At 44.2% G+C, this 144,179-nt stretch overlaps 2 long non-coding RNA genes across 3 annotated transcripts; both read right to left on the bottom strand.

Annotated features, from left to right (window-relative positions):
- Window positions 1-13,688: 13,688 nt before the first annotated feature.
- Window positions 13,689-92,244, bottom strand: LOC308582731. 2 transcript variants are annotated; one of them, XR_014005817.1, is made up of 3 exons: window positions 91,891-92,244; window positions 85,473-85,531; window positions 13,689-14,459 (listed from the first exon to the last, which is right to left on the bottom strand). It is a non-coding gene; the product is annotated as an uncharacterized lncRNA (long non-coding RNA). The 2 variants fall into 2 exon arrangements; XR_014005818.1 differs by lacking the exon at window positions 13,689-14,459 and adding an exon at window positions 48,421-48,682.
- A 22,755-nt stretch (window positions 92,245-114,999) lies between these two features.
- LOC308582726 lies at window positions 115,000-130,088 on the bottom strand. Its single transcript, XR_014005812.1, has 3 exons — window positions 129,662-130,088; window positions 123,144-123,203; window positions 115,000-115,787 (listed from the first exon to the last, which is right to left on the bottom strand). It is a non-coding gene; the product is annotated as an uncharacterized lncRNA (long non-coding RNA).
- Window positions 130,089-144,179: the final 14,091 nt, after the last annotated feature.

A 144,179-nucleotide genomic window follows, 5' to 3' on the forward strand; every position in this document is an offset into this window, starting at 1 on the left:
CCACAGAAGAATTCACAGCTCCACCCTATTCATCTCAACCACCTGACACTGCTCTGAAAAATCATCCCCACCCGTCTGCACCCTGCAAAAAAACCCCATGCATTCCCTTTCCCTTAACCAGTGGCATGAGCAACAGCAGAGGTCTGCAAAGAGAGAGAAAGGGGCAATTTCCCCTCCTCTTCTTTCCCATCTGACACACTGAAGCACAACATGCTGGGCTGTGGGAAACCCTGAGATTGTAGTTTTAAAGGCTGCTGCAGCAACCCCTAGAAGAACTACATCTCCCAGGGCCTTCCTCCCCCCTGTAACCATGGGAGACAACTCCTAAGGTCCGAGGTTGTAAACCACATTGAGATTTTCTCTCTCTTATAAATAACAATAACGACACTAATAATAATTGCATAATAATTCAGTGGTATCTCGGGTTACATACGCTTCAGGTTCCATACACTTCAGGTTACAGACTCCGCTAACCCAGAAATAGTGCTTCAGGTTAAGAACTTTGCTTCAGGATGAGAACAGAAATCGTGCTTTGGTGGTGGTGCAGCAGCAGGAGGCCCCATTAGCTTAAGTGGTGCTTCAGGTTAAGAACAGTTTCAGGTTAAGTATGGACTTCCGGAACGAATTAATTACTTAACCCGAGGTACCACTGTAATAATTAATTGCACAAGTTACCTAATGATGTCATTATGTTATTCCACCCTATTCACTTCAATGCAAAAAACAACAACAACTCAATGCAAATGGGAATAAATGTATGCATTGTTTGCATACTGCAAGCAAGAAAAACAATGGCAAATACCAACTGTATTTGCTGGATCAATTTCCATTGTGCACATGGGACGAATAACTGAATGTTAGCAATGAACTCATATATGGTTTTGATCAGAAAAGCAGTGCATTTAACGCAGGGTGTCTTCTTTGTTTTCTACTTTGAAAATCCTGCTGGCTTCATTGCCTTACCATCTCACAGAGCATCTCTCTCTTGCCAACCAGCAAATTGCAGCCCAGAGGCCCTCTCTAAAAATAAAAGTCTTTACATTTCTACCGTGACACATCACAGAGCAATGCCAGAACTGGGTCAAGTTACACAGCACTGTAATGTGCCAGAGGTCTTGTGACATGACGTAAGGGGGCTGCGGAGGAATGGAAGGGCTTTCAATGTAAAGAAAGGCAGCTTGAAAAAGTTTGCCTGGAAGCAAATGATTGTTGCTGCGCATGAGGGGTGGCGGTGGGGGCAGGAACTGGGGAGTGAGTCAGTCTTGTGATACTCTGCCTCTTCTCTCTCTTGCGAGTTCCAGACAAAGAAGCCTTCTGATTTTTAATAAAAAGCATCCTGCCCACTTAGTATCTGTGCTTGAGGCCACAAAGCCATTACGTTTCCAGGTTTTCAACTTGCAGAGTGGTATTTCAGCACTAGGGGGATGCGCACACACACGCACACACACACGTATGTTGCCCAATCAGAGTGGGAACCCATTGCCAGCATATCTGCCAGTCTTATCTTACACATTCTGGAAAATGTCGGGTTGGAAGAAACCTCATTTTTTTTGCCATCCCCACTGCAAAATTAAGATGTCGGGAGCGTTTCCAGAGAACAAGGAGCAATCAGGTTTTGCGCTGGTGTGTGTGTAATCTTCAAGCACCAACGTCCTTCCACAGTGTAAAAAAAAGGCATTAACCACAGCTGCAAGACGTTCCGAATATTGCCACAAAAGTCTCCGTGAGGTGGGGTGGAGGCAAAATGAGTGGCATGTTTAAATCAACTGATCACGTGGTTAAACTGAAACGATTCCAGGAGGCACAGACCCGGTTCATACATTTAGCCAGTTTGCTGTTGTGAGTTGTCAAGGCTCCTGTTCCCCCCACAAAGCTACAACACCCAGAGTGTTTTAACCAGGGCTATTTTTCTAGAAAAAGCATGCCTCCTGTTATTATGGCAATGGCACCCACCTGAGAGGGGCCGGAACTGCGTTCTGGTGAATTCCGGCTGGAAAAAAACCCTGGTTTTAACAATCCCTCTTCACAGGGAGCTCTAGGAATTGTAGGTTTCAGAGAGGAATAGGGGGTCTCCTAACATTCAGCACCCTTAACTACGACAACTCCCAGAATTCTTTGGGGATGCCGTGCCTGTTTAAAGTGGAATCATAGTGCCTTAAATGTATGGTCTGAAAGTGGCCATAGTGAAGTGGCTCTGTTGGGCTATAAAAAAGGATTCTTTTTACACCATCACCTCCTTATAAGGCCTGTTTACATCAGAATCATGTACGGAAGTGGTTCCTGGCCCAAACTGGGCCAGTTAAGAAACTGCAATCTTGTATGGTTTACCTTTTTTTAAAAAAAGTTCAGTTTTAAGAACTGCATCAAATGTAAGTAATAATTAAGCTCATATGTCTTCACAGCTGCAGAAACCACAAACAGCCCAGTGTGTGTCTTGTTGCCTGTCATTTTATTTATTTATTTATTGTCCTGCGATCTTTCATCTGAATTGCTGCAGTGGGTTGGGAGGAGAGAAAGTGGATGGCTGTGTCGCTTGTCCCATCCTCTGTATGGCCGTGTGTGTGTGTGTGTGTGTGTGTGTGTGTGTTCCCAAGGCTACGTGCCTCTGTCCTTCAAACTATCTCCACCAGTAAATCATTGATCTCACCCGTCACTCCAGGCCATTGTGAGGGACACAACAGTTGCCCATTTAACCCCAACCATGGCTGATTCCCTCTGCGGGGAAGAGGGCTTAACAAAAGTGGGGGGCAGGAGAGGAGTGGGGCTGTTGGGTTGAATTTCATGTTTGCCTTGTGCCGATTTTCTTCCCCTCTTTCTGTTATTCAAATCAGCATTGCCTCTCATGCAGGGGAGGCTTCTGAGGGCTGCATGTTTGTCAACATTGCTGAGCTGTAACTTGATCCCAGCTGGCTTCTCAAAACCTTGAAAGGGTAAGGAGCACACATACATCCCCATGGGCACCTATCCATTAACCTTTTCACCTAGCCAGCTTTGGTTGGTAGCTAGAAAGCTTGTTCCTCTCCAGGGAGAGGAAGCCAGTTGCTGCCACAATGAGGATGAGCAAAGAGGTGAACAGGCAGCCATGGGTGGCTGTAGCAGCTGGCAGAAATGGGAGCTATTACAGTCACCCGGAGGCTTCTTCTCGATCTGATCCATGACCATCAAGAAAATTCACCAGATTCCTGCCCAAGCAGGATACAAGTTTGAATCCAAGCTGCTGCATCAAGTCTTGATGAGAAATAAATCGGATAGATTGTTCAGGGTAACTGTCCACACGGGCAGAAACTGAATCTCTTGGGTCTCCCCCAAATAGTCAAGGCACTCTGGAGAGTTTCCATGAGGTGGGCAGGTTTCGATCATCTCAGAACCTTTCTGTGTCATACGGGATCAGTGCCAGCTGGGTGTAAGTCATCAACAAAAATCATCACAATAATAATAATAATAATAATAATAATAATAATAATAATAATAATAATAATAATAATTTATTATTTGTACCCCACCCTTAACTGGGCGGCTTCCAACAAAGATGAAAAATACACTAAAATGTCACATATTAAAAACTTCCCTGAACAGGGCTGCCTTCAGATGTCTTCTGAATGTCAGGTAGTTGTTTATCGCTTTGACATCTGATGGGAGGGCGTTCCACACACTACAGAACTTTCTGACTGCTCAGAAATCAACCTCTTCCTTTTCCACCTGGCGGGAGAGACAACAAAAGGTTAAATGTCTCAAAAAACTCCTTGGTTCCTAAGTCAGTTTACTAGGCAAACGAGTCCATGCCACTTCTGATAGTATTTAGTTATTAATTAATTGCTTCCCACACACAACTCAAGGTGATGTACAAAATGCAATAAAAACAGCAGGGGAGTAGTTTAAAACATTATACAAACGAACAGAAGATTAAAAAAACAACAACCCCAATACCAAATAGGCCCTCATGGCAGAGACCTATTCATCTAGCTGGGGAGGTCTGTTGGACCAAAAATGTCTTCAGTCATTTCCAGAAAGTGCAGACAGTGGGTGCCTGTTGTATCTCAACAGGCATATTCCACAGGTCAGTGGCAGCCACACTAAAAGCCCTGGTTACTGTGAGTTACTGTGGAGTGGGCTTCTGAGATTTTTGGAACTTGCAGGATACATCTACTACATATATAAGGAAAAAGACAGGGCTGATATGCAGTTTATCATAAATGCACCTTGGTGTTTCGTTCTACAGGCAATCCTCTGACTTTTAAAAAAAAACTAAAAGCCCCGGGGAGTAACTCCCAAAAAATGTGACCTCATTGTGGTTTTCTCCTGCACCATGACAAGTCCCATTTACCCAGCGCAATGGATTGATTCAATCAGCTCAAACCCGACTCAGCTTCAGGGATCACAGCTCCTGTTATATGAGCTCAAGGATAAAGGAGCTTTCAAAAAGGTGTTGTTGGCTAACGAAGAAATCCACTCCTGTTCCACCCCACCCCACCCCTCTACACTGCACACACATACCATTTTTGCTTTATTTCCTTCGTAAAGAATCAAGCGGTTTTCTAACAGCCAGTCCTATGCCTGTTTACTGAAAAGTAAGCCCCACCTAGTTCAATGGGACTTACTCCCCTGTGGGTGTTTCAGGCTGAACTGAATTATTCGTATCGATTTATCTTTAAGGTTTTCTTGCAAACATATCCCAGCTCAAACTTCAAACCAAATTGCACATTACATGTGAGGCTTGTAGCTGAATCTGCCAAAAATCATTGTGTGTTTTTTCTAAAAAAAAGACTCTTGCTCTGATTGGAACTGTGGCAAGGGAGCTATGCTTAACCCCAGCCCCTCATATTTTACCTGATCTAAGGCTGTAGCTTTGTACAATCTTACCTAGGACTCACTGTAAAGTTATGCCAGCCAGCACCCCAAAAAACCCTGCTGCTATTAGCCCCATGAGAGGAAATCCTCCTTTAAGAAATGTCTATGACCTCCATCAAGAGACCACAGGGCAGCTGGCAGCATAGCAACGTAATAAACATAGCAATAATTTGCATACGTAACATATTGATAAAATACAAAAAGGCAAATAAATACAATCCAATGAAAGCATCAGCATCAAATTATTCATGTTGTTGTTGTTTAGTCGTTAGTCGTGTCTGATTCTTTGTGACCCCATGGACCAGAGCACGCCAGGCACTCCTGTCTTCCACTGCCTCCCGCAGTTTGGTCAAACTCATGCTGGTAGCTTCGGGAACACTGTCCAACCATCTCGTCCTCTGCCGTCCCCTTCTCCTTATGCCCTCCATCTTTCCCAACATCAGGGTCTTTTCCAGGGAGTCTTCTCTTCTCATGAGGTGGCCAAAGTATTGGAGCCTCAGCTTCAGAATCTGTCCTTCCAGTGAGCGCTCAGGGCTGATTTCCTTAGTCTCATCCAAAATCCTAGGCTGCATCAACAGAAATACAGTGTCCAGGTTGAAGGAAGTAATAGTTCCACTCTATTCTGCTTCGGTCTGACCACACCTGGAATACTGTGTCCAATTCTGGGCGCCACAATTTAAGACGGAAATTGGCAAGCTGGAATATCTGCAGAGGAGGGCGACCAAGATGATCAAGGGTCTAGAAACCAAGCCCTATGAGAAACAGTTGAAGGACCTGGGTATGTTTAGCCTGGATAAGAGAAGACTGAGAGACGATACCATAGCCATCTTCAAATATCTCAAGGACTGTTACATAGAAGATGGAGCAAGCTTCTTTTATCCAGCTCCGGAGAGTAGGACCCGAACTGATGGATTCAAATTACAATAAATGCGATTCCGCCTAAAAATTAGGAGGAGCTTTCTGGTTGTGAGAGCTGTTTGCCAGTGGAATGGACTAGCTTGGGAAGTTGTAGACTCTCCTTCCTTGGAGGTTTTTAAACAGAGGTTGCATTGCCATCTGTCAGGGATTCCTTAGCTGTGATTCTGTGCTGGGCTCAGGGGTAACCAGAGTAACACGGTCCAGGTCTGGCCCCGAATCCAAGGGTTCTGCAAGGAGTCTGTCCGACAGGGCCAAGGCAGGACACAAGGCAGGAAACCGGGCAAGGTCAGGCACAGGATCACAGGCAGGTTCTGGCAAACAGCAACGTTGCTCCCACAACCTGGGGCAGGGTCCAGCAGCCTTTTATATCTATCAGGGTAACAGCCGGTCCTGATCCCCCGGTGACTCACCTCCCTGTCTCGTCCGAAGGCGAGCACTCCTCCTGCGAGTACTCAGGTCTCTCCTTCTCTCAGACCTCAGTCTCTGCAGCTTGGGAGACGTTGGTGGGTTACTAGACCCAGAGGCCACCTCAGCCTCTCCTGACCCAACTGGTAGTGGAGCAGCTGTAAGTGATGGCCCAGCTGAAGGCAACGAGGTAATCCCCACATCTGGAGCCAGGGCAGGCTCAAGCCCTGACTTGGCCCAGCTGGTGCCTGTGCAGACTAAGGCCCTTCAGAATCAGGCCCCAGACTAGGTTCAGATGCCACCTGAGGCAAAGGATCCAGTGCAGACTGGGACTCCTCTGGCTCTGAGTCTGAGCCCAGGTCCCAGGCCATCACAAATTCCTGCATTGCAAGCTGTTGGACTAAATGATCCTTGGGGTCTCTTCCAACTCTACAGCTCTGTGAAAAGCCTGCCAGAAGAAGTGCATCTACATTGATTTCTATAAAAGATGTGGGGGGGTGGAGTCCTCTCTGGGGCAACAATAACTTGGAAGGAACTTGGATGGGGCTCATTGAGCAGCAGGAGTATTAAGCACCAATTTCCCCAGTGTTGTTGCTACAGTCAACTTTGGAGTCTCCTCCAGCTTCACTTGGCCCACTGCCTTAAGAATGCTCACTGCTACTTTCAAAATTCTCATTTCATAATAGTTTCATCACTTTCAGTGGACTTAATCTGGAGTAATTAGCTGGTAGAATTACAAGCTAACAATAAAGGTAAGCAGTACCGAAATGGTATGCCAAGAAACCCGTATTTCCTTAATTCTTCTGTTTAACTCCGTAGTCTCGTAAACCTGCAATGGTTATGGAGATTTCAAAAGGAGCCTAAATCAAAAGACGCCTACGTGCACATAGAGAGAGATTCCTGAAATTTTCAATAAAACTCTGACTGAAACAAATCTAACATTTGTAATCCACGCCAGATCTAAATGAGGCTTACATTTCCCTGCCAAAAGTTGACATTTGACTCCGAGGTCATTATTCATAGCTTTACAGCAAAATCTGACTACACAAAACAAACAGTGGATATCTGCATTCATTTTTTTCAGCCATGTATTTTCGGTTACAAACTGGAAAAGGACAGACAAATCGGAAGCTGACATTTTATGTGAATATTCCTTTTTTATTTTTTCATGTTTGGCTAAATCAGAAGAATGGAGTCCACAACTGACCAAGGGAGATATACTTGATTGGATCTGTTAGGTGATATATTATGGAATCCTTTGCTTTGACTCAGCCTAGTCTGTACTTTGCTGTGTAAAAAAGGAATGGATATGTCAGTTCATATTAGAAGAGTCTACAAGTGTCAAGCAACTTCTTAAGAACCAAGCAGAATATGGGCTGTATTTGGTCTGTCAATGCCTTTCCTTCAATTGATTCAGCTGTTGCAGTTCACCTATGGCCATGCTAGGGCTACCAGCTACCAGCAGACATAATTGTAGCAAGAGTTGTCATTCCAGGGACTTAGATGTCTCTTGCAAGAATTGAAGTGGGAGACTTGAGCTGGAACCAGAGTCTGGAGCCAAGTCTGGATTGCAGCAAGCAAAAGATTCTGCTGCAGCAGAAATATGATGTGATGATCTGCTCACAAAGAACCAGTTTTCACAGCTGATTGGAAGAGCCTGAATGTCTGGGTTCATTTTTAAATTTTATTTTTAAGAATAATTTATTATTGGATGATGAGAACTTCCAGATAGGTGCTTATTGTTAAATCAGTGTTTTGTGTTATATGCTCAGTGCCGGATTTACGTATAAGCTAAACAAGCTATAGCTTAGGGCTCCACTCTCTTGGGGGCCTCCAAAAAATATACTTCTTCTTAATTGTATTTCACTACGGGGGTACCTCGGGTTACATACGCTTCAGGTTTCAGACTCCGCTAACCCAGAAATATTATCTCGGGTTAAGAACTTTGCTTCAGGATGAAAACAGAAATCATGCTCCGGCGGCGCAGCAGGAGGCCACATTAGCTAAAGTGGTGGTTCAGGTTAAGAACAGTTTCAGGTTAAGAACAGACCTCCAGAACGAATTAAGTTCTTAACCTGAGGTACCACTGTACTAATATATTTCTTCTTAATTGTATCTCAGTTCAACAATTACTTTGATAAAATACATATTTTGTTATGTGCAAATGGCTTTATATGCCTATTAGGTCCATAAATTACCATATAGCATGTATTCAACACTAAAAACAGCGACAATTTGTTGTTGACAAAGGACAGCTGGACATATAAAGGGTCCCATTACCTTCAGTAGCTTAGGGCCTCATCAAACCTAAATCTGGCCCTGTAATTTGCTCCAAGATTTTTACAATTTACACAGGGCATTTACCCCCTTTTTAAGGAAAATCCAGTGAGTTTAAAAACAACAACAACAAAAAACCTTCTTGCCAGTGATCCATTTGTTAAAAATCAAGCCCCTATCTCGAAGCACTCTAGGACCAGGGAAGCCTGTTCACCTGTGAAGCTCACCAAGTGACCTTGCTCCAGTCACTGGTTCTCAGCCAACCTACTTCACAGGGTTGTTGTGAGAATAAAAAGCGTGAAACCAAGTACAGTGGTACCTCTGGTTGCGAATCCGTTCCATTCCAGAGACCCATTCGCAACATGAAAAGAACGCAACCCGCAGTGGCGCATCTGCGCATGCACGGGTTGCAATTCACCGCTTCTGCGCATGATATCATTTTGCGTGTCTGCGCATGCGCAAGTGGCAAAACCCAGAAGTAACCCTTTCCGGTACTTCTGGGTCGCAGCGGGACGTAACATGAAAGAACGTAACATGAAGCGGACGTAACGTGAGGTATGACTGTATAGAGTCTTGAGGTCCTCTGAGAAAGGGCAGGATAAGGATGAAGTAAAAAAAAATGTCATGGCCGAATACAAAATGGCTGCACTACTTTTAACTGAAAGATACTGAGAATGCCATTAATAGGGATGACTGTGATGCCCCGTGAATAGACATGACATGGCAAATATTTGCATTGTTTCTTTGATGTGCTTCATACACATGGGCAAGGAACAGAATGTGAGCTAGGAGTTTCACTCGAGTATTTTAAAAAAGAACGTATATATCACTTAATGACAGCCTAACACTCTTTCCAAGGCTAGTGCTTATCATATGATATGCCTTTTCTTCTCCTGTCAGGGAAATTCATCATATATTAAGAAATCTTTTCTCAACAAATGCTGTTGTATCAAATAGTTATTTGGGAGGGTGGAAAGATCTGCCAGGTCTACTTAATGTATTTATCCCTCGTCCGTCCCCCCCCCCCAAAAAAAATCTTGCCTTACCATTCTTTCTAAGCTCAAAACAGGTTTTGACAGCTGAATAATACCTTCCCATGAAGCTGACTTGAGGAATCCATGTTTTGCATTGTTGAAAAGCTTGGGTTAACCTTGGTCTCACTCAAAGAACTTCTTGTCAGTTCAGTTCTGGGGAGCAAAACAACCTCTCCTAGTGTTTGTGAATTGCTTTACCATTCAAAGGCTGGGCCAGTTTTCACAGATCTGAGCATCAATTTAAAAAAGAGAGTGGGGGGAGGGAAGGAGGGAGAGAATATCTGATTTCTCATTCCAGCCTGTATTCAGTTTCTTTCTTATTCTTTGTGAAGTTTCTTGGAGAGTTTCTGGGGCTCAGTCAGAGGGGCTGGCATTTTGCCAGAGTTTCACTCCAGGAGCCTTAAAGCTGGAATCTTTAATATTCGAGTCAAAAGCTCTCAGAGCTAAGGAACAGAAAAGAGATTATTGGCAAGGGGAGGAGAGGAAGAGAGAGAAAGATTGTTTGGTCTCCCTGCCATCTCCATTTTTGGTTATTACTACATGCTCCTCATAAAGTTGCCCTTTGCATATTATGAAAAACTCTGAGAAATAAACGCTTCATCCGGCAACTTTGCCCTTGCTTCCTGCTGCTGCTGTCCTATCTGTGAGCAGAATGAGATGTTTCATACGTATTAAATGCCTTTCGAAAATTAAAACGAAATTCGGCAATCCTCACCGTACATTATGTCACCTGCACATTATGAAATCTGGTTTTCTAACAAATAGTGGGCCTTCTGCCTGATTTCTTCATTTGACATTGGAATAAAACCTTTCTTTTATTAAAGCATCACATTTTTGTTTGTAATATGGCAGTTCGCTTGTCGTGCAACATAATTCACAAGCATTATTCCCCCCACCCACCCACCAAAAATAAAAAAAGTTTGCAAAAGAAACAGTGATGAGGGATCAGAGAGTGAGGTGAGTCACTGATGTCATAGGCTTAAATCCAGCCTTTCCCAACCTGGTGCTCTGCACAAGTTGTTGGACTACAGCTCCCATCAGTCCTTGTTAACCATTGACCATCCAAGAAGGGGCTGATGGAAGCTGTAGTCCACCATCTCCTGGAAGGCAACTGATTGAGGGAGGCTACTGTAGTATGGCTACTATGGCCATTTCCCCTCAGTCCAAACAGGTCTAAACTGCATGTCATATATGGGCGGACAATGACTGAATTTCCCAATATACTTTTCTTTCTCTCAAATCAGCCACCAATTTGGATTGTGACCAAAGGTGGATGAGGACCTGCCCATATATGGTAACATATTTATGTAAACAGATATGTATCATCTATCTATCATCTATCTATCTATCTATCATCTATCTATCTGTGGCAGAATGTTAAATAAAAAGAATGCCAATGACAACCTAGGAGCAGCTACAAAGCAGAGGGAGAGAAAATGGAAGCAGGACTACTTCACTGTTTCTGCTGAGAAGGCAGTTGCCTTTGGCCATCTCTCAAGCGTCAGCTAATGGCAGCCATTCCCATCAGGCTACCTGGACTGTTTCCATCAGAGATGGTTGCTGTGAGGTAAATGTAACTTTCAGAACTAGTGCCTGAGTTTGTTTGTTGTTCTCCTCCCTCCTCCTCCCTTTTCCCTTTCGTGTCAGGTCTTTTAGAATGTAAGCCTGGGGGCAGATAACTGTCTTCCTCTTTTTTTAAAAAAAAAAACTGATATGCATGTTGCTCAGGGATGAAGAAGGGGCCCTAAATGTTTTATATAAGAAACAAACGAATGAATGAACGAATGAATGAATGAATGAATGAATGAATGAATGAATGTGAGTGTCTCTGGTTTCCCCCTATGCCTCTTACAGCCCCAGGAGGAGCGATTTGGAATAGAGGGTGCTTCAGCATGTAGAAGGCTACCCTCTCCATATATATAGATACCCTGATCCAAACCTGCTTTTAGAATAAGAGCATTATTTTGGAAGATTCTATCATGGATCCCAGGAAATATCTAATTAATCCCTGGATCAATACTGAACAACTGTGTTGTTGTTGTTTAAAAATGCAAATCTGTAGAACATTTTTTTAACAGCTTACCCTAGAACAACAGCAACACTTTCATATTGTGCAACAATTTGAAATGTTACATCTGTGTTCACGCTCAGCTGTTCATAACAGGACACTTTTGTGAAAGATGCTAACAATAAAAAAAGTTTTTCCAAAGCACTCTTTAAAATCATGTGTGCATGTTTAATTGTCAATTTAATGTGGAGAACAGCCATTTTTAATGTGAACGGTACTTCCTAGAAGTCTGGCTATTTAGTTGCGATGATTAAAGGTAAAGGTAAAGTTAGATGGTCGCAAATTTTGCCTCCTGTTAACCGGCATGATCTTAAATATGCAGTACTTTTTTTCTTAAAAAATGTTTAGGGGTACTCTCATTTTCCTACTCATATTGAAATCCTGCCCCTCAATGAGGCCAAACTAAGATTCACAAAATGTTTTAGGAGTATGCGTCCCCCTGCGTCCCCCCAGAAAAAAAGCACTGTAAATATGGCATACCTTTTCAGACACTAGATGACATCTCCACCAACAGCAAAGTGGGTCATAGCTTCTGGGTTCAACTTCCTGAGGATGTAGCCTCTGCTGCTCTTGGAATAGGGTGCGGCAGAAGAATGAAGTATTTGTAAGGATGCTTACCAGTATTTGCTGACTCAAACTTAGGTCTCATTGAGTTTGACTGGATTTACCCCCCAGTAAATGTGAATAGAACTGTAGCCTTAATTTACCACCTGAGCTGGAATTGTCTGAGGTAAGATTCGAAAGCACATCAATGTGCAAGTAGATAAATAGGTACCGCTCCGGTGGGAAGGAAAATGGCATTTCCATGCGCTGCTCTGGTTTGCCAAAAGCGGTTTAGTCATGCTGGCCACATGACCCAGAAGCTGTACGCTGGCTCCCTCGGCCAGTAAAGCGAGACGAGCGCCGCAACCCCACAGTTGGTCACGACTGGACCTAATGGTCAGGGGTCCCTTTACCTTTACCTAAGATTTTCATGCAGACATAGAAAATTGAATGAATATGATTCAGCGAAAATCAAGCATTTACAAGTTTTGTTGAGTTACAGCCTGAAAGCAAAGCAAACCTTCGAAGTCTCTCACATTGCAATCAATGGGGTTTAAACATTGGGAACTTGGCCTGGATCGTGTCCATGGAACCTGGTTTTCATTGCCTCCCATGAAAGGCGCGTAATGCCTTTCTAATCCCAATACAGAAGGTATGTCGTGCAGGCATTTCCAGTGAAGAATACTGGCGTCTGTCGAGGATATTACTCGCAGGCTCTGCGGGTGATGCAATGATCAGATGGAACCTTTCATCAGATCCCTAATATGCCGTCCTGTCTGCTTTGCCAGAACTCATTCCTGAATATTGTATGCAGCTCTAATCCAAGTCTAAACATCTGAGGGAGATATGCCATTGCCTACATCAAAGGCAGCAGACTTCAGTTTACATTGGAAGAATGACTCCATTTAGCAGCGTCAGGCCAATAAAAATGCGCATGTAATGTGCCGCAGCCTTGGGGCCTGTCTGTTGGGGGAGGTGGGGGGGACCCCTTTTATTGCTCATTATCATTTAACAATAGCAAAAAAAGGAAGTTATCCCAACTTCAGAGGGAAAAGAAAAGCTTGTATAAAAAGCCTTTTGGCCATTTGCAGATCCTGCAGCCGTTTCATGGGGCTCTCTTGGGATAAGTGAAAGAAGGGAATTAGCCTACAGAACCAGAATGAGAAAAACATATTAGCAGGGTCTTTACTCTCTTTTTTTAATGCAGTGCCTGGTGTGTGAAATTGAACCTCTTCTTCAACTTCAAAATCAATGCTTGTTCTATATGAGAAGTGGAAGTCCCAAGCCAAGCCACCGGAGGTTTCCATTTGGCTTTTCCGTAAGCAACCATCTCTCTCCATCTCCTTCCCAGTGGGCTATTGGAAATCTCTGGATGGTTGTCAACCAAGTTTTACTCAAGAGTAAACCAATTAAAATGAACATGACCGAGGGTGGAATTCAGCATCATGTTAAGCAGGGTGTGTTGAGCAAAATAAGGTCCTTTCGCACAACAGGACTTCTCCCCCTATTCTCCCCGCCCCCATGTGCCCCCCAAACCTATTCCAGTGGTTCCCTCAACCCTCCGGGGCAGATATAGGAGGAGCACGGGGGGGGGGGAGTTCCATTGTACAAGCAGATTTTGTTCAGCTTGGGCAACAACTTAGTTGGATCCAGCCCTACGTGAGACCCATTATTTTTGATAGGACTACTTTGAGTAAAACTGAGTTGCATGCCACCCACTCTTTAGAAGGAAAGGCAGTGAAGGAAGGTTGCATGGGGGGGGGAATACTCTTCCTCCCTCGCTGGCCTAGGTTTTGGCAAAGCAATTCATCAATGCCGGAAGAGAACGGGACCTTTCTAATATAATCTTCTAGACTATAGGCTACTTGGATTTAGCTACATAGTGTTTAAATGCATGGGGTGGATGTGGCTTGAGTCCCTTTGCCACCATAAGCTCTCACAGAATCCACTTTCATTGTCCAGCTGCCCACAGGTATATAAGTTAAGAGTGCATGAGGAGTTCATACAGTTAGGAAAACAAGTCAAACAATTGCGAAGAAAAGCAGCCCAGAACCATACAGAAGAGGCAGGTCCCACAAAAAAATACCTTAACCATCAAAAGACATGGTGAAGAAGGGCGGCGTTAATGTTTGGTGGCACTATGAGGGACAGAATTTTTCATCAGGCTTTTCTCTCCCAGCTCTGCAATTCGGTGCGGTTTTGTGTCAGGTTGTTTTGACAAATCAGCAGATGCACTTTTGATTCAGGGACTGGTAGCATATTGATGCATGTTTTCCTCCCTTCCCCAGGCCAAGCTTCTCAAGAGGGGGAATATCCATCTCCTTTTCAGCGGTCCAGCTTCACTTCTGATTTCAGAGTCAGGTCATCTGCCAGAAAGAAGGTAGAAATTGAAATGGATACCCTGAAATCTTTCTCTCCAGTTTTATTTAAACCTCATTTGTATGACTGTAATGTCTTCTGTACCATGAAAGATTGTTCAATTTAATCAGGGGGTGGGCGGGTTGGAGTGGGTACATGAAGAATAACTAGGGTTGGGGCAAGAAACATGGCCCATTCTGCACTTAAAGGCAAACTTATGCAATCAATTTCTGAATCAATTTGTGAACTGAAACACATCCGTACTTTGAAATTTGCACACCTCCGAAATTTGCAGCGCAGTTCTCCAGCCAATTGCCGCATACAAAAATGCATATTCTGGGTTAAAATGTGCATTAAAAATAATGGACTATATGGAACTTGCCGAACTGACTGGGTGACTCCGAGACCAGAAAGAAGAGATGGTGGAAGAAGATTGGAAAAAGTTTAAGGAATATTTGAAAAAATATGTTAATATTTAAATCTTAGAATAGCTTTGGAAGTGGATTTAGGCTGTAGGGTAGAAGATAGTGTATTTTAAAATAGTATTATTTGCAAGTGATAAAATGTGAAGATTCTTATGGTTAAAGTAACTATGATTTAAAAAATGCTTAGAAATTATGATATATGTAAACTGCTAAAGAGGAGGTAAAATGAAAATCAGATGGGGGGGACTTGGGGAAGCCCACCTAACAATGTTTAGAAAAAATAAGGATAAGACAAGAATCTGTTTGTATTGTTTGTTTTCATGTTTGTGTTGTTCATTTGTGTTATAAAATGAATAAAAAAATTGGGGGGGAATGTGCATTAAAATGCATATATTTGGGAAAAAATAGCATACATGATGCATTATATTAGAGAGAATTGGGGTTGAACTCAATGCTGGTCCTACTCAGAGTAGACCCATTTAAATTAATAGCCATGGCTAACTTCAGTCCATTAATTTTAATAGGTCTATTCTGAGTCAAACTTAATTGCGTAAAAGCCATAAGAAGAGCCTACTGGATCAGGCCAATAGCCCATTGAGTGCAGCATCCTGCTCTCACAGTTGCCAACCAAATGCCCCTGCAAGCAGGACCAGAGCTCAAACACACCCTCCCCTCCTGAGATTTACAACAATTGGTATTTAAAAGCATTACTGTGTCCAACTATGGAGGCAGAGCAGAGCAGTCATGGCAAGTAGCCTTATCCTCCGTGGTTTGTGAAAATATAGTAGGCAAAATCACATATTAAAAGATGTGTACATATTTGCAAAAACAAGGACCAGCAATAACACTAAAAACATACCCTCCCTGGTAAATAAATAACGATAACTTTAACAAATTTTAGAATCCAAGAAATAGTCAAGGTACGAAGGGGAGGCATAATGCAGCCCCACTGACAAGCATTCCATAAGTGAGACCACCGCCAAAAAACCGTTCTCTTTCCTTCCTTCATTCATTTGTTAGACACTTTATTTTGCCCAGGGCAACCCAAAGCAACTTAAAACCAAGCTTCCCTGAGTCTACTCAGAATACTGGATCAAGCCAAAGGCCTGTTTAAAACGAGCCGATCCACCCATCCCTCACAACAGCACAGCCTCAGACTTCTGCTTCGCTACTGGAGGCCGGCGTTTCTGTGAGCCGTTCCCAGAGAGCTGCATGGGTCCATCTTGCTTCACTGAGCTGGAACAGCCAGTCTTTCAGTGAGCACACACATTAAGGCCCTCTGGTTGCGCTCACTATAGCAACCCTCTCCCACCCAGCCCTTTCTTCTCATGGCGCTTTGCGATTTAAGAAGCGCCACAGCCCATTATGCTTCCTACCACCTTCTCTCCTTCAATTCTACCATTTGCTAAGGAGCAAGTGGGGTTGTTGTTGTTGTTTTTGCTTTTCTTCCTGGAAGGTTTCCTCTTCCGAGTGGAGCAGAAAATTCACACACACACACACACACAGAGAGAGAGAGAGAGAGAGAGAGAGAGAGAGAGAGAGAAATCCAAGTAACTCCTTAGCTGATGGGAGAGAGAGAGAGAGAGAGAGAGAAAGGACCAAAGGTGGAAAACATTTTTCTGACACATTATAATTTCAACATCCCACATGTGGGTCAAAGCTCACAGGATCACAGTACTGATGTAAAAGACTTTGCTCTTCTATTATATTATTTCTTTGTTTGATTTGTCCCGCCTTTCCTCCAAGGAGCCATACATGGCTTTCCCCGACTCTCCATTTTACTCCCACAACAACCCTGTGAAGTAGGTTAGACTAAAAGGCAAAGACTGGCTCAAGATCACCCAGCGAGCTTTAAACCCTGGTCTCCCAGGTCCTAGTCTGACACTCTAACCACTATACCACACTGGCTCTCAAATGCCGACATGGGAATTCCAGCTTTCCCATCCCTTGTTTATTCTCCTACTAGGGACACTAGTCAACAATGTCTTTAAAATAGTATAATTTGTGGACATGTCCTGAGGTACAGGTGGGGTACCTCAGGCAAGGAGGCTAAACACAATCCTCCAGATCTCACTGTCCACTCCGGAGGCTTCTCCCTAAGCCACACCCCCTCACTCCAGGCCACACCCCTCACCAGCCCTTCTCCTGTCAGTTTGCATTTCTTAGTACAGAGAGTATTGATCTGATATGTAGAGATCTTTCCTATTCTAATTAATTCAAGAGGGTTCTGGAAGCTTCTCTGCGTGAAAGAAACAAGCAGAATGTTCACGATGTTTGAGTTATTCCTTCAGAGAATCTGAGTACAGCTGGCTTAGACTAGTTCTGTTATCTCTTTCTGTCAAGTTCATGCTGACTATAATAGTATGGCCAGAAGGAGATTGAGTTTCAGTTTCTTTCTGTCTTCTGTCCTTCTGGTGTGGTGTTCTGTATATAGTGTTGTAATAATAATAATAATAATAATAATAATAATAATAATAATAATAATAATAATAATAATAATTTATTTATACCCTACCCATCTGACTGGGGGTTTAGACTTATTATAAGTTATTGTAAGTTTAAGTTAAGTCTGCTGCAACTGGATTTCTTATGGACAGTGCCAATCCTGAATGTATTGGATTTGTGAAAATTATGCTCATTTGCCTTCAGTAGCAGTAAAGTTCTGCTGGATAAAATATTAAATGCCTCTGGTCTATTTTGGGGGGATCCCGCAACATGTTTCAGTTTTTACTCTGTTAACTATACATTGAAATCTACTCTGGAACAATATTGAGTAGAATTCCATGACAGCTACACCCCTTCCTCAAGGGCTGGTTGGAATGTTGTCCTTGCACTCTGCAAATGCCTCTTGCTTGCCGGGTTGGAGGATGAAGAAATGTGGGGGGAGTCAGGGCCAGCCCACCCATTAGCCACAGTGAGACTGGGATTGGCACACCCTCCCCCTGGCCCACCTGTCCACCAACCACGTGTCATTTAGGACTAGGAGTGCCATCGCCACTTTGTCACGGTAGCAGAGCAGGCAGCAGCACTGCCAGAAGGCTCTCCAGTGGTGACTGGTCACTCACATTGCAAGGAATCCTGGGAGAGGTAGCCTCAGAGTGCCTTCACTGCTGCCACTTTGTCGACAAAGGCTGCTTAAAGTTTAATAGTAGGAAGAACAGCCACCACACTCACAATCCTTCACTCAGTCTGGAAGGACTGGGAACATAGGCATTTTACGAGGGAGCCACTGTTAGGCGTGAGGCTCTGGAGAGATTCAGCATGACCTTTCTGGCACAGCAGGGGGGGTTGGCAGGGGGGTGGTCAGCACTGGGGAAGATAGTGACCAAGCAGGATTGAACTCCTTGCACATCAGATGATGGGCAGTGTGAGTGTGTGTGTGTGTGTGTGTGTGTGTGTGTGTTTCAGTCGTGCTTTCCGGAGGAATGGGCTTCGTGAGCAGCCACATCTTTACCCCCTATATGATATCAGGTGTAGGGCAAGTGTCTGTGATCTGGAGAATGGAGACACCAAATCGGACCCATGAGCCAGCTTTCAACCCTAAAGTTGCAGATTTCAAATTGGTGCCATCTTCAGTGAGAGATTTTTACCACAGGCCTCCTGGCTTGGGAACGTAAGTAGATTGAGTAAATCTGTGAGCCTTACAGCACTTCTCTCTAAAATTGCTCAGCTGAAAGTGAGGAGTAAGATTACCCTGAAGTCAGCTGCGGATCTCAGATGTCAGGAAAGGAAAACCAGAAGAAAAATGAAAGGGGTGATTGGTTATTATAGCAGCAAAAATCCTTGATCTTTACCTGTCAAAATAGAGCTGCCCAAATCGAGATCCATCTCATTTCCATCCAAATTTGGCACGTTGCTGGCAAGCATAACCCCCATATTAAAAATATTATAAAAACTATGAAGTCATGTGGAAGAGTAGCGGGTTGATTCTGCTGAAATAGAGACGGATTGGCTCAGGGCTCATGGGCAACAACCCACATTAAAAGATGAGCCTAAGATGCAGACTTTCTGGATCTCAATCATGACAGGCAGGAAGAGCTATTATCATGATGATGAGGAACTGCTTTTGTGGGGCAGGGCGGTTGATAGAAGAAGCCAAATTTACCTCATCTGAGCTGCTCAGTGACCCTGTGCTGCTCAATGATCAAGTGTAGACGGGCCTAGAGGGAGAGGGGAAAACTTTCTTGGCTGGTGCCATAGACCAGGCCTAACATATTTTAAAATGGATCTGGAAGCTTCCGTTCCAGTCACCAAGCACAACTGTAGGCATGATCTTTCAGGCCAAGAATTTCAGTGGTAACTGTGGTTGTAAGTTGTAGCCCACATCACTAAGCTTAAAAATTCATGTTGGATAAGGAAATTACGATCATGAATTTGAAAAGCAATTGAGATATTTGATATATACCGGTTTTATGCTTTTGATATTTTATGAGAGGGGTGAAGAGCCTTCTGGGTCAGGCCAATGGTCCGCCTAGTCCAGCATCCTGTTCTCACAGTTGCCGATCAGATGCCTGTGGGAAATCAGTATGCAAGGTTTGAGCAAGCGATCTGGAACAGGACCACAAAGAGGTAAAACGCTGTAAAGTCCCCACTGTGCAAGCATTTGCTTTGCATAATAGATAGCTGTGTTTTAGTACAGCTGGCACAATGTGTGCCAAACTGAGAGCCTGCAAGGAAAGATGGCACTGGGGTAAAGGTCTCAACATCCTCCTTACGCGGAGCCTCTTTTTGTGCATGGAGAGTTGCAAGCTGCCCACACAATGGACTAGGTCTGCCAGGTCAGAAACATCCTAGACCCTGAGTTTCAAGGCCCAAACCTGAGGCCTAGAGGAGGCCCCTGGTGATGTCACAGGTGGAGGCAACAGGTGATGTCACAGGGGCAGGCCCTGGAGATGGAAGTTCAATGGAAGAGGGAAGTGGAGGAGGGCAGACCCTCCCCAGAGCCCAAAAAGGACATCAGTGAGGGTAGAGGAACCTCCAAAGAGAGTGGAGCTTTGTTTACGCTGCTCAGCCTCCCTGCCTTACAGCTGACACACGGGGTAGTGCAGCAACAACCGCTTTCCCGTGCAGCCTCCAGCTGACCCCAGAGCTTCAATCTGGTTGCGGATATCTTTGGATACAGTATTTTTGGTATGGATTGATGAGAGAATGGCAGGCAGGGCCTTTAAAGGGTGTTTAGAGGGTGCTTCCGGCTTTATGCAATTTCACTTATGCTCATGGGGGCCCAGAACATAACCCCTGCATAAGTGGGGGGACTCCTGTATTATATATCTTTTATTTTTCATTCCCAGCTATCTTGCAAGTGGGTGGGTGGGAGATAATGTTCCATTGAATTCATATTAAAACCCTGATAACTCAAAGGTGGCTCTTTTAAATTTTGTAGTCAGAGGGTCCTTTGGTGGTTGCTCTTTCACGAAGCAAATTAATCGAGGACAACTGTAGCTAACATGATCAGAAGCAACTGTGTGTGTCTTAGATGCAGCCAGTGGATCAGAAATGGCCTGCCCTGAATGGGACCTCCTATACAATGAGCCCAGTAAGATATGCACATTTTAACACCCGCTTAACACTGAGACAATGCCATGGCTTTTGTTGCTTAGCACAGAAGAACTATTCTGATAGTGGGAATTCCAGGCTCAAAAGCGGTGTTCTTTCAGATGTGGTGCAGTTTGCCTAATGACCCGGGTACATAGCAAGAAAACGAGAGGTGGAAATTTTCCCCTTAAAGAACCATCTTTATCCTTCTCCCCTTCTCTGTCTTTTACACACACACACACACACACACACGGCGGATAACAAAAGGAAAATGCTGCACTCATTTCCTAGCCAAAAGAAATGCTGAATTGAGTAATCACAATGGGAAATATTGGAGAAAGAAAACTCATGCAGCAGGCTGCCCGGTCTTTAATGCTTAGCTCAGCAAGATAATAATCCACAAATCCATAGTTCTGCGGGCAACATGGTAGGGACAGGTCTAGATCTGAAACCAATTATTCTGAAAGTCTCCTAATTTTGTCCTTCCATTTTTGAATTCACATTTTGAATATGCAATGCTTAATTCCGAGTTTGGACACTTGAGACCTGTTGACATTTCTTAAGTGTTTTATTTTTTAAATTAAATTTATTTTTGGCAAGCATCAGATAAGAATTCCCATAAAATGTTAACACGCAAATTCTAACTGAAACTGCAAATATACCAAATGCTGTAAGGTTTTTAGAGAAATACTTTATGCCAACTGTCAAGTGCAATCAAATATGACATGGGAGAGGTTTTTGAATTGTTTGACAGCAAACTATTGATACTTTCCAGAGGGGTAGCAGCCAAGTCAAGCAAACTCAATAGAGAGTCTTGTGGCATCTCAATGACTCATAACTTTGACTGTGGTATATAAGCCATAAAAAACAAAAACAAAAGGTGTTGCCTTTGCCTCCTCCAAATGACCCAGACGCAGTGTCATTCTGGGCGATTTTTGAAGGAAACATGGTGGCCAGCCCAAAAGCATGGTGACTACCAGGACTGTACACATATACACAATCCAATTGGGATAACCCTTTTTAAACCAAGGACGATTCGTGAATGACTTGGATATGCGGTCCAAACCAACTTTGGGGCCTTGAACAGTGTTTGATTAAACATGCAGCCAGGCAGGAGAACGTTGGAGGAGATGCACCGTGGCCTCCCTCTCTTTGTCCCCAGACCTCCCTCTCCCACTTTGGGCAGTCCCAGTTCACTCTGGGTTGACCCAATCTGGCCCAGGGCTGCCTCAACCTACTATGACTAAATCCCAGGTTTACTCAAATTGGCCCAATTCAGTTTGGAATTTGGCTGGAGCTGGTACACAGCCATAGTGGCTATACTGTCATCACCCACCTCACCCCCAATCTGGTTGACTGTGGTTGGGTCCTTTGGGGGTAGGGCAAGGATTTGGTTCAGTTTTCATCGAAAAGCAAACCTACAAAATTCACCCTTTTTAAACAATAATTGAGCAGAGGAAACACAGCAACCCTTCAAAATGTGCGCTTTTCTTAATGTTGTGATGCTGTTCTCTGGCCAAGTCATGCATCCAAAAAATTACATTCAGGGAAATGGGTCTGATGTGGCATAAGAAAATATGTACACTATGAGAAATTCGCACTGAAATCTGGATGAATTTTCATGAGGACTTTTAAAAACACACACCAAGAAAAAAATAAATCATAAGCGTATATGGAGGACTAAAGTTAAGACTGGAATAATGAGAAACTGAGAGAAACCAAAATGTACAGATTTGCCCATTTTGGAGGTGAAAGAAATGGCAGCCAACACACCAAGAGCAGATCCCAGTCCAGTACTGTCTTCTCTGGCGGCAGCACTCCAGGGTCTCAGGGAGAGGGAATTCCCATTTCTTGGCTGCTGCTTTCAAATGGAGACATTAGGGATCGCAGCTGGAACCTTCTAGAGCAAAGCGCATGCTCTGCCCCTGACCTTTGATGCCTCCCCATGAAGGAGACCCCTCATTAAAGCACAGGGCTCTTGGCAACCTGAGTTCCCTTTGCTCGCTTTCAATTAAGCTGTATTTGTGGGTGGCATTTTATTTTCAGAGAGGAATGTACAACAATTGAACCCCATAGTGACGCCATTTCCTCTCAGAGGAAACTCTTGAGGAAGGAAGGTTATACACAAACAAACTTCCATTCAATGAAGCCGTGTGGGTCATAATTGGACCTCTCCTTTTTTCAGCTCATGGCTGAGGCCAGGCCAGTCTTCCTGTTCATAGAGTTCATGGCTGATTACAATCCTGCTTCGCCATCATTTAAGCATCCAGTTCGTGTACATCTATTTTCTTCGTAGCGTGCAGATGTATTCCATTTCCCTGTTGCCGTGGAACACAGCCACAACTGCAAACAGAGTTACATAAATGGCCATCTGTGCTTCGAAAACTGCTGATGCACATTATTGCTGGGTGAGATTTTTCACCAGTTAGCAAAATCAAGCCATTAGTACATTTGAAACGTCCTTGAAATCAAGGAAGAAAAATCCTGAACAGAGCTATCTCTGCAGTAAGTATTTAGAGGGTGGTATACTAATGCAAAGTTGGACAAAGTCTCCATATCCCTGTAGTAAGTATATAATTTTATTGATTTACTGCATTTTTATCCACCTTTTCTCCAAGGCGCTCCAAGAGGTGTACATGGTTCCCCCCCTCATTTAATCCCCACAATAACCCCCTGAAGTAGGTTAGGCTAAGAAGCAGTATAGGCCCAAGGTCACCTTGCGAGCCTCATGCCTGAGAGGAGATTTGAACCCTGATTGTCCATATCATAGTCCAACACTCTAACCACTCCACCCCACTGGCTCTCTCTATACTTCTCCAAAGGTCTCGGCTTCAGCCCGTGTTCAAATCATCCCCAGCAGAAAAGTTGGGAAAGCCCACAGCCAAAGATGTGTGTGGAGTTGCTGTGGACAGATAGCACTGAACTAAATTGACAAATGTTCTGATCCAGTATAAGGCAGTATATATTGGTTGTTAGCATGGGAAGAAACTGGCCCTAAATCCAGATAAAACAGAACTGGTAATAGTGGAGTACTCAGTGGACCAATTACATGGGGGAAATTTCAACTATGGGTGAAAATGCACTCTTCTGTAAGGCCTCGGTCCAGTATACCTGAAGGAGCGTCTCCACCCCCATCATTCTGCCCGGACGCTGAGGTCCAGCGCCGAGGGCCTTCTGGCGGTTCCCTCATTGCGAGAAGCAAAGCTACAGGGAACCAGGCAGAGGGCCTTCTAGGTAGTGGCGCCCGCCCTGTGGAATGCCCTTCCAGCAGATGTCAAAGCGATAAACAACTACCTGACATTCAGAAGACATCTTAAGGCAGCCCTGTTCAGGGAAGTTTTTAACGTGTGATATTTTACTGTATTTTTGGTTTTTATGGAAGCCGCCCAGAGTGGCTGGGGAGGCCCAGCCAGATGGGCGGGGTATAAATAAATTATTATTATTATTATTATTATTATTATTATTATTATTATTATTATTATTATTAGGGTCATGGCATGGAGAACGTTCCTGCCATTTCTCCTGGATTTCCTGTGGTGGCTTTCATTTTCTTTTGCACTTTTCCCATACCTTCTCTTCAATATGATTCAACCATTCATGATTCGTCCTTCATCATCGTTGTCCAGGTTGTGTTCAATATATCAATAACCGGGAAGATTTACATGGAAGCATGGACTAGAAGCAAGTTCAGTTGGTTGGATGGAACAACCGTAGCCTCTTCCTATTGTTTCCTCCTACCCTCAAATACAAGTCAATACCTTTTTCCGTTGTTTTAATTGGCCTTATGCATCATAAACTTTCTGTATGCAATGTTTCAAGAGTTGCTGTGTGCTTTCTCATGAGAAGCAACACAGAAGTGTTGAAAAATGAAATAAACCAAATAAAATTATCGAGGAACTATTACCGGGTCACACCCCAAATTCCAAAGTAAATTTATTTCTTGTTATTTATTAGTCATGTTTTTATACTGCCTATCCAACTGTGCTCTCTAGACATTTCACAGCATGCTAAATTCAAGACACATTTGCCTGGCAAAGCAAAGATCAGGATAAAGATTAGCTTGCCGTGTGTCTCAGCCTTCATTTATGTTTTCTCAAGCATGCTAGTATACAGCTCGCTTTCATTAGGGCCACATCTGCGCTATATATTTAAAGCATTATGATACCACAGCCATGGCTTCCTTCAAGTAATCCAGGGAACTGCAGTTTCTTACAGGTGCTGAGAGTTGTCATGAGAGCCCTATTCCCCTCATTCAACTACAATTCCCAAGGTTCCCTAGGCAAGAGGGATTCATTGTTAAACTACTCTGGGAATTGTAGTTCTATGAGGGGGACTGGGCTCTCCTAACTCTTGACACCCTTAATGGGCTACAGCTGCCAGAATTCTTTGGTGGAAGTCACAACTGTGTAGTGGCCTAGGTCTGTCGAAACATCAATATGAACCTACTCAAACCATTCAGTCTTCATTTGAAGTCCTTTTCTGGGTGCCTCCATGAGGGAGGTTTCAAGACTTACAAACTTTCTCAACCTTTTCAGTTCTGCCTCCTTGCTTAAGGGATTCTCTTCGCAGGGAGGCCCATCCGTCTCAATCATTAACATCCTTGTAACACCAGGGGAAAGCTTTTCTCTTCTCCCACACATTTGACAAGTTATGGTGCTTTTGGTGTCTACCGCACAGGTGGCACTGTGGTCTAATCCACTGAGTCTCTTGGGCTTGCTGATTGGAAGGTTGGCGGTTCGAATCTCCACAACGGGGTGAGCTCCCGTTGCTCTGTCCCAGCTCCTGCCAACCTAGCAGTTGGAAAGCACGCCAGTGCAAGTAGATAAATAGGCACCACTGCGATGGGAAGGTAAATGGCATTTCCGTGTGCTCTGGCTTCTCTCACAGTGTTCCGTTATGCCAGAAATGGTTTAGTCATGCTGGCTGCATGAACAGGAAAGCTGTCTGCGGACAAACACCGGCTCCCTCGGCCTGAAAGTGAGATGAGCGCTACAACCCCATAGTCGCCTTTGACTGGACTTAATCATCCAGGGATACTTTACCTTTTACTTTTACTGCTTTCCATTGGACCACATCAGTGAGGCTGAGAGGGGGGTATTATTGTCTACGCAGCCTAGGATCTCCATACACACTGCCCAGGCTTGTGCCCTGGGAAGGTCACTTCAGTGCTGCTAACATAGTGGTTTGCCTTCACCCTCAGAGGTGCACTCCATTGTCTCTCAAGGCAGACAGAAGAAAGCTGTGTGTTTTGCTGCTGAAATTATTGCTGTTATTTGTTTTATAGATTACTGTATGGCTTTATTTCTTTTTTCTCTCTAGTGTCACGCTATGATTTAGGTTTGCAAATGTTGCAAGTGACTTGGAGCCAAGAAACTCATACGTTGAATAAATCAGTGTCCTCTGCTAAATTTGAAATTCTATTAGATAATATGCTGTTAAAGGGGGGCATTCTATGTCGAGTCTAATAGAAGACCTCTACCACCATTAGAATTTCACATGATTAATTCAAAAATGAGAAGCAGCCATGCAAGGCAAGCATATTACGAAAGATGCTATTGTTCATTATGGAGTGTAAGTAAGTTGTCTGAAGGAATTTCATTTCCATCTCTTGGGTAAATAAGATCTAACTTAGTTTCTACTGCTTTATCTTTCTATCTTAGTTATTCTTTTCTTTTTTTCCATCCTCAGAAAATGTAAAGGTTTAGTGCTTTCTTGCCTTAGGAAAGGAATGTGGCTTTATTTAAAAAAAAACCCACACTACTTAAACATTAAGCAGTTTCATTCACATATATACGCCTCCCTTTTTACAAACTCTTCCCTGTTTTGTGGCATTTGCTCTTTGTTGCATTAAGCAGACCTTCTGTTTGGCTGGAGACTCGGATTTCATCCCTCCAGCTAAGTCGTCCCATTTACAAATATTTAAAATATGACTTATGTCAACTCCTGGGAGGCCCGGCAGGTTGTGTACATACATACAAACCTCTAACTCGGTGGTTCTAAGCCAGAACAGCTATTTTGAGGTTAAATCAAGTCGAGTCAATCAACAGTTCAATAAAAATGATGGAGCCCCAAAGTCACATTCAAGTCAGCTATCTCAGCTTCAGAATAAATATTTTGCCACTTTAGAAGAATTCGGAGGATATAATCCTTCACTCCAGCCATCCATTAACCCAACACAAAGCAGCTGGTAAAAAACACAAACCCTTTGCAGAGACATTACTTTCTTTCCCCCCCTTCCCTTGCCCCAAGAGCAAGATGGCTATTCTTTCTTGAAAGGCACAGAGCATCTGAAACTGGTTAGTAGCTGAAACATCCCGGGTTGCTGAGGCAGCAAAAACATGACCCTGTAAATTTTCCTTCAGGGGATGTGTGTGGCGCATTAATTAACCAATCCAAAAAGCATGGCTTATATCATCGTGGGGTGCGTTTAATATCCCAGCTCCCTGCTTAATATTGAGGGCGTCAGCAGAAAGACACACGTCAGATGTAAGTTCATAAGGCTACAAAAAGAAATCTGGTTTGTGAAACAGAAGCTGAAGGGAAGGGTGATTTGAAGTGAAATATGATCAAAAATCCCAGCAGAAGATCTGGACTGAAATCCAGTCACCCTCGTTGGATTTCCACTTCTAAAGAACTGTCGAAGCCCTTTATAAGAGATGCATGAAGTTATTTTCACAAACTGAGATGGGTATTTTTCTTTCGGATATTAGTCAAATGGGCTGCTATGAGTTTATTGAGGTATAAAACAATACTTTTCTCAATATGCATGCACTTGGAGGAGTCTTAATCCCTGTCCATTCCATGGCCAGCTTGGCAGGTAGAGAGGGCCACACATGTCGATCACATGTCATAATAGCAAAAAGCTGATTGGCAGCCAGGCAGCCCCACCCACCTGTTAAAGTTCAAACGGGCTGCTGTCAGGACCAGTCAGCTGATTGGTGCTGGGAGTGTGTTTCTGAAAGGTCTTGTTGTAACCACCAATCAGTGAGCCCTTCTGAAGTCCATTTGCTGTGCTATGTGTGAAGGGAGATCTTGTCAGGAGCTGGAGTCAGCGATAAAAGCACCAATGACAATGAAGTTAACTCTTTATTCAAAGAAACCAAAAGAATGCAGGCCTAGTGATCACAACAACACCTCCCAGTAGATATTGCCCCAATGAAAAGGTCTACCAGTTATTCTGCATGTCTAGGAGATCAGGAGGGAGGGGAGACTCCCTGGATACTTCAGCAGCCTGCCTCATCTCTGTCTCCTGGCCCCCCTCCTCTTCTGCCTCTGAGCCTGGACTGTCCTCTGACACAGCCTCTTCCCGCTCACTAAACCCTGTTGCTTCTTCAGTCCCCACAGTCCTTCTCCCCACAGTCTGCTCTCTGCTTCTGACCATGCATTGTCATCCCACCACCAATCCCCTGGCTCTGAACTTTCCTCCCTTGGGGGTTCCCCAGCTGGTGCCTCCTACCATTGCATCCAGCCACTCCATCTCTCTCTCTCACGCGCACACACACAGAGAGAGAGAGAGAGAGAGAGAGAGAGAGAGAGAGAGAGAGTGTTTCCCCAACTGAAGTCCAAGTTGTTCTTACTGGAATAGCTTTCCATGTTGTGCAGTAAGGTTCCTCCCCAGCTAAATCAAAAGAGAAACTACTAGAATAACACTTACCATTGCTAGCTCTTGAGTAACGTTCCCTTTGGTGCAGGGGGCGGGGACCTATTGGACTCCAACTCCTATCAGCTCTAGCCAGCATAGCAAATGCACATTGAAGATGGGAGCTGTAGTCTAGTAACCTTTGGACAACCACAGGGTTTCCCATGCCTGTTTTGATGCCAATTCTCATTGAACGGCTACATCTAGAATCAGGACAGCAATTCAAGATGAGCTCTGATGTTACAAAAACTACAGTGTCCCTGCCAAATATAGCATCCCAGTGTCAAGTCTGTCCCTCCCATCCCTAACAAGATGCTGGATTAGATGGGCTATTAGCCCTATCCAGCAACTTCTTATGTTTTTATCTTACATTCCAACATGCAGAAGATGTGTTAAACTGATTCTTTTTTTAAAAAGGAGCTGCTGAAGATCCTCCTTGTTCCCCTTTCAGATATATGACCCCTTTACGATTGATCCCCAGCTTCTTCTGTGCCAAAGTATGCTTGCACTTTCTCCTTAACCCAAAGAATTCTTGTGGGGTGGTATGAAAACCATTGTTTACATGATTAGTCATCCTTGGTCTCTTCTAAATAGTAGGACGTATCATTTTACATATTTCAGATGCGCACCATTTGTTTTCTTGCGGTCACTGATGGCTATCTCTCCCCAAACCAAGATAATTCTGTTTTCTAATAAAAATTCTCTCAAAATCCCAACAGTGTCCAAAATATGAACCAAAGAAATGTGCTCTTGATCTTATTTTAAGGGCATAGACCGGTTGTTGTAGAGTGAACTGCATTCTAGCAGAACTCCAGATTTATAATAAAGTTAAGTTATGACAAGTTCTGGGACCGAAGCCAGATTCAGACCAAATCTAAAGTTTTTACAGGGGTGAAAAGGGTTTTGCTAGGGAGTCTAAATCTCCCGCAGAACGCCTGCTTTTTTTGCATGTAAACATTCGTGGAAACGAATGGCAGGGGTTCCAATAAACTATCAAACCCCAACCCACCCTTTTTCATTTGTGACAAGACCATAAAAGAAAGCTTTATGGGGGGAGGAATAGACAAGGAGAAATGAGAATAAAAATGAATTCCATGATACTCACTTAGACCTCCCCGTTGTTTTGATAACCTGATATTGATTCCTAAGTGGAAAGGACTCTGCTCATGATGACCTGTTTCTATATGTGGATGTCTCTTGCAGTGGATGTACTTCTTGGAGTATGGGGGAGGGATTCAATTTAGTTTATATTTAAAGATGAATGTACTTGATCTGCACCTTCTGAAACAATATGTGAAATGAAATGAACCCATTCTCTGATATCCACGCATCTCTGGGTGTTTTGCCTTGCAGTCCTCCAGGCAAATCATGCATAAGAAAAATGCATATACTAAGGTAAAGTGAGCATCCAAATTAGCATATATCAGTGGGAATAACATCCAAAATGCATGATATTACGGAAAGTGTGACTCTAAAGAGAAAAAATATGCTTTGCAAAAATGTGAATATTAGGCAGAATTGCACAGGAAGAAAATGTGTATGGTAAGAGAAATATGCAGTAAAGTGCTGATGAATTTTCACAAGTTGTGGTCATGTGAACTGAATCTAAAATGGGAAAAGTAGAAACTGACACCCACAGTTTCACCGATCTCTATTGCACCTGCTGGGGAATGTTATTCAGTTGTCTTCCGGGCACAATTCAATGTCCAGGTTTAGGTCTATGCAGCCCTTAACAGCTTGAGTTCCTAAATACTTCTGTTCTTTTGAGATTGAACTAGGAGCTGTGCCCCTGCTCTCACCAACCCACCAACCCCTCCCTTTCTTCCTTGTCACCCCTCCCCTTTCTTCTTGCCAAAGCCACCCCCTTGGGATAAGGGAGGGAGAGAGGATTGCTTTCTATCATTTTAACCTCACTTAAAGGAATACGTATTCATCGGTGGCCGGATATTAAGAACCCAAGCTGAGAAGACGACCAAACGTCTCTATGTAAAGAAAGGAAGGATAGGTTCTGAGCAAAGGAATGCAACTGGGAGCCAGGTCATTATTCAGCACAGGACAAAATTGTGAAATACATTTTCTGTTTCTTTTGGCATTGGACACAATAAACACCAACTGGGAACTGGCCCTTCAAAAGACAACTCACTGGGATGCCAGGCTTTGTTAATGTCATTCCAGTCTAGCACTCGCACCGGAGTATGTCATGCAAATCAACTCTCTCAGGGTAGGATTATGCCTTCTCCATGTTTCACAAATATGTGCCTGCCAATCTTCATGAGTTCTGAAGGGACGTTTAGAGGGCAGAAGCAGTGGGTGAGAGGGAAGGGACGTTTAGAGGGCAGAAGCAGTGGGTGAGAGGGAAGGGGTAAGTTGCATAGCAGGAACACGCTGATGAGAAGCCTTGAGTAGTCACAGGGTCTTCAATTGGCATCTAAGCAATAACAATGTAGATGCTAGCGTTGTGCACCAAGTTGTGCATCCCAGATTCCAAAATGAATTCGGCTGATATGGGATTTGTCCAGAGCAACTCAAGGCAGCCACAATTTGCCCTGGATCAGGTCCACCAGGCCTGTGAAAATTGGGGGGGCAGCAAGGAGAGCTTGGAGAGGGAGACTATGCTTGAATGTCTCCTCTCTCCCCCCCCCCTTGCCGCCAACCACATATTTAATTAGGGATTAGGACTGTGCAAGCACCCCAATTCAAACTGCGGGTGGATCTGTCCGGTTCAGTTTGGAGACTAATCGGGATCACCAAATTGGGCCCTGAACCAAATCAATGGTGCTATAGATGCCTCATGAATCTGTTTAGGGAGAATGGAAAGGCCATCTCCACAGCATACAGCGATAATCAATTGTTGCACATGCATGTGTGAACCAGTCCTGGAAGAGAGGCATTGAAAGACTCTGGGAATCTTCCAACTTTTCCTACCCTCTGCATGTGCAAGACACAACCGTGGTGGTCCAAAATTAGGGGACACCTAATCAATGATTTGTGACCCTGTTACAGCTGCCTTCCTTCCTTTTTCCTGCTCAGAGTCACCCAGCTCTTCAATAACACTGATAAAGATTTTGCAGATCCTCTGCTATTTCCTCAAATGCTTCAGTTTTTATATGGGATCCAGATTTGTTCTCTGGTGATATGGTTCTTCTAAAGAATGATGGGTGGGAGCAGTCAGAGACTGTTTAGTTTCTCCTCCTCCCATCCCATGACTACCTTGTTAGGGAGATCTCGCCTGTTGTAAACAAAAGAGCGTTGCCAAGGAATGTATCTGCCTGTTTGGAATAAGTAAAGGAAATACAAAGAACAGTTTGGATAGAGAGCAAAACACAGATCAGGGAGATCCCAAGGGGGAAAGGACCTATATCAAGTTTCATTAGCCGTGAGCTTGATTTCTGTGGAAACAATTCGCTCCCCAAGACAGAAGAAAGGAGAATTATGTCTGCACCAATAGGAACAATGAAGAAATCTGCTTCGGTTCACATTTTAACACAAACCTAGCTAATCTGCACTTCCTGAAACAATGCATGAAGTGAAACACTGGTATCCTTTGAAACTTTTCCAAATTTTGTAATTTCAACCCAAGAAATGTGCTTCAAAAAACCAATATGAGGGGGAAGTGTGCACAAGGAAAACATGGGGAAAGTAACATTTTTTAAAAAGCCTTACAACAGAGGAAATTTCTTGGAAAGAACGTTTGCATTAAGAGCTAGGTGGAACATTGATTGCTTGGTGAATGGCAACTTCCTATATTCCTTGCTATTTTATTAAACATGAACATAATTATACTCCACAAGTTTTGTTTGCATTGTTTTCTTCAGCTGTCATTACAAGGAGGAGGGAAATCAATAACAATTTGCAAGAAAACTGTTAGGCACTTAAGACTTCTTAATATTGTACTGCATTCCTAATTGAGCATATAGTTGTGCTGTTCCTTGTAATTTGTCATTCCAGTACATGATAAACAAGCAATTACTTCAGAATTTTCCTTCTCAACATTTGTTTGGCCATATAAGCCAGAGGTTGTGAAACTGAAGCCTGCCTGGCGAATGAATGTGGTCCTCTCTCCCCCAGGCCTTATCCCTCCCGAAGCCATATTGCAAATATTAATATTATACAGCTTGAAGAGGCTGGATGTACCAATGCAAGCGTACTAGACAAGGCCTTCCAACTCCCATTCTAAAAACGGATCTACATATTTTGCATAAGGAAACTCCTGCCCTTCCCCCACTTCAGCGCTATAAACCGTGCTCTTATTCATTATTCTCATGATCAATTTTTTACTGTTGTGTTTTGATCGGAGAATCCAAAGCAGCGTTCATGGAATCCACACGTTCTGCCAAGAGTTTAGCTTGTCCTCCTCCAGCTGGCAACCAGTGCTTCTATATGATTTATCAGAATAACTGCAGCACAAAGACAAGAGTTCAGTACTCTCAGGCTGTTCATGAATCGCAGCTACTATTGGCAGAGATAGTCCATGATTGCTGGATGCTATTTAAGTCTTGGCTGCGCCATAGGCCACATAGGAAGGACCACCCACGGTCATGACTAGATCCCACTCCTTCATGGATCTATGGTCAACTCCTACATTTTCTCTCACAAATGCACTGTGAAGAGAACTTTCTCGCTAGGTGGATTCATCCAGAAGACAGTCAACATAAGAAGAGACCTGCTGGATCAGACCAAAGGTCCATCTGGGCATTCATCGTGTTTTTCTTAAGTAGCCAAGCAGATGCCTGTGGGAAGCCCATAAGGAGCCAATAGTCCTTTCCCTTCATTGTTACCAAGCAGCTGGTAGACCTACCCTCCATTATTTTCCTTTCTTAAAACCACAGTGGCCCTTCCTGTGGATGCCATCTTATGAATCCCATGAGTTAATGGTGTGTTCTGTGACAACAAAAGCATGCAGAACACAAAACAGTGTTGTCCTGATTTAGAGATCCTGTTGTTGTCCTGGCCCTTACACCCAGGTCTGAGTGTTGCCAAAAAGAGGACTCCTATTCAGATTATTCACAGATCAATCCCCCTTAGGAGGGGAACACCCCCTTGTACATCATCCCAGCAGGATGAAACAACACTCCCACCTTCCTCAGACTCTGGGGGTTATGCCTTCTGCTCCACAGCCATGCAGGAGCAGGCAATTGCAGAATACGTTACAGGTCCTTTAGGGATTGCAGGCATGACACCAGGGGGTGGAGGCACTGGAAGTAAAGACCTTGCCAACCTTCTTCAACCTTCAGATTACTCTGGTCCTTTGCTGAGACAATGTCTTTCAAAGAGCAACTGGCAGAGTCTACTGGGAACTGGCCAGAGACCTGATTTGTATTTTAGGGTGGGGTTTTTGTTTTGTTTTGTTTTGTTTTGTTTTGTTTTGTTGTATAGTATTGCATTTTCTTTCTTAGATGTAGTGTGTCCTGGGACTTCATGGTGAAGTTGAGGAACAATTAGGGGGGGTTGGTTATTTTGATTTGTCTCACCTCACCTTGACTTCAAGAAGCTACCATCTCATTGCTACCAGTTCCTCAGCAAAGCTCTAGCAGAATGGGATAATTATGGACTTCCATAATTCCAGTCTGAACATGGAGCTCTGATGTCTGGAATGGCTTCCTCATTCATTCCAGTAGTGGAGTCATTCACATTTTAAGAATTAGCTAGGCTATCATTTTTATGACCTCTTTACAAGGCAGCAGTCGTTGCTCCATGATGGAGCTTGTGTTGGAAACTGTCTATTCAGCTCCAAACTCAACACTTCATCCATAAACCAAGGATGGTGAACTCCTGTATTGTCATGGGATATGCAGTTCTCCAGAAAACAGTCTGGGGATTGGAATTGTATTTTGTTGCACAATCTGACTTCTTCAAAATGTTGGGATGTGAATAGATGCTAGGAGATTATATATATTTATTAGATATTATCCTTCCTCACATTTGTGAGATCCCTTTGTGGTTCCCTTTGCAGTTTAAAAGGGAAGCTTAGGCTAGTTTTAGCCTTTTAGTTTCAATAATCCAGGATGCTTTAAGGCAAACTGGATTTTCCTGTTATTTCCCCCTTTTCTCCCCACAATCACACAGTCTTGTAAAAGGTAAAAAAAAAATTTACTCACTCAGAATACTTGCAACAGATGCAGCAGCTTTGTTCAAGCAGACTTAAAATGGTCATTTGGTTACAAAGACGGACTGTACAGTGGTACCTCGGTTTACGAACTTAATCCATTCTGGAAGTCCATTCTTAAACCAAAGCTGTTCTTAAACCGAGGTGCGCTTTCCCTAATGAGGCCTCCCGCCACCAGTGCCCTTCCACCATTCAGCTTCCATTTGTAGACTGAGGTAAAGTTTGCTAACCCGAACACTACTTCCAGTTTTGCGGAGTTCATATACTAAATAGTTCATAAACAGGATTGTTCTTAAACCGTGGTACCACTGTACTTAAGTCTAGCTTAAATGGAGTCTTGGCTTGGCGCTCAGACTAGCAAGTGTTCTCACATTGCTGGCAGAGTGGAAAGAGAAAGTGAAAGTGATAGAAAAGTGTGTAGCAGGCTGCTACATCCTCCCACTGTCAGAGCACAGTGGGAGTGTCTCTCACAGAGACCTCTCTAGCAAACTTACAGGAAGACTCTGTGAGCTTCCGCTCCTAGCATGTGCCTATCTAGCAAAACTTGAATTGCTGGTTTGACTGCATTTTAAATATCGCCCACAAAAATGGTACGGCAAGACTCTACTTATGAACTCGATAATAAATTGTTGCTTCATTTTGAGGGCCTTGCAGTTATGGAAGACACTTTTGTATGTTTTATGAAGCCACTGAGCTGTGAGATAGCAATGTATATGAAATGCCCATGGCATCTCATAGGTTCTCAAAATAGTTATGAGCCAGCACATTTTGCATTGAAGAACCAAAGAAGGAAAGAATATTAGCATGTGGAAAAGTCCTCAATGCTATTTTCCTCTCAAGTAAAACTGAGCAGCCCTTTATTTTAACCACACAAACACACACATATGGCAGAATCCTCCAAGAACCAGACGAAGCAGCTTCTTGGCCCCTAGGCTCCTCCTGCCATAGTTTGTGGTTTAGATGCTCACCATTTCAGTCATGAATTCCCTCCCTCTCTCCCTCCTCTCTGCATCATTTCCTTTACAAATACGAAAAGTCTACGGCGAACAGCACTCGCCAGGAAAAGGGAAAAGGAAAGAATGTGTTCTTTCTTTCCCCCTCTCAGTCATTTGCTTCTCCAGGAACTCACTGGACAGTGTATAACATAACATAACAAAAAGTGCATTTATTATGAAAGCATTTGATGAGAGGAAATAAGATGATATCTATCTACATCTTGAGGATCATAGGCATATATTGTTACTGACAAAGCCCTGGATGGCAGTCAAAAACCTACTCATCCCTCTCAAGGATACTGAAATGCTGCACTGCTCTGCCAAAAAGCTACAGTGATCAAAAGACATAAACAATGAGGCCTTTTAGGCTAATTATTGCATTTCAATACTTCCCTAAGTAGTTTCATTAAAGAAAATAAGCTATAACTATTAAAATGGATTTTTAATAGTGGATCAGTCACAAGCCTTCTTAAATTTATTTAAATTTAGAACTATTTGTTTCGGGGTTTGTTTGTTTTCCACGCTCTTAGCAAATTACATTGGCAGCTGACCCAGTCATTCCCCCTCCATTTTCTTTAATTCAGAGAACATACATTTCTGATGTGGTTCTGATTAACATGAAAAGCAAACTGCAAGGTTTGGAATGACAGCTTCTTTTTTATTTACCCAAATTTTAAAGCACAGCCAAACTTTGTTTTTTTCAAATCAGGGAGTAGGTCATCAGCTATAGAAGGCCAAGCAAAAACACACATTTTGGGGCATCCAAACATGTTGGAGGGTATGCAAGCTCAGTCTGCTCATAGTCAGCCCCCTCCCACCACCATTCCCACCATCTTATAACCAGTTCAAGTCAGCTTCCCCCTCTTCCTTGGTCCTTGTAGAGCACAGCAGAGAGGAGGATGGGGAGGAAACTAGAATTGGGACTCAGCTATACAGCTGCAAAAATAACATTTTAAGTGTAGTGTATTATACAAATGTGACATGCCAACAAAGTTTCGTATAGTTAAAGCTATGGTTTTCCCAGTAGTGATGTATGGAAGTGAGAGCTGGACCATAAAGTAGGCTGATCGCCGAAGAATTGATGCTTTTGAACTATGGTGGAGGAGACTCTTGAGAGTCCCATGGACTGCAAGAAGATCAAACCTATCCATTCTTAAGGAAATCAGCCCTGAGTGCTCACTGGAAAGACAAATCCTGAAGCTGAGACTCCAATACTTTGGTCACCTCATGAGAAGAGAAGACTCCCTGGAAAAGACCCTGATGTTGGGAAAGAAGAAGAAGAAGAAGAGTTTGGATTTGATATCCCGCCTTTCACTCCCCTTCAGGAGTCTCAAAGCGGCTAACATTCTCCTTTCCCTTCCTCCCCCACAACAAACACTCTGTGAGGTGAGTGGGGCTGAGAGACTTCAAAGAAGTGTGACTGGCCCAAGGTCACCCAGCAGCTGCATGTGGAGGAGCGGAGACGCGAACCCGGTTCCCCAGATTACGAGACTACCGCTCTTAACCACTACACCACACTGGTGTAGATGGAGGGCACAAGGAGAAGGGGACGACAGAGGACAAGATGGTTGGACAGTGTTCTCGAAGCTACGAGCATGAGTTTGACTAAAGTGTGGGAGGCAGTGGAAGACAGAAGTGCCTTGCATGCTCTGGTCCATGGGGTCACAAAGAGTCGGACACAACTAAACAACTAAACAACCACAATACAAATGTGACAGTCGATGGCGCTGGTGAGCTAATGGCAAATTCCATATATATTTTAAACTTCTTTTTTAAAAAAGCATTTTCGCAGTGTTTTTAATATATGTGTAGATTCAGCCTTGGTTGGCTCTGCCTATCATTGGCTCTGTAGCCATGGTCTGTCTCCCTGCCTTCTGCCCTATCAGTTCCAATGAGCACCAGTCACCACGGACCAGACGGACAAATACACCAACACTGTATAAGGCATTCTTACAACTTCATCAGAATTAATGTCCTCAAGGCAACTGGGAACTTTCGACTCTTGAGCATGGAAATGAATATTGCCCAAATACAATACAATAGCTTCCTTTTTTCCACACACTTAGCAAAAAAGCAACTTCTTTATGGTAACTTCTAGACATCCACTGGCCACTCTCATATATTTTCCAAGAGGTCATTGGTATAAAGCTGAAAAGTTTTCTTTCTTTTTTTATATAGAGGAAAGAAAGTTGTTGTTGGTCCTTTTTAATATCAGTTCAAATCTGCTTTCTTGACTTCGCTGCTAGGTGTAATTATCAGTAAAATCATTGGTGACATTTGTTCATTCCCACTTCCTTAAAAAAAAGTTCATTCCCTCCTCCTTAAAAAAATAATAATAAATGTTTGCTTTCATGCAGCCTGCTTGGGGCTGCTTTCTTTTCCAGCAGGCCCACGCCCTGCCAGCAAGTGACCCTCCAACTCTAATTGAGAGAACCAAATCCCCATTGAAGTCCTGCATACCTTTGTTACCTCAGTGGAAACTTGCTGGCGAGGGCCACATTTGACATCCGAAGTCAATAAAAGGCAGGAGAGGGGGAAAGCTTTCATGTTCTTCAAGAGGACCTCTTTCTTTTCTTTCTTTTTCCAGTCAGACTCCAGCGGTGTCGGCCCTAATTCCCCCTCAGCAACAAAGTTAAACTTGCATGTGTTTTGGAAGCAATTGGCAGGCTGTTCTGGCCTCCTTTGCTAAGCGCTAATATTCCACTATGCTTCATTTACTCTCATTCTCTCACTTTTAAAAAACTTTCCTCAAATCTTAAACCAACGTCTCCGTTGTTCAAAGTTTCTTTATTCAGACAAGCCTGACCTCAGATATCCTCTCTTCTTTCTTTCTCTGCACCTCAGAGAAGCCCCACTTATTCATACGGTATTTATTCATATGGTAACTACATGCAACAGCCTCCATATTCATTAAGTCATCTTAGTCCTCTGAACAAGGTCCATGCAGATTGAAACCTTCACTGCAATTTCTCAGGCTAGTGGTGGGGAGCTTTTTTTCAGACCGAGGGCCGCATTCGGCAACCTTCCAAGGACCAGTCACAGGCAGGGCCAGGGCCAGAAGTTGTCAGAGCAACAAATGTAAGTTTAGCATTTCTAGAAGAGTCTGGTTTCTACAAACACTTACACCCCTTTCTCCGTCCTGAACCCAGGCAAGCAGGAGGCACTAGCAGAATTCCGGGATAATCTCCAGCTAGGCAGAAACACTCCAATAGTGTGTGCAAAGCAGGGCGGCCAAGAAGTGTAGCTTAGGAATCTGTGTGGCCTGAGGAGAGTCCTGAGGGCCAGATAGAAAGAAGCGGAGGGCCACATTTGGCCTCTGGGCCTGAGGGTCCTCTCCCTTTCTTAGGCCACCTAAACTCCTTGGTAGTGGCATTGATGATGACAATGGAAATGAGTAAGCCAAGAATTACCCAAGTGTCATGTTCTTTCTGGGACTTTCATTTCCGACTGACAACAATTAGATAAAGGTAAAGGTACCCCTGCCCGTACGGGCCAGCCGTGTCCGACTCTAGGGTTGTGCGCCCATCTCACTTAAGAGGCCGGGGGCCAGCGCTGTCCGGAGACACTTCCGGGTCACGTGGCCAGCGTGACGAAGCTGCTCCGGCGAGCCTGCACCAGCGCAGCACACGGAAACGCCGTTTACCTTCCCGCTATAAAGCGGTACGTATTTATCTACTTGCACTTAGGGGTGCTTTCGAACTGCTAGGTGGGCAGGAGCTGGGACCGAAAGATGGGAACTCACCCCGCCGCGGGGATTCGAACTGCCAACCATACGATCGGCAAGTCCTAGGCACTGAGGTTTTACCCACAGCGCCACCTGCATTCCTAATTTGTCCCATCCCTGTCCCCCATTCTACACCATTCAGCAACAGGTGAGAATGAAGCTCCTGTAAACTAATTTATCACTATCATCATCATCATCACCATTATTAAAATTTCTACACCTGCCTTCATCCGAGGTCATAGGGCGGTTTACAATATAAAAACATAAAAATACATAACACCATAACAAATGAAAACAATAACACACCGTATTATTATTTATTAACTTTGTGTCGTTCTGCCATGTAGATATTGTAGCAACTGATCTGCACCCTTCAGGCTTCACCCTGTCTGCCACTAGCACATGACCCCCCAAAAGTTGCCCAGAATGAAATGTTCCCCCTGGTTTGAAAAACATTGCCCACCCCTGACCTAGAGGTATCATGGGGAGATGGAATGATCAAACTAGCATAAATCTGCCCTTAAATGGGAATAAGAAGGGAGAGCTGAACTCAGCTCCCCACTGGGAGCTCGCTGGATAGTGTGGTGCTAACATTCTCCCAGATCTCCCCAATCCAAATCCAGTTCTACACTGCCAATGAAAATGTCCAGAATAGAAATGACCGTTTCTTAATTTTTTCATCATGCCAGAGTAGGATGAGTCTTCCCCATTAAATCTCTGTTCCTTCTTGGTTGCATTCCGTTATCTTTGAATGCAGGATATGAGATATCTAGTTTCATTTTTCATGGGTTTCATGGCTTTTGAGCAGCTTTCCCATGATAAAACCCCTTGTAGCTGGCAGGGAATCCAGGTGTTCAGGTGTGCCTTCCCTTGATCTCCTGCTGAATCTTATCAAAATGCTCAAGAATTTTAATTGCAGCCTCTTCCAGGAAAGGAGTTGGTTGCACAGACCTCCCAATTAACTCTAATCCCACAACTTGCATTGACCAGTATGCCACTGAGTCCCACCTGAAAGAAACCTGGTGATCTGGAAGTGCTGCAAGTCTGCATTCCCAAACCCGAGCAAGGAAGTTGTGCTTTTAAGTCCCACTGGAGTCACGGGAACAAATTAGCTGTGATCTCCTGATGTCTTGATGATTTCAGTTGTGTTTTTCTGGACTGAGGGCCTTCCTCGAACCTTCCTTGGGAGTTTTTAAGCAGAGGTTTGGATGGCCATGTGCCATGGATGCTTTAGCTGAAATTCCTGCATTGCAGGCGGTTGGACTAGATGACCCTTGGGTCCCTTCCAACTCAAAGATTCTATGAAACATTTTGACCCTCAACCCGTAGAGATCATTTAACTTGAACTGGATGCTCATCGGCTCCCATTGGTTTTTCTCCCCCAGCCATCAGTTTGAAAGCTGCTCTGCCACCTTTCTGATGTTACGCACCAGCAGTCTGGTTTTGCTAAGAGTCTGGTTTTGATCACATATGACTCACCACTGCTGTGTCAAGAGATGCAGGCAAGTGTTTCATTTTAATCAGTCTCTCTGTTTTGTTTTGCTTCTAAGAAAGTGACACCATCAGTGATGTTAACCTTTCAGCCAAGGGCTAGCATTAGCTTTTACTGGTATACAAGAATATCCTCATTCATTCCAGTGCTGGGGCAGCAGGTGGGCCCAGTTCCCCGTTGCTTTGCATACCTGTGCAGAATGTGGACGGGTCAAAAAGGCATCCAAGGGTGGTTCAGGCAATATAAACATTGGCAGGTCTTGGAGTCTCAAATTTCAGTGGTGCCCTGTGGAACGCCAAAATCCAGTATCTACCCCACTCTGCCCCTCACCTTCTGCCTTCCGTTGGGTGTCATAGTTGCAGTGCCTGCAGCAGCACCCTAGATGTTCCGCACCCAGTGCAGCCAGCATGGCCAGTGGTCAGGGGTGATGGGAGAGATGAACTCCAGCAGGATCTAGAAGGTCACGGTTCCCTATAGCTGCTCTAGAGCCTCAGCTCCCATGGCTGATGATCAGGACACTTGGAGAGCCATGGAGGTTGTCAAAAACACAAAGTAAAACCTTTTACAGTGGTACCTCGGGTTAAGAACTTAATTCGTTCTGGAGGTCCATTCTTAACCGGAAACGGTTCTTAACCTGAGGTACCACTTTAGCTAATGGGGCCTCCCGCTGCCGCCGCACAATTTCTGTTCTTATCCTGAAGCAAAGTTCTTAACCCAAGATACTATTTCTGGGTTAGTGGTCTGTAACCCGAAGCGTCTGTAACCTTAAGCGTCTGTAACCCAGGGTACCACTGTATATGTGATCAGATGGTGGGTGGCGTTCCAAATCAGCATGGAAAGGAATGGGCTGCAATTTGTTCCTTGCAGATCTGCCCACCATATCCACCTGATGGTGGGAATTTGGAAGATACCATCATAAGGAAGTTGAGATGGGATTCAGAAGAGGATGGGGATGTTGCACTTTTACTCTTGAAGAAGAGGGAATTTCAGGAGGTATAGAGCAGCTCCTCATGCAAGCTGCAGCCAAGACAGAGTTAGATAGTTGCTTCAGGCAGCAGCAGATTCTGGTGCTAGAGGGGGGGTAGAAACCCCCTAAGCTACAGCCCTCAGATGTAGTGGAGGATCCTAACCCATCACCAATATTGAACTCAGGGCCATAGCTAGGGTGTGGTGAGGTGGGCCCCCTGCCAGGGGTGCAGGCAATTTGGGGGGCACAAAATCGCCTAAAAATATGTCCATAAATATAAATATTGATTATTGTCTCATATGAAATGGTTTTAAATAGAGGGTGAATTGAATGGGTGGAGGGGGGGATGGAGGAGAGGCGGAAAGAAGAGCTCATTTGTCTGTGGCTAGGGGGTGCAATCTGGACAGTTCTGCCAAGGGCGCATGATCACCTAGCTACGTCTCTGATAGAACTAAGAGCCAACTGCCACCTTGGTTGGCTTTTGGACGTGGAATGGGGACACCACGTTGGCCTTAGCCTCAGGCGGGAAAATGTACTAGTCCGACACTGGCTCCACCCGCTGAAATTCCCTCTTCTACACAACTGTTAAAGCTGCAGGATCCCCATCCTCCTAGGTATTGCCCCACCCCCAGCAGTAAAGGAGGATCTTACTGCTGCATTTTGAGGTATACAATCTTCTCATTCTCTCCTCCACCTTTGCTATAGACAATGTGCATGGGGCTAGTGTCCCCAGATTCACACCAAGCCCAAAACCTAGTATCCCCAAACCTCTTCCTCAAAAAGAAGGAAGGGAGGGAGGGGGGGAGCCTGCTGATGGACCTTTCTAGACTAAAGGATTTGTCGGGTTAGAAAACGTGCTGTGCTTGATTGGCATGGCATTAAAGAGCTGAGCTACAGGTTTTTCCTGAAGCACTGCAAGGGAGATGCTACCTGTCCTGGGATTGTGCATGCGATAAAGAGATTGGAGGGGCTGCCTCTAAGCCTGCAGAATCAGCACAAGTCGGGACTTTCCCATAGACTGCGCGTGGAGTGGGTAAACCAGCCCTGAGAATAACTTTTGGCCTGAATACTATGGCTGCGCATCAGCTCTGTGAAGGGGGTTGAATAATGAGGTACATCAGGGAGATTTGGGAGCCAGTGTGGTGTAGTGGTTAAGAGCGGTAGTCACGTAATCTGGGAAACCGGGTTCGTGTCTCCGCTCCTCCACATGCAGCTGCTGGGTGACCTTGGGCCAGTCACACTTCTGTGAAGTCTCTCAGCCCCACTCACCTCACAGAGTGTTTGTTGTGGGGGAGGAAGGGAAAGGAGAATGTTAGCCGCTTTGAGACTCCTGAAGGGGAGTGAAAGGCGGGATATCAAATCCAAACTCTTCTTCTTCTTCTTCCCCACCACCACAAGCTGAATCGTGTCAATAAACCCCCCAAGTTTGGATCAAGGGACCCCTTGCATTGCTCTATTTCTGTACTACGTCTGCACTTCTATAATTCTTAGATTTTCCTATATATGGCTGCCATCTTTTCCCTTCCAAGGACACTCTGGAGCACTCTGGGTGAGCATTACATGAATTGCATGTATCTAAATGTTTCTAATGGATCTCAGATATTCAGAATAGTGTAGAGTAAGTTTTCATAAATCTTCAGGTTGCGTCCCAGCTCATGAAGAGCAACCTTGTGGAGCAGCAAGCATCCAAGCTCCTCACATGTTTTAGAACCCTAGAAAACCAGGGTATGAAAGGAGAGGAGACCGCCCCCAAGTTTGCCCTCCATGAGCTGGAAGGCAACTGGAACTGTGACAGATATCTCTAGAACAGTGTTTCCCAACCGGTGTTCCGCGGCACACTAGTGTGCCGTGAGACACCGGCTGGTGTGCCGTGGGAGGGAGGCGGGCGAGAGGCGGCGGCGAGAGGCGGCGGCGGCGAGGATCCGCGTCGAGCCGGGGCGGCTCTGCGGTGGTCGTGCCGAGCGGCGGGGCAGCGCGCGCAAAAGGGAGGAGCGCGAGACAGCAGAGGAGGAGGAGGCCGGCATGTCCGGGCAGCAGCAGCAACAGCAGCAGCAGCAACTCCCGGCGACGGCTCCTCCTCCGCCCGCTATCGCAGCCGCCGCCGCCTCAGCTGCCGCCGCCGCCTCAGCTGCCCTCGCTCTGCTGCCTCCTCCCACCCCGGCAAGGGGGAGGGAAAAAACTTTCATTTTTGTGCGTCCCTCCCGGCGTGACGCTGCGCGCTGACGTCACGGGGGCGGGGCTTTAATGGTGGTGTGCCGCGAGATTTTTTTCTGGTAAGCAGGTGTGCCGTTGCCCAAAAACGTTTGGGAAACACTGCTCTAGAACATGCATAAATACCATATTGGGTTGCTTTAGTGTGGCATGGCTTCCATAACTCCACTTACCAATATGTCCAAAATGCATGATTAAAAAATGCAGCTGTTGAGATGATGAAGGCACATCTGAAGCTTTCTTCTAGACAGCAAATCTCTCTGAGCCTTGTGACCCTGAAAGGCAGAGAAATATAAGGATTGTAGCAGTATGAACAGACCACTGATCTGTTGCCTAGTCCAGAGGTGAGGAACCGGCAGATGTTGTTGGACTATAACTCCCACCTTCCCTGATCCTTGGCCAGTGCAGGCTAGGGTTGATGAGAGTTGGAGTCCAGCAACTCCGGTAGAGTTGCAGGCTCTGCGCCACTGGTCTAGTCCACCTGCCCCCAGCTCTCTGGGGTCCCAGGCAAGAGTTGTTCCTAGCTCTGTGCCTGGAATCCTTTTAACTGGAGGTGCCATAGATTGAACCCCACTCACCCAGAAACAGAAAGGTGAGTGAAAGGGATGCCTTTTCTCTCAATTGATTTCCATCCCTGACAACAAATACTAAGCTTTGCTCAGCCATACACACCTGAAGTAAAGGGTCTTGTGATGTGTTGATGAATAAAACGGGGGGGGGGGGAAGCATCCTAAAGCAAGACAAAAATTAAAGTTTTACTGTGTTGCTAGCTGATGGCATATATCCTGACTTGGCCCAGATCTGTTAAATCACCGTAATGACCAAAGCAGAAACTAAGCTTCTACTTAGGTTTTGTTTATCATAGAGTAGTGGATCTGAGGCATTGGGGGGTGGGATTCAGTGTGTGGGGTGGGTGAGGGGTTGGGCAAAAGTAGGAGGCTTGTGGGGAGCGTAGAGGCAAACAGAATGTGATTGTACGTGAGAGCAGCCCCATGCTGATGTGATAATAAATTCAAATTTCTCATTTCTGTAGAAAGTTGACCACAGGCACTTCATCAATCAGTATTTTGATTTGTAATGTGTTCCATATGGCCCTCAGTCATTACTTAATGGGGAACATCCCATCTGCAAACATCTGACTCCAAGCTCAGAATCGGGAGAGCTCCTCAGGTTTCAACCACGTTTTCCCAGAAACTGAACACTCAGCAGCATATTCATTTTTTTCCCCTTGACAACCGCCGCTAATGAGAAACAGCCCGGTGCCTCACCAAGACAGTTACGGCCGTGAATATTTCATATTAACAGGGAGAAAATCCCAGGCTTCGTTGAAATGATGAATATGCCTAAAGTGCACTGCCATGCCAATAACATCCTCAAAAGACCTTTGCTGCCCTGCATGAAGATTTGCGAATCTCTTATTTGATGCAATCTTGCGCTGTATTTATTTTGCATGTTTTTCTAGTCACTTCCTCTGTCAGATGATGCTTGGCGATGACTTGAGAATTACTGTCAAGACACAATGCGATGGAGTGATATGCAACCATAGGGCTTTTCCGGGGCCCAGACTTAATTGGAATGTCAAGCACATGTGAAGCAGTAATTGAAAGTATCACTCGGCACATACAAAAGGTAGCTACCTCACTGCTGAATAACCTGGGATTGTGGCAGAGTTCAGGGCACTTGTCCTCCAGATGTTTTTGGACTTCAACTCTCGTCAGTCTCAGCCAGGACTGATGAAGGAGGAGATAGGATACAGTGGTACCTCTGGATGCGAATGGGATCCATTCCAGAGCCCTGTTCGCATCCTGAGCAGAACGCAACCCACGTCTGTGAGTGCACGGGTCGCAATTCGTCGCTTCTACGCATGCGCATGACTTCATTTGGAGCGTCTGCGCATGCGTGAGCGGCAAAACCCAGAAGTAACCTGTTCCGTTACTTCTGGGTTGCTGCGGAGCGCAACCTGAAAATGCTCAACCTGAAGCGACTTTAACCCAAGGTATGACTGTATTTTCATTCTATGAACTTCATTGAGTTAACTTAGGATCCAAACCCACATCTCTAAGATGTATTCTCGAGCACATTGGTTTATCTGAGATGTGAGATTCACAAGGTGACTTGTCAGAACTGGGCCATTGCTAAGAAGACAGCTGATTATGACAGTTAATGATTGCACCCTGCCCAGAGGCTGAGAATGGATCAGGATCCCTCGACCTCAATCTAACTTCAAAATGCTTACAGTATTTCTTTTGGAAAGGCCTTAAGCTCAGTGGTAGAGCACATTCTTTGCGTGCAAAAGATTCCAGGTTCAGTTCCCTCTGTCTCCAAGCAAAGCTGGAAAACAGTGGTGTAGCGTGTGTTGCTGGCTCCCAGGGCTGGGCGGAGGGGGTGGAAGAGAAATGGGCAGACTACGCATGCGCATTCAACTGCCTTACGGCATCCACGGCATCCCAGAGATCGCAGCTGCAGAGATAAGAAGAGTTGTTCCATTGTCTGGAAAGCTCACTTCCTGGTTCACATGGAAAAGCTGTTTTCATTGGAGTCCAGTGACGGAAGCACACAGCTGCATTGAAACAGTACCAGGTGCTGAAATTTTGCACCCCCTAACAATTTTGCAACTGCCCCTGTGCATGCGCGCCCCCATGCTTTGCCACTGCTAGGAAAGACTGCTGTCTGAAGTGCTGGAGCGCTCTACGTGGGGCTACCTTTGAAGGTGACCCGGAAACTACAACTAATCCAGAATGCGGCAGCTAGACTGGTGACTGGGAGTGGCCGCCGAGACCACATAACACCGGTCTTGAAAGACCTACATTGGCTCCCAGTATGTTTCCAAGCACAATTCAAAGTGTTGGTGCTGACCTTTAAAGCCCTAAACTGCCTCAGTCCTGTATATCTGAAGGAGTGTCTCCACCCCCATCGTTCTACCCGGACACTGAGGTCCAGCACCGAGGGCCTCCTGGTGGTTCCCTCACTGCGAGAAGCCAAGTTACAGGGAACCAGGCAGAGGGCCTTCTCGGTAGTGGTGCCTTCCCTGTGGAATGCCCTCCCACCAGATGTCAAAGAAAACAACAACTACCAGACTTTTAGAAGACATCTGAAGGCAGCCCTCTTTAGGGAAGCTTTTAATGTTTGATGTATTACAGTATTTTAATATTTTTTTTTGGAAGCCGCCCAGAGTGGCTGGGGAAGCCCAGCCAGATGGGCGGGGTATAAATAATAAATTATTATTATTATTACTGGAGAGCTGCTGCCAGTCAGTGTGTAGACAATCCTGAGCAAGATGGCCCATGAGCTCTTACCTTTTTACCCTTTCTGGGGGAAATCCTGCACATTTAAAAAATAAATTTAGAAAGTTAGAAGCCTGTTGTCAATTGCTTGTCAATGGCCCATTTGCAATATTAAGCCCTCATCTATTTAGGATCAATATAGGATGCATTCTGAAAAGGAAAGGACTTATAATGCTTCTGAAGACATTTGCAAATTCTGGAGAAGTTATTCCATTGACGTGAGGAGTGCGGAACTGCATCCCTCAGCCTAACTATGTGAGATATGGTAGCACAGAGAGAGAGTGATGGGGTGGCAGAGAGAGAGGAGGAGAGAGAGAAAGAGACTTGTAATGTTGCAAACCCATGGCCCTTCTAAAACTGGCACCATCCACGGCCAGTTCCAACTCCACCCCCAACACATTGCTCCCGAAGGAATGCATCCATCAGCAGGGGGGGAAAGGTTCCTCCCGCACACTTTCAAGTTTCCCAGATCTCTCTTAATTTTCAGACATAGTGCAGGAAGAAGCATCTTTATCTGCACATTGGCATATTGTAGTATGTGCTGCGTAACATGCTCCTGAGAATGAAAAACACATTGTGTCCAGGGAGACAGCTCCTTTTTAAAAAGAAAAAAGAAAAATGTTCTGTTAATGATAACGTGGCCAACATTGCTTTGCGTGCATAATGGGATAACATTGTGAAGGAAAGAATACTGCCTCTAATACACGCAATCCATCATGGCTCAGGGACAATGCCAAACTGTGGGTTGAGTTAAAAAGTAATTGTTTGGACACTTTTCCCGCAACATTTTCCTACTCCCATGTGATTTATGATGCCCACTACCTATCTGTTTCTAACCAAACTTTAAAAAAATTCAGAGACAGGTTTTTTTAATTTAGTAATTGTTTATGAAATGAATTGTTAAATTGGCCTATTGTCCAAAGGGTATTACTCACTAAAATAATTTATCTAAGCAGATTTTTCCATGAATTAGAAACTATAACCCTCTTTTAAATTTTTGTTTTTGGAAAAAAAATGTTTACATTTGGGCTAAAGCTGTGTCGGAGCATTCAACTCTCACAAAATGTATGAAGGCATGAAGAAAGCCTTTGGACCAACAGTCGGGAAAAATACACCTCTGAAAACCTTGCCTGGAGAGATCATCACAGACCACTGCAAGTAGATGAAGTGATGGGTAGAGAACTATGGGGAACTGTACTCATGGCCCAGTATACCTGAAGGAGCATCTCCACCCCCATCGTTCAGCCCTGACACTGAGGTCCAGCTCTGAGGGCCTTCTAGCAGTTCCCTCACTGTGAGAAGTGAGGTTACAGGGAACAAGGCAGAGGGCCTTCTCGGTGGTGGCACCTGCCCTGTAGAACACCCTCCCATCAGATGTCAAGGAAATAAACAACTGTCTGACTTTTAGAAGACATCTGAAGGCAGCCCTGTTTAGGGAAGTTTTTAATGTTTGAAGTTTTACTCTGTTTTTAGTCCTCTGTTGGGAGCTGCCCAGAGTGGCTGGGGTGGGGTATAAATATTACTACTACTACTACTACTACTACTACTATTATTATTATTATTATTATTATTATTATTATTATTATTATTATTATTAAATATGGTCACTGACATAGCAGTTGACAGTATCCAGATTCTGCCTGTCATGGAAGAGCTGGATGTTCCTCCCTCCCTGGATGAAATGAAGAACACCATCAACTCCCAAGCATATGGTAAAACCTCAGGATAAGATGGAACCCCAACAGAAGTACTGAAAGCCAGCCTCAACTCCTCCCTCATGGGACACCTCCGCGGCCTTCTCTTGTGACTGGATTCGTGTCACAAGGCCTGTGTGACTCCAGCATTGTGACCCTCTGCAAAAAAAAAAAAAAAAGGTGACTGTAACAACTATTGTGGAATCTTTCTGCTGAGTACTGTGGGGAAAACCTCCACTCATTTAGTTCTCAAAAGATTGCAGTCGCTCGCAGGCAGGGTCTATCCCAAGTCGAAATGCGGCTTTGTAGCTCAGACCTCAACAGTCGACATGATTTTCCCGCTGCGCCAGCTGCAGGAGAATTGCTGAGACCTGATGAAGGCCTTTGACCTCATCCGCCGAAAAGGACTGCTCTCCAAGATAGGATGCCCACCTAAGCTCCACAAGAAGATTGTGCCCTTCCTCAAGAACATGCGTGGCCCCATCCAATATGACAGCTCATCCTCGGATGCCTTCCCTATAAAGAGTGGTGTGAAACAGGGCTGTGTTCTCCCTCCAGCTGTCTTTGGCATAGTCTTCTCCCTATGCCCTCAGCTTGACTTAAGACAGTGTGTACATCCATTCAAGGAGTGAAAGGCCAATCTCCATGCCAAGAGGAAAAGTGTGATAGGTCCTTCTTTAGAGTTTTCTATACCAGTACCAATACCTTGAATTGGACCCTTTATCATCCAGGCATCCAGTACAGGGCCTTAATGATTGATGTTTTACGATCACTTCTCACTGTCCCGCATTATGGCCTGGCAGAAGCATTCTCCACTAGATACAGCATCCAGGCCGTTTTCAAGGATAGCCCTATGTAGAATGCATTGCAATAGTCCAATTGTGATTTGCATAGAAATTTCCAGAAAACCCACATCAGACATTTCCTCTCCCCGCCCCGATCGGATTACTCTGCCCACCTGCAATTCTATAGACATGTGCCTGGATGTCAGTCCCATGGAACGCAATGAGACTTATTTCCAAGTAGATATTAATAGATTTGTACCATTAGTCGCAAACAGGTGCTTCTCCGTGCTATCAGAAAAATTATATGACCCAGGATTCTTCACGCTAATATGTGAAAGTTAAATTGGCAACAATGATCAATGTTTGTAGTGCTGACACGCTCCAGGTAATTAATCTTCTGGTGACATTTTGCACATGGGAATGTAACTTTCTGGAAGTGGGGGAAGCACCTCTGCTGTGGGACCCCCACCAACCTGAATTTCTGGAAGGAAGTTCCATGTTAGTCTGTTGTTGCAAAAACAAAACAAAACCTTACACCATAATAAATTTGTTAAGTTGTTAAGGTGTCCCAAGACCCTTTATTGATTATCCCAGTGGCTCTAGGGATCCTAGAAAAGCTTTCATGATTGCGGGAGAAATCATTATTATTTCCTTTCCTTTTATTTTTTTTTATATTTTGGGAGGGAAGGTCCTTGCTCATTGTGTTTGACCCAGCAAGGCTGCATCCAGTTCCCAGAGAAAAGTCTGTGTGTGATGTTGCAGAGATGTGCAGATGCTTGCGAATGGGATATCATCATAGCAGAGTGAGCCCACATCTGCCTGAGCAATTCTTTGTGGTCATCGCTCAGAAATGCACACATGCAGGCACTTTGAAGAAGAAGAAGAGAAGAAGAGTTTGGATTTGATATCCCGCCTTTCACTCCCCTTCAGGAGTCTCAAAGCGGCTAACATTCTCCTTTCCCTTCCTCCCCCACAACAAACACTCTGTGAGGTGAGTGGGGCTGAGAGACTTCACAGAAGTGTGACTGGCCCAAGGTCACCCAGCAGCTGCATGTGGAGGAGCGGAGACTCAAACCCGGTTCCCCAGATTACAAGACTACCGCTCTTAACCACTACACCACACTGGCTCTGCTCATGGGAACTGTGAAAAGAGGCTTTCTTTGGACTGTAATTTCAAATCACGCGGCCCAGTCACCTTCCAAGTGTTGAATCCTGGCAGGAAATTGTGGCAGAATGTGTCATTCTCTAATGGGAGAAAGAGAGAATCAAAGGACGCTAATTTGAGTAAGGACTCACCAGACTTTAGCCTTAGAGCATGGGTAGGCAAAGGCCCAGGGGCCGGATCCGGCCCAATCACCTTCTAAATCCGGCCCGCAGACGGTCCAGGATTCAGTGTGTTTTTACATGAGTAGAATGTATCCTTTTATTTAAAATGCACCTCTGGGTTATTTGTAGGGCCTGCCTGGTGTTTTTAAATGAGTAGAATGTGTGCTTTCATTTAAAATGCATCTCTGGGTTATTTGTGGGGCATAGGAATCCATTCATTTCCCCCCCCAAAAAATATAGTCCGCCCCCTACAAGGTCTGAGGGACAGTGGACTAGCCCCCTGCTGAAAAAGTTTGCTGACCCCTGCCTTAGAGCATGCTTGTGCTGCCAGGTGCCTCAACCCAAAGAACATGGAAAATAGAAGACAATTGTTTTACTATGTATATCACCTGATAAAAACTATTAATCACTTAGTTGTTGCCAATGTCCCAACGTATGCATTTCCAAATGAATTTTAGAAATGCATTTGGACAAAATCTTTTATAAAAAATGCAAATAAACAACAAGACATATTCAACCTAAATTAAGAAGACCCAGGTGACTACCAACCAGTCAGCTTAACATTGATACTAGGTCCTAGAACAGATGATGAAACAGTTGGTCTGTCAGCACTTAGAAAGGGATACAGTTATTACTAAGACCTAGCATGAGTTTCTCAAAAACGTGACACCAGATGAATCTCAATTCTTTTTCTGATTGAGTTACAAGCTTGGTGGATCAGGGGAAGGCTTTGGATGTAGTGTAGCTTGATTTCAGCAGTATGTGAAAAAAGGATCTAGGGGTCTTGGTAGACCACAAACTTAACATGAGTCAACAGTGTGATGCAGCGGGGGGGGGGGATAGATAATGCTATTCTAGGCTACATCAACAGAAGTATAGTGTCCAGATCAAGGGAAGTAATAGTACCACCATATTCTGCCCTCATCAGAACACACCTGGAATACTGTGCCCAGTGTCCACAATACAGTGGTACCTCTGGATGCGAATGGGATCCGTTCCAGAGCCCCATTTGCATCCTAAAGTGAATGCAACCTGCGTCCGCGGGTCACAATTCGCCACTTCCGCACATGCGCGTGACGTCATTTTGAGCGTCTGCTCATGTGCGAGTGGCAAAACCCGGAAGTAACGCACTCCATTACTTCTTGGTCACCACGGAGCGCAACCCAAAAATGTTTATCCCGAAGCTACTTCAACCCGAGGTATGACTGTATAAGGAAGATATTGACAAGATGGAACGTGTGCAGAGGAGGGCGGCCAAGATGGTCAAGGGTCTGGAAACTAAGCCTTATGGGGAATGGTTGAGGGAATTGGGTATGGATAGGAGGAGAATGAAAGGAAAAATAATAGCCATGTTCAAATATCTAAAGGGCTGTTACGTAGAGGGTGGAGCAAGCTTGTTTTCTCCTGCTCTGGAGCATAGGACCGTAACAATGGATTCAAGTTACAAGAAAGGAGATTCTGACTAAACATCAGGAAGAACTTTCTGATGGCAAGAGCTGTTTGACAATGGAATGGCCTCCCTCAGAAGGTGGTGGACTCTCCTTCCTCAGAGGTTTTTAAGCAGAGGTTAGACAGCTATCTGTCATGGATGCTTTAGCTATGATTCATGCATTTCAATGAGTTGGACTAGATGCCCTTCGGGGTCATTTCCAACTCTACAATTCTACAATTCTATGGCATAGGCATGATAAACTTCATTCACACCAGTGGGTGTGGTGTGACACAACAAACATCATTGGACAACGTTTTGTTGCTATTCCCCCCTGTTCCCTGACATACCCTTTCCACAAATGTGTGCTTCTGTTTTCCCTGATTCCCCCGCGAAAACAGCAAGAAATTACTGTATACAAGTACACAGCCCAAAATTAATTCACTTTACTCCCATAATTTTCCAGGTTAAGGCAGGCTGCAAATGAATTTTTCTGGAATCAAATAACACAGAAACGAATGCTAAACATGCCCTATAGGCCATTAGTTTCCCAGAAGCGGCTTTTACATTCTGCGAAAGCTCAAATATAATGTGGAAATTTAACAAGTTAGGGAAAAGACAAGGAAACGGAATAAACTGCCTCAGACTGTCACTGTATGGCACTGTGAAAAGCCTGCCACTCAAATCGCTTCTTGGCAGAATAAACAGTCTTTGTGAGTAAATGTATTTACTACAAAATAAGTCACTGGAAAGGGATTCTATTTGGAGCATAACAAATGAGAATCAACATATTTTTAGCTTTGTTACATTTTAGTGGGATGCACTGAGCAACAACGTAGACCCTGACAGTAAGGGGTTCTGTTGTAGTGATGGGGGCGGGGACTGAAGGGAAAGGGGGGGGGTTGGAACTCCAAAGACTTGATAAGGGATGCCGGGATGAATTGTGAGCTCTGTTCTCTGTTTTCCAAAGACCGGCGAGCTTCTGGTACACTGAAGACCTTTATTCCCTGCCTGTGGGAAAGTGGTGGGCGAAGGCTACATTCTCAGTTACACTCCGCGCATGCAGATTTTAATTAGCTGGGTTAAAAACAAGAGCTGTATCATGAATTTTCCCTGACTCTCCACAGCCTCTCCACGCTCCCCTACACACACAGGCCACTGGCTTCTGCAAGCTGTAAAAGAAGGCATTACTTTAAAGAAAAAAGAAAAAAAGATTGCAGCAGTTTGATATTAAAGGTCATTCATGATAGGAACTTTGTGTGAGGGGAACATCATGTTTATCACAGTGATAAAGAGACGCTCTGTCTCTTCAGCAGTTGTCTGGGGAATAAGGAAATGAGTAAATACATGTGGTGGTTGCTAGTTTGACAATTATTAGCTAGCAGGTTGAACTCTGTGGTTGATGTTGTTGTTGTTAATTACCCATCTTTCAGCCTGATTTTCCAGTATGGGACTGAATTCAACCCCCAAATAGTGACTGTCTGGCAGTGTCCCAACTCCCACCAGCCTTGACCACCAAACTGACCAATGGGACTTGGAATCCAACAACATCTGGAGGGCTACAGGTTCTCCATCTTTGATGCAGATGCACGCTTTTCAATGGAACACATACCTGAAAGCCTTTTGGAAACAGAAGGCCAAATAAGACTGACTTTCGTCTGATCTGGCGAGACAATTCTAATGTTCTGATCAAGGAATATAAAAAAGTTGTTTCTTCAGTTCCATCACACAACAACAACAACAACAACAACAACAACAACAACAATAATAATAATTTATTATACCCTGACCATCTGGCTGGGTTTCCCCAGCCACTCTGGGCGGCTTCCAACAGAACACTAAAATACAATAATCTATTAAACATTAAAAGCTTCCCTAAACAGGGCTGCCTTCAGATGTCTTCTAAAAGTTTGGTAGTTATTTTTCTCTTTGACATCTGGTGGGAAGGCGTTCTGCAGGGCGGGTGACACTACCAAGAAGGCCCTCTGCCTGGTTCCCTGTAACTTGGCTTCTCGTAGCAAGGGAACTGCCAGAAGGCCCTCAACGCTGGACCTCAGTGTCCGGGTAGAATGATGGAGGTGAAGACGCTCCTTCAAGTATGCTGGACCGTTTAGGGCTTTAAAGGTCAGCACCAACACTTTGAATTGTGCTCGGAAACGTACTGGGAGCCAGTGTAGGTCTTTCAAGACCGGTGTTATATGGTCTCGGTGGCCGCTCCCAGTCACCAGTCTAGCTGCACCACAACACAAAACAGAACCCTTTTTTGCAATCTGTTCAGGGAATGGATCTTGGATGTCTATTGGACAATGTGCAGTGGGGAAAACTGTGGCCTGCTACCCCTTTCAGATCTGTCTCTACAAATATCTGAGAAATCTCCTTTAAAATAACCCATCAATTGTGCTTGACTCTAGTCTGTCTTAAGCATTGGTTCCCCCATGTGTTGGAGGGGATATAATGAAAGAGAAACTTATTGGCACATATGGTGGCCTTGCAAAATAAGTGAACAAAATTTGGGAAGAGGCAATAAAGGAAATTTCTGAAATGAAACCAAATTGTGTATTTTATCAATTTTTGAGGAGTTGAATACAGACTACAATATGCAAAGCGCCTACAATTTTTCTATTAGTAGCTGCTGGAAGGAGTAATTGGTTTTTTCTTTAAATATTTGGTTCAGTAAAGTATCATTTATTCCCATCTCTGAGAAATTGACATAATTAAAGGATATCTCAGAGTGCAGATAAACCTATGAATTTTGCCCTGGTTTGGTGGCCATTCGTTACTTATACGATAGGTGAATCAGGGGGATAACGTCCCATAGAAATATGGCTTTATTTGGCATTAATATCATTTGTTTTGTATTCTTTCTGTATCAGGTCCATTTTTTTTATAACATCTAAGTCACTGGGTAGTCTCTTGTAAATGCACATTATTTTGTGAGGCAGTGAACCCTGGTGGGAGGGGGTTGCACTGTTCCCCCTTCTTTTTATTTATTGTATTTCACACCTTCCAGATTCATATAGATTTAAAAATAAAAAAGGAGGGGACCAGTGTTGGTAAATGGTCCTCAGTCAAGCGGAGGTGTTACAAAACAGGCTTGAGTCAGTTTAGGTGGAGATGGTGGTCTGTTAATCAAGTGTATAATCTGTATAGCGTTTCTAAAACAGAGGAGCCTGCCAATTTTATGCACTGTGCAAGCCAGGAGTTGTAATGGGCTTCACGGGCTAAAGGAGAAGCTGGTATTCCCAGCTGGCAAACAAGTGAACCAAGGTTAAAAATTCCACTCTGACATTTCACCAAGGGCCTCGCAGATAATTTGCTATAGCCTGAGAAGCACTGCTCCAAATCAGTCTCTGAATTCCAAGTTGGCTAGAACCAAATCAAGCTTTTTCTGTTTGTTGCAGTGCAATGCCAAGACTTGTTCTGAGTGAATTGTTGGTTGCTCAGCTTTGCATGTGTGTATGTGTGTGCGGGGGGATGTTACTACATTTAGCTATTTGCAAATGACATTGGTAAGCCCGATTAGTTCAACTCACCAGAAAGTTTGTTTTCTATTGATGCTGCAATCTTTAGCTGGCTTTATTCAGGCTCAGGCTTAGAATTTTGGAGTGCCCACAGAAATTCATACAAAGAGAAGCCAATGCATTCCCCCCACCCCTGCTGTGGGTTATCTCCTCCAATGACACATATACTTGGCTCTAGTGATACGGGGGAAATTTGATTCCGTTCGTATTTAAAACTAAATCTATCGAATTCTCACTATCCAAAACAATATGCAAAAATAACCATAGCCATCCTTTGAAATTTGCACTCAGACAAATTTTGTGATGTTTTCCATCTACTATTCTCCTCCCAGAGCAACAATTCCCAGTGTTCCCTGGGAAGAGGGATTATTGTGCCAATCTGGGAACTGTAGCCCTGTGATGGGAGTAGGGGTCCATTAACAACTCTCAGCACCCTTAACAAACTACCGTTCCCAGAATATTTTGGGGGAAGCCATGGCTGTTGAAAATTGTGTCCTAGTGCTTTAAAGGTCTGATGTGCATGTGTTCAGTATTTAACTCTGAAGTTACCAATTAGTGCACACACACCCCCATTGCCAACCAACCAACTTACAGCCTTTGATAGTAGAAAAGTCTCTGTAGGCCTTGAGCCTGAATGCAGGTGGATACAGGGAATTAAAAATATGTATTGTCCCATACAGAACAACGAAAATGAAAAAATCTACATCAGACATTCAAAAACCAACAAGCTTCCTATCCCCCATTGCCATGTAGACTGAGGCTTAATACCATTATTCTCATCCCTTACTGTATGGCACATCATGCATCTCCCGTCACATGCTGTATGGCAAACTGCATCTCCCCTCACATTGGGTCACCAAATGAATCGTTTACAACTTTTGCCACTTCCTCTTCTTCTAAAATTGGAGGGAGTGGCCTCTTTTTTTTCTTAATCAGTATGAAGCTCTGTTTGCTGGTGAAACTGTGTAAGTTACAAATGGGGAACAGGAGTAATAAAAAGGAAACCAGCGGTATAACATGACCAGGCATGGGGAACCTTTTCTGTACCAGGGGCTGCATTCCTTCCCGGGCAATCTTCCAGGGGCCACTTGCCAGAGGTAGGAGTGGGCCAGAGGCATAACTGGGTAGAGCAATGAATGTCCATTTTACCTTTGGGCAGCAGGTTAGTTTTCCCACACTCACAAACCCCTTCTCTAGTCTCCATCCAAGCAAGTGAGAGGCATAAGCAGACTTCCAGGACACATTGGGGGGGCGTTATTGGTTTGTTTTTGTTCTTCTTTTTATCATGTGTTTTGTTTTGTTATCTTGAGTTTTCGTGTTGTGAACCGCCTACAGGTAAAGGGTGGTATAAAAATTGAATAAATAATAATTAATAATAAGGTTGTATGGTCATCTGTCATGGATGCTTTAGCTGAGATTCCTAGATTTCAGGGGGTTGGACTAGAAGACCCTGTGAGCCCCTGTGAGCTAACATTCTCCTTTCCCTTCCTCCCCCACAACAAACACTCTGTGAGGTGAGTGAGGCTGAGAGACTTCAGAGAAGTGTGACTGGTCCAAGGTCACCCAGCAGCTGCAGGTGGAGGAGCGGAGACGCGAACCCGGTTCACCAGATTACGAGTCTACCGCTCTTAACCACTACACCACACTGGTGTAGTGGTTAATATAATAATAATAAATAATAATAAATAATAATAATAAATTTTATTTACACCCCGCCCTCCCCAGCTAAGAGGCGGTCCCATAGGTACGAGGGTCTATGAACATTCCAGTCAGGCAAAAGAGTCAAGGAGGGTGTGAACGGAGACTGTAAGGGGTGTGGTTTGGTGAGAGTACCGAGTGTCAGATAGAGAGCAACGTGTGCCCTGTCCCTGAGGATCCCCTACTCCTGAACTAGACAGAAGCTGGGTTATCTCTCTTTTTTTGGAGTTATATGATTAACACGGACATTACTGAGGGGAAGTGTGTGGAGCAGGTCTCGGTGTTTCAATTTCTGGGAACGGAGTTGAGAAATGACCTAACCTGGGGAGAAAACAGTAAAGACTTGATGAAGAGAGCACAGCAGAGGTTATATTTTCTGAGAATCCTCCAGAAAAATAATCTCTCAAAGGACCTGTTGATGGCATTTTACCATTGTACTGTTGAGAGCGTACTAACTTATGGTCTGTGTGTGTGGTTTGGGAGCTGCACGGCCAGAGAAAAAACAATGCTGACAGTAAAGACTGTGGAGAGAATAATTGGGTGTACTCTTCAGACCTTGGATCAAATCTATGCTTCCAGGTGTCATAAGAAAGCTGCAGAGATAGTGCAGGATAGTGTGCACCCCAGAAATGATCTCTTTCAGCTTCTGACTTCTGGAAGAAGGTACAGGGTTATAAAGACTAGGACTAGCCACCTGAGAAACAGTTTTTATCCAAATGTGATTTTGGTTTTAAATGAAGTGTAAGGTAGTCTCTGTAGGAGTATATTGAATTTAATTATGGGGTATCAGAGTTTTTAGGGGGTTAACCAGGCTGGGATAGCTGGGATAGGAAGCTTGTTGGTTTTTGAATGTCTGGTGTAGATTTTTTCAATTTCGTTGTTCTGTATGGGGCAATACATATTTTGATTCCTGTATCCACCTGCATTCAGGCTCAAGGCCTACAGAGACTTTCCTACTGTCAAAGGCTGTAAGTTGATTGGATGTGCAGGCAGTTTTCGCAACAAAAAACAAGGATGGCATTTGATTTCTGTCACATTGGTGTTATAATGCAATATTTGCAAAAGGCAATGAAAAGCAAACCACGGAAGGGGGAACGTGACTGGATTGCAAACAGTGCTGCATTTTGAGGCTCTTGCCGAGTCTCCTCAGAGGAGGCTGCCAGATCACGCTGGCAAGAAGACCTCATTCCACACGGCTTCGGTTTCTATTTGCTCCAGGTGGCAAGTGTTCTGCCACCCATAAGTCATTCCTTGGCATACGCTGGAGATGTTTGTTCACTTTCTCTGGGAAAATGAAGCAACATTGTACTTGGCCCATGAGGCTTGTTGGAACGCTTGCATCATTAGATCAGAAGCGAGTAAAAATGCCCAGCGAATGAGGGCAAGGGGAAAGGGAGAGTTGAGGGGCCTTTTCTGTCCTGAGCACCACATTCCTTTCTGAAAAAACTCTTGGAGGACCACATGCCGGGGGTGGGCGGGGCCAGAGTCAAAAGTGGGCGGAGCAAACAGCAACATAAAAGCTTTCCTAACAGAGACAGAAAGATAAATCCTACCCCCCAAGATCTGCTGTCTGGAGTGGGTTAAGAGTGGGCAGGTGTGCCTGCACATCTGGATCCAAAGCCTCCTTTGTCACACCTCTACCCTGACACCAAAATGCCCTGTTTGGAGGCCTAAGCCCATCTTCTGCTGGCTGCAAACTTATCAGTGGGTTTGAGTCCCATGTTGGGCAAAGGATTCCTGCATTACAGGGAGTTGTACTTGATGAATCGCCCTGAGACCTGTGGGTATAGGTAAATTTAATTAATTAATTACCGTATTTTTCACTCTATAACACGCACATAGTTTTTAGAGGAGGAAAATCCGTAGGCATGCCACCCGTAGGCATACCCTCCATAACACGCACAGACATTTCCCCTTACTTTCTAGGAGGAAAAAAGTGAGTGTTATGGTGCAAAAAATACGGTAATAATATTACTAATAATAAACGGGATACAGGTGGCGGTGTGGTCTAAACCACTGAGCCTCTTGGGCAGGGGTCAGCAACCTTTTTCAGCCGCGGGCCGGTCCACCGTCGCTCAAACCATGTGGTGGGCTGGACTATATTTGGGGGGGGGGGATGAACAAATTCCTATGCCCCAGAAATAACCCAGAGATGCATTTTGAATAAAAGGACACATTCTACTCATGTCAAAACACACTGATTCCCAGACCATCTGCAGGCCAGATTGAGAAGGCATCTGGCCCTTGGGCCTTAGGTTGCCTACCCCTGCTCTTGGGCTTGCCGATCAGAAGGTCAGCGGTTCGAATCCCCGCGACGGGGTGAGCTCCCATTGCTCTGTCCCAGCTCCTGCCAACCTAGCAGTTCGAAAGCACGCCAAAAATGCAAGTAGATAAATAGGTACCACTCCGGCGGGAAAGTAAATGATGTTTCCGTGCAATGCTCTGGCTTAGTCATGCTGGCCACATGACCCAGAAAAACTGTCTGTGGACAAACGCTGGCTCCCTCGGCTTGTAAAGCAAGATGAGTGCTGCAACCCCAGAGTCGTATGCGACTGAACATAACTGTCAGGGGTCCTTTACCTTTATGTTTTTAAATAATAAATAATGGCTCTTGCGGTCCCTCCCAACTCTAGAATTCTATGGTTCTATGAATGCCTGCTGAGCTTTCCTCCCCAAACTCAACTCCTCTCAGTCCTATCTCCCTCCAGCCACATATCCAGAGGGTGGAAATGCTCTGCTCATCTCTCTCCACAAGGGAAAGTAGTAGATAGGTAGCCGTGTTGGTCTGCCATAGTCAAAATAAAAAAATTCCTTCCAGTAGCACCTTAAAGACCAACTAAGTTAGTTCTTGGTATGAGCTCATACCAAGAACTAACTTAGTTGGTCTTTAAGGTGCTACTGGAAGGAATTTTTTTTATTTTCACAAGGGAAAGCTTTGTGTTATTATTTTTCATCAATTTTTGTTGTTTAAGTTATTGGGTTTTTAAAGACCATGCAATAGTTTCGTTCTGCAAGTCACCTAGAAAACTGGTTCTCAGCAGTTGAAATTTAAAATGATAACAATGGTAATATTAGTACATAAATATTATTGCAATTAATTAACGTACTGCAATGATGATGATGAACAACCAGGGTGCTGAACGTGCAGGAAAATTACACTGATTCTGTTTTAAAATAATTAGTCAGTCGGTCCAACCATGCAAACACTTTTGAGGGCTGGGTTTCTTTTCATCCAATGAGTCCTTTGGCTTCCTATATTTGCTCGCTTGAGAAAGAGCAAAGGGACTGTTATGTAAAGAACCAAAGAGGCTGCAGAAACTCCCAAAGGTTTCAATGAGGGTGCCACAGTTTTAGCCTTCTGTTTGTGTGTTCCCAATAGGTGTATTTAAATGTAAATGCTACCCTTTCACCCTCCAAGCCACCTATTCTTAAAGCAGCAGAAAGAGAGCATTCATGGTATAATGTCTTTATGATCTCATACTTCATTTCTCGTGTGAACCAGGCCACTTTACAAGGCATTTCTGTGTGATTTCTTTTTAAAAAAGAAAAGAAAAGAAAAAGAATAACAACAACATGGGTCTACTTACTCAAGATCGCCAGTGCACAGTCCACTTATGGTGACCCGGGTTCAAAAGGGGTTGGGGAGTTTTAGTTTCTCAAAACATAGCTAGAGCTTTTTGGCTTGAAGTGATGCTGCAAAAGTTTATGAAATATGAGATGTGACTTAAACCTCCTGAATGAGAAATTAAAGAAACCTGATACGTTTCATCCTCATCTTCATTGAGTCTGAAAAGCCTGCCTTCTCAGGAAAACAACTGGGGAAAGAAGATCAGATCTGAGGGAAAACATGCTAGTTAAGAATACTCTGCAATTCAAGCCTTTTCTTTCACTGCTAATTACAATCATCCTCCAAAATCCAAAGAACCATGTAACTAGTTCTGCACAAACCCCCAAGGGAGGCTGTGTTTGTGTTTCTCAAACAATGCACAAGCTGTGTACACGCTATAACATAACCTTAAAGCACGTTTGAAACACATTCTTTCCCTCAAAGAAATCTGGGCCCTGTAGTTTGCCAAGGGTTGCTGGGAGATGTAACTGTGTGAGACGTATACTACAGTGCCCAGAATTCTTTGCAGGAAATCATTGTGTTTTGAATGTGCTTTAAAGGTATGGTGTATACACAGCCAGACACACACAAGTGTCCATAGCAAATGAGTTTTGAAACTGTTACAAATGGAGTATTTTAGCATGGGGGGGATCTAAAGGTGAGGTAAAGTCCAGTCACAGGTGACTATGGGGTACAGCACTCATCTTGCTTTTCAGGCTGAGGGAGCAGGCATTTGTCCAGAGACAAAGCTTTCTGGGTCATGTGGCCAGAATGACTAAACCGCTTGGGAATCTAAAAGGCCTAGCTCAGAGCATGAGACTCTTAATATCGGAGTCGTGAGTTCGAGCCCCACGTTGGACAAAAGGATTCCTGCATTGCCGAGGGTTGGTTCCACGTGGTTCCTCCCAACTCAACAATTCTATGATTCTAACTCCAAAAGAACACTTTGGATTCCAGCTTTGGAATTCCACGCTACCTAAAAACCATTCAGTTCACACACAGAGACACACCCAAATCACAAGAGAGGACTATCATGCTACTCGCAAGTCATAAATGTAAGCTAGAGAGCAAGCACATGTGAACTCCAAGCAATCTCCAGACATCTCAAGCTAGAAAGCCAAGCTAGTCAAAACCTTCCCCTTTATGAAGGCTTTTGAGCTGTAGATAGCCACTTCATAGTTTCACTGTATTGGTTTCCACCTGTTGAACTGATATAGCAGAAGGTGAAACAGAGAAGCTGCTGGATGTGGGTAACAGCTGAAATCCATCAACACTTGTACTATAATACCCCAATATTTTACAGATGAAAATAGGAATACTCTTGTCTACTATGAGTAGGTGGGGTAGAGCCTAGCTGGCTAATGTCATGGCTCAGTGGGCAATTGACCAAGGAAATACAGACTGAAGTGTGTCACAAGTCTAAAACTGCAACCAAAAGTGCATGAAGCTGCATGGTTGACCTGTTTAGTTTATATCATGTACTTGGGAACCCAGATCTAGGTGGACTACAACTCCCATCATCCACAGCCAGCTTAGTGTAATGGCCAAGGCTGATGGGAGTTGTAGTCCACCTGTACCTGGGGACCCAAGGTTCAGGAATAGTGATGTAGAGGACATTGGTCCCTTTGTAAAGCTGAAGTAACCCAAGGTAAGCCTTGTCACTTCCAAAGAATCAAGGTGCTTGGAGAGTGGAGTCTCCATTACCACCACTATCAGTACAAGGCTCTGAAAAGAGTAGCAGTTGCAGTTAAAATTAGGGTAAAGACTCCGAGTGGAATTCAGACACTTCTGCCACCCCAGAGCTAAAAGATTTCCCAAGAGTGTCAAAATCAAATTCTCCGCTCAGCAAATGGCAAGATGATGAGTCTACTCTTCCATGTTACTTTTCAAGTTTTGTCTTTTTCTGATCCAGGTCACTCATAAGAAAGCCTGCTTCTTCACTTCTCTGCATTAATCTGTAAAAATCTGGGACCACAATATGATGGCAGCAGGGCTCCTGGGTTGGGGGTGATGCTGCCACAGAGACAACCAGCCCTGTCCAGGTAAGCAGTTGTGACCAGTATCCGCGCAGTTCCACAGTTCTGCCCCACCAGACATGTCACAAGAGCCGTCAAAGGCCACATTCATACCATACATTTAAAGTCCTATGATACCACTTTAAACAGTCATTGCTGTTGTTGTTGTTTAGTTGTTTAGTCGTGTCCGACTCTTCATGACCCCATGGACCAGAGCACGCCAGACTTCCACTGTCTTCCACTGCCTCCTGCAGTTTGGTCAAACTCATGCTGGTAGCTTCGAGAACACTGTCCAACCATCTCGTCCTCTGTCGTCCCCTTCTCCTTGTGCCCTCCATCTTTCCCAACATCGGGGTCTTTTCCAGGGAGTCTTCTCTTCTCATGAGGTGGCCAAAGTATTGGAACGTCAGCTTCACGATCTGTCCTTCTAGTGAGCATTCAGGGCTGGTTTCCTTAAGAATGGATAGGCTTGATCTTCTTGCAGTCCATGGGACTCTCAAGAGTTAAACAGTCATGGCTTCCCCCAAAGTGTATGTTAAGGGTGCTGGGAATTGTTTGGAGAGCCCCTATTCCCCTCACAGAGCTACAGTTCCCAGGGTTCCCTGTGAAGAGCGACTGACTGTTAAAGCACTCTGGGAATTGTAGCTTTGGTAAATGTACTGTGTAGACGTGGCCAAAGTATACGCATTTGGATATGCTTTTTAAGCTGAGAACTTGCATCGAAAAATTCATGCAAGTGCAAAAAACTGCCTCTGAAATCTATACATTAGCCCAAAATGTGTAGATCAGGTCAATTCATGTAGGGCAGATGCAGGGAACCTTTGACCTTCCAGATGTTACAGGACTACAGCTCCCATCATCCTTGGGCATTGGCCATGCCTGCTGGTGCTGATGGGAGTTGTAGTTCAACAACATCTGGAGAGATTAAGGTTCCCTACACCTAATACAGGAATCCACAAAGATCAAATCCCTCAAGCATTCCTAGTCCAGGACGAGATGTATAATTCATCACTGAAAAATTACAGTTTTTGATAAGGAAGGGAGCCAGCAGTAGGACCAGTGGTTGTGTTTAACTTCTCCCTCGCCAATGCCTCGCTTGTGAACACCATTCTCAGCACTGCCTAATGATGCCTTTAATTCTCTCCTTTTAGGCCGAGGTGAGTTCCATATCCCAATCTTTTAAGCTCACTTCCCAAATACCCCTCATTGATGTCCAAAACTCTCTCATGTCAAAGCAGCTGCTCCTCCCTCATTCTGCAAGCCAAAATATCCCTGTCAAGCAATCTCAATCCCTCTCCACTGGCTGTGGGCCATTCCCACCCCCCACCCACCCCTCTGCCGCCCCACTACCATTCCGCAGCCCTTGTCTTTGGCTGCAAATGCTTTCAAATTGCAAATTCCACACTCCTTCTCACCTGTTTCAATAGAATACATAAGAGGCCGGCCCTTGAGGCATGCTGCTCCTGCAACCACTGGAATGTCAACCAACAAAGGGCACTGCTTCCCAGCTTCAAAGTTGGTTCAGGCATTTGCGTGGAGTGTCCTGGGTGCGTGCCATAGGCTGCATCTCAGGGAAACCTTTAAAGTCCAGTCAATTTGGGGATATAAATGGAGTTATGGAATCTTATCTGGCTTCAGGAATGAAAGGTAGAGGTTTTGTCAGCATCAATCCTTCTTTGGTGAGTATTCACCTGGTCCTGGTCTGGGCACCACAGTTTTAAAAGGATATTTATTTATTTATTATAATAATAATATTATCATCATAATTTATAAATAAATTATTTTCGTTGGGTAGCTTCCAACAAAAATATAGCATCAAACATTAAAAGCTTCCTGAAACAGGGCTGCCTACAGATGCCTACAGAAATTTATATAGTTGTTTAACTCTTTGACATCTGCCAGGAGGGCATTCCCCAGAGTGGGTGTGACTACTGAGAAGGCCCTCTGCCTGGTTCCCAGTAACCTCACTTCTCACAGTGAAGGAACTGCCAAAAGGCCCTCGGAGCTGGACCTCAGTGTCCGGGCTGAACGACAGGGGTGGAGACACTCTTTCAGGTACACAGGGCCAAGCTGTGTAGGCCTTTCAAGGTCAACACCAACAGTTTGGATTGTGCTCAGACACATACTAAATGGCCTCAGTCCAGGGAAGTTACAGGGAAGCAGGCAGAGGGCCTTCTCGGTAGTGGCACCCGCCCTGTGGAACGCCCTCCCACCAGATGTCAAGGAGAAAAACAACTACCAGACTTTTAGAAGACATCTGAAGGCATCATCTGAATTCCTGGTGGCTAGAACATCAGAACAGCCTGCTGGTTCAGGTCAGTTCAGTGGCTCACCCTTCCTGTGGTTTCCCCAAAATTCAGAAGCATTGCTGCCTCCAGCTGTGAAGGGCATAGCCATCGTGGTTGATGATGATGATGATGATGATGATGATTATAATAATTTATTATTTATACCTCGCCCATCTGGCTGGGTTTCCCCAGCCTCTCTGGGTGGCTTCCAATAGAATATTAAAATACAATAGTCTATTAAACATTAAAAGCTTCCCTAAACAGGGCTTCTGACACCCAAGCTACCTGCCTCACAATCATTAGAGGTTTTTAAGCAGAGGCTGGACGGCCACTGATTAGGGACTCTGTAGGAGCACATTCCCTGAAACTGCAAGGGGGTTGGACTACATGTCCTTTGAGGTTCTTCCAACTCTGGCCCTCTTCGGATATCTGCCTGTGCACATGAGGCTTAAAAGTGTGCAGAGGAACAGGACAAACCCTGCTTCCAATATCCCTATGCATGCATGGGCTTCTCTCGGATCTTTGTGTGTTGGGACAGGGATAGAAGGACCTATCAAAGTTGGTTCTCTCGGTTTCTCATTTTTCCAGTCTTAAATTTGGTTCCCCACATTTGTGATTTTTTTAAAAAAAAAATCCTCATGAAAATTCTTCAACCTTTGAGTGCAAATTCCTCCTAACAGACACATTTTTCTGTAGGCAGTTTTGATTAATGCACAGATTTTTGCAAGCAATTTATCCGAATACAATATATGTCGGTACATTGTTTCCCCTAATATATTGATTTTTACACACATTTCCCCCAAATATATACATTTTTTGAAACATTGCTTGGTTGGAGAACTGTGCAGCTGTTTTGGAATAAGCGCAAATTTCAATGGATGGCTGTGTTTGGGTTCTCATGTTGATTGATTATTTGATTCAGAAAGTACAAAATTAATAAAATCAGCATTAAATGCAAACTGAAGAGAATTTCTCCCCCATCTCTAATTGTACTTTGGAACTCCCTGGCTATTGACATTAGGCTGGTGCCCTTACTATATTGTTTTAGATACCTGCCATTTTTCTTATTATTTAGTTACCTGTATTTGTTTCAAAGTTTTATTGATTTTATCTTTGTTTTTAACAACGACGGTGTTATGTATATTTGTTTTTAATAGGTTTATGGAATGCAGTTGGATTCTATCTACATTTTTTTTCTCATCAAGCAGGTTATTCATTTTCAAGATACATAAATAAATAGTGTTGTGCAGATGGGAATGGTACAAAATGACTGCACAATTGTAGTTTTGTGCAATTGTCCCATGTGCTCAATGGGACATGTACTGGCCAATGCTTCAGTTGCAATGACTTATGCAAAGTATCTCAAACGTTTAAAAAGAAAAGGGGGTGGGGAGGGAACAAGGCTTCTTTAAGAGCAACCACAGGAAAATTCTGTATGGTCATGCTCTTTCAAACTGTCTTTTCGTTTGCTTTAGCAATGTGTTTCAGCTGACATGCTATTCAGGACAGGGAACAATGCCAAACTATTCTAATGGAGTTTTAAACATTTAACTCCCTTTTTTTTTTCTCCTTCGAAGGAATGGAAGGAAGAGAAGTTTTAAGATTGAAACGGATGATTTAAACTTAACTAGATGCATCTGGCAAAAAGTTTTCAAAAATAGTTTTTAACATATTGGTTGTACCGAAGATGGCCAGAACTCTAAGTTAAAAGTGGTTTTATCTACTGATAACAGGCAGCAAGCAGCTTCTATTGGGGAAAAAATATCTCCCAGCTTTTTGTTCTGCTGATGCACAAAAACACAATGTTTGAGCAAATTAAATTATTGGGAAAGAATCAGGACTTGATGCTGGCATTCATTAGCTCGAACATTCAAGGGCATTCAATATTATTTTTATTTTGCCACACTTAGCAAATGCATTGTGAAAGCCTCAGAATTGCTCCTCAGTTGCACGATCCTGAGTTGTGGCAAGTGAGTAGGGCAAGAAATATATTTGGATGGTTTTCCAAATAGTTTCAGTTGAAAAAGAAAGACCGAAAGCTGAACTGATACTATGATTATTATAATTATTTGCCAGTCTCAGTAACTCAGAGCTTAGAATGACACAGAGGAAGGGGAGTAATAATGATCTGAGTTGTCTAAACTATGCGGATGTAAACATGCATTCAAATATAGGATCCTTTTTTTAAAAAAAAGTATAGTAGTACCTCTGGATGCGAACAGGGTCCGTTCCGGAGCCCCGTCCACATCCAGAAGCGAACGCAACCCGCGTATGCACGTCTGTGCATGCGCGGGTCATGATTTGCCACTTCCAAGCATGCGCGTGACGTCATTTTGAACGTCTGCGTATGCGCAAGGGGCGAAACCCAGAAGTAATGCACTCTGTTACTTCCGGGTCACCACAGCGCACAACCCAAAAATAGTTATCCCAAAGCTACTTCAACCCGCGGTATGACTGTAATAATAATGAAGGTTTAAAAGCAGCCCTCCCTTTCTGCAAATGGGGAAATAAAGACAAGGACTTTCATTTCCCGCTGTTCAATACACTAAATAAAGCTCTCTCTTTTTGCTTTTATCACTCCTCCCAGAACACTTCATCAGCATAAGCAGATAAAGGAAGAAAAAGAAAAGAAACAAAACATTTAAACTTAGTTTCTATAATCTTTGGGAACTAGGTGTACCACAGATGGTCTGCAACTTATCAGTATATAAAAACCATGCCCAGGACGGAAAGTTTTCCAAGGACCGTAGCAGAAGAGCAAAGAGGCAGATAGTGGGGGCACGGAGCAACTGTTGTTGTCAGAGAGATTTCCCCCTCCTCCTCCTCCCCACACACCATTTTTTTGGCTGCTTCCCCGCATCCAATGAGTGGCCTCGGTCTCCCGGAGGCCAGACAATGGTTGCTTTGGAGAAGGAGGGAAGCCTTCGAACACCATGTAGATTTAGGCCTGGATAGGAGGGCATTGTGCTGAGGCCATGCCCATTACTCATCCGCTGGCAACGGCCTCCCTTCCTTTTGTCTGGGAAGACGGTAAACTTTCAATGCCATCCGAAAACAGAAGGCCTTTCAGAGAGTGCGAGAACTCTGCCATCGCCATCATGTGAAAATATTGTAAACAATTTCCCAGCTCGCCTGCCCCAGCCCCCCCCCCCAGCTATCCGAGAAGCTGGAAAGCACCGAGCAAAAGAAAAGCTGGGAGTAGCAAGAGGAGGGAACTCTTGGGAGATATATATATATATATATGGCTGAATAGCCTATTAGGTTTACTGCTTACCACTGTTTCAGTGCTGATGAACAAAGAGAGGTAGATTTATTTCTTTAAAGGTGGGGCTTGTCACATCTCAAAGGCTCAGGGTAGATTAAAAAAAAAGTGGCAATAAACAGGTTGTGTAAAATAGTGAACATAGGATTGCATCCAGCTCTGCTGGATTGAGCCAAGAGATCATCTAAATCAGGCTTTCCCAAACTTAGGTCTCCAGCTGCTTTTGGACTACAATTCCCATCAGTCCTGACCACTGGGTCCTGCTAGCTAGGGATGATGGGAGTTGGAGTCTGAAAACAGCTGGAGACCTAACTTTGGGGAACCCTGATCTAAAACTCAGTCACACCATACATTTAAAGCACTATTATTTCACTTAACAGAGTCACGGCTTCCCCAAAAGGATTCTGGGAGCTGCAGCTGGAAAATGTTAGGAAACCCCCTACTCCCACAATGGAGCTACAATTCCCAGGTTGAGGATCCCTGCCGTAATAAACTTAGACAGCTGAGTCCTTGCTGGCTGTCCCACAATGACTTAATCATCATTTATTGCCTTTTCACCCAAGCCTGATGATCATTTCTCCCAAGAAACTAAATTTATTAGGTGGCATTGAGCGCATCGTTATAATTCATCTTCAATTAGCCTTTTATTAATTAGGAATATTAATGTCTTTTTTGCTGGTTTGTTATTGGCCCAAATGATGAATTAATGATTTAAAGCTCCTAGCAAAGATTTTTTTATTATTATTAATCATTCAGCACAGTGTTGTGACCTATAGTGTAGCCCGATTCAAACATGCCAGTTATCATCAAGGGGGCAGAAGATGGGTACTTTATATTTAAGAAACAATGAGACATTTTCTGGAGTCTGCAATACACTTGGGGCTCCCCCCCATCCCCCTTGATCCTTCCTTTTTAAAACCAATTTTTTAAAAAGAAAGACGTTACAATAAATTATACGTTACACGTAAAAACTTCTGCTAAAATTAAAAGCAACAAAATGGTTCAGGCATATGGAGGTTTATGAGGGGAGAGGGTGAAAAATGATCCCTATACTATGAATAAATCCATTCAATTTTTTAATGGTTTTACAGATTATGGCAAAGATCCACAAGCTTCTTAAGCCAAGAAACGTGCGGCTAAGGTGTCTTGCTCCATTAGAATCCACAGGGATAAAGCCAATTAAGTAGAAATTAATTGCCTTAAATGATTTGTGGACTAGAGTCCTGAAATTACTGTTTTTAGAGCATTAAAAATTATCTTTCACAATTCTTCAGATAGATGATAGATAGATAGATAGATGATAGATAGAGAGAGAGAGAGAGAGAGAGAGAGAGAGAGAGAGAGAGAGAGAGAGAGAGATGGACAGAGTTGGGCATGGGTGGCGCTGTGGTCGAAACCACTGAGCCTCGGGCTTGCTGATCGTAAGATCAACTCTTTGAATCCGCTCAACAGTGGGGAGCTCTCGTTGCTCTGCCCTGGTTTCAGCCAACCTAGCAGTTTGAAAGCACACCAGTGCAAGTAGATAACTAGGTACCACTGCAGCGGAAAGGTAAATGGTGTTTCCATGCTCTCTGGCACTCGTCACTGTGTCCCATTGTGCCAGAAGTGGTTTAGTCATGCTGGCCGTATGACCCGGAAAGTTGGCTCCCTCGGCCTGAAGCGAGATGAGCACTGCAACCCCATAGTCGCCTTTGATTGGGCTTAACCATCCAGGGCTCCTTTACCTTTAACCTTATGGACAGAGTGAAAAGCAAAATAGCTTAGATGGCACAATTTATCAACTGATACTAAATAACGCCGAGGTCGCTAAGCTTTTTGGACCAGTTGGTACATTTCAAATTTAGAGCACGGGCTCGGGCAATGTCACAAAATTCACAAAATGGCTACCATGGAGGGGGAGTGGCATAACACAAAATGGCTGCCATGGGAAGTGTGGCATAACACAAATTTAGAGAAACAACCACCTCTGGCAACCATATACCATGGAAAGTCAGCTAGTTCCTCCTGGTTATGATTATGGAGATCGTGCGCTCGCGCGCACTCCCACAAACACTTTATCCACTTTATCTGTACCATGCATAATTTTAGAAACCTCAATAATTTTCTCTCATTAGCCCCAAATTTGAGGATCTTTCCTTATGGGGGAGTTGCTCCAGCTTCTTCATCGTTTTGCTTGCCCTTTTCTGCACCTTTCCCTGCACTGCAATCTCCGTCTTGAGGTGCAGTGAGTTCTATGAGCCTTTTTGAGAGTTTGTAGGGCAGGTGAGCATTCAAATATGTGACTGCAGTATGAAGAAATACAGCCCATTCTATCACCTGAAAGCATGCTATGTGAAGTTCTCTATTGTAATGTTTCTATCATCTATCTAATCTATCTATCTGTCTATCATCTATCTCTATCTATCATCTATCTATCTACCTATCATCTATCTATCATCTATCTATCTATCTATCTATCTATCTATCTATCTATCTATGCCTTGCAACTGTCCTTTGTGGACCAGAGAATGAAATTATCACCCCTTTGGAGTTTGTTCTGTGACAAGTATTACCTAACATCCAAACTCCGTCCTCACACCCCATGGTTTATGAGGTGATGAGAAAACAAAACACAGCTCCCTTCTTGTCGGTAGGACATCTCCACTCAGCCAGCAGGGGTTGGGGGAAGGGAAATGTTGAACACATGGAAGAACTCCAGTTTCTACAGACAGCTGGAGGCCAGGGGTGGGCAGTGGAAAATATTCTTTACAAACTTTCAGTGCTCAGTACTTCACATTTATCACCAAAGCCAACAAAAAAAACTCCTTTGCATTCAGTGACCTACGTCTGGGATGTTTTCTGCTCCATAGAATGCTGCGGGAAGAATTTAAACAGATATAATGAACCAAAACAAAGAAATTGCAAATATTTGTTTTCTCAAACACCAGAAATTCATCCTTTACTACATATGGAAGCATTTAAAAAAATATTCTCATGCAAACCTCTCTCTTTCTCCCTGTCCCCCGCCACCGCCAACATATATATTTTAAAAACATATGTCTCAGGGTAGAACTATGCATCACCAAATTCCTTCCAGCAGTTCTCAACCTGTGGGTCCCCAGATGTTGTTGGACTACAACTCCCATCATCCCTGAGCTCTGGCCTTGCTAGCTAGGGGTGATGGGAGTTGTAGTTCAACAACATCTGGAGACCCACAGGTTGAGAAAGGCTGTGGATACACCCTGACTCTGGTATAAAAGAAATAAAAAATAAATCCCCCATCTCTTTTCCCACTGCAGGTTAAAGCAACTTGGAAGATTAGAGGGCGGAGTTGCAGTGGGGAGTGGCATTTTGGTGTGTATGGAGACCCTGAGCTGCCCAGATGACAAGACTCTCCTCTAAGTCTCCCTGATGTGATCCAAAGGAAAACAGAGCAATATGTTTGGCACCAGCTTGGTTGCAGGAGTTGCCAGAAGGAGGCATCCAACCGTCATAAGGACTCCACTCTGGATTTGTGTAGATTTTACTCCTTAGCCTTTTATTCTCCCAAAGATATCGGGCAAGGCAGTGGAGGTTTATTATCGGTTTCATTCTCCTAGATGGGCTACCTTCCGAGGTTGATGAGCCCCATATGCCCCTCACTTCCTTCTGTAACACATGCAGAAACTGCCTTTTTGACCACTGACCCATTATTAGTCTTCTCTGCTCATTCCACCGGAAGCTATCTTTGCATGCAGGAGAAGTACCTAATTCACTGAGGGCTTGAGACTTAAGGTACTACCCCTCTCCTAGCACCCTACAAACCCCAAACTCTGCTTAGGGATTTAAAAACACACACTTTAACACATCTAAACACATCAGTGAGTTTCGGACATCAAAAGCATACCTTCCAACATTTCTCAGATGAAAATAGAGACATCCCATTCCATAACGATAATTTTTCTATTTATACCCCACACATCATATTGGGTTGCCCCAGCACTCTGGGCAGCTTCCAGCATATAGGTAAAGGTAGCCTGACTGAGGCTCCAATACTTTGGCCACCTCATGAGAAGAGAAGACTCCCTGGAAAAGACCCTGATGTTGGGAAAGATGGAGGGCACAAGGAGAAGGGGACGACAGAGGACGAGATGGTTGGACCATGTTTTCGAAGCTATAAACATGAGTCTGACCAAACTGCGGGAGGCAGTGGAAGACAGGAGTGCTTGGCGTGCTCTGGTCCATGGGGTCACAAAGAGTCGGACACGACTAAACAACAACAACCCCTGACCATTAGGTCCACTCATGACCGACTCTGAGGTTGCGGCGCTCATCTCGTTTTATTGGCCGAAGGAGCCGGCGTACAGCTTCTGGGTCATGTGGCCAGTATGACTAAGCCGCTTCTGGCGAACCAGAGCAGCGCACGGAAACACCGTTTACCTTCCCGCCAGAGCAGTACCTATTTATCTACTTGCACTTTGACGTGCTTTCGAACTGCTAGGTTGGCAGGAGCAGGGACAGACCAACAGGAGCTCACCCCATTGTGGGGATTCAAACCGCCGACCTTCTGATCAGCAAGTCCTAGGCTCTGTGGTTTAACCCACAGCACCACCCATATATAACATATATAAAAAGCATAATAAACATATATAAAAGCATAATAAAACATTAAACATAAAAAACTTCCCTATACAGGATTACCTTCAGACGGCTCAGGATTGCATAACTCCAGACCAGGGGTTGGCAAAGTTTATCCCACCTGGGCCACATCACTCCAGCGGAGATCCCTCCGTGGGCCGGATCCCGTGCACCTGCGATTTCTGGCGTCTGCATCTGCGCAGACACAATTTCTGGCATCTGCGTCTGTGCAGTCACAATTTCTGGCACAGCGGAAACGAGTCACTGTGCCGGTTTAGCACAGCACGCAGGGACTCGCCAAGCAGACGGCTTGGTTCAGGGGCAGCTCATGAGCCAGTTAAACAACCCCCATGGGACACTTGTGGCCCATGGGCCCTAGTTGCTGACCCCTGCTCCATACCTCCAACAGTTATTCAGTGAAAATAGGGACATCCTACCATACCCTGCAACATTGCTCCAAAGAAAATAGGGATGCCCTAAAGAAAAGCGGGTTCAAATCAGAAAACAGGATGGCTTCTCTAAATCAGGGATGTCCCTGGAAAATAGGGACACTTGGAGTGTCTGCAAAAGCAGGGAGCTGGACTAGGGTCCAACTCTACAATTCAGGTTGTTTTACAAAGGAAGGTGACTTTATAATTTTTAAAAAGTGCAGCACTGGCTCCCTTCTTTGCTTGGGGCAAGATATGCAGGGATAAGATCTGAACAAAACAATGGAAACACAGAAAGTTTCTTTAAAAAATGAGGCCCCCAACCGTACACAAAATCTGACTTCTTTTTTACCGCAGTCCTCTGCACAGTTAAAACAAAGCAAAGAACTGCATTCTGAGTTCCACTGATTTCAACGTATCACTAGCAACTCTTGTTAACTTTGGCTTAACGATGAGGAAATTTCTAAGAGAAGATGGAGTTTGTCAGTGACACTCTCCAGCATCTGTCTCATTATACATTTTTATTATTTTCTCCAAGGCCTTTAAAATAAAATCCCATCAACACAGTGCTATTCACAGCTAAGAACAGGAGGGTTTTAAGGCAATTTGCTTATTTGACTCCCCCCCCCCGGTGTTTGGCTCCCCTTGAGGCTGAGGAAGGTTAAAATATATTCTCATCACTTTTTCTTTCCTTTTCACAGTATGCAACAGACACAATTTGCAAGGCAGAATCATGGACATGCATTTCCTCCAATGTGAGACTGTCAGATAACTCAGATCGTCACCAGAAATGTGCGCACATTTGAAATGCTTTCACACATGCAAACGCACAACTGTTGCACATTGAGGCTCCCTCTGAGATGGCGCTGGTGACCACATGCGAGTGTCCAATTATTTCCCCTGGAAGGCTGGTTTGTCTCCTTCCCTGCTGATGGGGAAAACCATTTAGAAATATGGAACTTTAGGCTGTCATTCTGTGCTATAATTTCAACGGCAACAAGAACATGCTGTAAGGTGGAAGGGTTTAAGTTACATTCAGGACAGAATTAAGTGTGCATGTGTGTTTTTCAAATGGCCTTTTTAATTAGCGTTGATGATTATTTGTGCTCCTGTTGGTATCAGGGTGTTTATATGAGATCCCGTTTTCCATACTGTTTGTGGTAGCCAAAGATTTCAGGCAGACATACTGTTTTGTTTCCGACTGGTGCATGCCCTGTAGCTTCCGGCTGAAATTTTTCATACCACAAAGCATTCAAGGGCGGGGTAGGGGGGTTCCTGCTTTTGTTGTGCTACAGCACAAAAGTGGTCCTTCAGGCAGCAAACAATAAAGCGGTAACATTGAGGGAGCGTTGTGGAACAACTAATAAAGTAGAATAATGTGTGGACCATCCAGTGTAAATCCATCGTGAATGCACTGTTATTGTATCAATGACATGTTGCAGAATACACCCACCTGCTCCCCCACCCCCTCAAAAAATAAACCATGCAGTCTGGAGGGGCCATAGATCTGGGTTAGGGAGTTTCACGAAAAGCAAAAGCTGAGGAATTTGTATCAAGTATTGTCCTGTATTATAGAGCTTCACATAGTGATGTGTAACACTGAGGTATTGAAGCCAAGGTTTTATATAACATACTATGTTATTTAACAGATGGCGTTCTCATAAAGCTTGGACACACACACAAAAAGAAATCTAAAAGAAGTTAAAGTGTGCAATGGAAAGGGAGGAGAGATTTTAAGATGGCTGCCAGACTCAAAACCACAGTAGATGTCAAGTAGGGACCTAGTCAACACTCTGCTACCCAGCTCCAACCAAAGAAGAGAACTGCCGAGATTCTAACCAAAGAAGGCTCCTTATACCAAAAGACCAGAAGGGGTCAGCCCTTGGAAAATGTTCCCAGTCAGACCTGGTGGCTGAGCTGCAAACTTCATTTCTCTTCACTCGGGTCCATACAATAAGTATAGGAATCAAACCCTTATTGTGATGGCATCTAACCCTTTGGAATAATCTCTACAACGGTACAGTACCTTGGTTCCCAAACGCCAAAAACCCGGAAGTAAGTGCTCCAGTTTTCAAACGTTTTTCAGAAGCCGAACATCTGATATGGCTGTCGGCTATTGTTTCCGGGGCGCCTGCACCAATCAGAAGCTGTGCCTTGGTTTTTGAACATTTTGGAAGTCAAATGGACTTCTGGAACGGATTAAGTTTGGCGCTTTTGTTTTTGCTATTTATTTTGCTTTTTTTTGTTTTTGAGGCTTTTTCGGTTAGTTGGTTTTTGTGACTGCGTGGAACCCAGTTCAGCTACTGATTGATTGATTGATTGATTGATTGTGTGATTGCGGAAATGGATAAAAGCCCCCCACCCAAATAATGACTATCAGTGCAGGTAAAAAAAATAATAATAATTTTACTCATCTACAATACTGTCTTATTTATTTTATAGTGCAGTACATTGATTATTGCTTTATTGATTATTGCTTTATTGATTATTCCTCCTCGGGAAAAGCCCCCAAGAGCTGCACACATGCTCCACGTGGCTCTTTAAAGGGAGGGCTGACAGAGCCTCCCGCCTGCATTCACTCCATAAGACGCACACACATTTTCCCTTACTTTTTAGGAGGGAAAAAGTACGTCTTATAGAGCGAAAAATACAGTACTCCCAGCATGAGAATAATCAGCGCAGGCAATGTGAGATTTAAGGAGCTGATTTAAGAAGCAAGACAGTGGCTAATCATAGAATCATAGAATCATAGAGTTGGAAGAGACCACAAGGGCCATCGAGTCCAACCCCCTGCCAAGCAGGAAACACCATCAGAGCACTCCTGACATATGGTTGTCAAGCCTCTGCTTAAAGACCTCCAAAGTAGGAGACTCCACCACACTCCTTGGCAGCAAATTCCACTGTCGTACAGCTCTTACTGTCAGGAAGTTCTTCCTAATGTTTAGGTGGAATCTTCTTTCTTGCAGTTTGGCTCCATTGCTCCATGTCCGCTTCTCTGGAGCAGGAGAAAACAACCTTTCTCCCTCCTCTATGTGACATCCTTTTATATATTTGAACATGGCTATCATATCACCCCTTAACCTCCTCTTCTCCAGGCTAAACATGCCCAGCTCCCTTAGCCGTTCCTCATAAGGCATCGTTTCCAGGCCTTTGACCATTTTGGTTGCCCTCCTCTGGACACGTTCCAGTTTGTCAGTGTCCTTCTTGAATTGTGGTGCCCAGAACTGGACACAGTACTCCAGGTGAGGTCTGACCAGAGCAGAATACAGTGGCACTATTACTTCCCTTGATCTAGATGCTATACTCCTATTGAGGCAGCCCAGAATTGCATTGGCTTTTTTAGCTGCCGCGTCACACTGTTGGCTCATGTCAAGTTTGTGGTCAACCAAGACTCCTAGATCCTTTTCACATGTACTGCTCTCAAGCCAGGTGTCACCCATCTTGTATTTGTGCCTCTCATTTTTTTTGCCCAAGTGCAATACTTTACATTTCTCCCTGTTAAAATTCATCTTGTTTGTTTTGGCCCAGTTTTCTAATCTGTCAAGGTCGTTTTGAAGTGTGATCCTGTCCTCTGGGGTGTTAGCCACCCCTCCCAGTTTGGTGTCATCTGCAAATTTGATCAGGATGCCCTTGAGTCCATCATCCAAGTCGTTGATAAAGATGTTGAATAAGACCGGGCCCAAGACAGAACCCTGTGGCACCCCACTAGTCACTCTTCTCCAGGATGAAGAGGAACCATTGATGAGCACCCTTTGGGTTCGGTCAGTCAGCCAGTTACAAATCCACTGAGTGGTAGCATAGTCAAGACCGCATTTTACCAGCTTCTTTACAAGAATATCATGGGGCACCTTGTCAAATGCCTTACTGAAATCAAGGTAGGCTATATCCACTGAGTTCCCTTCATCTATCAGGCTTGTAATTCTGTCAAAAAACGAGATCAGGTTAGTCTGACATGACTTATTTTTCAGAAATCCATGCTGACTATTGGTGATCACAGCATTCCTTTCTAGGTGTTCACAGACTGTTTTCTTAATGATCTGCTCCAGAATCTTCCCTGGTATTGATGTCAGACTGACTGGGCGGTAATTATTTGGGTCCTCTCTTTTCCCCTTTTTTGAAAATAGGGACAACATTTGCCCTCCTCCAGTCTGCCGGGACTTCGCCTGTTCTCCACTGTTCTTCTTCGCCTGTAATCCACTGGGTTCTTCTGCCGATGTCAAATTAGAGATAAAATTAAAAGTGGCAATGTCCAAAATCAAACCAGCAAGCATTATGGTGCCCGTCTGACCTCCCCTCTCTCCTGCTCCCTGGGGGGGGGGGGGGAATGGGACCAAGGCTGACAAGTCTATGGGCATTCAGCGGTTTATCCCTATTTATCCCTCTTTAAATCACTTAATCCTATAAGGAACTTGTGCAGTCTTCTTCCAGTTTAGATTTTCAACACTCTTAAGGGAAGGGGTTATAATTAGAAGCAATGTAATTTATCAGACAACACAGCCATCCATTCTAATTGGAAAAGTCCCAGTGGCATAACTGTGTGCTGCCACAATCTATGCTTCATCCTCTAGAAATATGAGCTCCCGGCTGAAAAGTTTCTTTCAGTTCTGGCTCTGGTAGTGGCAATTTTCAGTCTGGGATTCCATGCCCTTCTTCCTGTCATTATCAGCGCCGTATGCGAGGGACCCATTTCCAGATGAAGTTGGCGAATGCTCTTGGCTGCTCGGATGGAAGCAGCCTGCTAGTTTATACAGGTCTTCCATTCTGAAATATGCAGTTCATTTGGCCAGATAGAGTTGATAAGAATCAATGGCCTGTTTCTCAGTTAATAAACAGCATGCAAAGAGGAGGAGGTTCTGCCAGCGTATCTTGTTTACGAGAGAGAGAGAAAAATGTTTGGCGTCATATGTGAAATCGGAAATGAGCTCATCCTTTGATTGTTTTCACATCAAGGAATTAGCTCTTGTTGTTGAGGGGCTGGGCAGGGGATCTTGTCTTCAAAAGTCCTTGGTATGACGGACTGATTTGGTTATATAATATATAGGGTGAATGTAAAAAGTGCTTTCATTTTCACAAGAAAACCGATTGTAATTCCAAATCTGAACAAATTATTGGGAAGAAAAGTTTCCCTTGCTTGGTTTCAACATTTTTGGAAGGAAACCCCGAATGATTAACAGAGGCCCTGTATCATTGACCGCACAGCAGCACTTTAGGATTCATTTGCTATCCTGAAGGGCACATCTGTAGGGTAGAAAGTGGAACTTTCAACAAATCGTTCTGAACCGTGCTGCCCTCTGAAAAGTCTTCCCACTAGTGATAGCGAAACCCATCAGAAATGGCTCAGGAACTAATGCCTCAGAATTCCCTTAGCCACTCCTGAGTGAATTCTGGACTAGCCTTCTAGAGTATCAGTTTCCATTCTCCATCCCTTTATAACTTTTGCCCAAACCTACAAATTTATTAGAAGAATTGTGAGAGGTGGGGGAGACAGATGCAACCAAGGGAGCTGTTTCTAAAATTTCTCTGTTATGCTTGTTTATTATGTCATTTCTAGACTGCACCATTCCTCCAAGATAGGAGCACAGAATGGTTCACCACAAGGAATCTGGAACATAAAGCAAAATATTGTATATTTGGATTAAACTTGAAGAAGAATTTCCTAATGGTACAAGCTGTTCCACAGAGCAGCAGCAAATGTTGTCTTGGAAGATGGTGCACTATTACAATGCAGTGCTCGTGAATTTCCTGTTATCTCTACATGCATTAACCTTATTTCCTGCATTGGCAGGATTTGGCCTAGATCAGGGTTTCCCAAGCTTGGGCTTCCAGCTGTTCTGGACTACAATTCCCATCTTCACTGACCACTAGTCTTGCTAGCTAGGGATGATGGGAGTTGTAGTGCAAAAACAGTTGGAGACCCAAGTTTGGGAAACCCTGGCCGAGACTCTCAGATCATCAAATGAGGTCCTTCTCTGTGTTTTCCTCCACCCTTGGCCTATACAATCTCTAAATGCACACAGACTCTACAAATCATATATACAGGAGACGGTACAGTTGACTGAGTGAACAGCAGAATGATCCTGTTCTCTCTATATGCATTCACCATATGCATGATGTTTAAATGAACAAGACTTGTAATGATGACCACTACATACCATTCAACATTTATCCGATGAAAATAGGGATGTCCTATTCAATAATGATGCAGGTGGCACTGTGGGTTACACCACAGAGCCTAGGACTTGCCGATCAGTAGGTAGGTGGTTCGAATCCCTGCAACGGGGTGAGCTCCCATTGCTCGATCCCTGCTCCTGCCAACCTAGCAGTTTGAAAGCACGTCAAAGTGCAAGTAGATAAATAGGTACCACTCCAGTGGGAAGGTAAACGGCGTTTCCGTGTGCTGTTCTGGTTCACCAGAAGCGGCTTAGTCATGCTGGCCACATGACCCAGAAGCTGTACGCCGGCTCCCTCGGCCAATAAAGTGAGATGAGCGCCGCAACCCCAGAGTTGGCCACGACTGGACCTAATGGTCAGGGGTCCCTTTACCTTTTTATTCAATAATGATAATAATAACATTATTATTATTATTATTATTATTATTATTATTATTATTATTATTATTATTATTATTTCCACCCATCTTGGCTTCCAACATATATAAAAACATAATAAAATATTAAACGTTAAAAAACTTCCCTATACACGTCTGCCTTCAGATGTCTTCTAGAGGTTGTATACAGTGGTGCCTCGCAAGACAAAATTAATCCGTTCCGCGAGCCTCTTCGTCTAGCGGTTTTTTCGTCTTGCGAAGCAACCCTATTAGCGGCTTAGCGCTATTAGCGGTTTAGCGGCTAAAAGGCTATTAGCGGCTTAGCGGCTTAGAAAAAGGGGGGAAGCGAGAAAAAATCGGAACACTTGCAAGACGTTTTCGTCTTGCAAAGCAAGCCCATAGGGAAAATCGTCTTGCGAAGCAGCTCAAAAACGGAAAACCCTTTCGTCTAGCGGGTTTTCCGTCTTGCGAGGCATTCGTCTTGCGGGGCACCACTGTAGTTACTTATCTCCTTGGCTTGGGGAGTCACATAACTCCATACCCTCCAACATTTCTCCAATGAAAATAGAGACCTCCTAAGGAAAATCAGAACATTCATGGAGCAAATAAAAAAACCAGGATGGCTTCCATAAATCCAGGACTGTCCCTTGAAAATAGGGGCACTTGGAGAGTCTGTCACCAATATTCTGGAACACTCTGGGAGTGGAAAGGCTAGACACTAGTCTTATCGTATTCACATAAGAAAACATAAGAAAACATAAAGGCATTTCCTGACTCCTCGACCTCATAATATTTCTCACAGGCCCATTTCTTATTACAGCAGAAAAGCGATTGCCACCAAAACAATTAAGTGTGGGTTCTTCTCCAAGTTTCCATGTGACCGAGACACATTTAATCACACCAGCAAAGTATTGCATTACTGGTACTGGATAGCACTAAGGTTATGTAAACATAGTGCTAAGGATAAAATCTAGGTGTTCTGGGTTTTTCTGGAAGAAAATCATCTGGAAAGGTTCTTAATGCAAGTGAAAGCAAGGAATAACAAGCTTAGGAGACATTTTTCTGCTGTCTTTGGACTATTCGTTCACGTACATTTTGATGTGGTGTCTTTAATGTGGCCCAGTCCTCCTGTGGTGAGCGCAGCAAATCAGTTTCACGTGGGGAGGCATCTGAATCGACCCCCGTATGAAAATGACAGAACATATACCCAGAAAATAAGTTTGAAAAGTTGCTTATGCGTCTTACAAGAATGAACATCTGTAGTCATGCATATCCTGCACTATTTGAATATCGGCAAGCAGTGTAGCTCAGTGATTTGAGTGTTGGACTAGTGACCCAGGTTCAGAATAAAATTAAAGGTCAAGGCAGGCTTACCTAAACTCCAACTTTAGCAGGAGTCATAAACAGTACAAGAGAATTGATTCTGCCACGCTAAGAGAATGACTTCTCACAAGCGCCTCCTCCCTCATGGTGATAAAAATCATTTCTAGTCCTGCTTAGTGGTAGGCCTGGGAGAAGCTCCCAGCTCTCCATAGATTAGTGAAACTGCACACCTAAATAATATACACATTAAGAAAACACCAGATTGCTTTCGTCCTATGGACTGATATGTCGAGATTTCAGGCGCTGTGGTATATTCAAAGTTTCCTCTCTCACTCGCATTCTGTGGAGTTCCTATAAACTGCTTTCCTTCCTTTTGGACAACCAGTCTAAACCCAGGAACTGGCCGGTCCGGATGGCTGTGTTTGTATTGCCCAGAGGCTCCCCGCCCTGGCAAACTGCCACTCACTCTCCTGAGGAACTTTGCCTCACCCCGCCTGTAGAGAAACACCAAGCTTTCCCTCGTCTGAATTGTTTGCTCTTTGATTTCCTATCTGATGCTGTGTCAGCACTCAGATACACAACCAAACAATATTTCCAAAATGTTTCTGAAAAATTCGCTCTCTACCCCACTCCATCACAACCCAAAAGTGTGTCACGAGGCCCCAATGTCACGTCCCGGTCTGTCATAAGTTTAGTGGGAGCTTTATTAGCCCCTTGACAGCGACTTCACTCTTTCAATGTTATAAACCACAGAGCTGGCTTTCAAATGGGTCATGTGTGTTTTTCTTTTTGGAGGGAGGGTATAATAAACCCAGAAGCTGGTTAACTGAGGTATTAAATTAACAGTTCAGAAAACTGGACAACAGAATGGGCTGCCAAGGTTTGCTTTCCTCCAAGGACCAGAGGGAGGAAAAATCCCTGCTTGCCACTACTGCAGGGATAACTAATATGGGGCCTTCCAGGTAGTGTCTTTTTAATGCAGCTCCCATCAGTCTCAGCTAGCATGGGCTATAGTCATGGATTCTGGGAGCTGAATCCATACAACATACTGTTCCCTTTCTAAATCATCCCACTTAGATCCATTACTCATTATATACCCACCACCAACCACCCCACTCACTGAATATATGAAGGGGGTCATTTAACTATCTCATGAAATTGCTTTTTAAAAAAATGAAAACGGATTACAGAGAAGTTTCAGGATTCCAGAATTAGAAGCTTTTCCTTGTTTGGGGGTAAATAACTGGCTAAGGAGCCATTAAAGGGGGGGGGAGTAGGAAACGAAACCACATGCAAGCCTCACCAAAGGGGGGCGAAATACATGAAATCTGGACTGAACTAATAAATAGTAACTAAGAAGGCCATGATACTGGCAGTAGGCAATTGGCTGCCAACAAGGCCTATATTTTAAAAACAATGAATCTTGTGGTTTCTTTGCCACCACTTGTTGCCTAAAACTGGTCATGCAAATGAACCCGTTATCTTGAAATCTGAAGGTTTGCTTTTTTCCTTTTATAGCCGTGATCAAACAGGGCTGCCAAGATTGCATTTACATTTATATTAATGAATTGTTCTCTGTGTTTGCAGTCATTCTTAGAAAGCCCGGCAAGTGACAGCTGCCAGAAATACGAGACTATACCAACCCCATTGTATTCCAAGCAAGCTCCCTGCATGGTATCACACCTTTCAACACCTGCAACCACACTTAAGGTTTTATCTCAGTAAGAAAACAGGCAAAGCGCAGTTAACAACTTTTCCTGACGGTGACACTGGGCAGTTGTGCTTGAGCTGTTAAGTCTAGAGAGCTGTAGAGGCAAACGGCCTGTTTCCAAAACGTCTCCCAGGAAAATGAAGCCAGAATCCGGTACAAAATTATTTCACCTGTCTTTCCATGCTCAGTCTGTGTTTTAGAATACTGTTGCCATGCTAGCCCTGGCAACTGGACCATTTTTTGTAGGTAGCAGCAATCAGACACATTAGCTGTGTTCACATGTACAGCGGTACCTCGGGTTACATACGCTTCAGGTTACATACGCTTCAGGTTACAGACTCCGCTAACCCAGAAATAGTACCTCGGGTTAAGAACTTTGCTTCAGGATGAGAACAAAAATCGTGCTCCGGTGGCACGGTGGCAGCAGGAGGCCCCATTAGCTAAAGTGGTGCTTCAGGTTGAGAACAGTTTCAGATTAAGAATGGACCTCTGGAATGAATTAAGTACTTATCCCGAGGTACCACTGTACTGCTAAACCATGGTTTAGCATTACGACAGTTACTGCAGCTAACACGCTCCCTTCTCCTTTTCCAGCATGGTCACAAGGAAGAGTTTGGAAGCTTCACTTACCCATATTTATTTATTGATTGATTTTTTTTGTTAACCTTAACTATGGTCTGTTGAAACAAGCCAGGTTTGTAAGCGGGCTTGCTTCAAAAAACCATGGTTAACAATAACCAAAAATTGGCCAGGCTCAGACATAACAACAAATTGTGGTTAATTTAAAACTGAAGGGAAATCTTCCAAACTCTCAGATTCCCATGCAGGAGGGGGCTGGAGAGGGAGAAGGACAGGCGTCAAAGGCTCACTTCAGCTCATCCTCGAAATGCTAAACCATAACAGCATTTTGTATAAATGAGGCCATTGTCACACACAGAAAGAGAGACAGCTGACTTAAATGTTTATGATAAAGGTAGGTATCTCAGCATTTTCAGAGTTGAAGTACATTTGAAATACGGGGGGGGGGGACACTTCAATTCATTCACACTTTCTGAAATAATATGTGAACCAGGACACAACCAACCTTGAAAATTTACAGTTCTCTGAATATTGCAATGCAGAACACAACCAACCTTGAAAATTCACAGTTCTCTGAATATTGCAATGCAGTTCTATAGCCAATCATATGTACAAAAATGTATATGCTAGGGTTGCTATATTTCAAAAATAAACAACCAGGATACCCTGAAAGTTGTTATGTTTTTTAAAAAAAACAACAACCACAACACACACACACAAATTTTAATTGACTTAATATATTCATATTCCACCTTTCTTCCAAATTGGGATTCAAAGTGGCTTACAACATATTTTTAAGTTGCAGAAAAATACATTTATTAGTGAACATGTACGTAGTATATTAGGAGGAAATGCTCTGCAAAAATGAAGCAGATTCATAGAATTGTAGAGACCACAAGATTCATCTAGTCCAACCCCCGGAAATGCAGGACTGACAGCTAATACCCATTAAAATGTGTATGTTGGACAAGCTTGCATACAAAAATGTGTGCATCAGGAGAAATTCGTGTGAAAATGCTGATGGATTTTCATGGGAACATGAAAGCAAACTGGTGTGAAAATGTGGAGAACTGTAATTTAAAATTATTTTATATGCAAACATAAACAATTAGAAGCAAACATAACCCGAAATCACTCAAAAAAATAAACCCAGCTGCATTTTGACCTTATGGTCTTTCTCCGATCACTAATGCACACAGTTTGGCATGTACACAGTACATAAATGCAAAGTACTTCAGACAATTGGAACAAACAATGAAAAAAATATCTCCATAAGCCAAAAGTAGCAACACCAAACAAAGGCTAGTTCTTATAGTCCTTAGTGCTAACAAGTCAATATTGATTTTGGGGGGATGCAATACTTCCTTGTGGTTCTTTACCTGGGCCACTTTTAGATACATGTTCCAATTTGAAGGGCAACTTATGGCTTTGCTTGAGTTCCAGTTCTGGTTTACAAACACACATAGGTGGCACTCCATGCCATCTTTGCCTAAATGCCGTCTTAGACCATCTTTGTATAAACACCACTTTCTAGCTTTCAAGTTTTGCTTGGTGCCTTCCTTAAGCAGCTGTCCCGCTGTCAAACTGGCAGGGGCTGCAAAGGCTGAAGCCAACAGGAGTGAAATTAACAAACCCAGAGTGAAATGAAGAATGGCAAGCTGAAATGAACATGCTCCTTGACAAGATGACAGCTAATTACTCGGTCTCAGCAGTAACCAAAGCAGGCAGAACCCAAAAACAACCATAGAAAAGGAAGAAATGCAGCTGAAAAACAGCTCCTTTGGCTGAAGAGGGTGGAAAACAAACAGCCTTTAAACAACACTTAGTAACTGACCTGAGCTTCGAAGGAGGCAGGGAACAAAATCACAGGAACATTTAGGCAGGAACAACCAGCTGCACAAATATAAGATGGGGAAAACCTTGCGTACATGTGAAAAGGATCTAGGGGTCTCAGTAGACCACAAACTTAGCACGAGTCAACAGTGTGATGCAGCATAAAAAAAACCCAACCTAATGCTATTCTAGGATGCATCAACAGAAGTACAGTGGTACCTCGGGATAAGTACTTAATTCGTTCCGGAGGTCCATTCTTAACCTGAAGCACCACTTTAGCTAATGGGGCCTCCCGCTGCTGCCGTGCCGCCAGAGCACGATTTCTGTTCTCATCCTGAAGCAAAGTCCTTAACCCGAGGTACTATTTCTGGGTTAGCGGAGTCTGTAACCTGAAGCGTATGTAACCCGAGGTACCACTGTATAGTGTCCCGATCAAGGGAACTAGCAGTACCACTCTATTCTGCCTCGGTCAGACCATACCTCGACTACTGTGTCGAGGGCACCACAATTTAGGAAAGTTGCTGACAAGCTGGAATGTGTGCAGAGGAGGGCGACCCAGACAATCAAGGGTCTGGAAACTAAGCCTTATGAGGAACGGTTGAAGGAACTGGGTATGTTTAGCCTGGAAAAGAGGAGACTGAGAGGAGATATGACAGCCATCTTCAATATATCTGAAGGGCTGTCACATGGAAGATGGAGCAAGCTTTTTTTCTCCTGCTCTAGAGGGTAGGATTCAAACAAAAGGATCAAGGCTACAAAAAGGAGATTCCAACAAAACATCAGAAAAAACTTTCTAACAGGAAGAGCTGTTCAGCAGTGGAACAGACTCCCACAAGAGGTGGTGAACTCTCCTTCCTTGGAGGTTTTTAAGCAGAGGTTGGATAGCCATCTGCCATGGATGCTTTAGTTGAGATTCCTGCATTGCAGGGCTTGGACTAGATGAATCTCGGGGTCCTTTCCAAGTCTACAATTCTATGATTCTATGGTCTCTCCAGGATTTCAAGCAATGGTCTTTCCCAGACCTAGCTGGAAACGTCAAGGATCAAAGCCAGCACCACTGAGCTACTGAGAGCTTCATGCTTGTGTGTGGCCATCTCACGGAGACAACCAAATGTTAGCCCCACGCCATGGGATCACACCCTGTTGAAGCAGCTCCCATGCTGCTGGGTATGTGTGTGAAGATCATCTTGTCTGTATAACAAACTGAATGCTGGGGACTTGTGTTCGGTGTATCTTCTACTGGCTGTGGCCATGAGCAATAAGAACATGCTTTAAACTATGGATGCTTGAGGAAGTCAGTCTTTGCAGATTCCAAGACAAACTGACCTGATCTGAACCATTCGGGCTTCATCCTGTCTGCCACTAGCACATGACCCCAAAAAGTTGCCCAGAATGGAATGTTCCCCTAGTTTGAAAAACATTGCCCACCCCTAGAGGTATCATGGGGAGATGGAATGATTGTTAAACCAGCATAAATCTGCCCATAAATGGGGATAAGAAGAGAGAGCTGAACTCAGCTCCCCACTGGGAGCTTGCTGGGTAGTCTGGTGCTAACATTCTCCCAGGTCTCCCCAATCCAAATTCACTGTCAATGAAAATGACTAGAATGGAAATGAGTGTTTCTTAATTTTTCCATTGTGGGATGAGTCTTCCCCATTAAATCTCTGTTCTTTCTTGGTTGCATTCCATTATCTTTGAATGCAGGATATGAGATATCTAGTTTCATTTTTCATGGGTTTCATGGCTTTTGAGCAGCTTTCCCATGATAAAACCCCTTGTAGCTGGCAGGGAATCCAGGTGTTCAGGTGTGCCTTCCCTTGATCTCCTGCTGAATCTTATCGAAATGCTCAAGAATTTTAATTGCAGCCTCTTCCAGGAAAGGAGTTGGTTGCACAAGACCTCCCAATTAACTCTAATCCCACAACTTGCATTGACCAGTATGCCACTGAGTCCCACCTGAAAGAAACCTGGTGATCTGGAACTGCTGCAAGTCTGCATTCCCAAACCCGAGCAAGGAAGTTGTGCTTTTAAGTCCCACTGGAGTCAGGGGAACAAATTAGCTGTGTTCTCCTGATGTCTTGATGATTTCAGTTGTGTTTTTCAGGACTGAGGGCCTAAGAAGTTTCAGCAACTCTACTGCTTGCAAAATTGCAGCTATTGTCTGTAGGGAGAAAAGGGGTCCTTTGGGATTTAGCGCTTTGATAAGACCTTTTTGGATTTCAGCTCTACAATTAGACTGTCTAAATCTGCAATGCCATATAGCATATCAAGTGCCATTTCAGAGTAATTCCCCCTCCTGTCCCCTAAAAAAAGACAGATCCAGCATTGGTGCACAATAAAACCTAGCCAGCAGCACTGACCTTAACATGTATCAATGTTGTTATTATAGTACAGGTAAAAAAAGAGAAAGGATTGTCTTTCCCTCACGTATCACATCCATTTATAAGAGATTTGTTTGGGACTGAAGACAACTGTGCTTTCCACATATACACTGTAAAAGGCTTCTAATTTCAGACTTCCAGCCAACACTCCTTTTGTGTACCATTCACATGCTGAAATTTAAGATTTGATTAGGGACCACTACACTAAAGGCCTATTTTACAAATGCTGTTGAACAGCATTTGTCAGATGGGAAATCTCTGCTTCATCTCATTTGGAGAAAAGCACATTAAAAAGCAAGCAGTTGTTTTTAGCTGAGCTGAAATGAATGTGGAAAGCACTGCGGCGTCGCTCTTGGCGGTTGTAAGTTGCCCAAGGCTCACTTCCATAAAGCAGCCTGCTAGACCTTCATTTTGGTCTTGGACGTTGGCATCACATTCTCCCATACCCTTTTGGAGAGGTGAGCTATTGCCACAACTGCCTTGTCAATACACTTGTCCAGCTCAGCATCAATGGACAGATTCTGGCGATGGTGGAACCCACGTGGACAAAAATGTCTACCACCTCTAGCATGTGGTCACCAGTACTGATGCATGGAGTGCTGGCGACATCATGACCCAAGCTATTGGTCTTCGTCAGGCTGATGGTAAGGCCAAATTCCATCAAAACTAGGCAATAATTGCCCAGCATCCAATTTTAGGAGTCACCGGCCAGCTCCATGCAGTTCTAGATGGAGCTGACTGACTGCTTTCCGTGTGTGTTATGCCTCAGTATCAAACCAAACCTGTCACCAGAATGCGCACAGATCTCTTCATGGCATCGCAGGTCTCCCAGCTGGTAGTATGCACGAAGCCAAATACAAGAGCTTGCCTGCAATCATACCTTGCTAGTTAGTATAATATTGTCTGCCTGGGTGTCTTGGAACAAGATCACACACTTTTGCTAATGTACATTGCATTTTGAAATTCTAGAAATGTTAGCATATTCAGAGTGAAATATTGGGTAGCATAAAACTGTGCAGAGTTAAGACTGCTAAATGTGAAAATGTCGTTTCTAGAGAATAAGGAAAGCATATAGTTTTAAGACCATCTTGCAATAATTCCTTGGCAGGACATAGCTCTATACCCTGTGGAAATGGTTTGTCCATATGGTTTTTCAGTGCCGTGTGATAAACCCCTTGTTCACTTAATGTAAAACAAATGTACCTATTTTCTTCCATCATTCTTCACTTCTGCTGTGCAGACAATGTGCTTCACATGCTGTTCTAAACAATCCCAGCGCCTATCACCATATACCAAAATTATGTAAATTGAGCATGTTTTCCTTCCAGTTGCATCTACTTATTTGAATTGCAGGTTTGCGAAATTCTTGCTGGATTACTGCCTCTTGTGTCTCAACAACAAACGAACAAAACACAACAAGCCCATGCCCAGCTGCAGCTGCTTGGGAAATTGTGAATTTTCCACTGAATAGTCACACCTCAAAATTCAAAATTGATACAGTTGTACCACGGAAGTCGAACGGAATCCATTCCAAAAGTCCATTCAACTTCCAAAATGTTCGGAAACCAAGGTGCAGCTTCCGATTGGCTGCAGGAAGCTCCTGCAGCCAATCAGAAGCCGTGGAAGCCCCATCAGACATTCGGGTTCCAAAGAACGTTCACAAACCGGAACACTCACTTCCAGGTTTGCGGCGTTCGAGAGCCAAAACATTTGACTCGCAAGGCGTTCAACTTACAAAGTACGACTGTATTATATAGTCCAATTATTCAAACATGTTAGCTGCTTTGAACACTCTGTCATTGATGACAGGCGGGACATAAAACCTGTAAGCAGATAAAGTTAATTAATCGTTTAAACGTTAATATTTAGATGTAATCCAGGTAAGATGGAAATGCTGCAGGGATGGAATCTGCTGATCTGGGAGGAAAGGTATGACTGGTGTTGTTTGGGGCTGCACTTCACAGAATCATAGAATCATAGAACTGTCCCAAGCGTCATCTAGTCCAACCCCCTGCGGTGCAGGAACTTCCCCAAAGTACTAGGTGCCTAGTTGGGCGTCTGTAATAGACTCACTTCTATTAATGGAAGTGAATGTTGCATGGCGAGCAGGCTTGCCCTTATCAGATTTGCCAACTGCAGCCATGCCTTAGTTACATCCAGACTAGACTACTGTAGCCCACTCTTTGTGGGGGCTGCCTTTGAAGGTGGTGCCTGGTTGCTGGTGGAGGACAAGAGATCAATGCCTCCCTCACACACCCCTCTCTATCATCCGTTCCAGACGAGCGAGAAGTGTCATCGGAGTTTAAGAACACATACCAATCAGGCAGAAAGACTAAAGATCCTATGATTGGGCACTTATTGTGGTTCCCCATGCTACTGAGGTTCTGCCAGCCTTTACTAGGAACCATGTCGTTAGCATTTTATGCATCAGGTTAAAATGGCTTCATATCAGGAGGCCTTTGCACCATGTTCTAATGTTCTGCTCTCATAGAGTCATAGAATTGTAGAGTTTGAAGGGACCCTGGGGATTATCTAGTCCAACCCCCTGCAATGTAGCTGTCCCCTGCAACCTTGGCATTATTGAGGCCATGCTCTAACCCAGTGTTTCCCAACCGGTGTTCCGCGGCACACTACTGTGCCGTGAGACATCGGCTGGTGTGCCGTGGGAGGGAGGCGGGCGAGAGGCGGCGGCGGCGAGGATCCGGCGGGGGTGGGGGGAGCGGGGGCCGTCGCGCGCAACCGAACTCACTTGGCGCGCTGCCGGCTTGTCCTCCTTCAACCCGGGTCGGGCCAGGCCTGCTCACGTCCCCGGATCCCCTAGCAGCAGCCGCACGCTCTCCAAAAGCGCAACGCTGCGCGCAACCGCTCGGCCAGCTGGTGCTCTGCGACTCCGCCCTTTCCCCTCCCAGCGCCGGAGGGTTCGCGCGACCGCAGCTGTTCCCTTTCGCAGCGCGCGGGAAACAATTCCAGGCCGATTGCCTTGTGCCGAAAAGCACCGCCTCTCCTTCCAGCTCAGGCCCGGGCCGCCGGCTCCCCGAATGACGTCACGGGGGCGGGGCTTTAATGGTGGTGTGCCGCGAGATTTTTTTCCGGTAAACAGGTGTGCCGTTGCCCAAAAACGTTTGGGAAACACTGCTCTAACCAACTGAGCTATCTAGCATCCTGGATAAAGCAATTGAACAGAATCTCAGTGTTTTCAATTTTGTATATGGTATGCTTTAAAATTTGCATATAGTATACAGTGGTACCTCGGGTTAAGTACTTAATTCGTTCCGGAGGTCCGTTCTTAACCTGAAACGGTTCTTAACCTGAAGCACCACTTTAGCTAATGGGGCCTCCCGCTGGTGCTGCGCTGCTGCTGCACAATTTCTGTTCTCATCCTGAAGCAAAGTTCTTAACCTGAAGCACTATTTCTGGGTTGGTGGAGTCTGTAACCTGAAGTGTATGTAACCTGAGGTACCACTGTAATTTTTTTTGAGACTTCTGGTGAAGAGTGGGGTATAAATTCCTAAAATGAATAAATATTAGAGCTAAAGTGCACCACTTTTGAAGGGTAGAGCAATCAACACCAGATTAGTGTTTCCTTCAATACTCACGTAGAAAAGTAGTCTAGAGAGCCACTATTTAGGGACATTCTTCGGTTTAGCACAAAGTATTTTTCTTTAAGTAAGCAAATGCTTTTAAACTATACCCTGCCTTTTGAGCAATATTTATATACACAGGAACAGCAGACTTTAAACTTGTTGTGATTGCTTCTTCCCCACCTGTCCTGGAAGGCTTAGAAGACACACTCTTCAGGAAGCTCGACAAAAACTTTATTGTCTTCTCAAACAAGAACAGCAACAGGAAACTCTTGACTTTACTGAGATTCCACAAAGTAAAGTGCCATCTAGTGACCAAACCACATTATGACACTATCCACACAACCCCCTAAACCTGAAATGTTACTCTTGTACTGCAAACTACTGTGATGTGATAAGTTATTGCTGCACGAAACATTGGATATCTATCACTTTTTTTCAGACACTAGTAACTTACCTCACTAGGGTGCGTTCACAAGACTCACTTTAACCACACACAAAATGAGAACATCATGGTGATTTTCTTTGAAATAAATTCAGAAATTATGTGAACGGGTGATTTCTAGGATTTGTTTCTTTGTTTCTGGAGAGCTTGTGAAGATTGGTGCAGCCTTCCAGGAATCTGGGGCAGGCGTGTGATAATTCATTGCTCTCACGTCCTGGTCTGTAGCTTCCTTCCAAATGAGATTTCCGGGATGGAAAGTTAGCAGCTCCAGTGTGTGACAAGTTTGTAACCCTAGCTCCTCCCTCAGCTGTAATTGTCTAATGCCAGAGTGGGCCGCTGAGCAATAGCAAGAGCTGCCTGCGTATCATCTTTAAATGTGGGGTGTGAAACAGTTGGAAGGCCTGTTTTTAAATGTGTAACCTGAAACACTGGAAACCAGAACTCACAGTGGGGCTTAGCAACAAAATCAACAATATAGAGATAGTTTATGACATGTGATCACCAGAGCAGCAACAAGGTTGCTTAAATATAGATCTAGTAGGTATTAGAATATTTCTGAGAAGTGCACATCAAGCCTGAGACAGATGCTGCTAATAAGTTGAGAGCTTTAGACATTTATTTTTACTTTTAACTGCTCGGCTATATTTATCTGAAAGATTTACCGCTACATTCTTGACATATAGGTATGCTAGTCACTTTCTGCTGTCTAGACGGGACAATATATATAAAACCGGAGAAGATAAGAGGTTTGGGAGTGGAGGAGAGAGGAGAGAGGCGCTCTTTAGGACTCTTCCTCCACAAACAAACATAAGGCAGTGGATGACATGATTTTCCTCTCTTTCGATTTTAATAGCTTTTTTGTGACTCCCTCAAGTTCTGATACATACACATGGCCTGCCAAGATGGGGGTGAATCAGATGCTCATTTCAGCTTGCTATATGTGCTTGAGGCTGTGCGCATGACAGCATTCCGACAGCCCAGAGACAAGGTTGTGAAGTTCTCGTTTCCCATGGTACAAGTGTAGTCAAGGTTACAGTATTGTAAAGCACTGCACATGGGGCTGCCCTTGAAGGCAGCTTGGAAACATCACATTGGTACCAAATGGTGCTGCCTAACTGGTGACATGTGAAAGTCAGCAGAGCCATTATCACGCCTTCTGATAGTGAACTCAAAGAAGTCCTCAGAGAAGATAGGGAAGTCCTCCAGTAGGACTGGAGGTACAAATGGACCACAGAGAAACAAGAGGGAGGTATCAGCATGCCTGGGCAAATCTCAGGCTATGTGGAAGTACCAAAAAAAGGGGGGAGGAACCCCAAGGGAGGAAAACCCCTGTACTCGTACGTGAAGATTGAGGACTGTGTATGAATTGTCTTCAGAAATTAGGGGGAGTTGATTGCCAGTTGGAAAACCCAGCCTGGGTGGGAGGAGAGAAGAGTGAACTGGTTAAATAAACATTTACAATTTTACTTACAGAAAATAAGAAGTATAACAATGTGATAGCATAGTATTATATACAGACAGCAGAATGTATCATTTGATGTAAGAAACCAGAAATGAGGGGAATTGATGAGGGAAGTCAACAGGGAGGGAAGATGAAGCAAGTCAACAGGGAGGGGGGAAATTGAAAAATGAATGTTTAGTAATGATATTGGATATTTATTATGAGAAAAGAAAATCAATAAAAATTATTTCTTTTTTAAAAAAGAAGAGTGAACTGGCTTGCTGCAGCCTGTGACAGCTAATAGTATGGAAAGCTGGCTGGCTAAAACCCTGAACAGTAACATTCCAGTTAGGGGGTAATGATATACTGCAACATATTGTTGCAGCTCTCCCTTGTTACTCTTATTCTGAAACAAGTAAATTGGCTGCCAGTGTATTTTCAAGCGCAATTCAAGGGGTTGGTGTTCACCTACAAAACACTAAATATGATACAATTTGAATTGTATTGTATTGTATTGTACAGTGGTACCTCAGGTTACATACGCTTCAGGTTACAGACTGCTAACCCAGAAATAGTGCTTCAGGTTAAGAACTTTCAGGATGAGAACAGAAATCGTGCTCCGGCGGCGCGGTAGCAGCAGGAGGCCCCATTAGCTAAAGTGGTGCTTCAGGTTAAGAACAGTTTCAGGTTAAGAACAGAGCTCTGGAACGAATTAAGTACTTAACCCGAGGTACCACTGTACAGTGGTGCCCCGCAAGACGAATGCCTCGCAAGACGAAAAACTCGCTAGACGAAAGGGTTTTCCGTTTTTGCGTTTCTTCGCTAGACGAATTTCCCTATGGGCTTGCTTCACAAGATGAAAACGTCTTGCTTTTTTTTTTAAAGCCGCTTGAAGAGGCGCAGTTGCCACGGACCATGCTTCGCAAGACGAAAAACATCGCAAGACGAAAAGACTCGCGGAACGAATTCTTTTCGTCTTGCGAGGCACCACTGTATTGTATTGTAAGTCTAAGGGTGGGTTACAGCATTAAAACACAATATTTAAAACAATCTGAAACAACTTACAGTCCCAGAAATAAGGCGAGTCCTAAAAACATATACCTCAAGCGTCAAAAGCCAGAGCAAAAGCTGCATCTTCAACATTCTCTAAGGGAATAGAGCTCCACCATTTAGGAGCCACCACAGAGAATGCCCTCTCCCAAGGCCACACACTCCCAAGCCTCTGAGGGTGGAGAAACTGCTACAAGAGGGCTCCCTCTGCCAGTCTCAGCCCCCAAGAGTAGACTTGTTCCAAGGTATTTAAGGTTAACACCTCAGTTCCAAAATCTCAGATCACTGTGCAGTCCTAATTTACTCTATTTCCAGCTTCATTTTATGAGTGACCGTTGTGGGTGCCACCCCCACAGATCAATTCTCCCCACCTCCACAGGATCACACGCACCCCCCAATCTTGCAAATGCACTCAGTAAGAGAAAGAGAGAAGCTACACACACTTACATAGCATGTTTCCAGAGAACCTGTGTAAGCAGGTCCAGTAGAATTAATCGGATCCTTGAACAGTGCGTAACGCAGAAAGAGGAAGTGAGAAAGCGTGTCCTTGTTCAAGCTTTCTTCTCTCTTTAAAAAACAACACTACCACTTAGAGCTGAAGAAAAATATAATCTTCCTCACCACCTAATGGCCAAGAGGGCAGTGAGTGTGGGAACTCAAAAGCTTTAGATGCTGCTGGTACCACATTAGCGACCCCTGCTCTATTTGTAAGGAAACCCCACTGATTTTAGTGGGACTTTAGGGGACGCGGGTAGCACTCTGGGTTAAACCACAGAGCCTAGGGCTTGCCGATCGGAAGGTCAGCGGTTTGAATCCCTGTGACGGGGTGAGCTCCCGTTGCTCGGTCCCTGCTCCTGCCAACCTAGTAGTTCGAAAGCACGTCAAAGTGCAAGTAGATAAATAGGTACCACTCCGGTGGGAAGGTAAACGTGCACTGCTCTGGTTCGCCAGAAGCGGCTTAGTCATGCTGGCCACGTGACCCGGAAGCTGTACACCGGCTCCCTCGGCCAGTAAAGCGAGATGAGCACCGCAACCCCAGAGTCGTCTGTGACTGGACCTAATGGTCAGGGGTCCCTTTACCTTTACAAAGAGATAAATCGATAAAAGATTGTGTCCTAAGTCTGCATCATGCATAGTAGCCTACTGAAACAGGCCAATGGCCCATCTAGTCCAACATTGTGATGGTCTGGGAATCCGATTCAGAGGATGAACCGGAGGAATCCCAGCCTGCACGGGAGTCCCCGCCTCCAGGGCCGGCTGAACTGGGGCAGGGCCTTGATTCTGAGGCGCCTACACCTGTGCCGGATCCTCAGGAGCAGGCACCAGGTGAATCCATTCTGGCTCCAGAGGTGGTTGAGGACTCAGTGCCTACAGGTGAGTCTCCCCCTGGGCCCAGTAACCCTTCAGCCTCTCCTGAACTGCAGAGACTCAGGGCAGAGAGGCGAAGGGAACTGGTTTCTCCCAGGAGGATTGCTCGCCTTAAGGCCAGGACAGTCGGGTCTCCTGGGGGCCGGGACCGCCCCTGGCCTCAGAGAAGATAAAGGCCAGTCAGCCCGGTCCCAGGTTGCAGAAGCAACGTCGTCGTTGAGTACCTGCTCCTACCCGGACCCAGACCTGACCTTCCAGTGTTCCTGTCCCTGCCCGGCTTCATGCTTCTGACCTTCCAGTGTTCCTGTCCCCACCCGGCTTCCTGCCTCGGACCTCGCCTTGCTCCTTGTGAACTGTTTCCAGGCTAGTGACTCAGGACTGGACTTTGACTACGACAACGGTAACCTTCCCCCCGGGACTAGCACAAGCATTCTGTTCTCACAGTGGCCAACCATGGGAAAACCACAAGCCGCTCCCAAGCACAACAGCACCCTCCCTCCTATGGGTTCAGCAACTGTTAATTGGCATTACAGTCATACTTCATGTTACGTCTGCTTCATGTTACATTCTTTCATGTTACGTCCCACGATGACCCGGAAATACCAGAAAGGGTTACTTCCGGGTTTCGCTGCTCGCGCATGCAAAATGACGGTACACGCATGCGCAGAAGTGACGAATTGCAACTCATGAGTACGCAGATGCGCCGCCGCAAGTTGCGCTCTTTTCATGTTGTGAACGGGCCTCCGGAATGGATCCCATTTGCAACCAGAGGTACCACTGTATTGTTTTGAAACCTGGAAGTTTCAGGGAGGTCGACAATGACACACAAAAACACGGATCCAATTCATAGCAGAATGTTGGACCAGCTGACCTTAGAGGTCCCTCCCAACTCTTTAAAAAAAAAAAGACCCGTAATAATTATTTATAATTTACATCAAGCTTTCTTTTTCCTTGTCTTCCGAATTTAGCTATTCCCTCTCATACATAATAAGTGAAACCCAACCCGGCTCAAACTGACACTTTGCTGGGACACTTTGTGCTCGCCTGGCAAAATTACAAACTTTTTTTTTCAGAATGTCTGCTCGTTGAATATGAGGTGCGACATGAGTGCGCATTTATCTGTGTCACCTATGCCTCCCGCCTCGGTATATTATAAAGGCGCATATTGTAATGGGGAGAAGATGCCAAGAATATAGTCATGACAGAAGGGGGAAAGCCAAAGTGGATAGCCCTTCTGGGAACGTCACTGTCCATGGGGTAGACAGCAAGATGGCTTAGATCCACCTTCCATTCTCTTCACCTAATCTGTGCCAACCATTAACTCAGTTCTTGGCTCTTATTCACGAGAGCTGTTCAGTTTGCTTTTCTATTCATCTCCGTGTGCCATGACTCTCTCCTGGGTCAACTCCAGTGTAAATCAGGCCTAAGCATGTTTGCATCACTTGAGTAATTGCTATACCATACTCATGCCGTTCTGCGTCCAGCCCTCCGGCATCTTAGCAGGAACTTCCAGACAAAATTCAAGGCGTTGTTTATGATCTAGGAAGGCTTTCGTGCTTTGGCCTAAGTTCTCTCTGCCATCATTCTGTCACTCCAGCTCAATTCTCCGACTGCCACACTTACGTTGCTAAAATGGCATTTCCCACACATAAGAGGAAGACTCAGGAGCAGTGGTGTAGCGTGGGTTGCCAGTGACCAGCGCTGTACAGAGGGAGGGGGTTGGAGGGAGGGAAATGGACAGAGTACGCATGCGCATTCAGCTGCCTAACGGCATTCACATCAAACCAGGAGATTGCAGCCGCAGAGATAGGAAGAGCCATTCCATTGTCTGGAGAAGTCACTTCCTGGTCCGCATAGAGCATGGGTAGGCAAACTAAGGCCCAGGGGCCGGATCTGGCCCAATCGCCTTCTAAATCCAGTCCGTGGACAGTCCAGGAATCAGCTTAAAATACATCTCTGGGTTATTTGTGGGGCATAGGAATTAATTCATTATTATTTTTTTCAAAATATAGTCCGGCCCCCCACAAGGTCTGAGGGACAGTGGACCGGCCCCCTGCTGAAAAAGTTTGCTGACCCCTGGCATAGGGAGACCATTTTCAAAAGAGACAGTGACAGAAGCACACAGCAGTTTTGTGCCCCTAACAATTTTGCACCCAGGGCAATCACTCCCCCCACTCAGCAGACTCAAGGTCTGCAAAAGTATATATAAAAATATATTTTGTGGCGAGAGGGAACCCTAAGGGGAGGGAATCCCCTTGCAAAGCAGCCCAATGAGAACTCATGGAATACCCAGACATTTAAGAGGCTGGGGGAACTGAAAATCAGATGGGATAGGGCAGTGGTGGCGAACCTATGGTACGCGTGCCCAGCTTGGCACACAGAGCCGTCACTGCTGGCACGCACGCCATCAGCTCTTCTTGTTTTTTTCCATTTCTTCTCCCCCTCCCCCTCATGCTACAGCTTGCATCTGCTATTAAAACCCAGAACCTTTTTTTCCCCCCAGTAGCCAAGATTGTGTTCCGCGATTGGTCTGTTTTTCAATTTGCTGTGTTAGTGGCTGTTTCTCATTGGGTGTGACAGCGTTTGTTTTTTAACCCTTTCTGTGCTGATTTTTCTGGCGCTTTGGCAGACGATCATGTCAGTGCTGCGTGTTAGTTCCAGCGAAGGTATTATTCGTCATTTATTTCTGTTCCCCCCCCCCAAAAAAAAGCTCAGCAGCTTTGGGGCATTACCACCAAAAGCAACTTTTGCGACCCCCCCTCCCCAAAAAAACCTACAAAACTTTGGTCGGCAGCTTCCCCCAAAAAGCTCAACCACTCTGGGCACTTTGCGATAAATAAGTGGGTTTTGGTTCTCACATCCTGTTCTCACAGTGGTCAGCCAGATGCCCATGGGAAATCCTCAAGCCTCCAACAGAGCACAGCCATCCTAGCTAGTAGCCATTGATAGACTTTTTGCCTCCCAGGAAACAACAGTGTTACAAAAGTCGGGTGCCACCATCTCCACACTTTGCAAAGCGGTAGCAAGATTCCAGGGGATTCCAGGCACTCACCCACACATATTTACACTGTGAGTCTGCATGGAGGGAGCCCAGATCTTAAAACAGGGTCATCTCAAGAAGGGTTTGTTCCCCACACCAGTGCAGCGCTAGAAACCACGGCATCTCTCCCAGCCAGTCTGCCCAAGATGTATCTCAGCCTTTGTTCTCTCCCTTGCTAAAGACACTCCTTTCCTGACACCTCCCACCCAGTTATCCTGGCAACCTTCTGTCTGCTCATGCCCAATAATTCCTCTCAGGTGGACCATCAACACCTTTGGTCTTGTTAATGCCTCCATCCCAGGTGAGGCCTTGGCTTGGAAAGGAAGCTTTGGCTGTATTTTTCCACTGGCCTGCAATCTTCTCTTCAATATTCCAAATAATATAAATCCTACCATTTATTAATTTGTAGAGTGTCGCCCGCCCCTCCGCATCCATAGCACCATGATAAGGGTCACACAATGGCGTTTCCATGCACTCTGGTTTCCATCACAGTGTCCCGTTGCACCAGAAGCAGCTTAGTCATGCTGGCCACATGACCTGGAAAGCTGTCTGTGGACAAACGGCAGCTCCCTCAGGCTGAAAGGGGTCCTTTACCTATTACCCTTTGAGGGCAAAGACTCAGAAAACAGAGCTCTTTAAGGATTTTCACACACACACACACACACACACACACACACACAGAGCTGATTCCAAATGGAGCCTTGTGGCGTTCACCCACAACTCTTCCAATATTATGAATCACTGGGGAAGGCGGAGGGGACCTTTACTAACTATGGAATCCCATGTGTTATTGAATCAGTTACACTTTTCCAGATCACACTGAAACCATTTATATAGTTGCTGACTTTCCATTCTTCTGATCTTGTCAAGAGGTCAGATACATGGTGTTGGAAACATTCTTGATTTGATTCAGTTGTGCTCTGGCTTCTTGGGGTTTTCTTTTGTTTTTTTAAGTACCAGTTGCTATCATTTTCATACATATATCTTGGGTGCAGGGGCTCTCACATCCTTACATGAAAATGAGGGAAACATTGCATTAACTACTGCAAGGCCTTTAATGGAAGCCCCAGGCAGAGTAGTTAAAAGCATGTAGAAGAAAAAAGCTGACTTTGGGGGAGGGCATTTAAAGTATCCCTTTAAAATTAAAAAGTACTTTTAAAAATGTCAGAGTGAGGCAGCAGCCTCAAGCGGCAGATGTTGAGGTGTGGAGAGTAAACAGAGCTATGAGTGCCACGTGGCCTGCCCTGTCACATCGAAGCTAGCCTGCTGCCCTCAATTGCAGTGGAGGTTACTGTCCTTTCACCAGCGTTGGAGTAAGACTCAACTACTGGTCCAATGAGCTTTTGCATGTGTCGCGAATTCCTCACGGCGCTTTAGCAGAAATGCTCTGAGTCCCAGGTTCTTCAGTGCAGTATTATTTATTGTGAGCTTTATATACTAATATCCTCAGAAGCAGTTCATACAGTCAGACAGAGTACCTGGCTGCACCTTGAGGCAAATAGGAAGACTCTTTCTCTCTGACCACACTCCTCTACACCACCAGCATTACTGCTGGATAGGTTTCCCTTTTAAACCGATGACAACCAATCAGCTGTCAGCACATTACTGCTGAGTCATTCTGACCCAGCACCTCCATAGAAAGTATTGCATCAGCCTGTTGCATCAACTAGCAAACTCAAGCCTGCAGACTTACTTACACAGCATTCTGTGAATCCCGACAGTATGTGCCTAAGGGGAGGTCGCCATCTTGTCTTTCACCTCAGGCAGCAAAATATCTTTTACCAGACCTGACTCCACCTATCCAGCTGGCTCTCCAAAAATCTCACAGATCACACACACCTCACCCCAAATCTCACAACAAAGAGGGTTGCTAGAATCTGCTGGCATCACCCTAGTCTCTCATTCTAGGCTTGCTTTTATGGGCAAGTTGATGCAGTGCGGTTGCTGGTAAATTATGCATATTAGGCAAAGCTGCCTACAAAAACTATCAGGAGAAATACGCACTAAAATGCTGACAAATTTCTGTAAGGGTTTTTTTGCAAAGAAAAGAAAAGTGACATGGAAATGCAGAGAACCAAATTTAAGATTGGAAAAATGAGAAATAGCAAGAAAATGGGATTGACAGATTTGTCCATCCCTACCAAGACTTTCTGGACTCAGCTGCTGCACCAGCTTTCAACACATAGTCATTATGTTCAATGTTCTGTTTCTAAAATGAGAAGAGCGATGGCTCAGTTGAAACTCCTCCTTGTGTCCCTGTGTTTGATCATCTTCACAATATATTGCCCATGGAACCAACCACTATAATAGTTTTGGGGGTTATAAGGTAATGTCACCCACCTTCAGAGCAAAAACAGTTAGGACTGAGGCCTACATGCTATTTATGATGCTGTCTCGTTTCTGTTCCACTTTATGACCCTGGGTGTGTTTTTTCTCCAGGGCTCTCTGCAGGCCAGGCCCTGGTTATCACATGTACTATCTTGCCTGACAGCTAACCATGACCCAGCATGACAGCTGGAATCGTCAACGTGCAGAGCCAAGAATGAAGCTCAGAGGAGTGGGTGGAGGGGAAAATCAGGCCTCCTTGGCGGGTGGCCGACATCCCTGAAACACTCTCCTAGCAGGCATCTGACTGAAAACAGAGCGTTGTGTTTTCCCAAGTCAGATGAAGACTTTTCTCTGCAAAACCTCTCAGTGCAGCACAAGTTCCTGGTTACTTCTTTCCCCACCACCCAGCCAAGGAACAAAAAATAAACAAGGAAGAAAGAGGGGGACAAAGATTTTACATCCCTTCCCCTCCCACCCCACACCAACAAATCCAAAAATGCAGCCGTTCAAATGCCACATTTCTAAAGTTGCCTCAGAGCTAAGGTACCATGGTGATCCAGGAGGCAGAGAAAGTAGGCACCTTGGAGAAGCAAAACAGATGAATGTTTGCCATGAAAACATAAGGTCTCAAAAGGAAGACGCCTAAACTTTCATTGTGGCCTCCTTCAAACAGTGTGTGGAGGCACAGCTCTTTTTTGTGTCCATATCGCTGCATTCCTTTGGGACAAAGTTTGTTCTACGTACAGTGGTACCTTGGGTTAAGAACTTAATTCGTTCTGGAGGTCCGTTCTTAACCTGAAACTGTTCTTAACCTGAGGTACCACTTTAGCCGCTGCACGATTTCTGTTCTCATCCTGAAGCAAAGTTCTTAACCCGAGGTAATATTTCTGGGTTAGCGGAAGCGTATGTAACCCGAGGTACCACTGTAGTTGCAGATACCTACGTGCGCTATCTCGCTTGCAATTCTTGTCCCCCAAGAAAATTCCAAACAGCTTCAAAATGGGAGTTGCATTTCCAGTAACTCTGAGACAGGCTGGGAGAAAAAGTGTCTGAGGCAATGGGTAAGGTGGGAAGGAGTCAGCTCCTCTTATTAATAACATAAGAAGAGGCCAATGGCCCACCGTGCTGTTCTCACAGTGGCCCACCAGACGCCTGTGGGAAGCCTGCAATGAGTCTAACTTAACTCTGCCCACTTGCAATTCCTCTGGTTTTCAGGCGCATACTGCCTCCAACGCTGGAGGCAGCACATAGCCATTGTGTCTAGTAGCCACTGATAGCCTCCAACTGACACGGGACCACGCAACACATTGCACCGAATCCAGAAGTGACTTTTGAAATTGCAAAAACAGCCCTAGAAGACCCCAGAAAGGACAAGAAAACAGTACCTAGCAATCCCACAATCCCAGGAGCCCTTGCACTGACTGCTGAGGCATGTGGAGAGTTGGAGTCTGAGAAAGGTTTTTTTTTGTGTGTGTGTGTGTGTTTTGGAGGGGAAGCAATTGTGATGGAGTTTGCCACCATTTGTCTGTTAAGCGCTGGTGGTTTTTTAAGAGTTTTTCGAGTTTCCAGAGGTTTGGAGGGTTTCCAGGCCAGAGTGGCTGGGGAAACCCAGCCAGATGGGTGGGGTATAAATAATAAATAATTATTATTATTATTATTATTATTATTATTATTATTATTATTATTATTTCCCAATGGTGTTTCGAATCGATGCGATTTCACTGGTGCACATGGTGCCTTGAAACGTAACCCCCCACATAAATTGGGAGTTGCCTGCAAACAGGTTTTATATGTCTGTATATAACAGATACACACAGGCTGCATAGACACCATGCATTTAAAGCATATGACTTCCCCCAAATAATCCTGGGACTTGTGGTTTTGTTAGGAGTGCTGGAAACTGTAGCTATGTGCGGGTAAACTACAGTACCCATGATGCTTTGTGGGAAGCCACATGATTTCAATGTGTTTTAAATGGATGTTGTTTACATAGCCACACACACACAATCGAAACACAAACACACCCACACCGATAAACTCAGAAATGTCATTCTTATTTAATTGCGAGCTGATGGGGGTGCTTTGCTTTTAATTCCATCACTGCCAGTCCCTCTGTTGGGATGAAGCGAGCTACAAACACATGGACACACCAAAAAGAGAAGGGGGGTGGAATTGCAAGGAAAGGAGGGCTGTGGGAAGTGGAGTAAAATGACAGACAGTTCAGTTTATTAATCTGTGATGAAAACCAGGCTCCTGTTGGTGCAGCGGGGAGGGCAAGGAAAAGATAGGCGGTCTGTTTAATGCTTGGCTCGGATTTAAAAGCGAGGAGAAAGAAAGCAGCTGAGCACCCTGCTCCTGGCCTACGTTCCTGGTTGCCGGTGCTCACAAAGAGTGTGTTATGTAATGCACTCCTATCAGGAATCCAAGTTCAAAAACATTTCGCGGAGTCTCATGCTGTGCCTGCCGAAGTAATTGTTTCAGATAATGAAAAGTCTTTATCAGCGCCTTTCAGCTGCCTAAACTCTCGGCATGAAAGAGCAGGGCCTCGTTCTCCCCTCGGCCAGGTCTCCAGGTTGCAATCGCAACTTTCGTTCCCGGAGGGGAAAGATTTCTCCTGAAAAGACCTCTGAGGAGAAAGGTGGCCAAGATCATACCCAGGTGTCTCTTCCTCTGAGAGCTTCTATCTTGGGTGATTCTTAATGTTCTTTTATTTTATTTTATTTTCAAATCTTTATTCAAGGGTTTCCAAAGGGACCCGCAGCAAAGGACTTATTCAAAAGCAAATAGGATAAAGCTCCTAAACATCAATAAGGATTTTACATAAATTATATAATTTACAGGCAGGTCATAAAGTTGATAAAACAAAGTCCCCATCATCTCCAAGTTCTGTCGTCCAGGTTGTGACATCACGAGATGTCTTCCTGAAATTTGATCTTGATGCTGGCTGGAGGGGAAATTGCCTCTTCTTGGCCACCTCATTGTTTCTCTCAAATGGGTTGGCACTCAGGGAACTGAAGTTTACAGCCTTGTTCTTAAGGGTTCAGGATCTTGCAGAATGGAGACCATGAGCATCATCCTAACTGTTCTGAGGTAAGCAGCTCATGGCCCATAATGGTGGAACATGCCCTGCCTCAACTTTCCTAAAGAGCATGTGTGGCCATGTTAATGTGATATTCAGCAGTGGGTTACACTTCCCCTTAGTTTCTTTGAAACAACCCCTACCCCAGTTGAGCATTGTTTGCACTACTCACCTGCCTATTGTTTTGTTTTTTCTTTGTTTTCTTTTCCATCTCTTCCCCACATTTATACTACTATTTAATTACAAGTGAATGGACCATTTGGCTTCTAATTCTACAGCTACCCTTTTCTTGACTGGAATGGTGTGAGCTACGCACACACACACAAACCCCAAAAGTGTAGGAAACACAAAAAGTATTATTATTATTTATTAAATTTATACCCTGCCTCCTCCCCCAAGGAGCCCAGGGTAGCAAATGTACATCTAAATACAATCCCAGCACAGGTGCAGACTCAGAGAGAGTTCGATTTATCAGGGAAGGTGGGCATTTTGCAATATTTCCCAACATGTGTGAACATCATTTCAACTCTGCTTTGCAGAAGACCCCAAGGTGATGGTGCGCCCGGCAGTTGTAGACCTGCTCTGCCGGAATAACTTTAAGATGGGGTGGTGAGGTAAACATAAATAAATAAGTTTGCCCCTCAATAATAACAAACCAGTGGTAGAACAACCATTTACATTATTCAGAGAAAATTCAAGTCCACAATGTACTGCTGGAGTGGGGGACTTTTTCAGACTGAGGGCCACTTTCGCTTCCGGACGAGCTTCCGGGGGCTGCATGGTGGATGAGACCACAGGCAAAAGAAATTAACCTTTATGAAATGGATGTGAATTGTACCTTTGTATAGGAGGTGTGGCTGAACAGGAGATGTAGCCTGGGCGGAGACAGAGAGACTGTGGAGGGCCACATTTGGCCCCTGGACCTGAAGTTTCCCACCCAGAAAATGAGGTATTATATAATTCCTTTGACGTTTCTAAAATCAATACAGATATATGGATAAGATAGATTAACTCAAGGATAGCCAAGGTGGTCCCCTCCATTTGCTGTTGGACTACAACTCCCGTTGTCCCTAAGGATTGGCTAGGCCGCCTGTGGTATCACATCGGCTACCCCTGGATTAGAAAGATGGATATTGTAACTACCATGTTCCATTGGACAATAAAAGTAAATGAAGTGTGTTGTGTGCATCAGCCTGTTCCTACTTGCACAAGCATTATGAATGAAATATGCAAGGAGAACAGCTGGATACATATCGACTGCAATCTCTGGGAAATTTTTATGGCTCGAGGTCACTGGATATCATAGTATCAGCAAAGGGAACTATTTACTGCTTTGAGCTTTATGTGAATGCATGTGTTTTCTTCTTCCAAAAGAATTAATGATTGCAGTCAGAATGACTCATTCATAATGTCTGCCTCATTCAAACTATGCTTACTAGGGGGGAAAGTGTATTGTTTCTTATTGCTTGTGGCAAAACTAGCGTGAGCTATATTTAGAAAAGAAAAACAATTCTCCCAGACCATTGTAGCTCTAATGCTGTGGAGTCACAATACGGTGGTACAGAACATGCTTTGCTGATATATAGGAACATCAGATGAGCCTGCTGGATCAGACCAACGGCCCATCTAGTCCAGCATGAAGCTGGGATAGCTCAGTCAGTAGAACATGAGACTTAATCTCAGGGTCTCACGCTGGGCAAAAGATTCCTGCATTGCAGGGGACTGGAGTAGATGACCCCCGGGGTCCCTTCCAACTCTACTATTCTATGATTCTGGTTTTTTTTTATAAGATATTTATTAAGATTTTTTCACACATTACAATAAAAATGGAAAAAAGAAAAAGAAAAATGCAAAATAAAAACAGTTAAAAACACATTAATTTTCCGGTTCTTATTTTCCTTAAGCTTATTTCCCCGGACCTCCTCATACCTCCCTTTTTTGTATTCCACTTAAATTTATTAGTTCAGCATATCCTTACCATTAAACTTTTACCCATTTATAGACCTTTGTTTCATATTCTCTTAAAGCATTACAGCTAGAAACCACTTAATTTCTATCCAACATCATTCTAACATTCATTAATTTTACAATATTTCTGTAGGTAATCTTTAAATTTCTTCCAATCTTCTTCCACCGACTCTTCTTCCTGGTCCCGGATTCTGTCAGTCATTTCTGCCAATTCCATATAGTCCATCACCTTCATCTGCCATTCTTCCAAAGTGGGTAGATCTTGTGTCTTCTATTCTATGATTCTGTGATCTTGCCTCCACAGTGGCTTACCGAATGCCTATGGGAAGCCCGGAAGCTGGACATGAGCTCAACAGCACTCGGCCCACCTGCGATTCCCTGTAATGTGCTGATTTCTTGGTCCTCTGGTACAGGACGATGCAGCTGGAAACAACTTGTGCTGACCTCCCTTCCAACAGAATGGCGAAACATTGACCCAAACCCTAGATGCAGCAAGAGCATGAGCTGGATAGGAGCAAACAAATTAAGAAGACCCCTGCTGAATCTGGCCAACGGTCCATCACGTTTCACATCACAGCTGACAGTCCATCCCAAAAATAGGACCTGAGTGCAACTGTCACTCCTACTTGTGATTCCCAGTATTTGGTATTTGGAGACAATGGAACAAAGCCATCATGGCTAGTAAGCAACTGACGGCCTTTATCCTTCATAAACTTGTCAAACCCTCTTTCATAGCTGTTGGGTGGCCATCGCTACCTCTTACAGGAACAAATTGCAGAATATAACTCGATGCCGGGCAAAGTAGTACTAACTTTCAACACCCAGCTTCATTGAGTGGCCCTGGGTTCTAGTTACATTCCATGAGCTTGAAGGCAACTGAAATGGTGATGGAAGGGGCCAAAGCTCTCACCTGTGCCATTCCACCCACCCACCCACCCCCCAAAAAAGTTTAATTAACACATGAAAGGAATGGCTGGGTTTCAGTCTCTCAACATTCCATTTAATCAGTATTAGTATATAGAACTTTTCAATTGTATAGCATTACAAGCTCATTATCCTTGAAAGATACCTGTCCCTGGTCAATCACTGCCCTTATTGTTTCCCATTTTGTTAGTGTGGCTTGCCATTCTTCAGGACTTTAGAAGCTCTTGACATGAGACTACGACTATTACAAATTGATGAGAGTGTACCAGTTTTCATCTGTAAAATACTTTGGCACAGGAAATTACCCAAAGGGGTAGGGCAGAGGAGAAGGAAGCATTGGACTTGATTCTGCTATCACTAGTGGTGTTGATCTAATTGTTAATTGCACCTCTGAATCATTAAAAAATAAATTCATCCTTCTAAGAATTGGCCAAAGAAAATCTGTACAGTCTAATTCATTCAAGTACTTCCATGGAATCTTACTACTCAGAAGTAAAAGCCGTTGAGTTCTGTGGAACATAACCCCCAGGAAAACATGTATAGTGATTTCTGTCTTAGTCACCTGAAAAACACTATGAACTACCAGAATTGTGAAGGGAGAAAGACTTTGTGTGGGCCATCAGGCAGTGGCTTTTTCCACCTGCCTTGCCCTGCCTTCCAACCCTAGAAGCCTTTCCCAGACCATGACTTAGAGAACAGCAGAAGCAGCTGGGGGGGGGGGGGGAGAGAGAGAGAGAGAGAGAGAGAGAGAGAGAGAGAGAGAGAGAGAGATGATAGATAGATAGATCAGTGTTTCCCAACCACTGTTCCGCGGCACACTAGTGTGCCGTGAGATGTTGCCTGGTGTGCCGCGGGAAAAATTAAAAAATTCGATAGATATTTTTTTAAAAAGTCAAATTTTCGATTGGGGCGCCGTCACTAGATGACCCCTGGGGTTCCCTCCCTCCCTCCCGCTCTGCGCCTCCTTCCTCCTCCTCCTCCGGGGAGGCCCTTCCCGGCTCTCGGCCAAGGCTTGGCGGCTGCCACTCACTCACTCGCTCGCCCACCAGTCCCTCCATCCCTGCACCTGGCCTCTCCCCCTCCGTCCCCGGCGCGGGGGCTGCCGGGATCCGTAGTCCCCTCGCCCTTGGGCTCCGCGCCCACGCGGGGTGCGCAAACTACGTTTCCCAGCGTGGCCTGGCGGGCCGGGCGTTTTGTTTGAAGCACTCTTCTCCCGGCCATGGAATGAGCGCAGCGGCGGCGGGCGGGCGGGCGGGCAGGGGCTCTTCCGCGCAGACCCCGCGCAGCCTGCCTGCGCCCCCGCGGAGATCGGGCGGCAGGATGGAGCCCGGGGATCCCCGCGGAGGCGGAGCAGCAGAGGCTGCCCCCCAGGTAGGGCTGCGTCGGGGGTTTTTTATTTTTGCAATGCTGCATCCGCGCCAGAGGGGATGCATCGGACCGCGGGGAGACCCCTTGGCGGGCGTGCAAGGCAATGCATGCGTGCAGGCGTTGCATGGAGTGCAGTGCAATGCAATGGCAACGCGGCGCCCTGCATGCATGCATGCAACTTCCACCGGCGCTCCGGACTTGGCAGGTGAGGGGGGTCCCCAGTGGGCGGCAGAGAGAGCCGGGAGGGTGAAGGGGAGCCGGGGGGGAGCAGCGCTGCTCCCCGAGCCGAGCCCGGGGGGAAACTTCGGCGTCGTTGCGCCGGGTGTTGGAAGCGGAGGCTGGCGGGGGCCCCTCACCTGCAAAACCTGGTCGCCTCTCATATATTTCGTGCATTGCATTCATCGCCCGCTTTCTCCTCCAAGGAGCTCCCGGGGGCGCGCGTGGTTCTCCCCGTGTTATCCTCGCAACAACAGCCCTGCGAGGTGGGTCAGGCGAGTGGCCCAAGGGAGCACCCAGGGATTGTCCTGGCCAGGTGGGGTGATTTGAACCCTGCTCTCTGCCCGGTCTTCGTCCTCATTTAGCCCCCACATGTGCATGACTGTGCATGACTGAGGTTTTCCCCCCTCGTCTTGGCTACGGTGTGAGTCTGTCCTGTTAATTAATGGGGTTCTGCCTTCGGAGAAGATGAGCCAGCCCTCAAGGAGGTGATTATGTAATTTGCTAGCAATTCATGTCCCTCCCGGCGTGACGCTGCGCGCTGACGTCACGGGGCTGTAATGGTGGTGTGCCTCGAGATTTTTTTCATGAAACAAGTGTGCCTTTGCCCAAAAAAGGTTGGGAAACACTGAGATAGATAGATAGATAGATGATAGATAGATAGATAGATAGATAGATAGATAGATAGATGATAGATAGATAGATAGATAGATAGATAGATAGATAGATAGATAGATGATAGATGATAGATAGATAGATGATAGATAGATAGATAGATAGATAGATAGATAGATAGATAGATAGATAGATAGATAGATGATAGATAGATAGATGATAGATAGATAGATAGATAGATAGATGATAGATGATAGATGATAGATGATAGATGATAGATGATAGATAGATAGATAGATTAGATTAAGTTGTGTGTCCTTGTTTCTCAATTTCATGCTTTTGCATGATTTTGTATGTTTCATGGTATTTTATGCATTGTGACTTGCCATTATTTTTATTGATTAAAGGTAAAGGTAAAGGGACCCCTGACCATTAGGTCCAGTTGTGGTCGACTCTGGGGTTGTGACGCTCATCTCGCTTTATTGGCCGTGGGAGCCGGCGTACAGCTTCCGGGTCATGTGGCCAGCATGACTAAGCCGCTTCTGGCGAACCAGAGCAGTGCACGGAAATGCCGTTTACCTTCCCGCCGGAGCGGTACCTATTTATCTCCTTGAACTTTGAAGTGCTTTCGAACTGCAAGTCCTAGGCTCTGTGGTTTAACCCACAGCGCCACCCGCGTCCCATTTTTAATCAATGTTTATTGATTACAGTTTGGTAATTCTGTATTGTAATTGTTAAGTGTAAACTGTTTAATTATTATTTGCTGATATTTAATTTTGCTGTTTACTATTACATTCTAACGGATTATTAAATGTTGATTCATTTGTTATAAGTTGTTTATTTTAAAATTATGTTTTTATTGTGACCTTTTTGTATTGGATCAGATTGTTGTTTGGTTTGTTATTGGGGGTGTGATCTTTGTGACCTCCATTTTGTTGTTTCTTCAGCTTCTAAACTGCCTTGTGTATAGCAATGTAGAAAGGCGGTATACAAATTAAAAAGTGAAATTAAATTAAATGAAACGAAACTACCACTTGGCCCTGATGAGTTTTCGGTGCCAGTGAAAGCCAAATTTGTCCACTTGGGCCTTGGGCTAAATTGTTATTGCTGGAACTGCTGATCTGTTGTTGTTCTAAAGTTATGCTTGTTTTATATACAATGTGGTCTTATTACATTTTATGGATTGCGTATATTATATTGTACCCTGCTCTGGGATCAAATTTAAATGAAGAGTGGGCTGGAAGGGCCTCAAATAAATAAACCAGCAAACAAAACAAGAAGCCACCCATAGGAATGATGGGGTGTGGGAGATGTCAAAGAATCATCTTTGTAAAAGCAAAGTATAACTGCTCCTGAGTGCTTCATGCAACTTAGCGTTCGGTTGCCATTGTGAGAAATTCTCCAGCTACTTGGTCATTGTAAATCTGCTTTCAGTTTCAGGCATGTTCTCTCTCTCTCCCTCTCTCCCTTTTCATTGCAACGGGGATCTAATTCAGTGCTTTAAATCTGTGTTCTGCAATGCATAATTAATCTGGCTTCATAGAGATCTGGACAAAAGGCCCCATTCAATCTTTAGCTCCTTCCCCCGAGATATTGTTATTTCTAAAAACTCCGGCCAGCTGGGCTGGAGGGAAACTTCAGCACTGTGGGAGAATGAACAAACTGTAGGCCTCCGAGGGATTTGGACTAACTAGCTGACTAAATTGGATTAGAAAGTATGGAAGAGAGGGGAAGGCAGAGACAGAGGGCGGCTTCGAAGGCTACAGAACTTCACCGGGTTGGGGGGGGAGAGGAAGGCCTCCTAAAACTATTGCAAAATGGTGAAAAGTTTCTGGAAAGGCAAGAAGAATTTTTATTAAGTCAGAGTAAGATGATAAATTACCTAAAGGCAGGATGGAGCAGAGCAGAGGAGCAATTTTGCAGGGGGGAAGCAGGTAGGAGTTTGTTACATCTGTTTCTGGGCTTTTTAGCAGATCTTGCTAGCAAGGAGATTGTACAGGCCAATAATAATAATAATAATAATAATAATAATAATAATAATAATAATAATAATAATTTATTACTTATACCCCGCCCATCTGGCTGGGCCTCCCCAGCCACTCTGGGCGGCTTCCATAAAAACCAAAAATACAATAAAATATCACACGTTAAAAACTTCCCTGAACATAAACAGGCCTGTGCAATACGTGATGCAGTGCACCCAATGCAACTCACTAACCATGTGGTGTGTCCTATTGAGTCACCGCTAGGGATGCAGAAGAAATTCAATTGAGCTTAAATCTAAAGGCGAACCTAACCTAATTCTCACTTCCCTAAACTATACATGAGGGGAAATGCAGTAATAACTCAGCATTCTCACTGGTTCGAATTTTGTAGTGCGGTTCTCATGTGTATAAAAATGTTTATTAAAGTGTTAATAATAATATATTGGGGAAAATATAAATATTAGGGGGTAAATTCTTTGGGGGGGGGAATAAGCATTATGTGAAATTTTATACCTAAATGTGCATATTGGGTGAAATTCGCTAGGATGAATTTCCGCAAGGAATTTTTAAAAAGGAAAATCAGACATTGATATACAAATGTGGAAAACACTGAAAGTGAGAGAAATTGAAATTGACAGAGTCACCCATCCCTATTTGCAACTTGTTACCTTTATTACCACCAGTACCATTTTTACTCTTGTTCTTCTGCCAAAAAAGGCTCTGAGAGTGGCTTTCAGATATCAGTTAGAAGACGAATACCTATCCTAAGCCTCACAGTCTAAGAGGCACAACACAAAGGGAAAAGAAACAGGGCAGGAGTCTGAAAAAGAGCAAACTCAAGAGATTACATATGGAAATCTTGCCATGGACAGCAGGATTGGAAAAATTTGCAGAGGAGTCAAAATTTGCTGACGTGGATGGAAGTGCCCTATACAGTCATACCTCAGGTTGCGAATGTTGTGGGTTGCGCATTTCTGATTACGGACCGCGCTGAACCCGGAAGTACTGAAATGGGTCACTTCCGGGTTTCGGCGCTTGCGCTGCGCATGTGCAGAATCGCTAAATCACGCTTTGCGCATGTGCAAAACTGCTGAATCGCGTCATGCGCGTGCACAGACGTAGCGCTGCGGGTTGCGAGCGCTGCAGGTTGCAAACATGCTTCCCACATGGATTACTTATGGAATGGCTGCACCTTCTTCCTCCCAAACCCCCAGCCCCATGCATAGGAGCCAACTCCTAGGATCCGAGGTCCCTTCGTCCCCCCAATAAAATATTTGAGGGGGCTGCCCCCACAAGGTTAATGGGCATTGCCATTCAAATGGTGTGTGCTATGTCATACGATGGATTATGTGAGGCAGTGCTTTCCTGCCCTCCCACCCATGCAAGTTTAGGAGTCCTCAGTAAGTAGAAGCAATAATAAATTATTTTAGGCCAGGGTTTCCCAAACTTGGATCTCCAGCTGTTTTGGGACGCCAGTTCCCATCATCCCTGATGACTGGTTCTGCTAGCTAGGGATGATGGGAGTTGTAGACCAAAAACAGTGGGAGACCCAACTTTAGGAAACCCTGGTTTAGGCTCTAGTGAACTTCTGTAGTGCGGATTACACTTCCACTGTTTCATTTCACATTCTTATGTTTCAGGGAGGGCTGCTGTGTTTGACACGGAACAAACCCTTGTTGCTGCCAGAAGTGTTTTCTCAATGTTCTTTGTGCTAGTTATCTAGCAAAGGCAGAATAAAGGTTGTGGGGGGGAGTGCCGTCAATCTGCCTCATGAAAGAATCTCTTGGAAAACTCATCCCTCTGGCTCCTCCTGAATTGATGACCTCAGTCCATGTGCCAGAGTGCATGAGCGCCATTACTGCTGGAGCGCTTCCTACGAGACGGAGCCAACCTTTACTACAGAGAACTGGAGCTATAACTATGCAGACTTTTGCCAACATTGCGTTTATGAAAGCTGAAGAGAGAATTTGGGTGTTCAAAAATGGAACCGTTCCAAAATACAGGCATCTCTCCAGTTTTCAATGCTCATTTTTATGAGACTGACGCAGCACTTAATGCAAGCACACCCAGATATTCCATAAGTAGTACTTCTACGGTTCAGAAACCCACCCTGTAAAGAGCACTAATGCAAAGCATATTGCCACATTTGCTGCAAAGCAAAGAGTGCTGTGATCCTCAAAATCTGAATCCCTCCCCTCTCACACACACATCCATAGACCATATGGTTCTAATCAAAACTTCTGGAAGAAAAAGAGGGGGACCGCATACCAAAGTTTGAATCTAAGAAAGGAAGTTCTGTGGTGTTTTCGAGCGGATCTAAATTGGGCATCGAAAACACACGATGTTGCCTAATAAAATAGGAAAATTAAGACAAGGCTCTCACTTGGCTATAATGTTTAATTGCGCATACAGAATAACTTCAGGACTCAGAAATGCTGGGCTCAGTGTTTTGATTTAATGCCCCTTTTAATCATGCTGAAATCTGTGGTCTATATATGAAAAATCTGAAGTTCAGTCAGCCATAAAGAACTATAAGGGGGAGAAATGAATTGGAAGCCTGCATGTGCCATTGAGTCAGATTTGGGACAGATGCATTTGTAAAAAATAAAAAGGCACTTGTTTATTTGTACAAGTTTTGACTTCTTGAGTAGGCCTGACTGGTGACAACATTATAAGCAAGTGTTCATAACAGGGAGGGGGGTTAATGTATACCTCAACCCAGCAATATCCCATTAAATCTCATTTTATTTCGTTCTGTTTGAGCTTAAGTGTTCTCTGTGTGAGAAAACAAAATAATAGACCCTGACAGCAAGGGAGACTTACACTGCTCAACATCAGGTATGAGGAACCTGAGTGGTGTTGACTACAATGTCAGTCATCCTTGACTATTGGCTATAATAGCTGGGTCTGATGGGAACTGGAGTCCACCATTGTCTAGTCATTAAAAGTCTTATCATCCATGGATTTGCCTAAATCCCTTTTCAGATTGTCCAAGTTGGTAGCCCTCACTACTTCTTGTGGGAGCATTGTGTGAAGCACTTCCCTTTGTCACTCTTGAATCTTCAAACATTCAGCTTCATTGTTGTTGTTGTTTAGTCATGTCTGACTCTTCGTGACCCCATGGACCAGAGCACACCAGGCACTTCTGTCTTACACTGCCTCCCGCAGCTGGGTCAAACTCATATTCGTAGCTTCGAGAACACTATCCAACCATCTCGTCCTCTGTCGTCCCCTTCTCCTTGTGCCCTCCATCTTTCCCAACATCAGGGTCTGTTATGTACTGAGTTGAATAGGATCCAAACTGCAGCAGTCTGATTGGTCCTAGAACAACAGGATCCAAAATGCAGCAATCTGATTGGTCCTAGAACAATAGGATTCAGAATGCAGCAGTCTGATTGGTCCTAGAACAATGCAGCAGTATGATTGGTTGGCAGGAACCACCCAATCATGCTCCAGATAGAAGTGAATCCACAACCTGATTGGCTTACAGTAGAATTCCGGAATTAGCCAATCATGTGCAGCCCATTGTGTAAATAATGTATATAAAGCAGATACTTTGAGGGGACTTTCATTCATTCCTCCTCACCACTATGAGCTGAATAAAGAGCATGAAATCACTTTGCGACTCTGAGTATATTTCAGGGTCTTTTCCAGGGAGTCTTCTCTTCTCATGAGGTGGCCAAAGTATTGGAGCCTCAGCTTCATGATCTGTCCTTCCAGGGAGCACTCAGGGCTGATTTCCTTAAGAATGGAGAGTTTTGATCTTCTTGCAGTCCATGGGACTCTCAAGAGTCTCCTCCAGCACCATAATTCAAAAGCATCAATTCTTTGGCGATCAGCCTTCTTGATGGTCCAGCTCTCACTTCCATACATCACTACTGGGAAAACCATTGCTTTTACTTTTACAGCTTCATTGGATGACCCCAAGTTCTACTGTCATGGAAGAGAGAGAGAAATGTCTCTGTCCCCTTTCTTTGCAAGCTTCTGTGAAGATATTTAGGATGGTTTGGAGGTGTGAGCACCTTATATTCAGCCCAGAAACCAACTGGCAGCCAAGTAACTACAAGGATCCATGATGGGAGTTTTGGTGAATCAGCTACTTATCTGGAGTGCTGCTGGCCACCCCTAGTGGTCCCATCACCTCTGCTAATCAAGACTCAAATAATATTTAAATGCACATTCCTCAAATTGCACACAGGAAACAATGTTCAAAGTTGAACATAAAAGTTTTGCTCAGCTAATTTTCCAGAGGTGGTCATACCCCATAATAAAATTCTTTTCACGCAACATGGCATACTATATCCTTTGAGAGCTAATGATATTCTGCAGCTGGGGCAGCATGAATCTGAGTTTGTTTGGGGGTTCTCTCTCTCTTTCTCTCTCTCTGTGCTCTGAGTTATTTACTTCCAAAAGAGAATTCTCCATGGCAACTAGCCAAAGGAGCTTGTCTCTTTAGTGTGTGAAATGTGAGCAGATACAAACTTGACACCATATTTCATCCCATCATCTTCCTTCATGTCTGCATTCCTGGAGGTAAATTATGGGGTGTCGCCAACCATTCAAAGGTGACAAGAAGCAGTTGTAAAAAAAGAAAAAGAAAGTTTGAGGAAATGGAGGAAAAAGATTAACTATTTCGAAACACTCTAAGTAAGAAATTTTGAGCTATCCTAAGTTTTAGAAAGAAACAATCACTCTCTCTCTCTCTCTCTCTCTCTCTCTCTTTCTTTCTTTCTTTCTTTTTCCCTCTCTCCCACCCTGTCCCCAATGAGGTTCTGGACAAACACTATGAAGTACTTATTCATGCAACATACAATGAATTTACAGGTCACACATGCATTTACTTGCTGTTAAATTGGACTACTACAATGTGTCCTATGTGGGGCTGCCTTTGAAGACTTCAGCCGGCTTAAAAAGCAGTGGTAAAAGTTTTGACTAGTGCATTTTTATTGCAATAACAGTGTATTGTTAATATTAATCATAGAGTTGGAAGGGACCACGAGGGTCATCTAGTCCAACCCCCTGCAATGCAGGAATCTTTTGCCCAATCTGGGGCTTGAACCCACAACCCTCTCAAGAATCTCATGCTCTACCTACTGAGCTAAGGGCATGACGCTTACCATGTTTCTAAAAGGTCCACAATCAAATAAGCAAGAATAAAAAGGGGGGAGGAATGAGGAGTAGAAAGGAAAGCAAGCAAATCTAGATCATTTCTTTCCTCTTTAAAAAAGTACTCTATTTCCCATCAGCCTGAACCAGCATGGTAACAAGTCAGGGATGATGGGCATTGCAGTCCAGTAATAACTGGAGGGCACACTGCTTTCTCATTGCTGAAGTAGCAGATCTGACTGGAGAAAGCATCCTTGCTTGAGAGATGTTGCAGCTGGAAAAGATACATAGATAAAAAGCCTGACATGATTTAAGGGAACTTCGTATATGTACTTCAAAGTAGGTTGTCAAAATCTGATTGGTAACTGGGGACATTCCAGCTGCAATCTGAGAGCAAAATGGAATTCTGGGAAATAAATTGTAACCCAATGTTATGAGGTTCAGCTATGTGAGCTGGTCCAAAAACAGCTATACAGGCTTCAAAGGATGAAACGGCAGCACCAGGCTCTCTTGGGAGGAGCTCATCTGCATAAGACACCTGCTGTTTTTGCTAAAGTCAGTCACACAGGAGGAGGGTCTCTTCCACCACCACCCATCCATACCCTTTCATTCTCCATCAAATTGTTTCTGACACAAGTAGGTGGATATATTTTGTGTTCAGAAAACACAAAGTGAATGGCATTCTGTGTGAATGGCACTGACCAAAGTTGTTGTCTGAAACAGCTTGAAGGTACAGTGGTACCTTGGGTTACAGATGCTTCAGGTTACAGACTTCACTAACCCAGAAATAGTACCTCGGGTTAAGAACTTTGCTTCAGGATGAGAACAGAAATCGTGCTCTGGCAGCACAGCAGCAGCGGGAGGCCCCATTAGCTAAAGTGGTGCTTCAGGTTAAGAACCGTTTCAGGTTAAGAACGGACCTCCGGAATGAATTAAGTTCTTAACCCGAGGTACCACTGTACTAGGTTGGGGGAGCCTGGAGTAGATAGTACTGGACTTAAGAGGGACCAGATGAGTCTGGTTCAGTTTTCAAGGCAGCATCTCATGCTCTTGGCTTAATTTTGCTGCTTGGTTGTATTGGAGGCTACATATTTGCACATTCTTCACATTCTCACCACAAAGTGGCCCTCCGTCAAGACATGCACAATAGCACAGTGGAGAGGCAGGAGGCCAAGGGTGGACGAGATTCCTAAATCCAAGTCCTGCAACCGTATCGCTGCCGTTGTTTCTTAGGCAAGCATCCAGCGGATCTCCAAGAGCCAGGCTCCTCTGCTCCAAAGGGGAAAGGAGCCTCCAGCCTCAGCTGGCAAGTGTGGGAGGAAAGATCCTCCCCAAAATATCCCCACAATCGTAAAACTGGAGGTACACGCCGTGCTTCCAAGCTGTACTTGAAGGCTTGCAGCTTGCAACATTTTCATAACTTGGAAAATGTCCTGACAGCTGGATTAACTGCCGAGATAACAGAAGTAAAGGCAGGCACTCTTCCGTGTGTATGTGTGTTCGTTTGGAGCATCATAAAACAAGCCTTCAAATTTCCTAACCAATTTATCAGAAACCAATTTATCAAGGTAAATAATTCTAAGACAAAATGGTGGGTGGGGGGGACCATGAGAGAGAGAGAGAGAGAGAGAGAGAGAGAGAGAGAGAGAGAGAGAGAGAGAGAAAGAACCTAGGGAGCACACTCTTGTGTGACCAGCTTCCCAAAACTGGTTTGAATAAGAACTGAAATATTCTTTCTGCCAAAGTTGTAGTGAATTATCCCCATTTTTTAAAAAAAAAAAACTAAACTCAAATATCTACCATTTAGATAATCTCAAATCCCTTCCAAACAACAACAACAGATGGCCACCCATCCTCTGCTTAAAAACCTCCAAGGAAGGAGGGTCCACAACCTTTGAAGAGAGCCCATTCCACTGTCAAACGGCTCTTCCCCTCAGAAAGTTCTTCCTGATGTTTAGTCAGAATCCTCTTTCTTGTAGCTTGAAGCCGGTGGTTTGAGCCCTGTCCTCCAGAACAGGAGAAAACAAGCTTGCTCCATCTGCCAGGTGACAGCCCTTTAGATATTTGAGATATTTCACCCAAAAAATGTCCGGGGGTCCAATAATGAATCTCCCATTTCACATCTAGTTTGGCCCTCAATTCTGCAGTTTTAGCAAAATAACAAACTCTGTATCTACACTGTATTTTTTATTTTATTTTTTTGCCAGCAAGGACTGTCTAATTAGGTACTTGCTTGTAGGTATGCTCCCCCCCCCCCCCATGACTAAAACTCCCGTGCACCAAAACAGAGTTATAATAAATGTCTGACCTGGCTGGAATGCAGAAAGGTTGAACATATAAATCTTCAGGTGTGAAGTCAGACATTACTATATATAGGGTCCTCCCTTAAAGAGGGCACGTATTGCAGTGAGACCTGGAAACCGATACCCTGTGTTGTGGGTGAATACGATTGGTCAGCCACAACACCCTCTTTTCAGCTTTTTTGCTGAATTTGTACTGTTCTGTTCCATTTGGAACAGTTTTTTGTATTTTATCATTGTAATTATTTTATTTGTTTTTATAATTATATATTGTGTTGTTGCAATCCACCCTAGGACCTTCTAGACTGGCTTTTTTATTTTGGGCATATACTGCAACATATCCTTGAGAGAGCATGTACAGTGTACATACAGAGTTTATTTTGCTAAAACGGTAGAATTGAGGGCCAAACTAGATGTGACATGAGAGAATCATTATTGGACCCCCTGACATTTTGCGGGGTGCAATATCTCAAACAGAGTGGTGGGTTAATTCCGTTTTTGTTTGTTTTGCAGTGCTTCCCTAATGCTACCTCATGGTTGCTGTCTATAGAGAGGCTGTAGTACAATGAAAGCGAGGTGAAAATGAACCAAGACATTTGTGGTAGAAAGAGTTGCAGGATTTCAGCATTAATGGGATATGTGCTGCTTAAAAATGAAGCAATGTGACCAACTCCAAAACTCTCACAGGCATGAACAGTAGTGAAAGCAGGATTGTGTGTGACCACCCTGATAGCATCATGAGTGCAAGTCATCATGAATAATCATGCAATGAAAAGGGATGTCTATAGGGGCCCCTCATGCTGAAGGGCAAGTAAGAAATGGTATCAATAAATGAATATGAGGATCAGTGAGGCATATAAGTTAACATTCAAAGACTCAGTCCAAAGAAAATTTACCATATACTGGATGGTGGATTAGGGAAAACAGGGAATGGTCGTTACATTTTGCCACATAGTGGGGATTAGGCCCGTGGCAACAGTGGCAAAGAGGAGGGGAACCCACTCAGAAAAGGGGCTTACTGAAGATAAAAGGTAAAGGTAAAGGACCCCTGGATGGTTAAGTGCAGTCAAAGGTGACTATGGGGTTGCGGCACTCATCTCGCTTTCAGGCCAAGGGAGCCGGCCTTTGTCCACAGACAGCTTTCCAGGTCATGTGGCCACCATGACTAAACTGCTTCTGGCGCGCACTGGAAGATCCAAGATTTACCCACACTGGAAGAATGGCAGACGCAACTGATAGACTACATGGAACTGGCTGAAATGACTGGCAGAATTCGGGACCTGGGAGAAGAGACGGTGGAAGAGGACTGGAAAAAATTTAAAGACTATCTACAAAAACACTATAAACTGTACGAATGTTAGGAGAATGCACGATTGAAAGTAACACGGCAGCAGTAAATTTTGTTGTAAGATATATGAGAATAAGTGAGGTTTTAAGGAAGCGATGAAATTTGAAGTAATATTATGTTTAAATCAAGCAGATAAATTTATGATAAAGTTACCTTAAATTCGGGACATAATATTTGAGATTTATAGAATAAGAACTGAAATAAGGTAATAAATTGCTGTCTATAATTATGACCGAGAACGCAGGGAAGGGCGATGTGAGGAAGTCCAAAGATTAAGAAAATATAACTTATGAGCAACTGTACTCTACATGTACTTTTCTTTTACTCTTTGTTTATTTTTTAATTTTGCTTTGATTCTTTCTGTGTCTATGGTGATGGTATTTCATATTTCTGGTGGTTTGTATGTTGTTTAAAAAATTGCAATAAATATATTTTTTTAAAAAAATAAACTGCTTCTGGCGCAACGGGACACCTTGACAGAAACCAGAGCGCACAGAAATGCCGTTCACCTTCCCATCGCAGCGGTACCTATTTATCTACTTGCACTGGCGTGCTTTCGAACTGCTAGGTTGGCAGGAGCTGGGACAGAGCAATGGGAGCTCACCCCATTGCGGGGATTCGAACCACCGACCTTCTGATCAGCAAGCCCAAGAGGCTCAGTGGGATCTAGCCCTAGAGCTAACAAACACTGGTCCTACCATTGCGACACACCCTGCTCTCCTGCTTCATCTCCAGACCTCCAGCTATGACAGAGTCCTTCCCCTCCTACATAGGGAGAAAAGGATTGGAAAAATATAACGTTTCCACTAATGTAGGGAACTGAAAGACCAGAAAACAAGGGATGGGATCTGGAAAATATCTTATTACCAGGAAAGCATGAATGTGTGTGTGTGTTTGATTTGTGTGTACAAGCCCCAAGTCAATGAAATCAAGATTGCCCTCCCAGTACAGCTCCTCAAGTTCCAGTGATCCATTTGTGTATAAGCAAGAGGTTGAAGTAATTCAGACAGCAGCACAATGCGTGTCAAGTTCTGTTTACTTAGCTACTCAAATTAACAGCCTTTGGAACTGCCTCAGTAATTGATGGCAAATCAAGCTCTTTTGCTTTCTTTAGGATAGGGCTGGATTGCAGCTTGGTTGTAAATAAATACACATTTCTACTCCAAATATGTCATCTGGAGTCCTGAGCTATTGTTAAGAATTCCTGGATCGCTTGCATGAGTATGAATTAATGAATCCAGTGAGTCAAAGTTATGTACCCACCCAGGGGGATACAAATCCTCTTGGACAGGATTAGCCTTCACCCCACCTCCCACCCTCCCAAACAATTTATGAATGTTAATAGGTTTTTATATTTAAACTGTTTTTTCCCTCCTCCTCAAGAAATATGTGCATAAAAGCAGCCTTTTGTCATTGTTGAAGTGGCACCATAGCAAGACGGAGAAAATCTCAAGCCTGGATGCCTATAGCGTAGCTGCCATTTTCCTGATGAGGCAACACAGCCAAACTTCCATGAGTGTATCAAAAGACCCCAGCCACTCTCTTCCTTCACACCATCACCACTGGAATACAGATCTTCCAAGTGTCCCTATTTTCCAGGGACAGTACCAGGTTTACAGAAGTCATCACGGTTTCTGATTTGATTCTGGAATGTCCTGCTTTTCCTTAAGAGGTCCCTACAGTGGTACCTCAGGTTAAGAACTTAATTCGTTCTAGAGGTCCGTTCTTAACCTGAAACTGTTCTTAACCTGAAGCACCACTTTAGCTAATGGGGCCTCCTGCTGCCGCCACGCCACTGCCGCATGATTTCTGTTCTCATCCTGAAGCAAAGTTCTTAACCCAAGGTACTATTTCTGGATTAGCGGAGTCTGTAACCTGAAGCATCTGTAACCTTAAGTGTCTGTAACCTGAGGTACCACTGTATTTTCATCGGAGAAATATTGGAGGGTATTGAGCTATGTGACCCCTGAGCCTAGGAGATAAGTAACTATACAACCTTTAGAAGACATCTGAAGGCAGCCCTGCATGGGGAAGTTTTTCTCGTTAAATGTTTTGTTAAGTTTTTCTATATATTGGAAGCCACCCAGAGTGTCTGAGTCAACCCAGTCAGATGGGTGGGTTTAAATATTATTATTATTATTATTATTATTACTACTACTACTACTACTACAGTGGAACCTTGGTTGTCAAACGTAATCCATTCCAAAAGACCATTCGACTTCCAAAACATTCAACAACTGAGGCGCAAAGGGCTGTCAGCAATTTCAATGAGGGAAATGGAAAAACACGCCTCGGAAGCCGTTTGACTTCCAAGGCGTGTTCAAAAACGGAAGCAATTATTTCTGGGGTTTTGGGGCTTGGATTCTGAAATGTTTGGCTTCTGAGATGCTCGAAAACTGAGTTCCATTGTATTATTATTATTATTATTATTATTATTATTATTATTATTATTATTGAATAGGACAATCCTATTTTCATCAGAGAAATGCTGGAGGGTATGGGAATGCTCAGTTCACATTGTTTATTAGTGACAGGATGTGACATTGTGCTCTATTTCCCTACTGAATACAATCTGACTGTTCCTTGTTGGGGTGTTGAGGCCTCACCCCTCAACCTGTGGCCTACCAGCCCCTCAAGAGCCTCCCCAAACAGCACGTTCCCCCTGCTAGATATTGTTTATATTGGATATTGTGTATACTGACCTGGGGAGCTTTCCAGAGTCTCAGGCAGACCATTTTCCTATCCCCAGATCCTTTTTAACAGGAGATGCTGGGGATTGAAACTGGGGCGTTCTGCAAGCAAAGCAGCTGCCCTGCCAATGAGCTATATCCTTTCCCTCATAAAATTCTAGCTTTGCTTTAAGGACATCTCAAAATAACAGTCTATGGAAAGTGAGCCCTGAACTGATAAAAGTACGTAGGTCTCTTTGCAAAGCAACTGCAAAATTGCTAACTTGAGCAATTTTTTTTCTGGCTTCAAATGGCTATGGAGGGTACTTCACTTACTGGAAACACAAAGTTAATGAGACAGTTCACCAAATAAATATTTATGGTACATATGGAGTGGTTTTAGTTGCTTTTGTAAAACAAAACAAGGAGCTTACTTTTCTAAAAGTTCTGGAGTACTTACTGTCCATAACCCATGATAATGTGAACTGTGATGATGAACAGCTAATATTTTTTTCCAGGACTGAAAAAAAATGGGGATAGAAAGATTATTCGCTGGAATAAACACCCATTCTGAGAAAATGAAGGAAATTTGGCAGGCAGGCTAGAGGTTTTTCAACCTAGTTCAAGAGCAGACTTTGATTGAACACACTGTTCAAATATCATAAGATAAAACGAAAATGTAAACAGCATCCAGGATGAAATGAAACCCAACTGGGAAGAGTTCATTTGTGCTTTAATGAGCTGGTTCTTTATTTAAAAAAAAACCTGACTTTGGAAATATGTAACGTGTCCAATAAACACACAGTTCAGTTCGCCTTATGGGTCTGCTGGCCATGCTTCCTACTGATCTCCTGAGGACTAGTCTGATGAGATTAGTGGGCGCACATGGAGATGAATGTGATCTGCTGTGTGTTCTCTGCTGACCATCCCTATATACTTCAAAAGTCCACTTAATTGGTTCTCGTAAGTAGCTATTAAAAAAATAAGGTCCTAGCTACGTTTCCTAATTCTAACTAACAATCCAACTAACCAGGAACATAAAAGGAACCTTTTGCTGGATCAGGGGGCCAACCAGATAGGAGCATCCAAGTGCTCTTTTCCATCCTGCAGTTTCCAGCAACTGGTTTTCAGAAGCATGCTGCCTCCAGCAGTGGAGGAATAACATGGCCTCTGGGGTTGCAGCACTCATCTCGCTTTATTGGCCAAGGGAGCCGGCGTACAGCTTCCGGGTCATGGGGCCAGCATGACTAAGCCGCTTCTGGCGAACCAGAGCAGCGCACAGAAACAGCGTTTACCTTCCCGACGGAGCGGTACCTATTTATCTACTTGCACTTTGACATGCTTTCGAACTGCTAGGTTGGCAGGAGCAGGGACCGAGCAACAGGAGCTCACCCCATCACGGGGATTCGAACCGCGACCTTCTGATCAGCAAGTCCTAGGCTCTGTGGTTTAACCCACAGCACCACCCACGTCCAGCCATCAATAGCCTTGTCCAGGAAGGTTTGCCTTAAATAAAAAGAAAAACCCTAATGAAATGGCTTGTGCCTGCTTATGAGTGACATCACTTCGCAGCTGCCCTAGACTGGGGCTCGAGAGCACAAGTGACCAACGGTTGTAGCACAGTTCTCCCCAGGCAGGGAAGAAAGACAAAATCCCCCTCGGCTGTTGATTGAGTCATACTCTCCAAATGTCCCGATTTTCCAGGGACAGCCCCAGAATTACAAAAGTCACCCTGGCTTCTGATTTGATCCTGGAATGCCCTTATTTCCGAGCTTAGGGAGGAGGACAGTCACTTTTCCCAAACGGTGGTGGCGAGGGAGCATCCCATTGCCTTTCTATGGCCTCTCCATGGCCACTGCTGCCGGCTTCCTCCGTGGGCAGCTCATAGTGGTTGCTGGAGAGCTGATGAGGGGGAAGAGAGGCTGCCGCTGCCGTGGCCCAGCCCCACGCGATGTTTCAGGTCTGAGGAGCAGGCAGGGCCGCAGGAAGAAAGAGGGAGCAGAGCACAGGGAGTCTTGCTTTAAATAATAATGATCTTTGTGCATCTGCATCTAATCTTGTCCCTTTCTCAAATTTATTTATTGGTGCGTGTTCTTCTTTTTGTACATCTACCAAAGAATAAAATAAAATGGGGATTAACAGGTTTTCTCAGGACAGTGGCGTTCATGTGTGCTTGGTCCTGTTGGTGTAAGGGCGAACGCACTCTCCCTGCTTATGACAGGAAATACATAGAGGTGGGACACAAAAATGGGGGGTCGAGGTGAGTCAGATGTCCGGGAGTTAGATATGTCCCCATTTTCACATGAGGAATGTTGTGGGGTGTGTTAACCAGGCTGATCTCCCACTTGCTTGAAAGGAGGGCTTGAAACATCATAGGAATCTTCAATCACCTGTCCGGTGAATGAAGCCAAAATTACCAGGGACAGGCCTGAACATGAAGGGATGCCGGGGGATAGTTCTGTATCTGAAAATGTCTTCTTGCTAGCTCCATGCTAACTGACCCCTAAAGCTTCATTTTCCATCTTGATATACCAACGGTGGGGGGTTGGAGCACAGCTCTGACAGGCCAGTTTTAGAAACCACGGAATGCAAATAAGTCCCTGAAATTTCTCCCACATTTTTCGACACACCACCAGAGTGATTTAAAGTGTGGTGAAATGGTTGTCTTTCGCCCAACTCCTCCATTGTTTTCTTATGAGAGAAGGGTTTTTGTTTTTTTCCTAACTTGCGCTGGCAACTCTGCATAAGGAACCAAGGAGAAATATGTGTCTCAGCTTAGTTATTTGAATGTGAAGAGAAACATTCCCCAATCCAGCAGGGGTGGGGACTAGGATGGCCATGTGCCCTATTTTACAGAGGACAATCCTCTGGCTGAAGGGCTTCCAGAGGACAATCCTCTGTTTGAAGGACTCTCTGAGCCAAGTCTGGATTAAAGATAAAGAAGCACAAGAAGGGGGAGAGGAGGGGCTTTGAACATCAGCAGTTCACTTGAGGCCTCTGGTACAAGTGATCTGTTCTGCCTCTGGCAAACCACTGGGCGGGGGGAAAGAGTGTGGAAGAAAGAGAAGATGGAGAGAGAGAGAGAGAGAGAGAGAGAGAGAGAGAGAGAGAGAGAGAGAGAGAGAGAAGGGAAGGAAGGAAGGAAAAGGGAAAAGAGAGGGGAAAAGAGGAGGGTGGGAGAAATAGAGACAAAAGGAGATGCCAGGAATTGAATGGTGGCACATCCCATTTTGGCACCTGAGGTGAAACCAGAAGGTACCATTCTGCCCTGCCTCCACCCCCAACGAAGCTTCCCTTAGCAACAAAGCAGTGGGGGATTCAGGCAAGATATCATGGAGTGCACAATATCTCATGAGATTTTGGCGAGATCTTGATTCCAGTGCCATTTCTCCAGCAGGGGCAGAGGTGACTGGGCAAGGCGCACGCAAGGACACCATCTCTTTGGCTTCCACTGCCTGAGTCCATCTCCTGAACCTAGGTGGGCCCTGAACCTAGGAACTCCATGCCATAATAGCTAAGCAAGAGAGATCCTCATTCCAGCTACAAGTTTGTCACTTTCTTTGGGAATAGGAAACCCTATCAGAAGGAAGGGTCATTGAAGTACATATAATGTGTACATCAGCCCTTATAAACATATACATACATGCACATGCACACATCTTGGCAGTTGTGAACAAGCCTCCCTATTTGGGAAGAGAGGGAGGACCAAAAAACAACAACCCCCATTTAATTTGTTTCAGACGGTGGGATTTACTCACCGAGAAGTCCAAGAAATGGTACAAAGGTATAAATGTAAATGTTGCCTTTGGCGTGACCTTTGTAATATGCATGCACTCTCTCTCCTCCCTCTCTCTTCTGCCTTCCTCGGTTCTGCTGGCCCTGAGCCAAGAACTACATAACTTCTCTGGCAGAAAACCAGTGGGGGGGGGAGGTGGGGGGGACAACATTTAAAAATTCACCTTTTCCTTTCTTCAGGAGCTCCTCAGGGATCCTGTTAAAACTGTCTGACTTGTCTGCTACAGTTTAGGAGCCACCTTGCCGGCTCAGCTGTCAGCTATTATGGTATGAAGCGTCCAGAAACAACATCCCTCTCCCTCTTGTTTTCTCTTTCTCCCCCCACCCCCATCACTTTTTTTATCCTATTACGTTCAAGGACGCCCATCACTTAAATATGAAAAAAGAAGCAGCTTCCTCTGTCTCAAATAAATTTCCCTCTCTCCCCGCCCCACAGATTAACAGAACCAAATTCCAGCATGTTTGAAACAGTGAGACGTGTCAAGGCAAGCCGTCAAGGCTCATGGGCCCAATATTTATTTGCTGGTGATTATTATTTACACAGCGCCAATGAAGCACAGGATGCTTTGCAGTGGAATCTAAGCTAAAGAAAGAGACTGGTCCCTGCCCCAGTTTGGGTACAGGCGTTTTGAATGAGGTCGGTCCCATTTCAGAGGAGGGAGAAAGTCAATCCCCTTTGCATCTAAAGGCGAACCTACCTAGATAATACGCAAACCATAACCCATCCATTCTTTGAAATTCACACTTTTGCAATGCAGGTCTGAAGCCACGTAATGTGTACAAAAATGCATATACTGCGGTAAATGCATTAAAATGCAAATATTCATGTAGCTAACATACGGGAATGTGCTATGGTATAGGAAACTGCTTTGCAAAAAAAAATTATATTAGGCGAATTACATAGTGACCAAATGTAACATTTGTAAGCTTCTTTACATAATATTTTATGCATTAGCCAATATTATTTGAACTCCAACTGAGTTACAATTCTCAGAGTGGTTTAACAATCAATGCCTCTTCCCAGGGAACTCTGGGAATTGTAGAGCTGGGAAGAGAACAGGGTCTTCCAACAACTCTTAGAACTCATTACAAACTATATATGTTTGAAGTCGCCAAGAGTGGCTGGGGTAACCCAGTCAGATGGGTAGAGTACAAATAGTAAAGGATTATTATTATTATTATTATTATTATTATTATTATTATTATTATTACAGTGCCGAGGATTATTTGAGATAAGCCACAACTGTTTAAAGTGATATAACAGTGCTTCAAATGTATGGTGGGGCCCGAAAATATGGGTCTAACCTGTAAAGCAGGTTTGACAGCATCTTAGCCGGCCCTGCTATTAGGCAGAGTGCCTCAGGTAACAGATGCTGGGGCAGCTGTGCCTCCTGAGCCCTTAGGCCTCTGCTGGAGATCAAAGTTGTGCATGCCACAGGCCTGTCATGCACCCTCTAAACTGGATTGTCATCAGGTGCACCGGAGGATGCTATTCCAAGGCCAGTGTTGAAGTAAGACTTAACTGACAGTGCAGTCAGCTTACGTACCTGGGAGAGAGGCCACCATCTTGTCCTTTGCCTCAGGCAGAAAAATGTAATGAATGGCATGGTGGGGGAACACACTTGTTGAGCAATATATTCCCCATGTTTGCTTTCACCAATATATGTAACAGGCTCCAGATGAAGTTATACATAATAACTATAGAATGCTTATTTTTAAAAAAATTGTTTTAGGTACCTAGCTTGCATTATTTTGCTATGAATGAAATGGTATGGAACCCACGGCCATTTCAGGAAGCTGGTTGCTGTTACTCTTGAAATATATCACTAAGAATGTGTGACTCATCTGAAAAATGTCATAAAGCTACTTGCTAATAAATCTCTCACTACTGACAGTGCAGCCCTATGGATTGCAGATTTTTAGATTTATTATTTCTGGGAATTGCCAATACTTATATTGGCCCTTTAATTTCTGATTTAGTTTTCGTCTTCAAAGTTTTTTGGGGAAAATATTTACGTGTAGGATTCTGGCATAAGAGTAGCCAAGGTTTTTCAAAGTATAATTCAATAGCATCTCAGTTATTCCTTCCCTACCTTCCCAGAAGTGTGAATTTAACCATAAGCAATGCAGTTCAGGATATTTTTTTTCCACCAAGTTCTGGATTTGACCCTTTACTATATTTCTGCTTTTTAGTTTTTTCAGTGCTGGTAGTCATATTTGTATTATGGGTGTGTGTTTCTTCTGTTCTATTCTGGAATTCACATCTTGCCAGGTCTTTGTATTTATGTCCTTCGGAAATAGTGTGAATTGACACTTCCTCTCAGAGTAAGTTTCTACAATCTATATTTATGGACCTCTGAGATTCCTCTTTATTTTAAGATTATTCCTGATAGCAGAGCTAGCCAACGTAGTGCCCTATAGATGTTTTTGGATGGCAGTTCATAACATCCCCATCCAGTAGCCCTGCTGACGGGGTTGTTTGACTGACAACATCTCACATCATTGTTAAAACACCTGCACTGGCTGTCTGAGCCAGGTTCTAGTTGATTATATTAATTTACAAATCCCTGAACATCTTAGGCTCAGGGTACCTCAGGGTACCTGAACTCTTATATCGCATCTTGAATACTGAGACCATTTGCTGGAGCATCACTGGTCATTCCCCAAGTAGGAAAGGCTCATCAACAAGGAACTGAGCCTCTAGTGTCTTTGGCCCAGTCCTGTGGAACACTCTGCCACTAGAGATTCAGCAGGTGCCTTCTGTTTCATCTTTTAAACGCCAGACTCTTCTATTCCATCAGGATTATACGGGCAATTAAAAATACATCTTTCCACCTGGAGATACCAAGGATTGAGCATGGGACCTTTTTACACACAAAGCACTGTTTTTGTTTGTTTCTTTGTTTACATTATTTATAGACTTGGGGAGGGAGAGAAAGCAAATTAAAAATAGAGCACAGCACAATAAAACACAGCATTAAAACACCAAAAACGACTGAAAACGTATCAAAGACAATAGAGAGCAAGGAAGGGGGAAAACATTACAATCTTAAAATGTTATTTAGAAGGCTTCGGGAAATCAAAAGGTATTTGCTTAGTGCTGAAAAGACATTAAAAGAGGAGCCCGGAATATCCTGCCGATTGCTGCAGCAAGACCCTGGTTTAGGACTTCTGTTTCCTCACCTGGGTTGAATGAAAACTGGAAGCAGAGCTGATCCTCAGTTTGAAATTCATTCATATTCCCAAAGCATGTTTTGCAACAGCCATTTCATCACTTGCGCGAATTTAAAGTGCCAGGAGGTAGGACTCTGCAAGGAAAGATCCATTTTGCCTTTGCACGTGGCACCCTGGGGAGGGGGAACATGACACCCAAGTCAGCAGTGGTCAAGTACCGCATCACAGTTTCCTGCAGCTGTCACTGCAAGAACAGACTCATCCTGTAGTCAGCTGGGCAACTGGCTTCTCCAGGAGGTCTACGGACAGGGGCTCTCTCATGCGGCATATTTTCAGCTCACACCGTAGACACTTCAGGCATCTCTGCCATCTCAACCGTGTCAGCACATCTGACTTCCTACATGGCTTCTGCTCCACCATCTGTAAAAAGGTCAATTTCTTTGCTCATCCAAACCCGGCAGACAAGCTAATTTTGGCACCAAGTCAGGGGGTATGCTGGATTTCTTTACAGGCTTCTCAAATGTCTGTGCTGTTGTGGCATGGTACAAAAGGCTAGGTCCTAAACCCATCAGTGAATGGTTTTTGAGAAAATGGAGGGGAGAGTGGTCTTGCGCTCATGTTCTGCTCACTGGTTTCCCACAGGTATCAGGTGGGCCGCCACAAGAACTGCGTGCTGGACTAAGATGGGCCATTCACTGTTCTTATGTTCTTATAAAATCCAAGAAGCAAAGATCACCAGTGCTGAAGCAATGATTCTTCAACATCAACTTCGATGGTCTGGTCATGTTGTTTGGATGCCTCATGATCGTCTTCCAAAGCAACTACTCTATTCCAAACTTAAAAATGGAAAGCGTAATGCTGGTGGTCAACAAAAGAGGTTCAGAGACTTTCTCAAGGCAAATCTTTAAAAATGTAGTATAAACACCGACAACTGAGAAACACTGGCCTGCAAGCACTCCAACTGGAGAACAGCCTTCACCAAAGGTGTCAGGGGCTTTGAAGACACTCGAACTCAGGACGCAAGGGAGAAACTTGCTAAGAGGAAGGGACGCTTGGCAAACCCTCGCCGTGATCAACTCCCTTCCGGAAACCTATGTCCCCACTGTGGAAGGATGTGTGGATCTGGAATTGGCCTCCACAGTCATTACGGACTCACTGTTAAAATTGTGTTTATGGAAGACAACCTTACTGGGCTACGAGTGATCGTCAAAGAAGAAGAAATCCATCAAAGAGGGCCTATCTGATGGTTGTACAGGGACAAATTGCAAGCAACCCCATACCACAGAAGTTTTCACATGGGTCACATTGCACAGACAAAATGGTGGCACAGAAACGGCCTTCGACATAGTTGCTGCTATGACATACTCATTTAAAATGGCCTGTAGGCCATATCTGCTTCATTGTCCAAAGTTACCCTATAAAGCAGGCAGGGATGACTGTCAGCAAAGCTTTGGGAGAGACTGCAATTTCCTTCCAATGTAACACAAGTAAAAACACTGCCACTTCTCTGCACTCAGTTCTCCTTTTCCTGAAATGGCTTTAGTCTTAAAACCTAGCCCATTGTGGCACTGTTGCATGTGTTTAGTTTGGGCCTCTGAGATCCCCCCCCCAAAAAAAAGAACTTAGTAAGTTTATATCTGACTTTTCATTTGAAATGCCTTTCAGTTTGCAGCAGAAAGAATAAACGGATCTATAAATTGCGACTTTCTGAGAGCTTACTGGTCAATTAGAAGCAAGGGAAAATCTTTTGACACTTTACATCGTGCAAACAGTGACTGGCTCCCTGACAGCTCGGCTAAGTCAAAAGCAGATTTAAAACAATAGCCTGGGCTGAACCAATGCGTCAGCTACCCACACAAGAGAAAACTAGAGCAGGACTCAAATGTGTGCTTGAAAAATATTTCTGGCATGAAGAGAAGCTTTCAGGAAATTATGTTTCCAAATATTTATTCTGATCCACCAGACTCTCTATAGTTCCCACTCTTTTTTTAAGTTTTTGATTCTTCAACATCTTCCATTCCTTTTTCTTTTCTTTAAACAAACTCCCCTACCTCCTGCCCTCTCTGACTCTTATTATGTTGGTTAATTTGACCATGTATATAACACAATGAGTTTCACAACACATTCCTCAGTGGTTGCAACTTTTATTTTATTCCAGTTTTGCAGAGATCCGGAGGTGCAGTAGCATTTCCATATCTATACACAAAACTGAGTCCCTTACAAAACCAAATAAATGCAATTAGAGATCTAATGGTAATCTATAACCCGTTGTTGTTTTTATTTCGTTTATTACCTCTATACAAACATTCCTTATTTTTGCAGCTTTTAACTCTTGTTGGTTGCATGTTTTTAACACAATTTCCCCTATGACTTCTGTTTCTGAACTGTCTTTTTTTAATGTAGGGCAGCTTATGAAAATAATAATCTAGTGCAAATGGATAAGGGAGCTGCAAATTGGCCAGAGGTGAATTGCCTTGGAATGCAGTGTCTAAATAAAAATGTAAAAGCCCTGCTAGATTTTTACTTTTTGAAATATGGTAACCCTAGCCTATGGGAAGCCTGAAAGCAGGACATGTGCGCATTGGTCCTGCTCCCACTTGTGAGTCTCAGGAACTGATATTTATTTGCTGGGGGGAGGTACTCTGTCTGCACACATAAAGCAAATATTGCAAAGACGTCCAAAGTTTCCAGTGCTCTCTTATCCAAAGGATGCAGACCCTTCCAAGTGTTCCTATTTTCCAGGGACAGTCCCGGATTTACAGAAGCCTTCCTGGTTTCTGATTTGATCCTGGAATGTGCTGCTTTTCCTTAGGACACCCCTATTTTCATCAGAGAAAAGTTGGAAGATATGGAGTTATGTGACGCACACCCTCAAGCCAAGGAATTAAGTAACTATGCAACCTTTAGAAGACATCTTAAGGCAGCTATGTATAGGGAAGCTTTTTAATGTTTTATTATGTTTTTATATATGTTGGAAGCTGTCCAGAGTGGCTGGGACAACCCAGTCAGATGGGTGGGTTATAAATAATAAAGTTTTTGTTGTTATAGAATAGGACACCCCGATTTTCATCAGAAAAATGTCAGAGGGTATGAGGATGTTCAGTCTAGTAGTGCTCTCTCTCTAACTTCTGATTGGTCAGGGAAGTGGGAACATGTAACTCTGTCTTGAAATACGGCCCTTTGCAAAACAGAATGACAAAAGTGCGTTGCCTTCTGCTATTTCAGCTATTTTGCCTGCTGTCCTCCCATTCATGAATTTGCTCCTAGTGTCTGAACTCGTTGGCCTCTGTTTGATCACTTTAACGGCTTCTGGCATAAGCTTTCCAAGGCTACTATTGCCCTTCATTCCTTGTTGCGTGGAAAGAGAGAAAAAGCAAAGGGCGATTAAATGGCTTGCATTCCTGGAGTCAGTAACCTTCAGGGCATCAGAAACCCCAATGATCAACTCTGGCATCAACACGCAATGCTGTAAAAATAGAATAGCTTATAATTGCAAAGGAGGCAATTGATTGCTTTGCTAAGGCCATGAGAAATGGAGCTTGTTATTCTAACCTCTGCATTAAATGCCTATCCTGGCTTAAGAGGACAGAAAGGGAATTTATGCAGAAGGCTGTGACTGGTCAAATAGGCTTTGCCTTCAGAAATGAAATGGATAGATGGTGTCATCGTTGGCAGCGGCACTAGAAAACCACTGCAGAAACAGGGAAACAACCGAAAAAGAAACATCAAAGCAATTACCAGGGGCCTCTTGCACTTCGTCTTGTTACCATGTTAAATGTTGGCTCATGCTATTGGACTATCTGGTCTAATATCATCATCACATTATCAGTGTATATGACACTTTACTTACAGAGTTACAAAGACAACATTGACATATATGGATAACAACAAGGAAAAACAGGAGGAGGAGGGGAAGAGAGGATAATGTTGGCAAATGCTGTTATACATTAAACTTGGGAACAGTTTGGAAAGAGGATTAAAGAGATAGGATTCTGCCTCATATTGAGTCGCTCCGGTGTAGGTTAGTGCAGAATGCAGCAAGCAGATTTGATTGAACTGAAATCTGGGACAAGAAGGCATGAACATACTGTATTTTTCGCGCCATAAGACGCAGCTGACCATAAGACGCACTTAGTTTTTAAATGGGGAATGCAAGAAAAAAAATATTCTTTAAAGGGATATTCACTGACGGGCTGCCCTTCTCCCTCCTTGGGGAAAAGCCCCCAAGAGCCGCACACATGCTCCGCGCGGCTCTTTAAAGGGAGCGCGGCTCTTGGGGGCTTTTCCAGGAGGTGGGGGAAGGGACTGAGGGGCTAAGCCAGAAGCTAGAACAGCAAGAGGGAGCACTGCACAGTGATCCCTCTCGCTGTTCTGGCTTCTGGGATAGCCACGCAAAGCCTCTTCAGGGTAGCGGGATGAAGGCTCCTCGTGCCCTGAAGAGGCTTCGCACGGCTAAGCCACAAGCTAGAACAGCGAGAGGGAGCGCTGTTCTGGGTTTCGGGATAGCTGCGCAGCCTCCACTCGCTCCATAAGACACACACACATTTCCCCTTACTTTTTAGGAGGGAAAAAGTGTGTCTTATAGAGCGAAAAATACGGTAATCACATCAGTTCTGGCCTGACTGCACTGGCCACCAATTTGTTTCTAAGTGTAATTCAAAGTGTTAGTTTTGATCGTTAAATACGATTCTGAAGGCCCTCTCTTTCCCATATAAATCTGCCTAGACCCTGAGATCATCATGTGAGGCCCTTCTCTGCATGCTCTCTCGTTTTCTTTTCTGTAGTACCTTCCCACCTATAGACTGCTCTCCCCAGGGAGGCCTGCCTGGCACCAAACCTGGACATTTGGGTAGACTGACTGACTGACTGACATTTGGGTAGCAAATTTTCTGTTTCACAATTTAGAATATTCATTTATACAACCTTAAAATATCAATGACTTCCTTCCTTATCTTTCCGTGGTTCATTTTACATACCATAAATCCCTGCATATTTTATATAAACTAAACCAGTATTCCATTAATACTTCCATCAAAACTTATTTACACTGTTGAATTTATCTTAATGCTGCCAGCTTTTTCAAGTGTACACAATTCCCCCCTCCCCCATATAGTCAATAAACATTTTCCAATCTTCTTTAAACAAATGTTCTTCCTGTTCTCTTATTCTATACGTTAGATCCGTAAGCATATTCCATCAGTTTAAGTTGCCATTCTTCTTTGGTTGGGACCTCGCTTGTTTTCCATTTTGGGGCTAACGAAGCACAGGTCACCCTAGTAAAGGGTAAAGGGACCCCTGACCATTAGGTCCAGTCGTGACCGACTCTGGGGTTGCAGCACTCATCTCGCTTTATTGGCCGAGGGAGCCGGCGTACAGCTTCAGGGTCATGTGGCCAGCATGACTAAGCCACTTCTGGCGAACCAGAGCAGCGCATGGAAACGCCGTTTACCTTCCCGCCAGAGCGGTACCTATTTATCTACTTGCACTTTGACGTGCTTTTGAACTCCTAGGTTGGCAGGAGCAGGGACCGAGCAATGGGCGCTCACCCCATCACGGGGATTCGAACCGCCAACCTTCTGATCAGCAAGTCCTAGGCTCTGTGGTTTAACCCACAGCACCACCCGCATCCCTAGGTCACCCTAGTAGCATAGCAAAGCTTTTTTGACACCTGGGTATGTTTCTACTGTGCTTGTGTATTTTTATTACTGCATCTTATGCTAGTTGTAAATCGCTTCGGGATAGCTCAGTTGGTTAGAGCATGGTGCTGATAATACCAAGGTTGCTTGAGGGACAGCTGCATATTATTGCATATTACTGCATTTATGAAATAATTCATAAATTCAATAAACTGAACCAAACCTACATATTCTCTTGGTACATAAATCCCTACCTCAGGATCCCACCTAGAATGAAATTATTACCTTTGCGTGGCTGACAATAGTGTCAGAACTCAAGAAGAAGGAAGCTTCATGAAAATATATCACTCTACTTACCGCGGTTCTGGCAGCAACCTTGTAAAAGAGCAATGAATGACACCCACACACACTCTCTGAGGCAGACAAAAGCAGGCCGATCATAAATCTCTCTCAGCTATGTGTGGATTGTCAGTTCCAGAAGTATCACTTCACGTTTCCACTGTCATTTTTATCATTGTTCAAATGTCTGTGCTGTCAGCAAGAATTATTTGAATTGTCAGGAATAGAGGGTTTTCTGCCTCGCAGTTTCAGTTCAGCCAAATCAACTGTTGGACCTGAAGTCCTCATGGGAAATGGCAGTACCCTTGTCTGTTATTAGATGGCTTCATGGAGCATATAGTTAAACTATGGGATCTGCTGCCACAATACATAGTGGCAACTATCAACTTTGAAGGGGAATTCGTGAGAGGCAGTAAGCTTCTGAATATCAGTTGCTGGAAACCACAAAAGGGGAGGGCTTCCCATAGGCAACTGGTTGGCCATTGTGAGAACAGTATTCTGGACTAGATGAGCCATGGGTCTGATTTTATGTCCTTACATTAGTCAAATTAATTGAGAATAAGGCTATCAATGGTTACTGGTCATGATCAGTACATTATCTCCAGTATCAGAAACATCACACTCAGCTCTGGTGTTGAAGACAGTTCAGAAACTTAAGCTGCTGTAGAACTTGGCAGCCAGGTTGCTTGCTGGGGTAAGATGGTTTGAGCATAGGACACCGATCCTGGCCCAACTGCACTGACTGCCAATTGGTTTCCGGGTCCAATTCAAAGTGGTGGTTTTGGCCTACAAAGCCTTAAACAGCTCAGGACTGCAGTACCTCAAGGACCACCTCACCCCATATGAACCAACCCAGACCCTGTTATCATCATCTGAGGTCCTTCTTCTAGTGTCTCCTCCATGAGGGTGACAACAAAAGAATGGGCCTTTTTGGTGGTGGCTCTCTTTTTGTGGAATGTTCTCCCTGGGGATGTTCATTACATATTTTTTAGGTGTTGGGTAAAAACATACCAGGCCTTTTGACTGATTAAACAAAATGTGTTTGTGAGATGGGGGTTATTGATTTGTTTTTGTTTTATTATGTATTTTGTGTTCTCGTTTTGTATTTATATGTTGGGGAACCAGCCTGTGATCTTCAGGTGAAGAGCAGAATACAAATTTAGGAATAAATAAATAACATAATATTTCTGAATACCATTCATTAGGGATAACTGCTAGAGTGAGTTATTTTGTTTGAGTCCTGCTAGTGGGCTTCTGGGGGTGGGGGGGGTGTGATACAGGATGCTGAGCTAGATGATCCTTTGGTGTGATCCAGCAGCAGGGTGGTTCTTAAATTATTATGAAAAACAGCCTAAAGATGTAAATAATCCAGAAGATATTTTTCCACAGCTTGGTCCCACTCCCACAAGATGATTCTGCCTTGTCCCACTGAAATCAATGGGAATTAAGATGTCATGAATACAGCTGTATTGGATCCTCCCCAGTTTCAGTTCATAGGTTAGATCTACAAATGATATGACCCACTCCAGCCCAAGGTAGCCAGAGCGGGATACTGAATCCTTCTGCAGCAGAAGGCATTTTTGTTCTAAAATGTCTTGTCCTGCAGCCAAGGAACACACCAAAATAACATGCCATTTCCTTCTTTAAAATCTGATAGGGAACAAATTTGATCTGGTGGAGGAAGTGTGCTTTGAAAGTCTAGCCTCATATTATGTCACCTGTTTCCTGAAGTTTCCTTCCTCTATGGAAGCGGCAGTTAATTTTGCACTACAAGAGCGGTCGGAATCAAAAGAGAGGAGAAACTCGCAGTCCATAGAAAGCGTTCAATGGAAGCTATGGGGGAGATATGTAGTAAAATGGTGGTTGCTGTCCCTTGAGGCTGCTCAACACTTTCAAAACGGCATTGCTAAAGAAAGCAAAAGGTGAAGCCATGACTGACGTGGATCCAGCTTAAACCTCTGGCTTAAAGCTTAATGTCTTAACACTTAATATCAGGATATGGGTATTGTTCTCATACAAGCGTTGAAAAGTTATTCCTGCCACACCGACCGCCTACTAACTAATCCTAGAGTAATGCAGGTGTGGGGAACTTTTGGTCTTCCAGATGTTGCAGAACTTCAACTCTCATCATGCCTGGCCACCATCCCTTGTCAGATGTGGTTCAGCAACATCTGGAAGACCAAAGGTTCCCCACGCCTGGTGAAATGATCCAAATTCTAGGCCTGAGCCAGATGTTATTATATTCATATGTATGCTTGACCTTTTGACAACATAGGACTACTGGGGATCAGAATTTCCCAACTGCACATACTCTCAAAATGAAGAAAACATATCAAGGGGACAAAACATTGGAGGAAAAACTGGGTTCATTTTGGACACATAAGCTGAAATGAACCCCAAACTGCTTAAGTAGTTTCCCTTCAACTGTGTTTCTTTGGTAATGTTGCTTACTCTCTAGGGCCAGGCAGCACTGCGTGATGGCAATGACATGTGGTATTTAAGATAGGTTCCAAGGCTGAACTCAGATGTGGTGTTTTGTCCCTCTCCTGCATCTTGTTCCTTTTTCTCATGCCGGATGCATTTTCTATATTCCCAACAAACTTGTTTGATTGTATTCATTAAAGCTATATTTTCTTTCCAGATATACATGTTCCTGGCAAAGTACCCCTCAGCCCCTACCATCTTCCTTCTCCTCTGCATCAACACTTAAATTCAAGGAACTAGCTTTTGACCCTTCCGTACCCCGTTCGTAATCATAAATCCAGCCGTCCGTGTTTCTTGCTTGTAAAGCTAAATGGAACTATGCAGGAATGCAAGGCAAAAATTCTTGTGTGATGCACAGCCTTTTGCCCCCACCACCTCCATGCGGTTATTCATAATCAGATTTGGAATGTGTGCCTAGAAGGGAGAAATCAGAGACTGCAACCCATGCTCCAAGCAAAGTCGCTGAATCATTCAGTTAGCCCATATTTCTAGCTCAAATTGTTTCGTCAGGAGCCACTGTTCTCTCTCCAAAGCTAATGAGAGCTATTTGTAACATGAGGCAGGCAAGATAACTCACCGCCACTTAGCCCGGTATGATTTCATATGTCCTCCGTCGCCGACTTAATGTTGCTAACCTTGAAACAGTTGTGCATTTTACAATAAGAGTTATGCGCATTTTGCCACCGGCGTCATAAATTGTCTTGACAGTTTTGCAAGTCTGCTTTCAACACAGGGACAACAGGGAATAAGCCCCAACGGTTTGAAAATGTTGTTTAAGGAGTTGGGAGTGGCATAAGAGGGTGAGAGAAAGCTTTGCTGAAACCAAGATGGCACCAATCTAGACTTGTTAAAGCTGAGCAGTTTTAGTGCTTGACAGAGATGGGCAAATCCATTTCTTTGCATCTCTCTTTTCCCAAATCTTACATGCAGTTCTCCATATTTCCACAACGATACGTGATAGATATTTTTGAAGTTCTCGTGAAAATTCACCAGCATTTTTTCCCTTCATATTCTTGCACTCCACCCTAATTTCTGAGTGGCGCAGGTTTACAGGGGTTGCAGGTGCTTACCCAAGATTCGGTTTTCTTGGAGTGAAGGACAGCAGAGACTGTGGTGTCTTTATAGCAGATGGTTTATTTACACATATATACAAGCTGAACCTACGATGGAGAGGCTCACAGCATTCACAGCCCAAGAAAGTCTTGCTTCTCCCATAGTGACAGCCTTGGATTCCAGAAGAAATCAGGCATGGCTCTGTATCTTGGCTGCCCAGCCTGCTTCCTGCTTCTATCTCTCACACCTCAGCTCTGGTAGTAGTCTTTCTAACTAACAGACAGTTGAGGAAGGAAGGCCCTCCCCTTTGCCACAAATGTCAGAAGTTCAGAAGAAGCAGGGTTACCACTAACATCTCCATTGCGTTTTGCTCAGGGACCTTCAAAACTGCCTTTTGTCTCGGTTGGGATTAAATATTAGTAATTGCTTGGCAGGTCTTTTTCTCCCCTCAACTGTCTTTCCTGCTTTCCTCTCTTCCCCTGTTACTATTCATTGCAATAATGACTTGCTTTTGGCAGTGAGCTACTACTGGCTCTAATGAATAGTCCTCATTTTGTATTTCGTATTATACAGACAAATGGTGCTTTTCAGCTCCCCTAATGATCATGCTCTGATGTTTCTGATCCTGTCAAGACAGCAGCTGCTTTCTTCTCTCCCTGTTAAGCTCACAAAACTCCCCAGGATTGCTTTTCAAGGGGTGAGCACCCAAAATCCATCTTCCTCAGATCTCTGTGGTTACTTCATCTTGCAGTTGTCGGAGGCTGTATTTTCAGGTAAATATTAGCTTCATTTCATTTCATGAAGAATCTCTGCAAGTTCTCTTGGAGGTCAATAATGACACAGCAAAACATGAATACTGGTGACCAACTGCTAATGCTATTTAACATCTGGATGATGTTGTTGGGAGTGGTCGTTGGGGAATTAGAAGAGAAGCATCATCAGTATTGCCATCTGATGGCAATCAGATCTATTTCTCCATCCCATCAGAATCAAATGAAGCTATGAAGATGTTGAACCCGTGATTGGAAGTGGTGATATTCTAAGCTTCAGGAACCATGTTCACAGTTTGTTCTATATAAGGTTGCACTATCACTAAAGAATCAGGAGAGCATAGTCTGGGGTTAATCCTTGATTCCATCTTGTCCCTGGATAATTATAGTGGTAGAATGCCTAATGCCAGCTGGTTTGACTGCTACAGTCATTCCTGGACAGGGATAACCTGGCCAAATGTGGCATTTCTTTGTCTGCAGTAGGGAGTTAGGCTAGAGCCTGGTTTGCACATCACATTGGACCATAGTTAAAAACAAGCTACGGTTTAATGTGAATGCAGTGTGCTGATGCATGCAGCTGAAAAGTTCCAATTCTGCTGCTCCAATGCTAATGCTAATAATAATAATAATAATAATAATAATAATAATAATAATAATAATAATAATAAATTTTAATTTATACCCCGCCCTCCCCGGCCAAGAACGGGATCAGGGCAGCTAACATTGAATATAAATACAGTAAAAATGTTCAAAACAAAACAAACAAAAAACCCAAATAAACAGTTGATTAAAATATAAGTTAGAATACAATTTAAAATGCAGCTTAAAATGCAGCCTCGTTTTAGTGGTAGCCTATAGATCAAAGCCATAAGGGGAGAAAACTTCAAATATTCACCGGGGCTAACTATCCATGCTGGTCCTACATGGGCCAGCACAAAGAGCCGAGGGAAAATTTATATACAAAATCCCATATAAAGGGTTCCATCAAAATAAATAAATATATAAATAAATGAGAGGTTAGGCTGAGTTGTTATTATTAATTATTATTAAAAGTACTTTAAAAATTAATAATTATTAAAATTATTAAAATTTATACCACTGTTGGCATGCCTCTGGCAGACTCTGGCAAGAGTCTGGCTTGTTGGTGGTGGTGCTATATAAGAATTCCTAGGTACCAAGTACTCTTTGGTGAGAGAGCCCCAACAGAGACAGACTTAAAGTCACAAAATATGCAGCAAAGCAAAGCAAAGCATGGAAATATAGGCCGTTAGATCTTTAAAATGTGCCCTTCCAAGGGAGTTACAAAAGTTCCCTCTTCCCCTAGCATAGGAAAAGACAACATACTCAGTATATTTAAAATTTTGATTACCTGCAAATTTTATGAAGGTCAGTTTCATGTGCTTTTCCATACAGTGGTACCTCGGGTTACAGACGCTTCAACTTACAGAGTCTTCAGGTTACAGACTCCGCTAACCCAGAAATAGTACCTTGGGTTAAGAACTTTGCTTCAGGATGAGAACAGAAATCATGCTCCGGCGGCGTGGTGCTTCAGGTTAAGAACAGTTTCAGGTTAAGAACGGACCTGCAGAACGAATTAAGTTCTTAACCCGAGGTACCACTGTACATCGGGTAGAAAAGTTGTTCAGGCAATAAAACTTAGCTTATTTTCAAAGTAGTAAAAGTTCCTGGATTTTTGGTAAAGGAACTCCAGAATGGCTGATGAGAGCCATGTAACCTCTTCACACACTGAGCTTCTCAGGTAGACTGAGGGAAACAATAGGCTTGATTACCTATTTCCTCCCAAGGCCAGTGACATAGCTAAGCCTGGCAGGACAGCTTACTCTATGGTATTAACCCCTTTGCGCATTAATTAGATTTAAGCATGTTGGTTATATGAGGCTGGTTATCCCACAGTTGTGACATCGGAACCCAGGCTTGTGGTTTGTTTCTTTGCAAATGAACTATGTGTGGTAACCAAGGTTTGTTTTTGGCATACTGCTTGCTCACTTGAAACCATAGTTTGTTATTAACTATGGTTTAATGTAATGTATGAATTGGGCCTGAGTACTCATTTGATTGCTTCTGATTCAATGATTGCATCCTTGATCAACTCAAATTTTCACTTCATTTGTTACAGAGGTTGGTCTGCCATTCCCTTTGTCAGGAAGATTGCTTGTCAATGGCTCAAGATGTTTGGTTGATGTTTCCTTAATGGGAGCTAATGATTGGAAGGTGGCTGGAGTTTTCTTAAGTGTGTTTGAATGGGAAAGGAACCAGAGCTTAGGAAACTCGCATACCTCATCTTTCTTTCTCCCTTCCCCCTCTCCTGCCAGAAGAGTGTATGAAAAACATACACTCTTGATTTCACATGAAATGATAGGCTCACCAGCATTCTTGAAAGAAAAAGAGAAAGTTTAGATCCCAGGAGTCAAACTCTGGGTGTTTACTTTAATTGCAGCTATTTTTCAAAACCTATATTAGATGCACCAATATGAACCGTGAACATGCAAGCCGCAAAAGAGACCTGGTTAACTACATCAATCTTGCCTTTGGCTCCAAGCAAATCTGACTCATCTCTTTAAGTTCTGCTCATCTGTTTCCAATAATGAGCAAGCATGCAAATTTCAATTTCCCCAATCAGTACCAGGAAGCAGCAATGGCTACACGGCTGACCACAATGGATGACCCACGAACAAATAAAAGTCCGGAAGAATCCAATGTTTTTGGAAATGTGGTGGAGGCCCCCATGAGGTTTGGTCAGAGATCAGTGCAGTTGTTGCCTTAAAAGATGGACCAACAGTGAGAGTATGGTGAGGATATATTTTCAACAAACAGCCCTCAGCTCTGCACTTGAAACTGTTTGGGGGAGATATGTATATATGTTTCAGCTGGCTGACTGTTTAAATTGCACATCTTGCTCTCTTTGTCTCTTTCTCAGCCTGTTGCACTGATCAGTTGTAAGAGGAATCCATCGATTTCCATGGAGGTGTGTGTTAGATCCCAAAGGAATAGGATAGTCCCGCTCCCCACCTACACATAGACAGCAACCTCTGGTCAGGCAGAGAGAGGAAGGAGCCATGTTCAGTGATGGAATGAACAGAACCAGGTTGTACGTGAGGTAGTAATTTGCCTTTTATTATTTATTCATTTTAAACGACTGGGCTTATTCCCCGCCCCCCGCCCCGTTATTTGATGACCCTTTCCCACCTCTTTCCTTCATTTTCCTTGAAGGATGTGCAACAGAGACACATCTCCTACAGCACAAAAATACACCTCTCCTACCTGTTTTCTTTAAAAAGTAGCAGAGAGGCAACTCCCTGCACAAAAAGATTATCTTTCCACTCTTCCTAAGGTCACCCATCATCTTATTCAGCATGGGTGAGGTACTGCACTTAATGCCACTTTGTTGGTGCTGCATAATGGTTATAGGAAATGTTGGGGGGGGTTCACCCAAATAAGCCCTTTCTAACTCAGTAACAAAGTAATAAGCACTCCCTGATTAGTTTGGACATATGTCCTACAATGTCACTCATCCCAACTGTTATGTAGTGTAGTTTCACCCTGGGCCAACAGGGGGATACTGTATATAGTTTTCACTCAGGTCTGTAGGTAGTTTTCACTCAGGTCCGCGGCAGTTAGTTTAGGCGGGAACTCTGAGCTGTTGTGGTTACAATGTTGACAGCCGGCTGCCTATAAATACAGGCCGGCTGAGCTGTTCGCAGTCAGTTCTATTCCAGCTTGTCTTAATAAAGAGCTACTTGAAGAAATCGCTGTGCCGGCTGCTATGTCAACCCACTACTTAATACTGGCGACGAAGGTGGGATTGGATGGACATCAGAGCACAGCCAGATGCGGCCAGCCTCTGAACTGAGCTAAATCACAGAGCGAAATCACTGAGCGAAATCACTGAGCGAAATCACTGGGCAGAACCAATTCAGAGCTGACTGTTCTGGCTAGAGCACTGTGTTCCATCCATCGCCCTTCACGCCGGCATCGGAATCATGGCTTCATTTGTGCCTCTACCGCCGTTTGCGCCAGCCTCTGAGTCATGGGACTCCTACCTCGCTCGGTTCGACTGCTACCTCCAAGCCAACGAGCTGACAGCAGTATCAGTGGATCGGAAGCGGGGCCTATTCCTCAGCCTCTGTGGGCCTGAGGTGTTTGAGACGGCCCTAGCATTGGTTGCGCCTGAAGCAGTCCAGGCAACACCATGGGACACGATCCTAGAGAAGCTCCGCAACCACT

The sequence above is a fragment of the Podarcis bocagei genome (genome assembly GCF_964188305.1).
Source record: "Podarcis bocagei genome assembly, chromosome: 3".
Lineage (NCBI taxonomy): Eukaryota > Metazoa > Chordata > Lepidosauria > Squamata > Lacertidae > Podarcis > Podarcis bocagei.